The 144,179-nt window shown below is 48.2% G+C and overlaps 1 protein-coding gene across 1 annotated transcript; it reads left to right on the forward strand.

The window, feature by feature from the left end:
* The first annotated feature begins 7,836 nt into the window (after window positions 1-7,836).
* On the forward strand, window positions 7,837-106,375 carry malt2 (MALT paracaspase 2). Its single transcript, XM_070860868.1, has 16 exons — window positions 7,837-7,976; window positions 15,838-16,008; window positions 33,839-34,010; window positions 37,066-37,208; window positions 40,273-40,462; window positions 50,010-50,106; window positions 51,596-51,643; window positions 52,481-52,534; window positions 68,916-69,119; window positions 69,830-70,007; window positions 71,938-72,012; window positions 73,441-73,568; window positions 101,966-102,115; window positions 103,509-103,666; window positions 104,756-104,890; window positions 105,798-106,375. Exons 1-16 carry the CDS (start codon window positions 7,837-7,839, stop codon window positions 106,332-106,334), a joined length of 2,580 nt encoding a protein of 859 aa, XP_070716969.1. The 3' UTR covers window positions 106,335-106,375.
* Window positions 106,376-144,179: the final 37,804 nt, after the last annotated feature.

A 144,179-nucleotide genomic window follows, 5' to 3' on the forward strand; every position in this document is an offset into this window, starting at 1 on the left:
CCACTCCCATACCTCTCTTTCTGATACCTTCATCCCCACCAAAGCCCTCACGATCTATCCTTTTTTTAAAAAAGAGGCAGAGAGAAAGCAGGAAACTATTGACCAGTTAGCCTAACATCTGTCGTTGATAAAATGCTGGAGTCCATTATTAAGGAAGCAGTTGCAGGACATTTGGAAAAACATAATTCAGTCAAGCAGAGTCAGCATGGTTTTATGAAAGGAAATCGTGTTTGACAAATTTGCTGGAGTTCTTGAGGATGTAACGAGCAGGGTGGATAAGGGGGAACCAGTGGATGTGGTGTATTTGGATTTCCAGAAGGCATTCGATAAGGTGCCACATAAAAAATTGCTGCACAAGATAAAGATTCACGGGGTTGGGGACAATATATTAGCATGGATAGAGGATTGGCTAACAGAAAACTGAGAGTCGGGATAAATGGTTATTTTTCCGGTTGGCAAACAGTAACTCGAGGGGTGCCGCAGGGATCGGTGCTGGGGCCTCAACTATTTACAATCTATATTAATGGCTTGGATGAAGGGACCAAGCGTAATGTTGCCAAGTTTGCTGATGATACAAAGATGGGTGGGAAAGAAAATTGTGAGGAGGACACAAAACATCTGCAAAGGGATATAGACAGGCTAAGTGAGTGGGCAAAAATTTGCCAGATGGAGTATAATGTGAGAAAGTGTGAGGGTATCCACTTTGGCAGCAAAAATAGAAAAGCAAATTACTATTGAAATAGATAAAAATTGCCAAGTGCTGCCGTACAGAGGGACTTGGGGGTCCTTGTACATGAAACACAAAAAGTTAGTATGCGGGTACAGCAAGTAATCAGGAAGGCAAATGGAATGTTGGCCTTTATTGCAAGGTGGATAGAGTATAAAAGCAGAGAAGTCCTGCTACAACTGTACAGGGTATAGGTGAAGCCACACCTAGAGAACTGCGTTTAGTTTTGGTCTCCCCGTATTTAAGGAAGGATATACTTGCATTGGAGACAGTTCAGAGAAGGTTCACTAGGTTGATTCTGGAGATAGAAACATAGTGCAGGAGTAGGCCATTCAGCCCATCAAGCCTGCACCGCCATTCAATAAGATCATGGCTGATCATTCACCTCAGTACCCCTTTCCTCCTTTCTTTCCATACCCCTTGATCCCTTTAGCCGTAAGGGCCATATCTAACTCCCTCTTGAATATGTCCAATGAACTGGCATCAACAACTCTCTGCGGCAGGGAATTCCACAGGTTAACAACTCTCTGAGTGAAGTAGTTTCTCCTCATCTGAGTCCTAAATGGCTTACCCCTTATCCTTAGATTATGTCCCCTGGTTCTGGACTTCCCCAACATTGGGAACATTCTTCCTGCATCTAACCTGTCCAGTCCTGTCAGAATTTTATGTTTCTATGAGATCCCCTCTCATCCTTCTAAACTCCAGTGAATACAGGCCTAGTCGATCCTCATATGTCAATCCTGCCATTCCGGGAATCAGTCTGATGAACCTTTGCTGCACTCCCTCAATAGCAAGAATGTCCTTCCTCAGATTAGGAGACCAAAACTGAACACAATGTTCCAGGTGAGGCCTCACTAAGGCCCTGTACAACTGCAGTAAGACCTCCCTGCTGCTATCCTCAAATCCCCTAGCTATGAAGGCCAACATACCATTTGCCGCCTTCATCGCCTGCTGTACCTGCATGCCAACTTTCAATGACTGATGTACCATGACACCCAGGTCTCGTTGCACCTCCCCTTTTCCTAATCTGCCGTCATTCAGATAACATTCTGCCTTCGTGTTTTTGCCACCAAAGTGGATAACCTCACATTTATCCACATTATACTGCATCTGCCATTCGTTTGCCCACTCACCTAACCTGTCCAAGTCACCCTGCAGCCTTTTAGCGTCCTCCTCACAGCTCACACCGCCACCCAGCTTAGTGTCATCTGCAAACTTGGAGATATTACACTCAATTCCCTCATCCAAATCATTAATGTATATTGTAAATAGCTGGGGTCCCAGCACTGAGCCCTGCGGCACCCCACTAGTCACTGCCTGCCATTCTGAAAAGGACTCTCTGCTTCCTGTCTGCCAACCAGTTCTCTATCCACGTCATTATATTACCCCCAATACTATGTGCTTCAATTTTGCACACCAATCTCTTGTGTGGGACCTTGTGAAAAATCTTTTTGAAAGTCCAAATACACCACATCCACTGGTTTTCCCTTGTCCACTCTACCAGTTACATCCTCAAAAAATTCTAGAAGATTTGTCAAGCAGGATTTCCCTTTCATAAATCCATGCTGACTTGGACCGATCCTGTCACTGCTTTCCAAATGTGCTGCTATTTCATCTTTAATAATTGATTCCAACATTTTCCCCACTACTGATGTCAGGCTAACCGGTCTATAATTACCTGTTTTGTCTCTCCCTCCTTTCTTAAAAAGTAGTGTTACATTAACTACCCTCCAGTCCATAGGAACTGATCCAGAGTCGATAGACTGTTGGAAAATGATCACCAATGCATCCACTATTTCTAGGGCTACTTCCTTAAGTACTCTGGGATGCAGACCATCAGGCCCTGGGGATTTATCGGCCTTCAATCCCATCAATTTCCCTAACACAATTTCCCGCCAAAGTATTTGTTTAACTGGTCCACCATTTCTTTGTTCCCCATTATAAATTCACCTGAATCTGACTGCAAGGGACCTACGTTTGTTTTCACTAATCTTTTTCCTTTCTCTTGAGGGTGTTGACTTATGAGGATAGGTTGAGTCGGTTGGGCCTGTACTCATTGGAGTTCAGAAGGATGAGAGGTGATCTTATCGAAACATAAAATAATGAAGGGTTTCGACAAGGTGGATGCAGAGAGGATATTTCCACTCACAGGGGAAATTAGAACTAGGGGGCATAGTCTCAGAATAAGGAGCTGCACATTTAAAACTGAGATGAGGAGGAATTTCTTCTGAGGGTTGTAAATCTGTGGAATTCTCTGCCCCAGAGAACTGTGGAGGCTGGGTCATTAAATATATTTAAGGCGGGGATAGATTTTTGAACGATAAGGGTTGTGGGGAGCGGGCAGGGAAGTGGAGCTGAGTCCATGATCAGATCAGCCATGATCTTATGAAATGGCGGAGCAGACTCGAGGGGCCAAATGGCCTACTCCTGCTCCTATTTCTTATGTTCTTATCTGCTGGTATGACCTCCATCTTTATTCCAGTCCAAGGGGCACAAATTTGAGAATACCTGGCACACTTTGACATCTATTGCCAGCTTAGCTTGACTGCATTAAGCTTTACAATCCTCGCTCTGCTCTGCCAAAATTGCCAATCAGGATCGTACTGGAGGGCAAAAGTAATTGCAGGCCGCTTTTCTTTAACACTACTGGTCGCCTTAAACCCCTCTCCCCTGCCTTCTCCATCCTTATTGCCAATCCTTAATTGCCCTTGAGAAGATGGTGGTGGGCCACCTTCTTGAACCGTTGCCGTCCTTGTGGTGAAGATACTCCCACAGTGCTGTTAGGGAGGGGGTTCCAGGATTTTGACCCAGCGACGATAAAGAAACGGCGATATATTTCCAAGTCAGGAGGGGAACGTGATGGTGTTCCCATATGCCCTACTGCCCCTGTCCTAGGTGGTAGAGGTGGTAGATTTGGAAGGTGCTGCCAAAGAAGTCGTGGCCTCGCTCTTTCCTATCTCCTATAACCCCTCACCCCGAGCACTCCTCTGAGTCCTGCCTCTTGTACATCACCTTTCTCTTGCCCATCGTTGGTAGCTGTGACTTCAGCTGCCTCGGTCCCACTCTCTGGAATTCCCTTCACAAACCCTTTAGCCATTCCACCTCCTCCTCTTTGAAGAGCAGGGAATTCTCCAGCAGCTCTGCCCAACATTCCTCCCTCAAGCACCAGCAAAAAAAAAAGATTATCTGGTAATTAACCTCATTTGCTGCCTGTGGGATGTTGCTTTCTTTGCTGCATTGAGCTACATACCAATGGTGATTGCTCTTTGAAACCAACTCAATGTTCGTGAAATGCTTTGGAATGCTTCTGTGCAACATGATAAGGTGCTGTTTAAATACAATCTCTTGGTAACCTGGCAGTGCAGTGTCCAAGTCTCAGTGTGGGGTTTAAAATCGTAATCTTTTGACCCAGAGGGTACAAATTGTGTAATGTGGAATGAATCCTCAAATAAATGTAGGAACAACTTCTTCTGAACTTTCTCTTCCCGCACCCGCATCGTTCCCTCTGGGGTCCCCCAAGGATCTATCCTTGGCATCTTCTTATTTCTCATCTATATGTTGCCCCTTGGCAACATCATCTGAAACCACAGCGCCAGTTTCCACATGTGCGCTGATGACACCCAGCTCTACCTCACCACTACTTCTCTTGATTTCTCTACAGTCTCTAAATTATCAGACTGCTTGTCCGACATCCAGTTCTGGATGACCAGAAATTTTCTCCAATTAAATATTGGGAAGACCGAAGCCATTGCTTTTGGTCCCTGCCACAAACTCCGTTCCCTAGCCACTGACACCACCCCTCTTCCCAACTTCTGTCTGAGGTTGAACCAGACTGTTCACAACCTTGGTGTCGTATTTGACCCTGAAATGAGCTTCTAACCATATATCTGTGGCATAACTAAGACCGCCTATTTCTATCTTCGTAACATCACCCATCTCTATCCCTGCCTCAACTCATCTGCTGCTGAAATCCTCAACCACGCCTTTGTTACCTCTAGACCTGACTATTCCAACACACCCCTAGCTTGGCCTCCCACATTCTACCCTATGTAAACGAGCGGTGATCCAAAACTCGGCGGCCCATGTCTTAACTTGCACCAAGCCCCGTTCACCCATTACCCCTGTGCTCACTGACCTACATTGGCTTCCGATTAAGCAACACCTCAATTTCAAAATTTCCATCCTTGTTTTCAAATCCCTCCATGGCCTCGCCCCTCCCTATCTCTGAAATCTCCTCCAACCTCACAACCCCCTGAGATATCTGTGTTCCTCTAATTCTCTTGAGCATCCCTGATTATAATCGCTCAACCATTGGTGGCTCTAAGCTCTGGAATTCCCTCCTTAAACCTCTCCGCCTCTCTATCTCTCTTTCCTCCTTTAAGACTCTCCTTAAAACATACCTCTTTGACCGACCTCACCCGCCCTAATTTCTCCCTATGTGGCTCGGTGTCAAATTTTGTTTGATAACGCTCCTGGGAAGCGCCTTGGGAAGTTTTACTATGTTAAATGTGCTATATAAATACAAGTTGTTGTTGTTGTTGTTGGCTTTTGACAGGGCCCAAAAGATTCTGCTTAATCTGAAGCAGAAAAAAAGTGAATTTAAGAAAAATGGGCTACCTATGTAACACAAGTAAAACCAACTACAGGGTACTTTGAACATGGTGCCCATTCTGGTAAGATTACGAGGTCATTCCATTAGAGGGCAGAAAGCAGACAGCATGATTCTCTGCCGAAACCGGTGACGAGCATCACAACAGATCATTTGGAAATTAGCATGGAGTTTGGCAAATATTGGCCCATAAATCCCGGTTTTTCCTTCCTGCGGGTGTTCGAATGGATTATAGAAAAAAGATGTGCACTTACCTGAAACTGCTGCGGCCACTCGATATCCCGGTCTGGAGGCCTCTCGTGACTGCGTGTCACAGCGCGTGCACGTCAGGACATGCACAAGCCTGGAGCTGGAGTCACGTGGCTTTGATTAGCCAATCAGTTATAGTATAATTCTCATTCATAGTAATAGGAGTTTCAAAAGTCTGAAATGCCTATTACTATGAATAAGAAACATCTCCAAACACTACATAAAACATTAAAAAGAACACCTCACATAAATACACTATCGAAATTAAAGTTGATAGAAATGTTTTTGAAAAAAAAATTTGCCAATTTAAAAAAAAGTTTTAATTATGGTTTCAAATAAAATTACCTGAGTGGGCAGGGTTTGTAACATAAATATGTATTTTTAAATTTTATTTTACTATGTTTTTAATATGTTTTTAAACTCTTATGCTGGCAAAAGTAGGCTATGTGCCTGCTTTCACCAGGCGCAAGAGTTTGAAGGACATTCGCAGGGCAGATGAGCAAATAGCCCAATCTCTGCCGGGGGAATGTCCTCGTTCCCGATATGTGGGAAATCTGTCAAGCCAGAGATCGGAAAAGCTGGTTTTCAGCGCATGCGCATGCTTCCCGGGTCCGTAGAAACTCTGTATGGACCTGGGATGGCCGGGATTTCTGGGCCAATATTACTGTGCATTGCAGACAGAATCGCCCAGTCTGTGGTGAACTTGCTGCTCTCAGACAGGACGACAGCTGAGGTGAAACAACCGGCCTCAACGTGCGTGGGCATGGGAGGAGGGATCAAATCCAACCAGAGTTCCCATTCCTGCTCCCAGTGGGATGTTGAGCTGGGCTGCGATGCTTCCCTGCTCACCACGGATAAGATCAGCTAACTCAGCACAGAACGGTGATTGAACCCGAGACCAAAATCTGGATTTCCTACATTACAACAGTGACCGCACTTCAAAAAAAGTACTTCGTTGGCTGTAAAGCTCTTTGGGACGTCCTGAGTTGTGAAAGGCGCTATATAAATGCAAGTCTTTTTTTCTGGATTAATCTCACCAGGCTATGAATTTACCCAATGAGCCATTCAATGGTTTGTGGTATAAAAGCTACATTGAGGCGCACTTGATTCTGCCTTGTTCTAACCTGCTAGTCTTGCTGTTCTGCTTTATGGGGAGCAGGTTGCTGTGTAGCGAGTGAAGTTGGGGAACATTAAATGGAAAAGCAGAAGTGAGTGTTTTTATATCTGTAGCTGAGTTTCACATCCTCAGCTTTGTGTGTTTTTGTGTGTCTACATACACTTCCCTTTTTTTGACGAGAGCAGCAGTGTGTGGTTGGGAGCCTGTGAATGATTTATAAGCAGTGTGGAGCTTAAGCCAGCCACAGCCCCACATGGACACAGTCTGCCCCGGGATCTCGACAGCTTCCAGACCAGAGGCAAGTTTTTCAAATCCGTTCAAAGTTAGAAAGTGCTGGAAATATCCAGCAAGTCTAAAAAGCGAAACACCCAGGTTTTGGGTGGAGATCTGAAAGGCACTGGTGTATACTTCTAACATTTTATTACTTTGTTTTGGAATTTGAAGTTTTTCAAATTTTCTGAAATTGTTTAAAATATTTGTGTGTTGGTCATTTTCAGAACCCTTGCCTGTTAAATTCGGAATGTAGAACTGTTCAATAATAAATGTACAATTCTCATTGCTTAGGGCTGACACGTTGCTTGTTTTCAATGGTTCATTTGTATTTTTTAACGTTTAGTGCTGTAGTAGGTGGATAGCTAAAGAATCTGTCGGACCCATTGAATCATTCAGTTACATCCTGTCTGCCCCGGTGCTGATTTTTCAACCACAATCCCATTTCTCTCCCCTTTCCCCATATCCTTTTTATATTCTCAATGCGTATCCCATTACCTTTTAAATGATTCTATAGCCTCTGTATGAATGAATCGCCAGTCGTGACAAATCATTCCAGATTCTTATTATATTCTGTGTGGAAAAATACCTCTTGCTACTTCCCCCTTCGTTCCAACGATAATGGCCGATTTGCCGACCAATGGAAATAATTTTTCCCTGTGCACTCAGTCATAGTTTGAATGAGATCCCAGTTAATCGGACCGATTGTTGGTGTTCAGGCCATGCCCCTGCGATAGTTTGTCAACTTTCCGCCTGTCTCCCTCCCTCGCCCTGCTCTGTGGGTGACACAGCTATCACCATTGCCTCTTTGCAATGTGCTTCCAGCAGCACTCGCCACTCTCTTGAGAAGCTGAAGGAAAGACCATGGACCACTGGAGTTTGCCGTTAAATAGCCTGGGGGAAGTTACACTGAGGAGGCTCAGCGCACTCCTGGACAACTGCACCAAGAAAGGATGGAGGAAGCTGGCTGAAGTTGTTGGCGCAGACAGACAGTTCAAGTGCAGGTAAGCACACATTCACTGTCCCAACACAGGCTGTCCGAAACTCTGATGCAAATCCCCAATTTTACAAACGAACATTTGATCCTGACGGTGTGGATCCTCAGGAGGAATTGCACGGCCACTGGCCGCACTCTGATACCGCGCCTAAAGTGGCCGTCGCTCATGCGGGAGCCGGATCGTGAATATTAACAGTTTGTTTGACCATCATAACCAAGCGCAAGCCCGTCTCTGTCCGACATAAAAGAACTTTCCAACAAAGGTCACTGGACAGTGGCCAGGAGTGGGAACCCTGGTTAATTTATCCCAGCGACATTTAAGGCCAATTGTACTCCCCTTCCAACACACTGTGCCGAGACCAACTAACTTAACACAGATTGAGATTGGAGCCAGATTGGGAGACACATTTAGCCACGGAGTCATTGTGGATGGCAACACAACTTTACTTTTTACTTTTATATTCCCACAATGACTTGGGTCCCCATTAAAATGCTCCAACTATCCCTCACTCTTGGTGTAACTCATTCCCAGCTACCCATTACCCCCTGTGTAACTAACTTTGGGTATGCATTGCCCCCTGTGTAACTCACTCTTGTACCCATTGCCCCCTGTGTAACTCACTCCCAGCTACCCATTGCCCCCTGTGTAACTCACTCTTGTACCCATTGCCCCCTGTGTAACTCACTCTTGTACCCATTGCCCCCTGTGTAACTCACTCTTGTACCCATTGCCCCTTTTGTAACTCACTCTTGTATCCATTGCCCCCTGTGTAACTCACTCCCAGCTACCCATTGCCCCCTGTGTAACTCACTCCCAGCTATCCATTGCCCCCTGTGTAACTCACTCCCAGCTACCCATTGCCCTCTTTGTAACTCACTCCCAGCTACCCATTGCCCCCTGTGTAACTCACTCCCAGCTACCCATTGCCCTCTGTGTAACTCACTCCCAGCTACCCATTGCCCCCTGTGTAACTCACTCTTGTACCCATTGCCCTCTATGTAACTCACTCCCAGCTACCCATTGCCCCCTGTGTAACTCACTCTTGTACCCATTGCCCCCTGTGTAACTCACTCCCAGCTACCCATTGCCCCCTGTGTAACTCACTCCCAGCTACCCATTGCCCCCTGTGTAACTCACTCCCAGCTACCCATTGCCCCCTGTGTAACTCACTCCCAGCTACCCATTGCCCCCTGTGTAACTCACTCTTATACCCATTGCCCTCTGTGTAACTCACTCCCAGCTACCCATTGCCCCCTGTGTAACTCACTCTTGTACCCATGGACCCCTGTGTAACTCACTCCCAGCTACCCATTGCTCCCTGTGTAACTCACTCCCAGCTACCCATTGCCCCCTGTGTAACTCACTCTTGTACCCATTGTCCCCTGTGTAACTCACTCTTGTACCCATTGTCCCCTGTGTAACTCACTCCCAGCTACCCATTGCCCCCTGTGTAACTCACTCTTGTACCCATTGCCCCCTGTGTAACTCACTCCCAGCTACCCATTGCCCCCTGTGTAACTCACTCCCAGCTACCCATTGCCCCCTGTGTAACTCACTCTTGTACCCATTGTCCCCTGTGTAACTCACTCTTGTACCCATTGTCCCCTGTGTAACTCACTCCCAGCTACCCATTGCCCCCTGTGTAACTCACTCCCAGCTACCCATTGCCCTCTGTGTAACTCACTCCCAGCTACCCATTGCCCCCTGTGTAACTCACTTTTGTACCCATTGCGCCCTGTGTAACTCACTCCCAGCAACCCATTGCCCCCTGTGTAACTCACTCCCAGCTACCCATTGCCTCCTGTGTAACTCATTCTTGTACCCATTGCCACCTGTGTAACTCACTCCCAGCTACCCATTGCCCTCTGTGTAACTCACTCTTGTACCCATTGCCCCCTGTGTAACTCACTCCCAGCTACCCATTGCCCCCTGTGTAACTCACTCCCAGCTACCCATTGCCCCCTGTGTAACTCACTCCCAGCTACCCATTGCGCCCTGTGTAACTCACTCCCAGCTACCCATTGCCTCCTGTGTAACTCACTCCCAGCTACCCATTGCCCCCTGTGTAACTCACTCCCAGCTACCCATTGCCCTCTGTGTAACTCACTCTTGTACCCATTGCCCCCTGTGTAACTCACTCCCAGCTACCCATTGCCCCCTGTGTAACTCACTCCCAGCTACCCATTGCCCCCTGTGTAACTCACTCTTGTACCCATTGTCCCCTGTGTAACTCACTCTTGTATCAATTGCCCTCTGTGTAACTCACTCCCAGCTACCCATTGCCCTCTGTGTAACTCACTCTTGTACCCATTGCCCCCTGTGTAACTCACTCCCAGCTACCCATTGCCCCCTGTGTAACTCACTCCCAGCTACCCATTGCCCCCTGTGTAACTCACTCCCAGCTACCCATTGCCCTCTGTGTAACTCACTCCCAGCTACCCATTGCGCCCTGTGTAACTCACTCCCAGCTACCCATTGCCCCCTGTGTAACTCACTCCCAGCTACCCATTTCCCCCTATGTAACTCATTCTTGTACCCATTGCCCCCTGTGTAACTCACTCCCATGTACCCATTGCCCTCTGTGTAACTCACTCTTGTACCCATTGCCCCCTGTGTAACTCACTCCCAGCTACCCATTGCCCCCTGTGTAACTCACTCCCAGCTACCCATTGCCCCCTGTGTAACTCACTCCCAGCTACCCATTGCCCCCTGTGTAACTCACTCCCAGCTACCCATTGCCCCCTGTGTAACTCACTCTTGTACCCATTGCCCCCTGTGTAACTCACTCTTGTATCAATTGCCCTCTGTGTAACTCACTCCCAGCTACCCATTGCCCCCTGTGTAACTCACTCTTGTACCCATTGCCCTCTGTGTAACTCACTCCCAGCTACCCATTGCCCCCTGTGTAACTCACTCTTGTACCCATTGCCCCCTGTGTAACTCACTCCCAGCTACCCATTGCCCCCTGTGTAACTCACTCCCAGCTACCCATTGCCCCCTGTGTAACTCACTCTTGTACCCATTGCCCCCTGTGTAACTCACTCTTGTACCCATTGCCCCCTGTGTAACTCACTCTTGTACCCATTGTCCCCTGTGTAACTCACTCTTGTACCCATTGCCCCCTGTGTAACTCACTCTTGTACCCATTGCCCTCTGTGTAACTCACTCCCAGCTACCCATTGCCCCCTGTGTAACTCACTCCCAGCTACCCATTGCCCCCTGTGTAACTCACTCTTGTACCCATTGTCCCCTGTGTAACTCACTCTTGTACCCATTGTCCCCTGTGTAACTCACTCCCAGCTACCCATTGCCCCCTGTGTAACTCACTCCCAGCTACCCATTGCCCTCTGTGTAACTCACTCTTGTACCCATTGCCCCCTGTGTAACTCACTCCCAGCTACCCATTGCCCCCTGTGTAACTCACTCCCAGCTACCCATTGCCCCCTGTGTAACTCACTCTTGTACCCATTGCCCCCTGTGTAACTCACTCTTGTATCAATTGCCCTCTGTGTAACTCACTCTTGTACCCATTGCCCCCTGTGTAACTCACTCTTGTGCCCATTGCCCTCTGTGTAACTCACTCCCAGCTACCCATTGCCCCGAGTAACCCACTCCCAGCTACCCATTGCCCCCTGTGTAACTCACTCCCAGCTACCCATTGCCCTCTGTGTAACTCACTCCCAGCTACCCATTGCCCCCTGTGTAACTCACTTTTGTACCCATTGCGCCCTGTGTAACTCACTCCCAGCTACCCATTGCCCCCTGTGTAACTCACTCCCAGCTACCCATTTCCCCCTGTGTAACTCATTCTTGTACCCATTGCCCCCTGTGTAACTCACTCCCAGCTACCCATTGCCCTCTGTGTAACTCACTCTTGTACCCATTGCCCCCTGTGTAACTCACTCCCAGCTACCCATTGCCCCCTGTGTAACTCACTCCCAGCTACCCATTGCCCTCTGTGTAACTCACTCCCAGCTACCCATTGCCCCCTGTGTAACTCACTTTTGTACCCATTGCGCCCTGTGTAACTCACTCCCAGCTACCCATTGCCCCCTGTGTAACTCACTCCCAGCTACCCATTGCCCCCTGTGTAACTCACTCCCAGCTACCCATTGCCCTCTGTGTAACTCACTCTTGTACCCATTGCCCCCTGTGTAACTCACTCCCAGCTACCCATTGCCCCCTGTGTAACTCACTCCCAGCTACCCATTGCCCCCTGTGTAACTCACTCTTGTACCCATTGCCCCCTGTGTAACTCACTCTTGTATCAATTGCCCTCTGTGTAACTCACTCCCAGCTACCCATTGCCCTCTGTGTAACTTGCTCCAAGATAGCCATCATTCTCCACGAAACTCACTCCTGGGTATCCATTACACTCTATGGGAACGGTAGCATAGTGGTTATGTTACTGGACTAGTAATCCAGAGGCCTGGACTAATGATCCAGAGATATGAGTTCAAATCCTACCACGGCAGCTGGGGAATTTAAATTCAGTTAAATAAATATGGAATAAAAAGCTAGTATCAGTAATGGTGACCATGAAACTACCAGATTGTCGTAAAAATCCGAATGTTCTTTAGGGAAGGAAATCTGCCGTTCTTACTCAGTCTGACCTAGATGTGATTCCAGATGCACAGTAATGTGGTTAACTCTTCACTACCCTCTGAAATGGACTAACAAGCTACTCCGTTGTACCAAATAGCTACAAAGAAAGCGGCTCACCACCACCTTCTCAAGGGCAATTAGGGATGGGTAATAAATGCTGGCCTTGCAGTGATGCCCAAATCCATGAAGGAATACATTTTTAAAACAACACTGTGTAACTCACTCCCAGGTATCCCTCACTCTCCATGTAACTCACTCCCGGATATTCCTCTCCACGCAACTCACTTTCGGGTATCCCTCACTTTCCATGTAATCACTCCTAGATAGGTGTTATTCTTGGTATTACTTACTCCCAAGTCATGGTTATTATTGGTAACTATGAAAAGTACCTGAAAGTTTCAGGCAGTAAATGAAAAGATTCTCTCTCCTGTGTCCGTCTGGTTCAGCTGACGCCTTCTTGACTTTGACTCAGAACGTTGCAGGTTCGAATCTGCATAAACTAGGTTGACAATTGGGGGGTGGGCACATCCTTCGAATGAGTTGTTAACTTATGGCCACATCTGTCTGTTCAAGAAGACATTAAAGATGCACTGGCACTATTTACACTTCCCCAGTGTCCCGGTCAACATTCCTCCCACAACCAACACCACCAAATACAAGTACGTTTCATTACTGTTTGTAGCTGCCTGCAAGAAGTTCTGCTGCATTAGCCCAGGTGACAGTGTATGTCAGAAGAATGAATTGCATGAGTGCATTAGGATGTGGTGACTGGCGCGGCAAGGTGCTGTAGAAATGCAAGTTCCTTCATTCATCGGTTGGAGTGAGAGATCTCGGTGGTGAACTCCAGATGTGCTTATGGTCTTGAGGTTCCTTCTGCCCATCCTATGTGTGAGCAGCAAACCCAGCTCAGGATCCTGTCCACATCAGCACTTCGCCCCTTGGGTGCTCATCCAGCACAGTCCATTCACAACATGGCTGCCTCAACAGCAACAACAATCTGTACCTTTTAACTTTCCACAACATGAAAATAACAGGGTGAAGGGTGCTGACTGCAAGCATGACCAAAGAGGTAGGTTTTGAGGCTTTTGAAGGAGGGGAGAGAAGTAACAGGGAGAGGGATCTAGAGTGTGGGGCGGATGCAGCTGAATGCTCTTCCTCTCTTTTCCCCCCCCCCCCCCCAAAAAAAGTGGATCATCAGTATACGGTAAGATTCAAATCCCAGGGACAAAAAATGAGAAAGCGTTAAACAACCTCTTTTCTCCTCTGGTTCACAACAAGTTTCGAGTAAGCACAAGTCTTCGTGGTGGAGTATACGGAACAGACTTTATTGATATACAGTAAAGGCGATCGGCCTTTAACTCTATACAGGGAGCGACTTTACCACTTTCTGTGTCTCTCGAGTACACCCTCAGATACTGTGGAAAATCATGATCCTTTATACATCACATTTTAACTGCATCAAAGGAAAATGTCAAAATAACGTATCTATTAAGTTTTTTTTACCTGAAAGATATAAAAATGATCAGAGAGGGACTTTGAAATGGACAGTTTAAAAAGTGTCAGAGCTGGAGAGAGACGGCATTGAGCAATTCTGGTGGGTAGTGGGGGCTGGTTGAGCAGAATGGCCTGTTTCTGTGCTGTACATCCTATGATGAATAGATGGGATTAACGAATATGGTGGGAGGTGGGTAGGTGGGGTTGATATCTGAAAAAGGGATGGGTTTGTTGGGCCTATTGGCCTTTTTTGATCCTAGAGGTTCTCTGGTTGTATTTAGAGCATCACAGAATCATCGAATATCACAGCACAGAAACAGAACATAAGAACATAAGAAATAGGAACAGGAGTACGCCATACGGCCCCTCGAGCTTGCTCCGCCATTCAATAAGATCATGGCTAATCTGATCATGGACTCAGCTCCACTTCCCCGCCCGCTCCCCTTAAGGGGATAAGGGGTTATGGGGAGCGGGCGGGGAAGTGGAGCTGAGTCCATGATCAGATCAGCCATGATCATATTGAATGGCGGAGCAAGCTCGAGGGGCTGTATGGCCTACTCCTGTTCCTATTTCTTATGTTCTTATTAACCCCTTATCTCCTTATCGTTTAAGAAACTCTATTTCTGTCTTAAATTTATTCAATGTCCCAGCTACTATAGCTCTCTAAGGCAACAAATTCCACAGACTTACAACCCTCAGAGAAGAAATTTCTCCTCATCTCTGGTTTAAATGGGCGGCCCCTTATTCTAAGATCATGCCCTCTAGTTCTAGTCTCCCCCATCAGTGGAAACGTCCTCTCTGCATCCACCTTGTCAAGCCCCCTCATAATCTTATACATTTCGATAAGATCACCTCTCATTCTTCTGAATTACAATGAGTAGAGGCCCAACCTACTCAACCTTTCCTCATAAGTCAACCTCTTGATCCCCAGAATCAACCTAGTGAACCTTCTTTGAACTGCTTCCAAAGCAAGTATATCCTTTCGTAAATATGGAAACCAAAACTGCACGCAGTATTCCAGGTGTGGCCTCACCAATATCTTATATAGCTGTAGCAAGACTTCCTTGCTTTTGTACTCCATCCCCTTTGCAATAAAGGCCAAGATACCATTGACATTCCTGATCACTTGCTGTACCTGCATACTATCCTTTTGCGTTTCATGCACAAGTACCTCCAGATCCTGCTGTACTGCGACACTTTGCAATCTTTCTCCATTTAAATAATAACTTGCTCTTTGATTTATTTTCTGCCAAAGTGCATGACCTCACACTTTCCAACATTATACTCCATCTGCCAAATTTTTGCCACTCACTTAGCCTATCTATGTCCTTTTGCAGACCCTCCTCATACATTGCTTTTCCACCCATCTTTGTATCATCAGCAAACTTGGCTATGTTACACTCAGTCCCTTCTTCCAAGTTGTTAATATAGATCGTAAATAGTTGGGGTCCCAGCACTGATCCCTGTGGCACTCCACTAGTTACTGGTTGCCAACCAGAGAATGAACCATTTATCCTGACTCTGTTCTCTGTTAGATAGCCAATCCTCTATCCATGCTAATATATTATCCCCAACCCCATGAACTTTTATCTTGTGCAGTAACCTTTTATGTGGCACCTTGTCAAATGTCTTCTGGAAGTCCAAATACACCACATCCACTGGCTCCCTTTTATCCACCCTGTTCGTTATATCCTCGAAGAACTCCAGCAAATTTGTCAAACATGACATCCCCATATGGCCCATCATTTGTGTTTAAATCTGTTGACAGTGAGAAGGAGTTGGAGAGCTGCTCGCTGAAGGTTCTTGAGCCGGGTGGAAGCCCGGGCCGATATTTTATCCAGTTAATGGCGGATCGTGCCTGTCCGGTGAACTATCTACTCAGATGTCTGGATAAGATGGGACACACAGAGGCATTGCAGTGCCTGATGTCAATGGGTAAGTAAGATCATGGAGTCTGGGAGCTTAGGAGACAGCAGTAATCAGGATGCTGAAGTTTATCTTGACCCCACCATTCATTTCAAGGATGTCGAACAATGATACCTTTGTAGTCTAAAAGGGACACCTACCTACACTGCAGCAGCAGAATAATACATTCTCTTTAAGATTCTTGCCTTATATAGATCCTCTGACTTACTGTGAGCAACACCATAATACATTCACTCATAATCTCATAAAAGTGGAACATCGAGCGCACATTTCATAACAACACTACTCTGTTCATTTTCAAGTGTCACGTTAAAAATAAAGGAACTGGAGGCAGAATATTTATACAAAGGCAAAATACTGCTGGTGCCGGAAATTGGAAATAAAAACAGAAAATGCTGGAAATACTCAGCAGGCCAGGCAGCATTGGTGAGAGAGAGAAACAGAGTTAACGCTTCAAGTCGATGACCTTTCATCAGAACTGGAAAATGTTGCAGATGTAACAGGTTTTAAGCAAGTACAGGAAAAGAGGGGGGAGGGGAGGAAAGAACAGAAGGGAAGGTCTGTGATTGGGTGGAAGGCAGGAAAGATTTAATGAATAACAGAATCATTACTGTTATGTATTTAACCCCTTGTAACCTGTATTACACCACCACCAGAGGGCCTACCTGTTGGAGTCCCAAGGGATCCCAGCATCCCTTGGGAGCACGGTATATAAGCAGGCCACTCATGAGGTACCTGCACTCTGGAGTCTTATTAAAGGAGCTAAGGTCACACTTGCTCATTGTACATAGTACGCAGTTTCATTCTTTATTGTGACCGTATCAATTGGCGACGAGGTAACGAACAACCGCGCGAAAATGCAAAGAACAGTTGGTATCCTGGAGAAGTTCTCAGAAGGGGACAATTGGGAGGCCTTCGTGGAGAGACTCAACCAATACTTTGTGGCCAACGAGCTGGAAGGGAACGAGAATGCTGCCAAACGAAGGGCGATCCTCCTAACTGTCTGTGGGGCAACAACCTATGGCCTCATGAAGAATCTCCTCGCTCCGGCAAAACCAAAACTAAATCCTGTGAAGAATTGTGTATGCTGGTCCGGGAGCACCTAAATCCTAAGGAAAGCGTTTTGATGGCAAGATATCGGTTCTACATGTGGGTCAACGGTCAGAGGGACAAGAAGTGGCGAGCTATGTCGCCGAAGTTAGGCACCTCGCAGGACATTGCGAATTTGGGGGATTCCTAGAACAAATGCTTAGAGACTTTTTTTGTACTTGGCATTGGCCATGAGGTAATCCTTCGCAAACTGTTGACTGTTGAAACTCCGAATCTAAGTAAAACCATAACGATAGCCCAGACATTTATGTCCACCAGCGACAACACCAAACAGATTTCGCAGAGTAAAGAAGTTTCGGCCAGTACTGTGCACAAAGTAACGTTGTTTTCGAGCAGGAATGCATATGGCAGAACATACACGCCAGCTGCTGCACGACCTCAAATGATCCAGAGTCCGCCATCAATCGTTAATGCGAGGCAGTTAACACCTTGGCGCTGTGGAAGTGATCATCGGTCCCATCAATGCTGCTTCAAGCACTATGCGTGCAACGGTTGTAGAACAATGGGACACGTCCAACGAATGTGCAGGCGAGCTGCAAACCCTGCAAACCACCACGTTGCAGAAGAAGATCGATCCACTGTGGATCAGGCTGAATTGGAGACTTGTACTGAGGAGGCAGAGATGTACGGGGTACACACACTCACCACGAAATGTTTACCAATAATGTTGAAAGTTGAACTGAACGGAATTCCAGTATCTATGGAACTGCACACGGGTGCGAGTCAGTCCATAATGAGTAAAAAGATCTTCAACAGGCTGTGGGGCAAAAAGGCACATAGGCCCAAGCTCAGTCCCATTCACACCAAACTAAGGACTTACACCAAGGAACTAATCCCTATAATTGGCAGTGCAGAAGTCAAAGTATCCTATAATGGAGCAGTACACGAACTCCTGCTGTGAATTGTGCCGGGGATGGTCCCACATTGTTTGGCAGAAGCTGGCTGGGAAAAATCCACTGGAACTGGGACGACATCCGAGCGCTTTCGTCCGTCGACAACGCCTCATATGCCCAGGTTCTGAGCAGGTTTCCATCGTTGTTCGAGCCAGGTATTGGAAGCTTCTCGGGGTGAAAGTGCAGATGCATTTGGTTCCCGGTACGCGACCCATCCACCACAAGGCTCGGGAGGTACCATATATGATGCGTGAGAAAGTGGAAATTGAGCTGGACAGGTTGCAGCGAGAAGGCATCATCGCGTTGGTGGAATTCAACGAGTGGGCTAGTCCGATTGTCCTGGTACTTAAAGAGGACGGCACGGTCAGAATTTGTGGGGACTATAAAGTAACGATTAACCGTTTTTCGCTACAAGACCAGTACCCGCTACCCAAGGCAGACGACCTATTTGCGACCCTGGCTGGAGGGAAGATGTTCACCAAGCTGGACCTGACCTCTGCCTACAGGAGCTGGAGGAGTCTTTGAAAGGCCTTACCTGCATCAACACGCACAAAAGTCTGTTCATCTATAACAGATGCCCGTTTGGGATTCGATCGGCCGCGGCAATCTTCCAACGGAACATGGAGAGCCTGATAAAGTCGGTTCCTCGCACCATGATTTTTCAGGACAACATACTGGTTACAGGTCGGGACACCATTGAGCACTTGAAGAATCTGGAAGAGGTTCTTAGTCGGTTGGATTGCATGGGGCTCAGGTTGAAACACTCGAAGTGTGCTTTCCTGGCACAGGAGGTCGAGTTTTTGGGAAGAAGAATTGCAGCAGACGACATCAGACCCACCGACACCAAGACGGAGGCCATCAAGAACGTGCCGAGACCACAGACCGTGACGGAGCTGCGGTCGTTCCTGGGACTTCTTAACTATTTTGGTAATTTCCTACCTGGGTTAAACACCCTGCTAGAACCCCTACATGTGCTACTGCGTAAGGGAGACGACTGGGTATGGGGGAATTCACAAGAGGCTGCCTTTAAGAAAGCCAGAAATCTGTTGTGTTCAAACAAACTGCTTGTCCTGTATGACTCTTATAAAAGATTAGTGCTAGTTTGCGATGCGTCGTCATACGGGGTCGGGTGTGTATTACAACAGGCTAATGAATCGGGGATTTTGCAAACGGTCGCTTATGCGTCCAGGAGTTTGTCCAAGGCCGAAAGGGCCTACAGCATGATTGAAAAAGAGGCTCTGGCGTGCGTTTACGGGGTAAAGAAAATGCACCAGTACTTATTTGGCCTCAAGTTTGAGCTTGAAACTGATCACAAGCCGCTCATATCGCTGTTCTCTGAGAGCAAAGGGATTAACACCAATGTCTCTGCCCGCATCCAAAGATGGGTGCTCACGCTGTCGGCATACAAATATGTAATCTGCCACAGACCGGGCACAGAGAACTGCGCAGATGCTCTCAGTTGGCTGCGATTGCCCACCACCGGGATGGAAATGGCACAGCCAGCGGACTTGCTCATGGTAATGGATGCATTCGAAAATGAAAAATCCCCCGTTATGGCCCGCCAGATCAGGACCTGGACCAGCCAGGATCCTTTACTGTCCTTGGTAAAAAAAACTGTGTCCTCCATGGGAGCTGGTCCAGCGTCCCAGCGGAGATGCAGGAGGCAATTAAGCCACAGGCGCAAAGACGAAATATCCCTGCAGGCGGACTGTCTGTTGTGGGTAATCGCGTGGTCTTGCCCAAGAAAGGCAGAGAAACGTTCATTTGTGAACTGCACAGCACCCACCCAGGCATCGTAATGATGAAAGCCATTGCCAGATCGTATGTGTGGTGGCCCGGCATCGACTCCGATTTAGAGTCATGCGTGCGCCAGTGCAACACTTGCTCTCAGCTGAGCAACGCACCCAGAGAGGCATCGCTAAGTTTGTGGTCGTGGCCCTCCAAACTGTGGTCAAGATTCCACATGGACCATGCGGGCCCATTTCTAGGCAAAATGATTTTGGTTGTCGTGGACGCTTACTGAAAATGGATTGAATGTACAATAATGTCTGTAAGCACATCCACGGCCACTATTGAAAGCCTAAGAACCATGTTTGTCACGCACGGCCTGCCTGATGTCCTAGTCAGCGACAATGGGCCGTGTTTCACCAGTACTGAATTCAAGGAATTCATGACCCGCAATGGGATCAAGCATGTCACATCTGCCCCATTCAAGCCCGCATCCAACGGCCAGGCAGAATGGGCAGTCCAAACCATCAAGGAAAGCCTGAAACGCGTGTCGGAAGGCTCCCTGCAGACCCGACTATCCTGAGTGCTGCTCAGCTACCGCACCAGACCTCACTCACTCACCGGAGTTCCCCCAGCTGAGCTGCTCATGAAAAGGGCGCTCAAAACAAGGCTCTCTCTTGTCCACCCTGATCTCCATAATCATGTGGAGGGCAGACGGCATCAACAAAGTGTGTACCATGACCGCGCAAATTTGTCACGCGATATTGAGGTCAATGATCCTGTGTTTCTACTCAATTATGGACATGGATCCAAATGGCTCGCTGGCACGGTCATAGCCAAAGACGGGTGTAGGGTGTTTCAGATCAGATTGGCCGATGGACTAAACATGCAGAAAACATTTGGACCAAATCAAATTGCGGTTCACCAACAGCTATGAACAACCCTAAGAAGACACCACCAATTTTGACCCTCCAACACACACACAAGTGGCAACTGACATCATGGTTGACCACGAAGCTGAACTCATCATCCCCAGCAGCCCGGCCAAGCCGGCTGCCCAGCAGCCCAGTGAACTCACCCACATCCACATTTGTACCGGGATGATCGACAAGGGAGCAAAAAGCCCCAGATCGTCTCACCTTGTAAATAAGTGTACTATTGACTTCACGGAGGAGTGATGTTATGTATTTAACCCCTTGTAACCTGTATTACACTACCACCAGAGGGCCTACCTGTTGGAGTCCCAAGGGATCCCAGCATCCCTTGGGAGCAGGGTATATAAGCGGGCCACCCACGAGGTACCTGCATTCTGGAGTCTTATTAAAGGAGCTAATTTGCTCATTGCACACAGTACTCAGTTTCATCCTTTATTGTGAGCATATCAATTACCAGCACCTGCTGTACGAAAAAATGGGAGCATGTAAAATGCCTAATCAAAAGATGAGGTGCTGGTCCTCGGGCTCCATTGGAACAGTGTAGGAGGCCGAGGTCAGAGTGGGAGTGGGGTGGAGAGTTAAAATGCCAGGCGACTGGAAGCTCGGGGTCACACTTGCGAACTGAACGGAGGTGTTGGCGAACAGACCTTGTGGAGGGTCTACGAGGGCAGTCTTGTTTGTGGATCTTGGGAAGGAGGTAAAGTGGGCTGTGCGGGGTTGTTGGACTATGAGAACATAGGAACATAAGAAATAGGAGCAGGAATAGGCCATCTGGCTCCTCGAGCCATCATGGCTGATCTGATCTTGGCCTCAACTCCACTTCCCTGCCCGCTCCCCATAACCCTTTTCACCCTTATCATTCAAAAATCTGTCTATCTCCACCTTAAATATATTCAATGACCCAGCCTCCACAGCTCTCTGGGGTAGAGAATTCCCAAGATTCACGACCCTCTGAGAGAAGAAATTCCTCCTCATTTTCATTTTAAATGGGCGACTCTTATTCTGAAACTATGCCCCCTAGTTCTAGATTCCCCCATGAGGGGAAACATCCTCCCTCAAATCTACCCTGTTGAGCCCCCTCAGAATCTTATATGTTTCAATAAGATCACCTCTCAGTCTTGTAAACTCTAATGAGGATAGGCCCAACCTGCTCAATCTTTCTTCATATGACAACCCCTTCATCTCGGGAATCAATCTCGTGAACCTTCTCTGAATTGCCTCCAATGCAAGTATATCCTTCCTTAAATAAGGAGACCAATACTGTGCGCAGTACTCCAGCTGTGGTCTCACCAACAGTGTACAGTTGTAGAAAGATTTCCCTACTTTTATACTCCATCCCCCTTGCAATAAAGGCCAACATTCCATTTGCTTTCCTAATTACTTGCTGTACCTGCATGCTAACTTTTTGAGTTTCATGTACAAGGACCCCCAGATTCCACCGTTCCACAGCATTTTGTAATCTCTCCCCATTTAAATAATAATTTGCTTTTTTATTTTTTCTTCCAAAGTGGATAACCTCACATCTTCCCACATTATACTCCATCTGCCAAATGTTTGCGCACTCTCTTAGCCTATTTATATCCCTTTGCAGATTATTTGCGTCCTCCTCACAACTTGCTTTCCCACATATCTTTGTATCATCAGCAAATTTGGCTACAGTACACTCGGTCCCTTCATCCAAGTCATCAGGTTGGAAGCCAAGGAGGGAAAGATCTCCAGCGGACATGAGGTCTGGGAAACGATGGCTTAATGTTTGGTGATGTGGTCATGGCCCAGGGAGAGAGAGGAGGTGTTGGAGAGTTAGTGTTCAGCTTCCACAAGGCAGAGGTCTGTTCAGCGTGACCCTGAGCAGGTCTGACTTCTCTGTCCTCGGCTTCCTACACTGTTACAATGACGAACAGCACCTCATCTTTCGATTCGGCATTTTACAGCCTTCCGGTGTCAACACCAAGTTCAACAATTCCGGATCATAACCCCTTATCCCCTTATCATTTAAGAAACTCTGTATTTCTGTCTTAAATTTACTCAATGTCCCAGCTTCCACAGCTCTCTGAGGCAGTGACATCCAAAGATCCACAACCCTCTGAGAGAAGAAATTTCTCCTCATCTCTGTTTTAAATGGGCGGCCCCTTATTCTAAGATCGTGTCCTCTAGTTCTAGTCTCCCCCATCAGTGGAAACATCCTCTCTGCATCCACCTTGTCAAGACCCCTCATAATCTTATACGTTTCGATAAGATCACCTCCCCTGAATTCCAGTGAGTAGAGGCCCAACCTACTCAACCTTTCCTCATATGTCAACCCCCTCATCCCAGAATTAACCTAGTGAACCTTCTCTGAACTGCCTCCAAAACAAGTATATCCTTTCGTAAATATGGAAACCAAAACTGCACGCAGTATTCCAGGTGTGGCCTCATCAATACCTTATATAGCTGTAGTAAGACTTCCCTGCTTTTATACTCCATCCCCTTTGCAATAAAGGCCAAGATTCCATTGGCCTTTCTGATCACTTGCTGTACCTGCATACTATACTTTTGTGTTTAATGCACAAGTACCCCCAGGTCCCACTGTACTGCGGCACTTTGCAATCTTTCTCCATTTAAATAATAACTTGCTCTTTGATTTTTTTCTGCCAAAGTGCATGACCTCACACTTTCCAACATTATACTCCATCTGCCAAATTTTTGCCACTCACTTAGCCTGTCTATGTCCTTTTGCAGATTTTTTGTGTCCTCCTCACACATTGCTTTTCCTCTCATCTTTGTATCGTCAGCAAACTTGGCTACGTTACTGGGAACATGAAAACTGATTGCAAAAGCTTCTATAGGTATGTGAAGAGAAAAAGATTAGTGAAGACAAACGTGGGTCCCTTGCAGTCAGAATCGGATGAATTTATAATGGGGAACAAAGAAATGGCAGACCAATTGAACAAATACTTTAGTTCTGTCTTCACGAAGGAAGACACAAATAACCTTCCGGAAATACAAGGGGACCGAGGGTCTTGCGTGAAGGAGGAACTGAAGGAAATCCTTATTAGTCAGGAAATTGTGTTAGGGAAATTGATGGGGTTGAAGACCGTTAACTCCCCAGGGCCTGATAGTATGCATCCCAAAGTACTTAAGGAAGTGGCCCTAGAAATAGTGGATGCATTGGTGGTCATTTTCCAGCAGTCTATCAACTCCGGATCAGTTCCTATGGACTGGAGGGTAGATAATGTAACACCACTTTTTAAGAAAGGAGGGAGAAAGAAAATGAGGAATTATAGACCGGTTAGCCTGACATCAGTAGTGGGGAATATGTTGGAATCAATTATTAAAGATGAAATAGCAGCGCATTTGGAAAGCAGTGACAGGATCGGTCCAAGTCAGCATGGATTTATGAAAAGGAAATCATGCTTGACAAATCTTCTTGAATTTTTTGAGGATGTAGCTAGTAGAGTAGACAAGGGAGAACCGGTGGATGTGATGTATTTGGACTTTCAAAAGGTTTTTGACAAGGTCCCACACCAGAGATTGGTGTGCAAAATTAAAGCACATGATATTGGGGGTAATGTATTGACATGGATAGAAAACTGGTTGGCAGACAGGAAGCAGAGAGTCGGGATAAATGGGTCCTTTTCAGAATGGCAGGCAGTGACTAGTGGTGTGCTGCAGGGCTCAGTGCTGGGATCCCATCTATTTACAATATACATCAATGATTTAGATGAAGGAATTGCATGTAATATCTCCAAGTTTGCAGATGACACTAAGCTGGGTGGCGGTGTGAGCTGGAGGAGGATGCTAAGCGGCTGCAGGGTGACTTGGACAGGTTAGGTGAGTGGGCAAATGCATGGCAGATGCAGTATAATGTGGATAAATGTGAGGTTATCCACTTTGGGGGAAAAAACATGAAGGCAGAATATTATCTGAATGGCGGCAGATTAGGAAAAGGAGCGGTGCAACGAGACCTGGGTGTCATGGTACATCAGTCATTGAAAGTTGGCATGCAAGTACAGCAGGTGATGAAGGCGGCAAATGGCATGTTGGTCTTTATAGCTAGGGGATTTGAGTATAGGAGCAGGGAGGTCTTACTGCAGTTGTATAGGGCCTTGGTGAGGCCTCACCTGGAATATTGTGTTCAGTTTGATCTCCTATTCTGAGGAAGGACATTCTTGCTATTGAGGGAGTGCAGCGAAGGTTAACCAGACTGATTCCCGGGATAGCAGATCTGACATAGGAGAGACTGGATCGACTGGGCCTGTATTCACTGGAGTTTAGAAGGATAAGAGGGGATCTCATAGAAACATATAAAATTCTGACGGGAATGGACAGGTTAGATGCAGGAAGAATGTTCCCGAAGTTGGGGAAGTCCAGAACCAGGGGACACAGTCTAAGGATAAGGGGTAAGCCATTTAGGACCGAGATGACGAGAAACTTCTTCACTCAGAGTTGTTAACCTGTGGAATTCTCTACCGCAGAGAGTTGTTGATGCCAGTTCGTTGGATATATTCAAGAGGGAGTTAGATATGGCCCTTATGGCTAAAGGGATCAAGGGGCATGGAGAGAAAGCAGGAAAGGGGTACGGAGATGAATGATCAGCCATAATCTTATTGAATGGTGGTGCAGGCTTGAAGGGCTGAATGGCCTACTCCTGCACCTATTTTCTATGTTTCTGTGTTACACTCAGTGCCTTCTTCCAAGTCGTTAATATAGATTGTAAATAGTTGGGGTCCCAGCACTGATCCCTGCGGCATCCCACTAGTTACTGGTTGCCAACTAGAGAATGAACCATTTATCCTGACTCTCTGTTCTCTGTTAGTTAGCCAATCCTCTATCCATGCTAATATATTACCCCCAATCCCATGAACTTTTATCTTGTGCAGTAACCTTTTATGTGGCACCTTGTCGAGCTGCAACATTAACTCAGAATATTTCTGTTTTGCATGGTATAATGTTCCTGTCGGTATAAAAAGCACCTTCTCTGACTCACCATGACAGCACCATGGGAGAGTTACCAGTGATATTAAAAATGTTGATCATCATCATAGGGCAGTCCCTCGAAATCGAGGAAGACTTGCTTCCACTCAAAGTGAGTTCTCAGGTGACTGTACAGTCCAATACAGGAATTATAGTCTCTGTCACAGATGGGACAGACAGTCGTTGAAAGAAAGGGTGGGTGGGGAGTCTGGTTTGCCGCATGCTCCTTCTACTGCCTGTGCTTGATTTCTGCATGCTCTCTGCGATGAGACTCGAGGTGCTCAGCGCTCTCCCGGATGCTCTTCCTGCACTTAGAGCGGTCTTGGGCCAGGGACTTCCAGGTGTCAGTGGGGATGTTGCACTTTATCAGGGAGGCTTTGAGGATGTCCTTGTAACGTTTCCTCTGTCCACCTTTGGCTTGTTTGCCGTGAAGGAGTTCTGAATAAAGCGTTTGCTTTAGGAATCTCGTGTCTGGCATGTGAACTATGTGGTTTGCCCAGCGGAGCTGATCAACTGTAGTCAGTGCTTCAATGTTGGGGATGTTGGCCTGGTCGAGGACGCTAACATTGGTGTGTCTGTCCTCCCAAGGGACCTACAGGATCTTGCGGAGACGTCGTTGGTGGTATTTCTCCAGTGACTTGAGGTGTCTACTGCACATGGTCCATGTCTCTGAGCCATACAGGAGGGCGGGTATTACTACAGCCCTGTAGACCATGAGCTTGGTAGCAGATTTGAGGGCCTGATCTTCGAACACTCTTTTCCTTGGGTGGCCAAAGGCTGCACTGGCACACTGGAGATGGTGTTGAATCTCGTCGTCAAATGTCTGCTCTTGTTGCTAAGAGGCTCCCGAGGTATGGGAAATGGTCCACGTTGTCCAGGGCCGTGCCGTGAATTTTGATGACCAGGGGAAAGTGCTGTGTGGTGGGGTCAAGTTGGTGGAGGACCTTTGTCTTACGGATGTTTAGTGTAAGGCCCATGCTTTCTTATGCCTCGGTGAAGATGTTAACGACAACTTGGAGTTCGATCTCTGTGCACAGACGCAAGCGCCGTCCGTGTACTGTAGTTCAATAACAGAGGATGGGACAACCTTGGATCTAGTCTGGAGGCGACAAAGGTTGAACAGGTTCCCATTGGTTCTATAGTTTAGTTTCTCTCCAGCACCTGGTCGGCCCTTAAGGCCACCATAACCAGCGCCTGCAAAGAGACGCTCGGTCATTCAACCAGATTGGTTTGATGAGGATGACCAAGAAAAATTATATGTCAGTGGGCACTGACAAAACACTTTGTCCTCAATATTACTGGGGCGGGATTTCCGAGCAGGAGAGGTGGAATTATGGTCCCAGATACGGTGGAGATTAAACCGATTCCCTGCCCAGAAGCCAGCCTGATTTACAGGTTTGGCTCCCTGTCGGGCAGGGAATGCTACAGCCTAGGAGCAGCTCGATATTCTGCTGCTCAAGGTAGAGATCGCGGCGGGTACAGCGTGGTTTGGAGAGTCAGGGAGTGATCTTGGGGTGGTGGGGAGAGGGATCAGAGAGAGATTGGGGCAGAGTGGGGGTGGCGGTGGGTGGGTTGGTGATCGCAGTGGGTGGGGGGGGATCGCGGTGGGTGGGGGGTGATCGCGGTGGGTGGGGCGGGGTCTGATTTAAAGGAGGGGAGTAGGTTAGCTCGGGGTGGGGTACGCACTCCTGCTCCTCCTGGTCCACAACCAGTGTCGGAAAGGCACTTACATCTTTCATGCAGCATTCCTCGCCTCCCTTTAGCTGCTGGGTTTCCCGAGGCCCAGGAAACCCGGCCAACCAATGTTAAAGCTGGAAGAGAGATAACATCTGAGGCAATATTAAAAGTGCCATTCGCCTCCTGGGAGTGGTTTGGGTGCCCACTGCTTGCCGGGCTGCACCAACAGGTTTGACCTGTCGCTATTCTAGGCGCGGAGTACGGGTCGGGAGATTTTTAAAAAATTTTAACATCCCACTCGACCCAACCCCACCTGTTTGGGGGGTTTTAAATGACCCCCTTTGTTACAGATACAGAGTCATTTTAAAATGCTGGGTGCTTTTCACCTTAGGCCTGAAATTGACCAGGCAGCAATTAAACTCTGCATAACCTGAGGTTCTGTTCACTCACAGACAAGGGTATAAAAGGATATGGAACCAATGTAGGTGAATGGAATTAAGATGCAGATCAGCCAGGATCTCACTGAATGGTGGAATAGACTCGAGGGGCCCGAGGGGCCGAATGGCCTCCTCCTGTTCCTAAGTTAGACTTAAAGGGACACAGCTCCACCTTAACAGCAGAATAATACATTCCTAACCTTATTACTTAGCACGGGTATCTCCACGGAAGACCAAGGGCTGGATTTTTGGCTTTGCTGACTTCGGGACGGTAAAGTTTGCGCCCGGGAACAGTTTGCGCCTCAGTCAGCAAAATTGGGCAGCCGGGCCCTGAGTGAGGGGCAGAGCGCTAAGAGAGGCGTTGTACACCTCTCTCAGGGCACTAGGCTGGCTGAGCATGCGAAAATCCCGGGCTAAACAGTCGGCCTGGGAGTGCTCTGAGAAAGGCCTGGGGAGGAAATAAAAACCTGAAACAAGAAAACACCAAAAGCATTCCCAATACACAGCAGCCCACGTCACCACATGATAAATTGCAAAGAAAAGGAAAAACCAATCATACTTACCTGAGGTGGACATTACTTACCTCACTGCAGCCGGTATAGGTCGGACCGCCCATTTTCACACGCGGTCCCAGAAGGGGGCACTGCGGGGCGTACAGGTCCGGCGGGAGTCAAAAAACGCACCGGTGTTGCAACCGGGGGCGTTATTGCTCCGTGTCCCTGCAAAACCCCCCGCGGGGCGTTGGAAGCTGGCTGGCCGCCCGCCCAGAGGAGCTCACCGCCGCCATTGCCACCCCTCCAGGGTACAAACAGAGATGGATAGCACCGTAAAATCCAGCCCCAATATTATAACCGGCCTCTCTTTGGGGTCGAGGTGCCTCCAAGATACCAGGTGCAGCAAATTTACTGATGCTGCATCTTCTTAGCTGGTTGAACTCCAGCAGTACCCCACTGCATATGGAAGTCCTTAAAGATTGTCTGTGCAATCCTGTGCCCAGTGTCTCTGCATATTATCTGGTCATTATCACAGTGTTGTTTGTGGGAGCTTGCTGTGCTCAAATTGGCTGCCATGTTTCCATCATTACAACAGCGACTTACTTCATTGGCTGAAAAGTGCCTTGGGACATCCCGAGGTCGTGAAAGACATTATGGGCCCAATTTTGGCCATGACTTGCATTAATTTTTTTTGGAGTAAGTTTTTTCTGGCGTAAGTTTAAAAAATGCCATTTTCCCTCCAAAACTTGCTCCAGAGTAAGTCAGTTAGGTACGATTTTTTTTTTGTTCAGTTTTTTCAAAAGGAGGCGTTCCCAGACACTTTCGCCAGTTTTGGCTATTTATGCCACTTTGGCCAGCTAAAACTTACTCCAAATCAACTTAGGTCAGCGTATGTGGCCAGCTCTGAAAAACATTGCAGGCAGTTAAGAATTCGACGCAGGTTAATACATTTAAAGCACCAAGACTTACAAAGCACTAAACAAACCACAAAAAGTAATAAGCAATCAATCAATAACAAATAAAAAATAGAAGTCCTACCTTTATGCCAGAATCAAGTTTTTGTTTTAAAGCTCCCTCCCCCACGCGCCCCCCCCCCCCCCCCCCACATCAAAACACTCTTTCTCCTCCCTCCCACCAATTAAAAGTCTTAAGCACAACCATCAATAAATAAACAATAAAACTGAAGTCCTACCTCGGCCCGGGAAGTCAGCGGGCCGGCCGGCCGGCCGGTGCGGGAGGCCACTCGGTCGGGAATAGGGTGCGGCGAAGATCGGGGCGTCCCTTCGGCCGGGGATAGGGGCTGCGAGCATCGGGTCCTGCTCACAGCCCACAGGACTCGCTGGGAGGGCAGGAGCATGCGCGCAGACTTCACTGCGCATGCGCGCTGCTGCCGGCAGTGCTTTCTGCGCTGGCCTGTTGCTCCGCCCCCACTTCACTACCTATGCCACGCTGGGACACCGGCAGAGCGGGCAGGATGGGGCCCCTCTTTTTCGACTTTTCCAGCGCGCAAAGTCGGCGCATTTAAGGTAAGTGCGCTGAAAAAAGGGTTTGGGGAAAATTGGGCCCATAAGTGGAAGTTCTTCATGTGGATAAGTGGGGAGAGATGCACACTCTGCATCAGGCAAACAGAAACTCTACCTGAGTAGTTTTCTCGGGAGTCTAGGTCAGAGACTCACGTGTGTAGTGATGGGCTGCTCCATATACCAGGTATCTGGCCAAAAAAAAATCATTATAAGTGGCAAAGTAAAGGGACATGTTAGTTTGCAACACCTGAAGCTCTGATTGGGCCCCCTTGATCACAAGACCTGATTGCTGATTGGTCCCCTTGGAGGATAAGACACACCCAGCAGTTTCCCTGGAATATGTGATTAGAACCACCCTGCCTACGTAATCAGTGACTTTGCAAAGTGTAATTTGAGCCATTCTGACTGCCGACTCCAGACAGAACAGAGCTCACTTGTAACAGACAAGGCTCACTCTCTGGTTAAGACCTTCTCCCACTCCCCAAACAAATTCCTGTCCCCATCCCCCAAGTTCCTGACCTCCTCCGCCTGCCCAAATTCCTGACCTCCCCCAGCCCGTTCCTGACATCCTTCCCCATCCCCCCATGCTCAAGTTCTTGTCCTTCTCCCCCTGAACAAGTCCCTGACCTTCTCTTTCCCCCACCCCGGATTTATGACCTGCTCCCCTACACAAGTTCCTCCCCCATGGATTCATGACCTCTTCCCCCTCCGCCCCCAGCCACAGGTGGGTCACGGATTGTGAATAGGTTTATTGAGTATTAAGCGAATAGTGACAGTGTTGTGACTTCCGATTTCATCCGGTCTTACCATCTGAATCACATTCTCGCTCTCACCCCCCCCCCCCCCCCCCGGCTTTAGACCTGGATCACATTCTTCTGCCATCCCCACTGTGCTCTCTGTACTCTTTCTCCCCTCCACCAAGTTCCTGACCGTCCCTCTGATTGCCCCTCTCTCTCCCTCCGACCCCTTCTCTCCCCCTCCCTCCGACCCCTTCTCTCCCCCTCTATCTCCCTCCCTCCGATCTCCCCTCTCTCTTTCTTGCTCCGATTCCCCCTCTTCCACTCTCTCTCCCTCCCTCAAATCTCCTATCTCTCTTCCTCCCTCTGATTCCTCCTCCCTCCGATCCACTCTCTTCCCCCCATCTCTCCCTCCCTCCGATCGCCCCTCTCTCTTTCTCGCTCCAATTCCCCCTCTTCCACTCTCTCTCTCCCTCCGTCAAATCTCCTATCTCTCTCCCTCCCTCTGATTCCTCCTCCCTCCGATCCACTCTCTTCCCCCCTCTCTCTTTCCCCTCCGATCTCCTATCTCTTTTTCCCTCAATTCTCCTCTCTTTCCCTCTCTTCCACCCCAACCCACCCCCCCCCCCCCAATGTCTTTCTCCCGTTTCGATCCAATCCCCTCCCGGACCTTGCCTATGGGCCTTGTCCCAAGGAGCTGAGATAAGCATGGACCGTGCTGCACTGTGGGGTACAGCGTGTACGCGGCCGGACTGCGGTGGCAGCGCGCATGCGCAGAAGGGGATGGGGTGCGCAAAAGGGGCGGGTCCTTCCGCGCTTATGTGTAGAAGAACACCAAAATGTTTGTGCGGATAATCATTTCAAAAGTAAAGACAGTCAGAGGAATCGAAAGAGCAGAAAGAATGTTCCCAGAAACGTTCTGTAGGAATTGAAACTTTGCTCGTGAACATCCAATGAATCGTGCACCATACCATTTAAAGTTAGTCAGGAAAGCCTAGCCAGAGCATGGTGCAAGATCAGTCCTAATGAAGGCCTTTCACCCCATTTGATCCCATCCTTGCAGAATACCCGCTATACTGTCTTCCCATTGCTGCACCCAGCTGTTTCTTAAATGACCTTTGGCCTGGACCACCCTCCCTCCCTGATAACATGTTCCAGCTGCTGCCCACTCTCTGGGGCATCTGTCCAAACCTTGCCCCTCACCTAGATGGGTATAGGATTGTAGTTATGTGACTGGACTATTAACCCAGGGCCTGGGCTAATAATCTGGACAACCTGAGTTCAAATCCCACCGTAGCAGTTTGAGAATTTGAATTCAGTGTTTTTTAATTGGGAAATAAAAATTTGGTGTCAGTAAAAGTGGCCTTGAAGCTGTTGGGTTGTCATAAAACCCCAACTGGTTCACTAATGGCCTTTAGGGAAGGAAATCTGCTGCCCTTACCCGGTCTGGCCTATATGTGACTCCAGTCCCACACCAACATAGTGGTGTCCTCTGAAGTGGCCTGGAAAACCACCCAGTTGTATCAAAACTGCTACAGTGATTCAAGAAGGTAGCCCACCACCATCTTCTCAGCACAACTAGTGATGGGCAAGAAATGCAGACTTGCTAGCGATGCCCACATCCCAGTAATGAAAATGAAGAGTGTAATTCACCAAAATTCCCTGGATTCTGGGGAAGTCCCAGCAGATTGGAAAACTGCAAATGTAACGCCCCTATTTAAAAAAGGAGGCAGACAAAAAGTAGGAAACTATAGACCACTTAGTCTAACATCTGTGGTTGGGAAAATGTTGGAGGCCATTATTAAAGAAGCAGTAGCAGGACATTTGGAAAAGCATAATTCGGTCAGGCAGAGTCAGCATGGATTTATGAAGGGGAAGTCATGTTTGACAAATTTGCTGGAATTCTTTGAGGATGTAACAAAGAGGATAGATAAAGGGGAACCAGTGGATGTGGTGTATTTGGACTTCCAGAAGGCATTTGACAAGGTGCCACATAAAAGGTTATTGCACAAGTTAAAAGTTCACAGGGTTGGGGTAATATATTAGCATGGATAGAGGATTGGCTAACTAACAGAAAACAGATAGTCGGGATAAATGGTTCATTCTCGGGTTGGCAATCAGTAACTAGTGGGGTGCCGCAGGGATCAGTGCTGGGACCCCAACTATTTACAATCTATATTAATGACTTGGAAGAAGGGACTGAGTGTAACGTAGCCAAGTTTGCTGACGTTACAAAGATGAGAGGAAAAGCAATGTGTGAGGAGGACACAAAAAATCTGCAAAAGGACATAGACAGGCTAAGTGAGTGGGCAAAAATTTGGCAGATGGAGTATAATGTTGGAAAGTGTGAGGTCATGCACTTTGGCAGAAAAAAATCAAAGAGCAAGTTATTATTTAAATGGAGAAAGATTGCAAAGTGCCGCAGTACAGCGGGACCTGGGGATACTTGTGCATGAAACATAAAAGGTTAGTATGCAGATACAGCAAATGATCAGGAAGGCCAATGGAATCTTGACCTTTATTGCAAAGGAGATGGAGCATAAAAGCAGGGAAGTCTTGCTACAGTTATGCAGAGTATTGGTGAGGCCACATCTTTAACACTGCGTGCAATTTTGCTTTCCGTATTTACGAAAGGTTATACTTGCTTTGGAGGCAGTTCAGAGAAGGTTCACTAGGTTGATTCCGGAGATGAGGGGGTTGACTTATGAGGAAAGGTTGAGTAGGTTGGGCCTCTACTCATTGGAATTCAGAAGATTGAGAGGTGATCTTATCGAAATGTATAAGATTATGAGGGGGCTTGACAAGCTGGATGCAGAGAGGATGTTTCCACTGATGGGGTAGACTAGAACGAGGGGATGTAACCTTAGAATAAGGAGCCACCCATTTAAAACTGAGATGAGGAGAAATTTATTTTCTCAGCGGGCTGTGGATCTGTGGAATTCGCTGCCTCAGAGAGCTGGGACATTGAATAAATTTAAGACAGAGATAGACAGTTTCTGAACCAATAAGGGATTATGGGGAACGGGCAAGGAAGTGGACCTGAGTCCATGATCGGATCAGCCATGATCGTAGTAAATGACAGAGCAGGCTCGAGGGGCCGTATGGCCGACTCCTACTCCTACTGCTTATGTTTTTATTAAAAGTAAATTTTTAACACGGGTGTGTCAGTCAAAGAATAAGAAATGGTTGGAATAATCTTCCAGGCAGGCGAGCAGAGGTAGAATATTTGGGATTATTCAGAACAGAATTAGATGGTGCTAAAGGCATGAGGTTTGATAAAAAGAAGATGCTTAAGGGGAATTTATTGAAGTAAGTAAAATATTGTTACGGTGAAATCTGCTTCTTAATATCTCCAGTCTCACATTGTTACCGTTACTGATGACTGCCCCTCCCACAGCCACAGATACTATTCGAATCACCGGGCAGCCCAAGCCACAGGATGCGACTGTTGGAGACAGGGTCTCTCTCTGCTGTCAGGTCATGGGACCCCCAGGTTTGGGTTATCAGTGGTTTCGAGGAAAGCATGAGGTAAGAATGGTGACATCACTGCAGACATTCACAGCACAACTATTTAAAATATGTCTTTATATTGTCTGGAATATGAGAGAGATATCTGATCACTTTAATAAATAGTGGGACAGTTGAGGTACATCCCATCATAATAGGACAGTTGAAATACATCCCATTGTGGTAAAATACATGTCATTATAATAAGGCAGGTGAGGGAACTCCCGTTATAATAAGGCAGGTGAGGGAACTCCCGTTATAGTGAGACAGGTGAGGGAACTCCCAGTATAGTGAGACAGGTGAGGTAATTCCCAGTATAGTGAGACAGATGAGGTAACTCCCAGTATAGTGAGACAGGTGAGGTAACTCCCAGTATAGTGAGACAGGTGAGGTAATTCCCAGTATAGTGAGACAGGTGAGGGAACTCCCAGTATAGTGAGACAGGTGAGGTAATTCCCAGTATAGTGAGACAGGTGAGGGAACTCCCAGTATAGTGAGACAGGTGAGGGAACTCCCAGTATAGTGAGACAGGTGAGGTAATTCCCAGTATAGTGAGACAGGTGAGGGAACTCCCAGTATAGTGAGACAGGTGAGGTAATTCCCAGTATAGTGAGACAGGTGAGGGAACTCCCAGTATAGTGAGACAGGTGAGGGAACTCCCAGTATAGTGAGACAGGTGAGGTAACTCCCAGTATAGTGAGACAGGTGAGGGGACTCCCAGTATAGTGAGACAGGTGAGGGAACTCCCAGTATAGTGAGACGGGTGAGGGGACTCCCAGTATAGTGAGACGGGTGAGGGAACTCCCAGTATAGTGAGACAAGTGAGGGAACTCCCAGTATAGTGAGACAGGTGAGGTAATTCCCAGTATAGTGAGACAGGTGAGGGAACTCCAGTATAGTGAGACAGGTGAGGGAACTCCCAGTATAGTGAGACAGGTGAGGGAACTCCCAGTATAATGAGACAGGTGAGGTAACTCCCAGTATAGTGAGACAGGTGAGGGAACTCCCAGTATAGTGAGACGGGTGAGGGAACTCCCAGTATAGTGAGACAGGTGAGGTAATTCCCAGTATAGTGAGACAGGTGAGGGAACTCCCAGTATAGTGAGACAGGTGAGAGAACTCCCAGTATAGTGAGACAGGTGAGGTAATTCCCAGTATAGTGAGACAGGTGAGGGAACTCCCAGTATAGTGAGACAGGTGAGGTAATTCCCAGTATAGTGAGACAGGTGAGGGAACTCCAGTATAGTGAGACAGGTGAGGGAACTCCCAGTATAGTGAGACAGGTGAGGGAACTCCCAGTATAGTGAGACAGGTGAGGGAACTCCCAGTATAGTGAGACGGGTGAGGGAACTCCCAGTATAGTGAGACGGGTGAGGGAACTCCCAGTATAGTGAGACGGGTGAGGGGGCTCCCAGTATAGTGAGACGGGTGAGGGAACTCCCAGTATAGTGAGACGGGTGAGGGAACTCCCAGTATATTGAGACGGGTGAGGGAACTCCCATTATAGTGAGACAGGTGAGGGAATTCCCGTTATAGTGAGACAGGTGAGGTAACTCCCAGTATTGTGAGACAGGTGAGGTAACTCCCGTTATAGTGAGACAGGTGAGGGAACTCCCAGTATAGTGAGACAGATGAGGTAACTCCCAGTATAGTGAGACAGGTGAGGGAACTCCCAGTATAGTGAGACAGGTGAGGTAATTCCCAGTATAGTGAGACAGGTGAGGGAACTCCCAGTATAGTGAGATAGGTGAGGTAATTCCCAGTATAGTGAGACAGGTGAGGGAACTCCCAGTATAGTGAGACAGGTGAGGTAACTCCCAGTATAGTGAGACAGGTGAGGGAACTCCCAGTATAGTGAGACAGGTGAGGGAACTCCCAGTATAGTGAGACAGGTGAGGTAATTCCCAGTATAGTGAGACAGGTGAGGTAACTCCCAGTATAGTGAGACAGGTGAGGGAACTCCCAGTATAGTGAGACAGGTGAAGGAACTCCCAGTATAGTGAGACAGGTGAGGTAATTCCCAGTATAGTGAGACAGGTGAGGTAACTCCCAGTATAGTGAGACAAGTGAGGGAACTCCCAGTATAGTGAGACAGGTGAGGGAACTCCCAGTATAGTGAGACAGGTGAGGTAATTCCCAGTATAGTGAGACAGGTGAGGTAACTCCCAGTATAGTGAGACAGGTGAGGGAACTCCCAGTATAGTGAGACAGGTGAGGGAACTCTCAGTATAGTGAGACAGGTGAGGGAACTCCCAGTATAGTGAGACAGGTGAGGGAACTCCCATTATAGCGGGACAGGTGAGGTAACCAAAATTCTGGACTTGCAAAGGAAGTGCTGCAGTTTATCTCTGTTAAGTGTTACTGAAAGACACCAGCCCTAGTTTGTACATGCCTATAGAAAGGTATTGGCCCGATGGGATGTGGGTGGGATAAAGACCTTGGTGAGGTGGCTTACATGGGCTGTGGGTGGGATAGAGGACATTGTACATGAGCTGTATGTGGCAGGGGGAGGGGGATTGAATAGGTGGGGTATAGTCAATGAAGGGATAGAGTCAGCTGTGGCTCAGTGGGTAGCACACTCTCTTCTGAGTCAGAAGGTTGTGGGTTCAAGTCCCACTTCAGAGACTTGAGCACAAAAATCTAGGCTGGCACTCCAGTGTAGTGCTGAGGGAGCGCAGAAGAGCAGGGAATTATTCCTGCTGTCCTGGCCAATATTTATCCCTCAATCAACATAACAAAAAAAAAGATTATCTGGTTATTATCACATTGCTATTTGTGGGAGCTTGCTGTGTGCAAATTGGCTGCTGCGTTTCTCACATTACAACAGTGACTACACTCCAAAAGTACTTCATTGGATGTAAAGTGCTTGGTGATGTCGTGAAAGGCGCTATATAAATCCAAGTTTTTCTTTCTTTATAGATTGTACGTGGGCTGTGAGAGGAATGGGATTAATAGGCAAAATATCTTTTCTCGCGCCCTTTCTATTGCTTGTACTCAGCTGCTGTAATAAATGTTTGTTAAAGGGGATTGCCACCCCATACAATCTCACTGTGAACATCGTGTCCTTTTTTTCCAGGTCAGAGGAGGAAACTCCTCAGAGCTTCTCTTTAACTGTGTTGACCATGATGATGGTGACTGGTATGTCTGCAGAGTTCACTGTGGAGCCCACTATTTGTATTCCAAATGGGTCAGACTCCGAGTTGCCAGCAGCCCAACAACAGGCAAGTCAAAAAATCGTGTGGGGGAAGAGTTTCTGCGATCGGGAAATTGTGTCAAAAATGCACTTGAAGTTGCGCTGGTTAGGTTCTGCTGCAAGTTTCCTCTAAAATTCATTTGCATAACTGCAATCTTCCATTAACCAGTACAATTGGGCAGCATAATGGAATCGAATTGTCTCTTCCATTTAGAAGCTATTCTTTGATATATTTAAGAGGGTAACCTGGTGCAGTTTTATAAATACAACTGAAAATGGGTTTATCACCAAAAGTTAACATTTTGTAACCTGATTTAAAATCACTGAAAACAACTTTAAAAGAACTATACTGAACAATTTAATAGTTTAATTGGTGTACAGTTTCTCAGTAAATTAAGTATTTTTTGATATCAATAAACTTAAAGCAAACCCAGTATTCCATCTGGTGAAAGGGGTGTGTTGGGAGGGGGAAGGCAGAGTGTAAGTGTGTGTGGCATCGTGGCACGTGAGGGGTGGGGAGTGTAAATGTATCGGGGATCACCGTGTATCGGGATGGGTGGGTGGGGAGTGTGAGGGTATTGCTGTCACTGTGGTGATGTGGAGAGCGATGGCTGTGAGGAGGGCGACTAGATTGGACATCACCAAAATCCAGGTCGCTGATTGGAGCGTGGGCAGGTACAGCAGGTGCGGCGAGGTCAGGGCGAAGGAGTGGCGAGAGAATGTAGAGCCCAGGAGAGGCGTGAATTCGGGGCCAGGGGCCCAGGGGCAGTACGGGCCAGCCCACATTGCGATATGTGTGCGCACTAGGTCCGTGCAGCAGAGCTGGTCTCCAGTCATCTTGGTTAATCCTTGCCACTGGACCAAAACTCCGCTCTGTCAAGCCCGTGCGGTGGCTGGTGTGCAACGACCACCACACATTTTTAAAAAATCGACCCACAGGCATCTTCCACCCTTCAACATGTAGTTCGGGACCTGGAATATTAGGTCCTTCATTGAAACACCTGTGAACTCATCCCTTTTTGGCGTGGAAGCAAGTCATCCTCGATGCGAGGGATTGCCTATGACGATAATGATGTGTCTGTGTGCACATGTGTTTGTGCATGCCTGTGTGTGTATGTGTGTGTGTCTGAGTGTGCACACGTGTGTGTGTGTGTGTGGGTGTGTTGAGTGTGCACACACGTGTGTGTGTGTGTATGTGTGTGTGTGTGTGTGTGTGAGATCCTAATGAGTGAAACACCAAAAGTGAGGTCTGTGCCATGGGATTAAGCACAGAATCATTATGCTTTGATCAGTGATTACTGAATTTAAAAATACTGACTATTACCAGGTTACTCATAGACCCCTTGACATCCTTCAGTGTGTGCGTAGCGATCGAAAGTGAAATCTAGATTCTAACCTTAATTTTTTTCCCCATATAGGAACTGATATTCTGCCTACTTTCAACTCGTGCTGATTTAATTTTGATTCGGTGGCCCATGAGAATTGTCCCTCAGTGGGACCTGGGACGTGATTTAATCTATTTAACAGCAACAACAGCCAGTTCATATTTTCATCCCCAGGTTTCTCCTCCCCTTGCCTGAAGGCATTGTCCATCCATGGGGTACAGAGCCCCGGCCTCCGAACCCCCCGACCCGGCCTCTGACCCGCCCCCCCACCCGACCCGGCCTCTGACCCCCCTCCCACCCCCCGACCCAGCCTCTGACCCGGCCCCCCCCCCCGACCCGGCCCCCGAATCTCCCAACCCTGCCTCTGACCCCCCCCCCCCCAACCTGGCCTCCGAACCGTCCCCCGAACCCCTTCTCCCAACCCGGCCTCTGAACCCCTCCCCCGACCCGGCCCCTGAACTCCTCGATCCAGCCTCCGAAGCCCCCAACCCGGCCTCGGAACCCCTCGACCCAGCCTCCGAATGTCACGTTAAGGAGCGGTGAAGTACAAATTGTATGCAGCTCCTGTGATAGCTGCTCGATATTCTTAGTTCTGCTAGTTCCTTCCTCTTTTCCACACCCTGTGTCTGGACACGGTCATTTTCCATCAGAGTTGTTGCTACCCACTGGTTTAACCTTGAAACCCGCACTCTTCTACACACACAGCGTGGCTGGCTGATGTGTGTTATAAATGCAGTTTCAAGTGCTCGTTTCTCAGCTGCCTATGTCTGTCCGTGCCTCTCACTCTCAATACTTAACTGTTCATGATGAATGAGATTGGAGAAGTGTTAGATCAGTGTTACTGGTTTGTCAAGGGCCACACGGCAATACATTCTCAACACTGCTGCACCATGCTGATGGGGTGCCCATGTATCTCACCAAACTGAGCATTCTACACGTGTCAGCAGAATATTCAATCTCGTCCGATTCTGGTCTCACTCGAAACTTACCTTCCCCCGGCTGGAAGGTAAGTTTCGAGTGAAACCAGAATCGGACTTGATTGAATATTCTGCTGACGTGTAGAATGCTCAGTTTGGTGAGATACTGGAGGAGGTTTCAGGAACTGCCAGAGTCCACACCCCATCCAGGGCCTGCCCACAGTCCAGGGCCAGCCCACACTTCAGGGCCTGCGCCCCGTCCAGGCCCGCTCGCAGTCCAGGGCACGCTCGCAGTCCAGGGCCCACACCCCAGCTAGAGTCCACACCCCGTCCAGGGCCCGCTCGCAGTCCAGGGCCCACACCCCAGCCAGAGTCCGCGCCCCGTCCAGGCCCGCCCGCAGTCCAGGGCCCACTCGCAGTCCAGGGCCCACACTCCAGCCGGAGTCCGCACCGTTCTCAACTGATGTTCACAGGGCGCTTTCCAATGGGGCTTATTTGATGCTGATCAGCTGCAGGAAGACAGACTAATTTCCATCTCACTCAGCATCACTGAGACCAATTGTAGTACCTCTGCTCCGCCCACTATCGCAAACTTGGGAAAACACAACCAACACAGCACTGACCAGGGATCAAACCCAATATCTTCTGGCATGTATGGTTCAGTACCACAATGAGTAGTGTCCTTCCCCACTCTCCCAGCAGGGCTGTCCTACTCTGATGTTGTCCGATTTAGCTGAGATGGAGCACTGTTGATCTTGTCATCTCCCTTTACATTATAATAATTGTTTTGTTTTTCCTGCAGCCAGTGAGTTTTGTCCAATGTACAGGGTACACATCCTGGTGCAGCCCAGCTCACTGACCCTGAAGGAGGGTGATGCCATGATACTTTCGTGTTCTGCTATGGGTAATCCCCCGCCACAGTACCAGTGGTTCCGAAACAACTGTGCATTGCCCAAGGCAAACGAACAGTATCTGAAGGTTTGTAACCATTTCTGGCTTGAGTGATCGGCTGTACCTTGAATCTTTGACTCAAATAGAGATCAGGTCTTTTGCAAGTGTAAGAAATAATAAACCCTGCTGCTGTCACACTGCAGGTGTGTTAGTTAATACTTACACTGCTGGCTGGTTCGTGAAAGTGACTGCCTGGACTGAGCAGTTATTCAACTCATTCACTCACACTGAAACAACAGCAACTTTTATTTGTATAGCGCCTTTAATGTAGTAAAATGTTCCAAGGCGTTTCACAGGAGCGTTACCAAACAAAATTTGACACCGAGCCACATAACGAGCTATTAGAGAAGAGGACCAAAAGCATGGTCAAAGAGGTAGGTTTAAAGGAGGGAAGTATTATGTCTGCAATGTACCTATGAATGACTCTACGAGAAACTGTGTTGCACTCAAACTGTAGTGACCTTGGTCCTTTATTCCAAACTCCAGAGTGAGGCAGCCGCATGGTGGCTCCCCTTTTATACAGCCCCTGCCACCAGGGCAGGAAACCCCGGTCTCCACCAGTTGCACCCTCTAGTGGTGCCGGCATGTATATACACAGTGTAAACCGTATTGATAGTACATCAGGTAAACAAGTCTCCATCTTATGAAACTATACAGTGACCACACAGAGAGTATATCTATAGTCTGCATTTTTAACCGAAAGAGAGATAGAGAGGGTTAGGGAGGGAATTCCAGACCTCAGCATCTTGGCAACTGAAGGCACTGCCGCCAATGGAAGAGCGATTAAAATCGGGGATGTTCAAGAGGCCAGAATTGGAGGAGCACAGACATTTCAAAGAGTTGTGGGGCTAGAGGAGGTTACAGCGATAGGGAGGGGTGAGCCATGGAGGGATTTGAAAACAAGAATTTTAAAATCGAGGTGTTGCTTAACCAGGAGCCAATGTAGGTCAGCAAGCACAGGGGTGATGGGTGAACGGGACTTGGTGCGAGTTAGGACACGGGCAGCAGAGTTTTAGATGACCTCAATTTTATGGGAGGCCAACCTGGAGTGCATTGGAATGGTCAAGTCGAGAGATGATCAGCAGCAGATGAACTGAGGCAGGTGTGGAGTCAGGCGATGTTATGGAGGTGGAAATAGGTGGTCTTAGTGATAGAAACATAGAAAATAGGTGCAGGAGTAGGCCATTCAGCCCTTCGAGCCTGCACCACCATTCAATATGATCATGGCTGATCATGCAACTTCTGTACCCCATTCCTGCTTTCTCTCCATACCCCTTGATTCCTTTAGCCGTAAGGGTCACATCTAACTCTCTTTTGAATATATCTAACGAACTGGCCTCAACAACTTTCTGTGGTAGAGAATTCCACAGGTTCACAATTCTCTGAGTGAAGAAGTTTCTCCTCATCTCGGTACTAAATGGCTTACCCCTTATCCTTGGACTGTGACCCCTGGTTCTGGACTTCCCCAACATCGGGAACATTCTTCCTGCATCTAACCTATCTAATCCCGTCAGAATTTTATATGTTTCTATGAGCTTACCCCTCTCATTCTTCTAAATTCCAGTGAAAATAAGCCGAGTCAATCAGTGTTTCTTCATATGTCAGTCCTGCCATCCCGGGAATCAGTCTGGTGAACCTTGGCTGCATTCCTTCAATAGCAAGAATGTCCTTCCTCAGATTAGGACAGCAAAACTGAATACAATATTCAAGGTGAGGCCTCACCAAGGCCCTGTACAACTGCAGTATGACCTCCCTGCTCCTATACTCAAATCCTCTCACTATGAGGGCCAACATGCCATTTGCCTTCTTCACCGCCTGCTGCACCTGCATGCCAACTTTCAATGACTGATGTACCATGACACCCAGGTCTCATTGCATCTCCCCTTTTCCTAATCTGTCACCACTCAGATAATATTCTGCCTTCCTGTTTTTGCCACCAAAGTGGATAACCTCACATTTATCTACATTATACTGCATCTGCCATGCATTTGTCTACTCACCTAACCTGTCCAAGTCACCCTGCAGCCTCTTAGAATACTCCTCACAGCTCACACTGCCACCCAGCTTAGTGTCATCTGCAAACTTGGAGATATTACATTCAATTCCTTCATCTAAATCATTAATGTATATTGTAAAGAGCTGGGGTCCCAGCACTGAGCCCTGTGGCACTCCACTAGTCACTGCCTCCCATTCTGAAAAGGACCCGTCTATCCCGACTCTCTGCTTCCTGTCTGCCAACTAATTCTCTATCCACATTACCCCCAATACCATGTGCTTTGATTTTGCACAACAATCTCTTATGTGAAACCTTGTCAAAGGCCTTCTGAAAGTCCAAATGTCCAACTACACCACATCTACTGGTTCTCCCTTGTCCACTCTATTAGTTACATCCTCAAAAAATTCTAGAAGATTTGTCAAGCATGATTTCTCTTTCATAAATCCATGCTGACTTGGACCGATCTTGTCACTGCTTCCAAATGCGCTGATATTACATCTTTAATAATTGATTCCAACATTTTCCCCACTACTGCTGTCAGGCTAACTGGTCTATAATTCCCTGTTTTCTGTCTCCCTCCTGTTTTAAAAAGTGGGGTTTCATTAGCTACCCTCCAATCCACAGGAACTGATCCAGATCCTTATTAGTTGGGAAATTGTGTTGGGGAAATTGATGGGATTGAAGGCCGATAAATCCCCAGGGCCTGATGGACTGCATCCCAGAGTACTTAAGGAGGTGGCCTTGGAAATAGCGGATGCATTGATAGTCATTTTTCAACATTCCATAGACTCTGGATCAGTTCCTATGGAGTGGAGGGTATCCAATGTCACCTCACTTTTTAAAAAAGGAGAGAGAAAACAGGGAATTATAGACCGGACAGCCTGACATCGGCAGTGGGTAAAATGATGGAATCAATTATTAAGGATGTCATAGCAGCGCATTTGGAAAGAGGAGACATGATAGGTCCAAGTCAGCATGAATTTGTGAAAGGGAAATCATGCTTGACAAATCTTCTGGAATTTTTTGAGGATGTTTCCAGTAGAGTGGACAAGGGAGAACCAGTTGATGTGGTATATTTGGACTTTCAGAAGGCTTTCGACAAGGTCCCACACAAGAGATTAATGTACAAAGTTAAAGCATATGGGATTGGGGGTAGTGTGCTGACATGGATTTAGAACTGGTTGTCAGACAGGAAGCAAAGAGTAGGAGTAAATGGGTACTTTTCAGAATGGCAGGCAGTGACTAGTGGGGTACCGCAAGGTTCTGTGCTAGGGCCCCAGCTGTTTACATTGTACATTAATGATTTAGACGAGGGGATTAAATGTAGTATCTCCAAATTTGCAGATGACACTAAGTTGGGTGGCAGTGTGAGCTGCGAGGAGGATGCTATGAGGCTGCAGAGTGACTTGGATAGGTTAGGTGAGTGGGCAAATGCATGGCAGATGAAGTATAATGTGGATAAATGTGAGGTTATCCACTTTGGTGGTAAAAACAGAGAGACAGACTATTATCTGAATGGTGACAGATTAGGAAAAGGGGAGGTGCAATGAGACCTGGGTGTCATGGTACATCAGTCATTGAAGGTTTGCATGCAGGTACAGCAGGCGGTTAAGAAAGCAAATGGCATGTTGGCCTTCATAGCGAGGGGATTTGAGTACAGGGGCAGGGAGGTGTTGCTACAGTTGTACAGGGCCTTGGTGAGGCCACACCTGGAGTATTGTGTACAGTTTTGATCTCCTAACTTGAAGAAGGACATTCTTGCTATTGAGGGAGTGCAGCGAAAGTTCACCAGACTGATTCCCGGGATGGCGGGACTGACCTATCAAGAAAGACTGGATCAACTGGGCTTGTATTCACTGAAGTTCAGAAGAATGAGAGGGGACCTCATAGAAACGTTTAAAATTCTGATGGGTTCAGACAGGTTAGATGCAGGAAGAATGTTCCCAATGTTGGGGAAGTCCAGAACCAGGGGTCACAATCTAAGGATAAGGGGTAAGCCATTTAGGACCGAGATGAGGAGAAACTTCTTCACCTAGAGAGTGGTGAATCTGTGGAATTCTCTACCACAGAAAGTTGTTGAAGCCAATTCACTAAATATATTCAAAAAGGAGTTAGATGAAGTCCTTACTATTAGGGCGATCAAGGGGTATGGCGAGAAAGCAGGAATGGGGTACTGAAGTTGCATGTTCAGCCATGAACTCATTGAATGGCGGTGCAGGCTAGAAGGGCCGAATGGCCTACTCCTGCACCTATTTTCTATATCTATCTATGTTTCTATTCCCCTTACAATAGAATCCCCTATCACTATAGCTCTCCCAATCTTTTTCCTGCCCTCCTGTGCAGCAGAGCCACCCATGGTGCCATGAACTTGGCTGTTACTGCCTTCCCCTGATGGGCCATCTCCCCCGACAGTATCTAAAGCGGTATATCTGTTTTGGAGGGAGATGACCACGTGGGACTCCTGCACTACCTTCGTACTCCTGCTCTGCCTGATGGTCACCCATCCCCTATCTGCCTTTGTAACCTTTAGCCGTGGTGTGACCAACTCACTAAACATGCTATTCACGACATCCTCAGCATCGCGGATGCTCCAGAGTGAATACACACGCAGCTCCAGTGCCGTCATGCGGTCTGACCGGAGCTGCAGCTAGATACACTTCCCGCACACATAGTAGTCAGGGACACTGGAAGCGTCCCTGATTTCCTACATAGTACAAGAGGAGCATGATACAGATCTGGGCTCTCCTGCCATGACAACCCTTAAATTAACTTAATTTGGCAAAAAAAGATAAAGAAAAAAGAAAAACTACTCACCAATCACTTACTCTCTTGGCTGTGATTTCACTCTTCGATTTCTTTTTACTTCTTTTTTGTACTTTTGACCCTGCTGCAGTAGCTGGCTCCTCCCTGACTGCTGCGGGACCTTTTATAAGCCTCGCCGCTCCTCCCCGACTGCCACTGTTCACCGACTGCCGCTGGGCCTTTTAAAAGCCTCGCCGCCCCTCCCCGACTGCCACTGGGCCTTTTATAGGCCTCGCCGCTCCTCCCCAATGGCGTGGATATGTGGTCAGAAGCTTATCTCGGGGACAAATATGAAACCAAGGTAGCAAACAGTCTGGTTCAGCCTCAGCCAGTTGCCAGGGAGAGCGATGGAGTCAGTGGCTGGGAAACAGTGTTTGCAGCGAGACCGAAGACAATGGCTTCAGTCTTCCCAATATTTAGTTGGAGGAAATTTCTGCTCATTTGGAACTGGATGTCGGACAAGAAGTCTGACAATTTAGAGACAGTGGAGGGGTCGAGAGAAGTGGTGGTGTGGTAGAGCTGGGTGTCGTCAGCGTACATGTGGAAACTGAGGCTGTGTTTTTGGGTAATGTCGCCTAAGGATACATGGGAAATAGGAGGGGGCCAAGGATAGATCCTTGAGAACACCAGAGGTAACGGTGCGGGAGCGGAAAGAGAAGTCATTGCAGGTGATTCTCTGTCTACGACCGGATAGATAAGAGTGGGACCAGACGAGTGCAGTCCCACCCAGCTGGACGACAGTGGAGAGGCGTTGGAAGAGGATGGTATGGTCAACTGTGTCAAAGGCTGCAGACAGGCCGAGAAGGACGAGGAGGGACAGTCACATAGGATGTCATTTGTGACTTTGATAAAAGCCGCTTCGATACTGCGGCAGGGGTGGAAACCTGATTGGAGGGATTCAATCATGGAGTTCCGGGGGAAATGGGCATGATTTGGGAGGCAACAGCATGTTCAAGGACTTTGGAAAGGAAAGGGAGGTTGGAGATGGGGTGGTAGTTTGCAAGGACGGAGGGTAAAAGTTTTTTTTTGAGGAGACATACACCAATATTACACTAATTATACAAACACTTTTAAGAACTGGAAAAGACCATTGGATCCAACAAACTCATCCCCCCACCCCTTTATATGATGGATCAGCCCCACCGACCACTGTTCTCACCAGGTCCCTCCTACCCACTTCCCCATTTTTTCCCCAGATCCCTCCAACCCACCTTTTCCCCAGATCCCTACAACCCACTATCTCAGCAAATTCCTCAATCTCTCTCCTCTCCCCAGAAATACGTCTGATTATATTGTGTGTGTGTGTCCCCACACTTTTTATTACCCACTTCAACATTCTTCCACTGTAACTTCTTCTACAGCTCAATTCTCCTTTGGGTGAGGAATTTCCCTGACTTCCCTTCTTACTCCTAACTTCCTTATCTTTAACTGGTGTCTCTTTATTACTGTAATATTAACCCAGTGGAACTCGAACAGTATTTAACAAGAAGATAATTTACTTAAAAATGAAGTGTATAAGCCTGGAGTGACTGGCGACTATAGCAGGCAAATGTTTACGGGGTTGTCTGACATTCCTCTTTCGCTGTTTAAGGAAGTGTTAGCCCATTTATCATGTCAGTTGTGGCTCAGTGGGTGGCACTCTCGCCTCTGAAGGTTGTGGGTTTAAGTCCCATTCCAGAGACTTGTGCACATAAATCTTGGTTGACACTCCCAGTGCAGTACTGATAGAGTGCTGTACTGTTGGAGGTGCTGTCTTTTGGATGAAAAGTTAAACCGAGGCCCAGTCTGCTCTCTCAGGTCATGGTAGAAGATCCCATGACACTCTTTTGAAGAAGAGCAGGGGAGTTATCCCCAGTGTCCTGGCCAATATTTATCCCTCAATCATCAGCACTAAAACAGATTATCTGATCATTGCTGTTTGTGGGAGCTTGCTGTGCGCAAATTGGCTGCCGCGTTTCCCATATTACAACAGTGACTACACTCCAAAAGTACTTCATTGTCTGTAAAGCGCTTTGGGATATTCTGAGGTTGTGAAAAGTGCTATATAAATGCAAGTCTTTCTTACCTTTCTTTATCTTAAATAATAATATTGCCTTTGTATGTAAACATTTTAACGATGTAAGACTTGTCATCAGAGGGCGCAACTGTTGGAGGTCCAAGGGTCACCTGCACACCTCGTGCAAGGGAGTATAAAAGGTTGTCTGCCATGCTGCTTAGGCACACTGGAGTTGTATTAAAGAGACTAAGGTCACATCAGTTTTAGCTCACAGTACTCAGTCTTGTAGAGTTCTTCCACACTTAACCACCTTCAATATTGAGAACTAGACACTTTAATTCTATTTTTTTAACACCCTGTTTTTTCTAACAGTTTTATCCTGAGAAAGTAACTTATAAATCTTTACTTTCCATCTTAAAATGTTGAGAGATGCCACCAGATTGGTGGAGTCCAAGTGTGTGGAGGTTATGCTGTGGTTTACAGCCTGCTAGTCCGACTTGACTGTCCAGTTCTGACTGCCATGGTACGGGAAGATTTTGAGTGCTGGAGAGAGTGCAGAGAAGAGCAAGAGACTGAATCCAGTGTAAAGGGGATGAGGAAGCCCTAGTCTAGAGAGATGTTGATTAAGATGCAGGTCTTATCGAGGTGTGTCTAATATTAAATGATAGCGATAGGTAAACCCAGAATATTCCGAGTAACCCTTGGAAATAGGACACAAACCAAAATGAGAGAAAAAAAGTTTCAATCATCAGAGTGTTTTAATTCTCAGAGTATGGAATGTTTGGAGTAATCAGCCAAACGGGAAATGCAGGCAGAAACACTGGGATTATTCAAACTATAATTCAATGCTGGTGTGGGAGAGTTAACATACAAAGGAATGAACTATGATGGGAGAGTTAAGGTACGAGAAGGATGGGCTTTGATTAGAGAGTTGTTGTACGAGAGGGATGGATATCAATGAAAGGATTAGTATATGAGCGGGATGGGCTTCAATAGGCCGAATGACCTTTTGCTCAGCTTTGCGATCTTTAATATGTTTATGTCCCTCTGGAATCACACTCTATTTTGGGAGCAGATTTTGAAGAATTTAATCTTGATTGGCTTCAATCAGGCTTAAAATGCAAATTTGTTTTAAGTCAACTGAAAGCTGAGACTTCAAAGATTCATGTGGTCACATCATAGATGTGTCTTTATGTAGCATCACAGGGAGAGGCTCTGCTGAGGGTCCCGAAGTCTGACATTGCCTGGATGTGTAAACTGACAGCAGTAAAGCTAGACTATGATAAACATATAACAGAGAGTACTGTTTTTGAGGGTTAGGAGCTTTGTGTTCATCAAGGTGGAGAATGGCAGTGCTGGCTGGTCCTGCTTTTGCCTCACTGTTGGCATCAAGCGCTCCCAGCTCAGGTCCAGCAGATGCTCGCTGCAAGGCAAGACTTCCTGGCTACCACATTCAATCACCTGACAAACAAACTGTTATGTATGTAAACCTGTAAATACCTTGTTTAACCACCAGAGGGTTCATCCACTGGAGTCCCAAGGGATCCCACATTCCCTTGGGAGCACCTGTGCTTAAGGAGGCCTCACAGGCTGGAGAGGCACTCTGGAGACCTGTATTAAAAAACTAAGGTCACACTTTACTTTGAGCTTACAGTATCTGGTCAGACTCTTTATTCAATAAATAACACAAACACTTTCCCTTTTATGCTCAAGTTTGTTTAGGTTTGTTTCTGTTTCTCCCTCTATTTTTCCCATCATCTCCAAAGGCATTGACCAGAAGTCCTCCCTTGAGCGAAAGGAAGAGCTTGCATTTATATAGCAACTTTCACTACCTCAGAATATACAAAAGCACTTTACAGCCAGTGAAGTACTTTTGAAATGTAGGAAACGCAGCTGCCAATTTGTGCACAGAAAGCTCCCATAAGCCAAATGACTAGATCATGTAGTTAGGTGTTGGTTGAGGGATAAATATTGGCCAGGACACCAGGATAACCCCGCCACCCCCCCTCCCCACCCCCTGTTCTTCCTCAAATATTGACCAGGAATCTTTTACATCGACCTGAGAGGGCAGAGGCCGTCTTGGTCTCATCTGAAAGATAGAACCTCCATCAATGCACCACTCGCTCAGTACTGCACTGAAGTGCCAGCCTAGATTCTCTGGAGTTGGGCTTGAACCCACGACCTTCTGATTCAGAGGTGAGAGAGACACCACGAAGGCACGGCAGTCCTCCCTTTGTAAGTGGTCATTGTTGTGAGTGTCGGCAGGATGATAAACCATGAAAAGCATTGTTGCCAAGCCCAGTCCTCTCCTTATCTGGTGCCCACATGCATGCAATTCCAGTCACCGGATGGTGACAGAGCAGGGTTCCTGGCTGATTTCCCCCTCCCTAGCCTCGGGGCACTGAGGCTATAGTCACCCCCCCTACCCTCTTCCCCCTTCCTACCCAGATGGGATCAACAGATTGGGCACAGAACCGGGGACCTTTTGGGGACCTGGGGCCTTGATGTCCATTTGCCACTGAGGCACCAGGGCAGGTTATAAGTTCCTGTTGGAATCCTCGAGGCCTGCATTGTAAGACCAGTTCCATGTCGGAGGTCAGTGAGCAGATACAGGCCATACTTTACATGGAAAGGAGTCAAGGGAAAGCTCATTGATTTAACTGAACGGTTCTCCACGGTTACATCCAAATGACTGCCTGTAAGAGCATGACCAATTGGCGACCTCAATATTTAAACAGGCAATGGTGTATTTATTTCCCTCTTATCAATTTTTAATCCAGATTAATGGAGTCACGACTGCTGACCGTGGGAACTATTGCTGTCACGTGTTCAATCTTTATCACGAGATCTGGAGCAAAGTCGTTGCTGTGGACATCGGTATGTTCAACACAGATATCTGTCCTTCTGGAGGCTTTTTCCTTCTCAGTTTAATCCCCTCATCTCTGAAAGAACATAAGAACATAAGAATTAGGAACAGGAGTAGGCCATCTAGCCCCTCGAGCCTGCTCCGACATTCAACAAGATCATGGCTGACCTGGCCGTGGACTCAGCTCCACTTACCCGCCCGCTCCCCGTAAACCTTAATTCCCTTATTGATTCCCTTAGTGACACTGACTTATACTGGGGTGTGAATTTACAGCTGGTACCTCTCCAGTGAATGCCAGCCAGCTATTAGTCTCTGCCCACTGGTGAAGCCCATCTTGTTCCCACCTGACGTTCACTACATGAATGTGCGGACAATGACAGAGAGGGAAAGGTCCATTGAGCCTGTCCCACACAATTACGATACCTTGTGCATCACAATGTACACTCTCCACCTCACCCGAAACCATTTGATCTCCTGGGAGAGGTGAAAAACCAGATTGAAAAATGCCAGGCCAATTTGGGGAGAAAAATAAAATCTGTGAAATTCCTCTCCGACCCATCGAGGCAATCAAAACTAGTCCAGGAGATCACGCTACCTCTGAATTCCCTGCAGTACCTTCCTTCTGTAAGAGGTGATCTCCACCCCAGCCAGAAACAGGTGCTGCTCTCCTGCAAAGCAATTCAGCGAACCAGTATCCAACTCACGAGGCAGCAGAGATCACCAGATCACACAGGAGCCCTGGCTGTTTCTTTTCTTTCCTTAATCAAGGGGCATTGAGGCTATTGGAGGATCCCCACCGATGACCTGGCTACGATTAGCTAATTGCAGGTTATGGTAGTCTCGTGTTTACACTACGGGACAAGTGCCCCAGAGCTTGTGAGTTCATGTCCCACCATGGCATGTCGTGAAATTCAATTCAATACAAATCTGATCATTAATGGGCTGGCACCAGTGATATGATTGTTGAAAATAAACAACTGCCCATCAGAAAATGGAGCCTGCCACCCATACCCAGTCTGAGCACTGGGTCGTTCACTCTTAATGCCCTCTACTACAGCCGAGCACATCACCCGTGTTGTAAACAATTGCTGCTAAATGCAATAATAAACGCCATCTTCACACTGGTTCAAGGAGAAGGACCCCGGCCACCTTCTCGGGGAAACCCAGGCTTTGCCAGTCTTGCCCACATCCTGGGAAAGAATTAAAAAAGAACCCAGCACAGCCTTGGATCGTTGTGTTCTGTGCGGCTCAGTTCAACTGCACTTACTGGGGGAATATAGAAACTTTAACTTTGATTGGCAAAGATAGAATCTCTATTGGCATCTACTTAGCACCCGAGTGAAATGTGAAGCATTCCTGTTGAGATCTGGTCCAGTTACTCTTTTCTTTTTCTGTATCACACTGTCGGTGTTTATGTCAGGATTTCTTTTATTGTAACAAAGCTCACTGTTGTCATGGTTACTGCTGTCACATGATCATCTTTCTACTTTATCCTTTAAGGACCCAACACCTCCATCAATGAGGCGTTCCTCGTGGGGAGTGCTGAAGGTAACATTTTCAGAATAACTTGGCTCATCAGAACACTAATGCCCGTCGCATCTCGCATCAAGTCCCGATCACCCAAACCCTCCGTGCTCGCTGACCTACATTGGCACCCAGTTTCCCAGGGTCTCCAATTTAATTTTCTTACTCTCATGTATAAATTCCTTCACAGTCTCACCCCTCCCTATCTCTGTTTCCTGCACCAGCCCTTCAACTCCCCGAGAACTCTGCGGCCCTCCAACTCTGGAGGAATCTCCCATCTCCTTCACCCTACCGTTGGTAGCCGGGCCTTCAGCCATCTCGGCCCAAAACTCTGGAATTCCCGCCCTAAACCTCCACAGCTCCCTCTCCTGCTTAAAACCCAGCATTTTGACCAAGCGTTTAGTCACCAATCCTGATATCTTTCTTTGACTTGGCATCTATTTTTGTTTGAATACACATGTGTGAAATGCCTTGTGTTCTTGGTGTTGGGTTTGTATTTACTGGGAGCAATCTTGGTTCAATGACTGTCTGACCCCGGTCCGTCAGGGTCTGACCCCGGTCCGTCAGGGTCTGACCCCGGTCAGTGAGGGTCGGACTCCGGTCAGTGAGGGTCGGACCCCGGTCCGTGAGGGTCAGACTTCGGTCAGTGAGGGTCTGACCCCGGTCAGTGAGGGTCGGACCCCGGTCCGTGAGGGTCAGACTTCGGTCAGTGAGAGTCACACCCCGGTCAGTGAGGGTCTGACCCCGGTCAGTCAGGGTCTGACCCCGGTCCGTGAGGGTCTGACCCCGGTCAGTAAGGGTCTGTTTTGATTGCTCCCCCCAGTAAAAGCTCAGTTGACTTTGTGCTGTGTTTTCTCACAGGCTCCAGCCTAGGACCACGACTGAAGCTTCTCCATTGTCCTGCAGATTTCTACGGTAAATCTGCACAGTTTTCAAATCAGTTTCCAAAAAGGTGCTGACTGTTGCTGGGTTACAGGTTCCATGGGCCCTGGCCGCTGACTGTAGTATCACCCTAGGCAGTGCGTGTCAGAATATTTGAACCTACCGCTCGTTGCCCGCTCGGCAGGAGGTCACTGGGCGATGGTTTGAGTCACGCTGCCTGGGCAGTCCCTGGAGAGTGACTACAACTGGCACTGGGAGCAGTCTCAAGCTAGATGGATGAAATAATGGGATAATACAGGGGAAAATAAAGGAAAGGGCTGCCTAGCACCCTCCCCCCCCATATAAATATAGGGACCAAATAAAAGAAATACTTGCATTTCAATAGTGCCTTTCATGACCCCAGGACATCCCAAAGCTTGCAACCAACAAAGAACTTTTTTTTTGTAGGGTAGCCACTGTTGTGATGTAGGAAACACGACAGCCAGCAGCAAGGTCCCACGAACAGCGATGTGCTAATGACCAGATGATCTATTTTTAGTGATGTTGATTGAGGGATAAATATTGGCCAGGACACCAGGGATAACTCCCCTGCTCTTCTTCAAAATAGTGCCATGAGATTTTTTTTACGGCCACCTGAGAGAACAGACGGGGCTCAGTTTAACGTCTTATCTGAAAGACGGCACTGCACTGGAGTGTCAGCCTAGAATTATGTGCTTAAGTCGCTGGAGTGGAACTATGTGAATTTATTCTTTTATATTCATTAGCAATTAGCAATAAGCTTTAGTAACAATCCTGACCTGAATGGCATCGGGACACTTGTGGGGACTGGGTAACCCACAGTGTTCCCTCTAATTTTATTTTCGGTGTGCTGCACATGCGCAGTATCTTTCCCAGTGTTACAGCTGGTGGGCATAGTGTGTGAGACCCCCGATCACTGCATGGAACCCCCACGATCGCTGCATGGGACCTTCCCGATCACTGCACAGGACCTCCCGATCACTGCGTGGGAACCCCCGATCACTGCACGGGACCTCCCGATCACTGCACGGGACCCCCCGATCACTGCGTGGGAACCCCCGATCACTGCACGGGACCTCCCGATCACTGTGTGGGACCTCCCGATCACTGTGTGGGAACCCCCGATCACTGCACGGGACCTCCCGATCACTGCGTGGGAACCCCCGATCACTGCACGGGACCTCCCGATCACTGTGTGGGAACCCCCGATCACTGCATGGGACCTCCCGATCATTGCGTGGGAACCCGCGATCACTGCATGGGACCTCCCGATCACTGCATGGGACCTCCCGATCACTGTGTGGGAACCCCCGATCACTGCATGGGACCTTCCGATCATTGCGTGGGAACCCGCGATCACTGCATGGGACCTCCCGATCACTGCGTGGGAACCCCCGATCACTGCATGGGACCTCCCGATCACTGCGTGAGAACCCCCGATCACTGCGTGGGAACCCCCGATCATTGCGTGGGACCTCCCGATCACTGCATGGGAACTCCCGGTCACTGCGTGGGAACCCCCGATCACTGCGTGGGAAACCCCGATCACTGCGTGGGAACCCCCGATCACCGATCATTGCGTGGGAACTCCCGATCACTGCGTGGGAACCCCCGATCACTGCATGGGACCTCCCGATCACTGCGTGGGAACTCCCGATCACTGCGTGGGAACCCCCGATCACCGATCATTGCATGGGAACCCCCGATCACTGCATGGGACCTCCCGATCACTGCGTGGGAACCCCCGATCACTGCGTGGGAACCCCCGATCACTGCGTGGGAACCCCCGATCACTGCGTGGGAACCCCCGATCACTGCGTGGGACCTCCCGATCACTGCGTGGGACCTCCCGATCACTGTGTGGGACCTCCCGATCACTGTGTGGGACCTCCCGATCACTGTGTGGGACCTCCCGGTCATTGCGTGGGAACCCCCGATCACTGCATGGGACCTCCCGATCACTGCGTGGGAACCCCTGATCACTGCATGGGACCTCCTGATCACTGCGTGGGAACCCCCGATCACTGCGTGGGAACCCCCGATCACTGCGTGGGAACCCCCGATCACTGCATGGGACCTCCCGATCATTGCGTGGGAACCCGCGATCACTGCATGGGACCTCCCGATCACTGCATGGGACCTCCCGATCACTGCGTGGGAACCCCCGATCACTGCATGGGACCTTCCGATCATTGCGTGGGAACCCGCGATCACTGCATGGGACCTCCCGATCACTGCGTGGGAACCCCCGATCACTGCATGGGACCTCCCGATCACTGCGTGGGAACCCCCGATCACTGCGTGGGAAACCCCGATCACTGCGTGGGAACCCCCGATCACCGATCATTGCGTGGGAACTCCCGATCACTGCGTGGGAACCCCCGATCACTGCATGGGACCTCACGATCACTGCGTGGGAACTCCCGATCACTGCGTGGGAACCCCCGATCACCGATCATTGCGTGGGAACTCCCGATCACTGCGTGGGAACCCCCGATCACTGCATGGGACCTCCCGATCACTGCGTGGGAACCCCCGATCACTGCGTGGGAACCCCCGATCACTGCGTGGGAACCCCCGATCACTGCGTGGGAACCCCCGATCATTGCGTGGGACCTCCCGATCACTGCGTGGGACCTCCAGATCACTGCGTGGGACCTCCCGATCACTGTGTGGGACCTCCCGGTCATTGCGTGGGAACCCCCGATCACTGCATGGGACTTCCCGATCACTGCGTGGGAACCCCCGATCACTGCGTGGGAACCCCCGATCACTGCGTGGGAACCCCCGATCACTGCATGGGACCTCCCGATCACTGCGTGGGACCTCCCGATCACTGCGTGGGACCTCCCGGTCATTGCGTGGGAACCCCCGATCACTGCATGGGACCTCCCGATCACTGCGTGGGAACCCCTGATCACTGCATGGGACCTCCAGATCACTGCGTGGGAACCCCCGATCACTGCATGGGAACCCCCGATCACTGCACGGGAACCCCCGATCACTGCACGGGACCTCCCGATCACTGCATGGGACCTCCTGATCACTGCATGGGAAACCCCGATCATTGCGTGGGAACCCCCGATCACTGCGTGGGACCCCCCGATCACTGCATGGGACCTCCCGATCAGTGCATGGGACCTCCCGATCACTGCATGGGAACCCCCGATCACTGCACGGGACCTCACGATCACTGCACGGGAACCCCCGATCACTGCACGGGACCTCCCGATCACTGCACGGGACCTCCGATCACTGCATGGGACCTCCCGATCACTGCTTGGGACCTCCCGATCATTGCGTGAGAACCCCCAATCACTGCATGGGACCTCCCGATCACTGCGTGGGAACCCCTGATCACTGCATGGGACCTCCTGATCACTGCATGGGAACCCCCGATCACTGCACGGGACCTCCCGATCACTGCATGGGAACCCACGATCACTGCACGGGACCTCCCGATCACTGCGTGGGAACCCCCGATCACTGCGTGGGAACCCCCGATCACTGCATGGGACCTCCCGATCACTGCGTGGGAACCCCTGATAACTGCGTGGGACCTCCCGATCACTGCGTGGGAACCCCCGATCACTGCGTGGGAACCCCCGATCACTGCATGGGAACCCCCGATCACTGCACGGGAACCCCCGATCACAGCACGGGACCTCCCGATCACTGCATGGGACCTCCCGATCACTGCATGGGAAACCCCGATCATTGCGTGGGAACCCCCGATCACTGCATGGGACCTCCCGATCACTGCATGGGAACCCCCGATCACTGCACGGGAACCCTCGATCACTGCACGGGACCTCCCGATCACTGCATGGGACCTCCCGATCACTGCATGGGAAACCCCGATCATTGCGTGGGAACCCCCGATCACTGCATGGGACCTCCCGATCACTGCTTGGGACCTCCCGATCATTGCGTGGGAACCCCCAATCACTGCATGGGACCTCCCGATCACTGCATGGGAACCCCTGATCACTGCATGGGACCTCCTGATCACTGCATGGGACCTCCTGATCACTGCATGGGAACCCCCGATCACTGCACGGGACCTCCCGATCACTGCATGGGAACCCCCGATCACTGCACGGGACCTCCCGATCACTGCATGAGAATCCCCGATCACTGCACGGGACCTCCCGATCACTGAATGGGACCTCCCAATCTTTGCGTGGGAACCCCCGATCACTGCATGGGACCTCCTGATCACTGCGTGGGAACCCCCGATCACTGCATGGGACCTCCTGATCACTGCGTGGGAACCCCCGATCACTGCGTGGGAACCCCCGATCACTGCATGGGACCTCCCGATCACTGCGTGAGAACCCCCGATCACTGCGTGGGAACCCCCGATCATTGCGTGGGACCTCCCGTTCACTGCATGGGAACTCCCGGTCACTGCGTGGGAACCCCCGATCACTGCGTGGGAAACCCCGATCACTGCGTGGGAACCCCCGATCACCGGTCATTGCGTGGGAACTCCCGATCACTGCGTGGGAACCCCCGATCACTGCATGGGACCTCCCGATCACTGCGTGGGAACTCCCGATCACTGCGTGGGAACCCCCGATCACCGATCATTGCATGGGAACCCCCGATCACTGCATGGGACCTCCCGATCACTGCGTGGGAACCCCCGATCACTGCGTGGGAACCCCCGATCACTGCGTGGGAACCCCAGATCACTGCGTGGGACCTCCCGATCACTGCACGGGACCCCCCGATCACTGCGTGGGAACCCCCGATCACTGCACGGGACCTCCCGATCACTGTGTGGGACCTCCCGATCACTGTGTGGGAACCCCCGATCACTGCACGGGACCTCCCGATCACTGCGTGGGAACCCCCGATCACTGCACGGGACCTCCCGATCACTGTGTGGGAACCCCCGATCACTGCATGGGACCTCCCGATCATTGCGTGGGAACCCGCGATCACTGCATGGGACCTCCCGATCACTGCATGGGACCTCCCGATCACTGTGTGGGAACCCCCGATCACTGCATGGGACCTTCCGATCATTGCGTGGGAACCCGCGATCACTGCATGGGACCTCCCGATCACTGCGTGGGAACCCCCGATCACTGCATGGGACCTCCCGATCACTGCGTGAGAACCCCCGATCACTGCGTGGGAACCCCCGATCATTGCGTGGGACCTCCCGATCACTGCATGGGAACTCCCGGTCACTGCGTGGGAACCCCCGATCACTGCGTGGGAAACCCCGATCACTGCGTGGGAACCCCCGATCACCGATCATTGCGTGGGAACTCCCGATCACTGCGTGGGAACCCCCGATCACTGCATGGGACCTCCCGATCACTGCGTGGGAACTCCCGATCACTGCGTGGGAACCCCCGATCACCGATCATTGCATGGGAACCCCCGATCACTGCATGGGACCTCCCGATCACTGCGTGGGAACCCCCGATCACTGCGTGGGAACCCCCGATCACTGCGTGGGAACCCCCGATCACTGCGTGGGAACCCCCGATCACTGCGTGGGACCTCCCGATCACTGCGTGGGACCTCCCGATCACTGTGTGGGACCTCCCGATCACTGTGTGGGACCTCCCGATCACTGTGTGGGACCTCCCGATCACTGTGTGGGACCTCCCGGTCATTGCGTGGGAACCCCCGATCACTGCATGGGACCTCCCGATCACTGCGTGGGAACCCCTGATCACTGCATGGGACCTCCTGATCACTGCGTGGGAACCCCCGATCACTGCGTGGGAACCCCCGATCACTGCGTGGGAACCCCCGATCACTGCATGGGACCTCCCGATCATTGCGTGGGAACCCGCGATCACTGCATGGGACCTCCCGATCACTGCATGGGACCTCCCGATCACTGCGTGGGAACCCCCGATCACTGCATGGGACCTTCCGATCATTGCGTGGGAACCCGCGATCACTGCATGGGACCTCCCGATCACTGCGTGGGAACCCCCGATCACTGCATGGGACCTCCCGATCACTGCGTGGGAACCCCCGATCACTGCGTGGGAAACCCCGATCACTGCGTGGGAACCCCCGATCACCGATCATTGCGTGGGAACTCCCGATCACTGCGTGGGAACCCCCGATCACTGCATGGGACCTCACGATCACTGCGTGGGAACTCCCGATCACTGCGTGGGAACCCCCGATCACCGATCATTGCGTGGGAACTCCCGATCACTGCGTGGGAACCCCCGATCACTGCATGGGACCTCCCGATCACTGCGTGGGAACCCCCGATCACTGCGTGGGAACCCCCGATCACTGCGTGGGAACCCCCGATCACTGCGTGGGAACCCCCGATCATTGCGTGGGACCTCCCGATCACTGCGTGGGACCTCCAGATCACTGCGTGGGACCTCCCGATCACTGTGTGGGACCTCCCGGTCATTGCGTGGGAACCCCCGATCACTGCATGGGACTTCCCGATCACTGCGTGGGAACCCCCGATCACTGCGTGGGAACCCCCGATCACTGCGTGGGAACCCCCGATCACTGCATGGGACCTCCCGATCACTGCGTGGGACCTCCCGATCACTGCGTGGGACCTCCCGGTCATTGCGTGGGAACCCCCGATCACTGCATGGGACCTCCCGATCACTGCGTGGGAACCCCTGATCACTGCATGGGACCTCCAGATCACTGCGTGGGAACCCCCGATCACTGCATGGGAACCCCCGATCACTGCACGGGAACCCCCGATCACTGCACGGGACCTCCCGATCACTGCATGGGACCTCCTGATCACTGCATGGGAAACCCCGATCATTGCGTGGGAACCCCCGATCACTGCGTGGGACCCCCCGATCACTGCATGGGACCTCCCGATCAGTGCATGGGACCTCCCGATCACTGCATGGGAACCCCCGATCACTGCACGGGACCTCACGATCACTGCACGGGAACCCCCGATCACTGCACGGGACCTCCCGATCACTGCACGGGACCTCCGATCACTGCATGGGACCTCCCGATCACTGCTTGGGACCTCCCGATCATTGCGTGAGAACCCCCAATCACTGCATGGGACCTCCCGATCACTGCGTGGGAACCCCTGATCACTGCATGGGACCTCCTGATCACTGCATGGGAACCCCCGATCACTGCACGGGACCTCCCGATCACTGCATGGGAACCCACGATCACTGCACGGGACCTCCCGATCACTGCGTGGGAACCCCCGATCACTGCGTGGGAACCCCCGATCACTGCATGGGAACCCCCGATCACTGCACGGGAACCCCCGATCACAGCACGGGACCTCCCGATCACTGCATGGGACCTCCCGATCACTGCATGGGAAACCCCGATCATTGCGTGGGAACCCCCGATCACTGCATGGGACCTCCCGATCACTGCATGGGAACCCCCGATCACTGCACGGGAACCCTCGATCACTGCACGGGACCTCCCGATCACTGCATGGGACCTCCCGATCACTGCATGGGAAACCCCGATCATTGCGTGGGAACCCCCGATCACTGCATGGGACCTCCCGATCACTGCTTGGGACCTCCCGATCATTGCGTGGGAACCCCCAATCACTGCATGGGACCTCCCGATCACTGCATGGGAACCCCTGATCACTGCATGGGACCTCCTGATCACTGCATGGGACCTCCTGATCACTGCATGGGAACCCCCGATCACTGCACGGGACCTCCCGATCACTGCATGGGAACCCCCGATCACTGCACGGGACCTCCCGATCACTGCATGAGAATCCCCGATCACTGCACGGGACCTCCCGATCACTGAATGGGACCTCCCAATCTTTGCGTGGGAACCCCCGATCACTGCATGGGACCTCCTGATCACTGCGTGGGAACCCCCGATCACTGCATGGGACCTCCTGATCACTGCGTGGGAACCCCCGATCACTGCGTGGGAACCCCCGATCACTGCATGGGACCTCCCGATCACTGCGTGAGAACCCCCGATCACTGCGTGGGAACCCCCGATCATTGCGTGGGACCTCCCGTTCACTGCATGGGAACTCCCGGTCACTGCGTGGGAACCCCCGATCACTGCGTGGGAAACCCCGATCACTGCGTGGGAACCCCCGATCACCGGTCATTGCGTGGGAACTCCCGATCACTGCGTGGGAACCCCCGATCACTGCATGGGACCTCCCGATCACTGCGTGGGAACTCCCGATCACTGCGTGGGAACCCCCGATCACCGATCATTGCATGGGAACCCCCGATCACTGCATGGGACCTCCCGATCACTGCGTGGGAACCCCCGATCACTGCGTGGGAACCCCCGATCACTGCGTGGGAACCCCAGATCACTGCGTGGGACCTCCCGATCACTGTGTGGGACCTCCCGATCACTGTGTGGGACCTCCCGATCACTGTATGGGACCTCCCGGTCATTGCGTGGGAACCCCCGATCACTGCATGGGACCTCCCGATCACTGCGTGGGAACCCCTGATCACTGCATGGGACCTCCTGATCACTGCGTGGGAACCCCCGATCACTGCGTGGGAACCCCCGATCACTGCGTGGGAACCCCCGATCACTGCATGGGACCTCCCGATCATTGCGTGGGAACCCGCGATCACTGCATGGGACCTCCCGATCACTGCATGGGACCTCCCGATCACTGCGTGGGAACCCCCGATCACTGCATGGGACCTTCCGATCATTGCGTGGGAACCCGCGATCACTGCATGGGACCTCCCGATCACTGCGTGGGAACCCCCGATCACTGCACGGGACCTCCCGATCACTGCGTGAGAACCCCCGATCACTGCGTGGGAACCCCCGATCATTGCGTGGGACCTCCCGATCACTGCATGGGAACTCCCGGTCACTGCGTGGGAACCCCCGATCACTGCGTGGGAAACCCCGATCACTGCGTGGGAACCCCCGATCACCGATCATTGCGTGGGAACTCCCGATCACTGCGTGGGAACCCCCGATCACTGCATGGGACCTCCCGATCACTGCGTGGGAACTCCCGATCACTGCGTGGGAACCCCCGATCACTGCATGGGACCTCCCGATCACTGCGTGGGAACCCCCGATCACTGCGTGGGAACCCTCGATCACTGCGTGTGAACACCCGATCACTGCGTGGGAACCCCCGATCATTGCGTGGGACCTCCCGATCACTGCGTGGGACCTCCCGATCACTGCATGGGACTTCCCGATCACTGCGTGGGAACCCCCGATCACTGCGTGGGAACCCCCGATCACTGCGTGGGAACCCCCGATCACTACATGGGACCTCCCGATCACTGCGTGGGACCTCCCGATCACTGCGTGGGACCTCCCGGTCATTGCGTGGGAACCCCCGATCACTGCATGGGAACTCCCGATCACTGCGTGGGAACCCCTGATCACTGCATGGGACCTCCCGATCACTGCGTGGGAACCCCCGATCACTGCGTGGGAACCCCCGATCACTGCGTGGGAACCCCCGATCACTGCGTGGGAACCCCCGATCACTGCGTGGGAACCCCCGATCACTGCGTGGGAACCCCCGATCACTGCACGGGAACCCCCGATCACTGCACGGGACCTCCCGATCACTGCATGGGACCTCCTGATCACTGCACGGGAAACCCCGATCATTGCGTGGGAACCCCCGATCACTGCGTGGGACCCCCCGATCACTGCATGGGACCTCCCGATCAGTGCATGGGACCTCCCGATCACTGCATGGGAACCCCCGATCACTGCACGGGACCTCACGATCACTGCACGGGAACCCCCGATCACTGCACGGGACCTCCCGATCACTGCACGGGACCTCCGATCACTGCATGGGACCTCCCGATCACTGCTTGGGACCTCCCGATCATTGCGTGAGAACACGCAATCACTGCATGGGACCTCCCGATCACTGCGTGGGAACCCCTGATCACTGCATGGGACCTCCTGATCACTGCATGGGAACCCCCGATCACTGCACGGGACCTCCCGATCACTGCATGGGAACCCCCGATCACTGCACGGGACCTCCCGATCACTGCATGAGAATCCCCGATCACTGCACGGGACCTCCCGATCACTGAATGGGACCTCCCAATCTTTGCGTGGGAACCCCCGATCACTGCATGGGACCTCCTGATCACTGCGTGGGAACCCCCGATCACTGCATGGGACCTCCCGATCACTGCGTGGGAACCCCCGATCACTGCATGGGACCTCCCGATCACTGCATGGGACCTCCCAATCATTGCGTGGGAACCCCCGATCACTGCACGGGACCTCCCGATCACTGCGTGGGAACCCCCGATCACTGCGTGGGAACCCCCGATCACTGCGTGGGAACCCCCGATCACTGCATGGGAACTCCCGATCACTGCGTGGGAACCCCTGATCACTGCATGGGACCTCCCGATCACTGCGTGGGAACCCCCGATCACTGCGTGGGAACCCCCGATCACTGCACGGGAACCCCCGATCACTGCACGGGACCTCCCGATCACTGCATGGGACCTCCTGATCACTGCATGGGAAACCCCGATCATTGCGTGGGAACCCCCGATCACTGCGTGGGACCCCCCGATCACTGCATGGGACCTCCCGATCAGTGCATGGGACCTCCCGATCACTGCATGGGAACCCCCGATCACTGCACGGGACCTCACGATCACTGCACGGGAACCCCCGATCACTGCACGGGACCTCCCGATCACTGCACGGGACCTCCGATCACTGCATGGGACCTCCCGATCACTGCTTGGGACCTCCCGATCATTGCGTGAGAACCCCCAATCACTGCATGGGACCTCCCGATCACTGCGTGGGAACCCCTGATCACTGCATGGGACCTCCTGATCACTGCATGGGAACCCCCGATCACTGCACGGGACCTCCCGATCACTGCATGGGAACCCCCGATCACTGCACGGGACCTCCCGATCACTGCATGAGAATCCCCGATCACTGCACGGGACCTCCCGATCACTGAATGGGACCTCCCAATCTTTGCGTGGGAACCCCCGATCACTGCATGGGACCTCCTGATCACTGCGTGGGAACCCCCGATCACTGCATGGGACCTCCCGATCACTGCGTGGGAACCCCCGATCACTGCATGGGACCTCCCGATCACTGCATGGGACCTCCCAATCATTGCGTGGGAACCCCCGATCACTGCACGGGACCTCCCGATCACTGCGTGGGAACCCCCGATCACTGCGTGGGACCCCCGATCACTGCATGGGACCTCCCGATCACTGCGTGGGACCTCCCGGTCATTGCGTGGGAACCCCCGATCACTGCATGGGACCTCCCGATCACTGCGTGGGAACCCCTGATCACTGCATGGGACCTCCCGATCACTGCGTGGGAACCCCCGATCACTGCGTGGGAACCCCCGATCACTGCATGGGAACCCCCGATCACTGCACGGGAACCCCCGATCACTGCACGGGACCTCCCGATCACTGCATGGGACCTCCCGATCACTGCATGGGAAACCCCGATCATTGCGTGGGAACCCCCGATCACTGCATGGGACCTCCCGATCACTGCATGGTAACCCCCGATCACTGCACGGGACCTCACGATCACTGCACGGGAACCCCCGATCACTGCACGGGACCTCCCGATCACTGCATGGGACCTCCGATCACTGCATGGGACCTCCCGATCACTGCTTGGGACCTCCCGATCATTGCGTGGGAACCCCCAATCACTGCATGGGACCTCCCGATCACTGCATGGGAACCCCTGATCACTGCATGGGACCTCCTGATCACTGCATGGGAACCCCCGATCACTGCACGGGACCTCCCGATCACTGCATGGGAACCCCCGATCACTGCACGGGACCTCCCGATCACTGCATGAGAATCCCCGATCACTGCACGGGACCTCCCGATCACTGAATGGGACCTCCCAATCTTTGCGTGGGAACCCCCGATCACTGCATGGGACCTCCTGATCACTGCGTGGGAACCCCCGATCACTGCATGGGACCTCCTGATCACTGCGTGGGAACCCCCGATCACTGCATGGGACCTCCCGATCACTGCGTGGGAACCCCCGATCACTGCATGGGACCTCCCGATCACTGCATGGGACCTCCCAATCATTGCGTGGGAACCCCCGATCACTGCACGGGACCTCCCGATCACTGCATGGGACCTCCGATCACTGCATGGGACCTCCCGATCACTGCTTGGGACCTCCCGATCATTGCGTGAGAACCCCCAATCACTGCATGGGACCTCCCGATCACTGCGTGGGAACCCCTGATCACTGCATGGGACCTCCTGATCACTGCATGGGAACCCCCGATCACTGCACGGGACCTCCCGATCACTGCACGGGAACCCCCGATCACTGCACGGGACCTCCCGATCACTGCATGAGAATCCCCGATCACTGCACGGGACCTCCCGATCACTGAATGGGACCTCCCAATCTTTGCGTGGGAACCCCCGATCACTGCATGGGACCTCCCGATCACTGCGTGGGAACCCCCGATCACTGCGTGGGAACCCCCGATCACTGCGTGGGAACCCCCGATCACTGCACGGGAACCCCCGATCACTGCACGGGACCTCCCGATCACTGCACGGGACCTCCTGATCACTGCACGGGAAACCCCGATCATTGCGTGGGAACCCCCGATCACTGCGTGGGACCCCCCGATCAGTGCATGGGACCTCCCGATCAGTGCATGGGACCTCCCGATCACTGCATGGGAACCCCCGATCACTGCACGGGACCTCACGATCACTGCACGGGAACCCCCGATCACTGCACGGGACCTCCCGATCACTGCACGGGACCTCCGATCACTGCATGGGACCTCCCGATCACTGCTTGGGACCTCCCGATCATTGCGTGAGAACCCCCAATCACTGCATGGGACCTCCCGATCACTGCGTGGGAACCCCTGATCACTGCATGGGACCTCCTGATCACTGCATGGGAACCCCCGATCACTGCACGGGACCTCCCGATCACTGCATGGGAACCCCCGATCACTGCACGGGACCTCCCGATCACTGCATGAGAATCCCCGATCACTGCACGGGACCTCCCGATCACTGAATGGGACCTCCCAATCTTTGCGTGGGAACCCCCGATCACTGCATGGGACCTCCTGATCACTGCGTGGGAACCCCCGATCACTGCATGGGACCTCCCGATCACTGCGTGGGAACCCCCGATCACTGCATGGGACCTCCCGATCACTGCATGGGACCTCCCAATCATTGCGTGGGAACCCCCGATCACTGCACGGGACCTCCCGATCACTGCGTGGGACCCCCGATCACTGCATGGGACCTCCCGATCACTGCGTGGGACCTCCCGGTCATTGCGTGGGAACCCCCGATCACTGCATGGGACCTCCCGATCACTGCGTGGGAACCCCTGATCACTGCATGGGACCTCCCGATCACTGCGTGGGAACCCCCGATCACTGCGTGGGAACCCCCGATCACTGCATGGGAACCCCCGATCACTGCACGGGAACCCCCGATCACTGCACGGGACCTCCCGATCACTGCATGGGACCTCCCGATCACTGCATGGGAAACCCCGATCATTGCGTGGGAACCCCCGATCACTGCATGGGACCTCCCGATCACTGCATGGTAACCCCCGATCACTGCACGGGACCTCACGATCACTGCACGGGAACCCCCGATCACTGCACGGGACCTCCCGATCACTGCATGGGACCTCCGATCACTGCATGGGACCTCCCGATCACTGCTTGGGACCTCCCGATCATTGCGTGGGAACCCCCAATCACTGCATGGGACCTCCCGATCACTGCATGGGAACCCCTGATCACTGCATGGGACCTCCTGATCACTGCATGGGAACCCCCGATCACTGCACGGGACCTCCCGATCACTGCATGGGAGCCCCCGATCACTGCACGGGACCTCCCGATCACTGCATGAGAATCCCCGATCACTGCACGGGACCTCCCGATCACTGAATGGGACCTCCCAATCTTTGCGTGGGAACCCCCGATCACTGCATGGGACCTCCTGATCACTGCGTGGGAACCCCCGATCACTGCATGGGACCTCCTGATCACTGCGTGGGAACCCCCGATCACTGCATGGGACCTCCCGATCACTGCGTGGGAACCCCCGATCACTGCATGGGACCTCCCGATCACTGCATGGGACCTCCCAATCATTGCGTGGGAACCCCCGATCACTGCACGGGACCTCCCGATCACTGCATGGGACCTCCGATCACTGCATGGGACCTCCCGATCACTGCTTGGGACCTCCCGATCATTGCGTGAGAACCCCCAATCACTGCATGGGACCTCCCGATCACTGCGTGGGAACCCCTGATCACTGCATGGGACCTCCTGATCACTGCATGGGAACCCCCGATCACTGCACGGGACCTCCCGATCACTGCATGGGAACCCCCGATCACTGCACGGGACCTCCCGATCACTGCATGAGAATCCCCGATCACTGCACGGGACCTCCCGATCACTGAATGGGACCTCCCAATCTTTGCGTGGGAACCCCCGATCACTGCATGGGACCTCCTGATCACTGCGTGGGAACCCCCGATCACTGCATGGGACCTCCCGATCACTGCGTGGGAACCCCCGATCACTGCATGGGACCTCCCGATCACTGCATGGGACCTCCCAATCATTGCGTGGGAACCCCCGATCACTGCACGGGACCTCCCGATCACTGGAACCCCCGATCACTGCGTGGGAACCCTCGATCACTGCGTGGGAACCCCCGATCACTGCATGGGACCTCCCGATCACTGCGTGGGACCTCCCGGTCATTGCGTGGGAACCCCCGATCACTGCATGGGACCTCCCGATCACTGCGTGGGAACCCCTGATCACTGCATGGGACCTCCCGATCACTGCGTGGGAACCCCCGATCACTGCGTGGGAACCCCCGATCACTGCACGGGAACCCTCGATCACTGCACGGGACCTCCCGATCACTGCATGGGACCTCCCGATCACTGCATGGGAAACCCCGATCATTGCGTGGGAACCCCCGATCACTGCATGGGACCTCCCGATCACTGCATGGGAACCCCCGATCACTGCACGGGACCTCACGATCACTGCACGGGAACCCCCGATCACTGCACGGGACCTCCCGATCACTGCATGGGACCTCCGATCACTGCATGGGACCTCCCGATCACTGCTTGGGACCACCCGATCATTGCGTGGGAACCCCCAATCACTGCATGGGACCTCCCGCTCACTGCATGGGAACCCCTGATCACTGCATGGGACCTCCTGATCACTGCATGGGAACCCCCGATCACTGCACGGGACCTCCCGATCACTGCATGGGAACCCCCGATCACTGCACGGGACCTCCCGATCACTGCATGAGAATCCCCGATCACTGCACGGGACCTCCCGATCACTGAATGGGACCTCCCAATCTTTGCGTGGGAACCCCCGATCACTGCATGGGACCTCCTGATCACTGCGTGGGAACCCCCGATCACTGCATGGGACCTCCCGATCACTGCGTGGGAACCCCCGATCACTGCATGGGACCTCCCGATCACTGCATGGGACCTCCTAATCATTGCGTGGGAACCCCCGATCACTGCACGGGACCTCCCGATCACTGCGTGGGAACCCCCGATCACTGCATGGGACCTCCTGATCACTGCATGGGACCTCCCGATCACTGCGTGGGAACCCCCGATCACTGCATGGGACCTCCCGATCACTGCGTGGGAACCCCCGATCACTGCGTGGGACCTCCCGATCACTGCACGGAAACCCCCGATCACTGCATGGGGACCCCCGATCACTGCGTGGGATCTCCCAATCACTGCATGGGACCTCCCGATCACTGCGTGGGATCTCCCAATCACTGTGCGGGACCCCCCCCATCGTTGTGCGGGACCCCCCATCATTGCGCGGGATCCCGTCCGCCGCTGCACGGGACCCCCCAGCCACTGCACGGGACCCCCGTCACTGCGCAGGACCTCCCGATCACTGCGTGGGACCTCCTGATCGTTGCACGGGACCCCCGATCACTGCATGGTTGCCCAGCTTAGGGGGAATGTTGGTGACCCAGTGGGTTAGACGCTGGTCCTTGGGGACCTTGGTTTAAATCTAGCCCACACTGAAGGGAATGTTCTTACCTGAAATGAATTTGGTCGGTGTCAGTGGGCCTGGATCCGCAGTTCAAAAATGCCCCCAGTTCGCACAAGGTTGCACTTCCTGAGCTTGGGACCGAGTTAGATTGTTGGGAAGAGACGCAGAAACTTCACTCTGAACTCCAACCCATGCTCTACCTGTTTGATGCTGACACCGAAAGCCTGAAGTGTTCTATTGCTGACCTTGATCAACATGACATTTTCAGACAATACATAGGAGGCTTGCAATGCCGCTCCAAAATGCTCACTCACTCCTTGTTTTTTTCAGCAACGGACAAGGTGGCCCTGCTGATGGGGAACATGAATTATTTACACCACAAGCAGCTAAAGGCTCCAATGGTGGATGTGCATGAACTCACAAACCTCCTCCGACAGCTCGACTTCAAGGTTGTGTCCCTGCTCGACCTCACCAGACTCGAGATGCACAGAGCTGTCAACGAATTCTTGCTGCTTCTTGACAAGGGAGTGTATGGTACCTACCCATTAGCTCTTCCAACCCAGACACAAACAGGTTCCCTCCCCCCACTTTCCGGTTCCTCCCCTCCTCTCCTGAAGCTGGGCACAGTTCCACGGGCTCCAGCAGTTAGTTAAATGTTCTTCATTCCTTGAGTGTCGCCAGGGTATTTGACCAGGTTAGGGGCATCAAAGTCAAACCTGATCCTGTACTAAACCGGTGTTCAGACACTCGCTTCTCAGCAGGAGTTACTGGATAAGCAATCGGCCGGATTTTCTGCTCGCTAACCAGGTGGTGCTGAGATCAATTGACGCACCACTTATTGCAGCTCGAGTTCAGATCAGCTAACTTAGCACAGTCTGGGGATTGAACTCAGAGCCAGTCTGAACGTAGTATGTTGTGGGGACAATGGGGGGGGGGGTTGTGACACAGGGTCTCTGTGTTTAGTGGGGGGGATGGAGTTGGGTGTGACGCAGGGTGCCTGTGTTTGGGGACGGAGTTGGGTGTGACGCAGGGTGTCTGCTGTGGGGATGGAGTCGGGTGTGACGCAGGGTGTCTGCTGTGGGGATGGAGTCGGGTGTGACGCAGGGTGTCTGCTGTGGGGATGGAGTCGGGTGTGACGCAGGGTGTCTGCTGTGGGGATGGAGTTGGGTGTGACGCGGGGTGCATGTGTTTGGGATGGAGTTGGGAGTGATGCAGGAATAGCTGATCATTCACATTCTCCTCAGGTTTGCTTTACTTCGCTGGCCATGGATATGAAAACTATGGGAACAGCTTCATGGTTCCTATCGATGCTCCGGGCTCCTACACATCCGAACACTGCCTGTGTGTCCAGAACATTCTGCAGCTGATGCAGGAGAAACATACAGGGCTGAATGTCTTCCTCCTCGACATGTGTCGCAAAAGGTGTGGAAAAGGAACATTTCATTCTTAAACTCATTCTAATGAATTTCTGTGTTCAGCAAGGAGGGGACTCAATGCTGGGGAATGGTACAGAGTCAGCATCAGACACTCTTAGGCCAGGTATAGCATGGGTTAGATACAGAGCAAAGCTCTCTCTACACTGTCTCACTCTGCAGCCAGGTTAGGGACTGACAGGCTACACAATTCACAGCTAACTGCAGGAGAGCAGTGCAGTTTTCTCCCTCTCCCATGACTTGGGCAGCATTATAAAAGCTGCTTAAAACCCCTTGCACTCTGCTCCAACAATGTGCATCTGCCCCACCCTCTGAAGAACATCTCTTATTGCCTGGTATGATTTTTTTTAATTTCCTTATCAAACATCCTGTGGCATCTCTAAGTGAGATTGTTACTTTACTGCCAAATCAGGGGGCAACTGTGCTGTAGACCCACGCCCTGCATCGCCTCCAGTCCAGATCCAAGGTCATCCCATCCTCTGTCATTGAATTACAGTACGCTTGTGTCTGCACACACTTGGAGGTTGACTCCAAACCATCGTCAACACGAGAGTATGGGCCTTACACTAAACATCTGTAAGACAAATGTCCTCTGCCAACCTGCCCCTGTCACACAGCACTGCCCCCAATTATCAAGATCCATGATGAGGCCTTTGACAACGTGGATCATTTTCCATACCTCGGGAGCTTACTGTCAACAAGGGCAGATGTTGATGACGAAGTCCAACACCACCTTCAATGTGCCAGTGCGGCCTTCGGTCGCCTGAAGAAGAGAGTGTTTGAAGCCCAGGACCTCAAACCCGGCACCAAGCTCATTGTCTACAGAGCAGTAGTGATATTTACCCTCCTATTATGGTTCAGAGAAATGGACTATATACAGCAGGCACCTCAAAGCACTGGAGAAGCACCACCAATGCTGCCCTCTGCAAGATCCTGCAAATCCACTGGCAGGATAGACGCACCAATGTCAGTGTTCTCGCTCAGGCCAACATCCCCAGCAGTGAAGCACTGACCACACTCGATCAGCTCCGATGGATGGGCCACATCGTCTGCATGCCTGATACTAGACTCCCAAAACAAGCGCTCTACTCAGAGCTCCGACACGGCAAGCGAGTCCCAGATGGGCAGAGGAAGCGCTTCAAGGACACCTTCAACGCCTCCTTGATAAAAGTGCAACATCCCCACCGACACCTGGGAATCCCTGACCCAAGACCGCCCAAATTGGAGGAAGAGCATTCAGGAAGGCGCTGAACACCTCGAGTCTCTTCGCCGGGAGCAGGCGGAGACCAAGTGCAGACAGCGGACGGAGCGCACGACAACCCAAGCACCCCACTCACCCATCCCTCCAACCACCATCGGCCCCACCTATAACAGAGACTGTAGGTCCCGCATTGGACTCATCAGTCACCTGAGAACTCGTATTAGTGTGGAAACAAGTCATCCTTGACCCTGAGGGACTGCCCACGAAGGAGAGACCCATGCCCATTTCGAGTTGGGAGGAGAGTTTGCCTGTTTCATTCCCCATTGCCTAACATCCCTCACCTTGATCAGCATAAACTTCGCTGGGAAAAATAAAGTTATAACAGCTTCAGGGAGATAAAAGGAATATAAACAGGAAATGCTGGAAACACTCAACAGGTCAGGCAGCATGTGTGGAGAGAGAAACAGGTAACATTTCAGGCTGATGACCTTTGGTCAGAACTGAAAGATGTTAGAGATGAACAGCAGATACAGTGACAGGAAAATGAGGGGGTGGAGTGGAAGGAAAGAACAGAGGGCAGAGGTCTGTGATAGAAGTGATTAAATGACAAATGGTACAACGCAAAATGGGCTGATAATGGGCCAAGTGTAGAAACTAAAAATGGGTCCAAAGGAGATATAAATATGACTGTAAGGACTTTGTAATTCTGCCTTCGCAGGAACATGCATGATGAAATCATTCCACAAATGGGAGCCTTGAGAGTCACAGCAAATATTGTCTATGGTTATGCCACGTAAGCAGTTCACCTTTTCTTTATCCTCTCTAAATTTAGCCATGGCTTAGTGGGTAGCACCCTCGCCTCTGAGTCAGAAGGTTGTGGGTTCAAGTCTCACTCCAGAGACTTGAGCACAAAAGTCTAGGCTGACAGTCCAGTGCAGTGCTGAGGGAGTGCTGCACTGTCGGAGGTGCCGTCTTTCAGATGAGGCGTGAAACCGAGGCCCCGTCTGCCCTCTCAGGGGGATGTAAAAGATCCCATGGCACTATTTTGAAGAAGAACAGGGGAGTTATGCCCTGTGTCCTGGCCAATATTTATCCCTCAACCAACATCAGTAAAACAGCTTATCTGGTTATTAACACATTGCTATTTGTTGGAGCTTGCTGAACGCATATGGCCACCGTGTTCCCACATTGGACTGGAACCCACAACGTGCTGACTCAGGCGAGAGTGCGACCATTGAGCCACGGCTTGACACTAATGAGGGTAAGGCAGGGGCTTGAGAGTGGGCAGTGAGGAGCTTGTCTGCCTGACCAGTGACTTTGTTACTTTGCTCCCAGTCCAGAACTGCCTCCAGCCCTGCGACTTGAACTGGCTTCTCACGTTCCCCAGTTTACTCCCTTTACACTGTGGACCAGCGTTGGCAGCAACACTCAGCAATGGTGATTGTGCAGTTACTACATAGTTGCAGGCATTGTTTTACCTCCTTGCCTGCGGAGCGCTCCATCCTGGCCGACCGGCAAAGTTAAACCCTCACAGTCTGGACAGGGCCAAGAGATCCGCAGACACATGGCCCCGGATGGAATGATGGCTGTACAGTCCGTGTTGTGCCCAGAACTTTGTGTCCAGAGGCTGCGGAAGGAATGTGCAAGTCAGGTGGTGCTCCTCACGTCGGGCACAGTCCAGGTGGTGCTCCCCACGTCAGGCACAGTCCAGGTGGGGGGCTCCCACATCGGGCACAGTCCAGGTGGTGCTCCCCCCATATCGGGCACAGTCCAGGTGGTGCTCCCCACGTCGGGCACAGTCCAGGTGAGGATCCCCACATTGGGCACAGTCCAGGTGGTGCTCCCCACGTCGGGCACAGTCCAGGTGGAGGTCCCCACATCGGGCACAGTCCAGGTGAGGATCCCCACATCGGGCACAATCCAGGTGATAGTCCCCACATCGGGCACAGTCCAGGTGATAGTCCCCACATCGGGCACAGTCCAGGTGGTGCTCCCCACATTGAGCACAGTCCATGTGGAAGTCCCCACATCGGGCACAGTCCAGGTGGTGCTCCCCAAATCGGGCACAGTCCAGGTGGTACTCCACACATTGGGCACCAGTCGGGCTTCAGTGCTGTAATGTAAATGGGGAGTGAGAGGCCGAGCAGTGGGCATAATCAGCCCTTGACATTTCAGCGAGTATGAATGATCTGCGGGCTTGTCATTTATTGAATTGTTCCAGTTGCCCGGATGCAGAGGCGTATGAAATCAGCCAAGGGGAGCTTACAAACGGGATTTTCATCAGCTTCCTGAAGAAACGTTTATTGGAGGATGAAAAAATCACTGTCCTGCTGGATAAAGTTGCAGAAGGTGGGTTCGGTTTTACACAAAGATTAAAGCTCTCCCCACCCAGTGGGTTAAGTCTCTGCTCATTGTGGAACTGAGCTGTACAGAGCAGAAAAGTTCCCAGTCCATCCCTGTGCTTTATGAATGGCTGACATAGGTGGTTGTTTATTCCCCCGTTCAATACAGACCTGTCATTATTCTCTCTTGTAATTGTCCATTCTGGTATACCCCTCCCATCTCCCCGACGGATTGGCTGCCTTTTGTGGTATATGTATCCATTCGTGCTGATACTGGGAGCTACACCCCTCTCATTGGTGTACGGGTGAGGGTGTGAACTGTGACCCCTGGTTATCTACTGACCCTAATCCCCAACAGGATTTGGATTTGGCCCATCCAAACCGATAGGAAAGAGTTTCTGCTGACACACATGGTGACTTCAGAGTCTCCAGAGCAAAGGAGGATGAGCAGTTTCTTCCCATCCTGCAATTTGCACCTCCTCCCCCCCACAGGTGCCAGCCCATGCCCGGGTACAGTCTCGCGGGCACCAGGGGTTCTCCAGTATCTTGTTCAAATGGTCATTCTTAATTTGGAAAGTGATGTTTAAGCCTATTTAAGGAGGGCAGCAATCGTAGGTGACCTTTTCTCATTGGTTACCCACTCCCCGTTAGTGGGATCATGGATAGTGATCAGGCGTGGGATACCTGGCTGATTTTTCCTTCCTTAATTGAGATCCTTCACCCTGCCCCAGCTTGGATTGGTCAGCTGAGTACAGACCGGGGATTGAACCTCTGTACAGTTCAACAGCATGAGTGATGCATTTAAACATTGAGCCGTCTGCAGAGCTTTTATGTTCAGAGTTTCACTGCACTGAGATTTCCTGTCCCAACAGGAAGGGCATGTGACATGTCTCTAGCCTGCTGCCATAGTAACGCTGCTTTATTTAGACCAGCTTCACGGTTTAATTTACTCTGTTAAGTCTGCCCACCGAATCCTCTAGTTCCCTATTACAATACCTCAAAGTTTTAGTTTCTCGTCTGGTTCAAGTCTCAAAGTGATATAATTCACTTCCTGTCTGCTGATTATATAATTCTTACTCCTCAGCCTCATTCTCTCTCTCTCTCTCTGTTAACGTAGGAAGTGAAATCCCTCATTCTCTTTCCCCATGCAAATCGCCATGCAGTGCATCTCCAAGGGATAGACAATTTACTTATAGGCCTTTCCCAATTCCAGCATTTAGCTGGTAACGAACAATGTTTTTTTTCCCTTTTCCCTCCCTTCTCCCTGCCTCTAGCTCTCTTTTTCACATCCTTTCTCTGTCTTTGTCTCCCCGTCTGACTTCCTTTCTCCCCTCTCCTGCTCAATGTCTCTGTTATCCCTCTTGCTTTCTCTCTTACCCTTTCATAAGAACATAAGAAGTAGGAGCAGGAGTAGGCCATTCAGCCCCTTGAGCCTGCTCTGTCATACAGTTCATGGCTGATCTTCTACATCAACTCCACCTTCCCACACTATCCCCATATCCGTTGGTTCCCTTAGTATCCAAAAATCTGTCGATCTCTGTCTTGAATATACTCAACGACTGAACCTCCACAGCTTTCTGGGGTAGAGAATTCCAAAGATTCACCACCCTCCAAGTGAAGAAATTTCTCCTCATCTCAGTCCTAAATGGCTGACCCATTAGTCTGAGACTGTGACCCCTTGTTCTAGACTCCTCAGCCAGAGGAAACATCCTCCCAGCATCTACCCTGTCAAGCCCCTTGAATTTTATGTTTTAATGAGATCATTCTTGTAAACTCTAGGAAATATAGGCCTAGTCTACTCAATCTCTCCTCATAGGCCAATCACTTCATCCCAGGAATCAGTCTCGTGAACCTTTGTTGCACTCCCTCCAAGGCAAGTATATCCTTCCTTGGGTAAGGAGACCAAAACTGTGCACAGTACTCCAAGTGTGGTCTCACCAAAGCCTATGTAATTTGCAGTGACTTCTTTACTCTTATACGCCAAACCTTTTTTAATAAAGTCCAACATACCATTTGTTTTATTATTGCTTGCTGTACCTACATGTTAACTTTCTGTGATTCGTGTACAAGGACACGAATACCAGAATACCAACATTTCTCAATCTCTCACCATTTAAAAAATATTCTGCTTTTCTATTTTTCCTACTAAAGTGGATAACTTCACATTTCCCCACATTATATTCCACCTGCCATGTTCTTGCCCACTCACTTGGCCTGTTTATATCCCTTTGGAGCCTCTTTACGTCCTCCTCACAACTTACTTTTCCACCTAGCTTTGTATCGTCAGCAAACTTGAATATATTACACACGGTCCCCTCATCTATGTCATTGATATAGATTGTAAATAGCTGAGGCCCAAGCACTGATCCTTGCTGTGCCCCTCTAGTTATAGCCTCCTAACCCGAAAATGACCCATTTATTCCGAGTCTCTGTTTTTCTGTCCGTTAACATAAGAACATAAGAATTAGGAACAGGAGTAGGCCATCTAGCTCCTCGAGCCTGCCCCGCCATTCAATAAGATCATGGCTGATCTGGTCGTGGACTCAGCTCCACTTACCCGCCCTCTCCCCGTAACCCTTAATTTCCTTATTGGTTAAAAATCTATCTATCTTTGACTTGAAAACATTCAATGAGCTAGCCTCAACTGCTTCCTTGGGCAGAGAATTCCACAGATTCACAACCCTCTGGGAGAAGAAATTTTTTTTCAACTCGGTTTTAAATTGGCTCCTCCATATTTTGAGGCTGTGCCCCCTGGTTCTAGTCTCCCCCACCAATGGAAACAACCTCTCCACCTCTATCTTGTCTATCCCTTTCATGATTTTAAATGTTTCTATAAGATCACCCTCATCCTTCTGAACTCCAAGGAGTAAAGACCCAGTCTACTCAATCTATCATCATAAGGTAACCCCCTCATTTCTGGAATCAGTCTAGTGTATCGTCTCTGTACCCCTTCCAAAGCTAGTATATCCTTCGTTAAGTAAGGTGACCAAAACTGCACGCAGTATTCCAGGTGCGGCCTTACCAATACCTTATACAGTTGCAGTAAGACCTCCCTGCTTTTGTACTCCTTCCCTTTCGCAATGAAGGCCAATATTCCATTTGCCTTCCTGATTACCTGCTGCACCTGCAAACTAACCTTTTGGGATTCATGCACAAGGACCCCCAGGTCCCTTTGCACCACAGCATGTTGTAATTTCTCCCCATTCAAATAATATTCCCTTTTACTGTTTTTTTTTTTTCCCAAGGTGGATGACCTCACACTTTCCGACATTGTATTCCATCTGCCAAACCTTAGCCCATTCGCTTAACCTATCCAAATCTCCTTGCAGTCTCTCTGAGTCCTCTACACAACTCGCTTTCCCACTAATCTTAGTGTCATCTGCAAATTTTGTTGCGCTACACTCTGTCCCCTCTTCTAGGTCATCTATGTATATTGTAAACAGTTGTGGTCCCAGTACTGATCCCTGTGGCACACCACTAACCACTGATTTCCAACCGGAAAAGGATCCATTTATCCCGACTCTCTGCTTTCTGTTCGCCAGCCAATTCTCTGTCCATGCTAATACATTTCCTCTGACTCCGTGTACCTTTATCTTCTGTAGTAACCTTTTGTGTGGCATCTCATCGAATGCCTTTTGGAAATCTAAATACACCACATCCATCGGTACACCTCTATCCACCATGCTCGTTATATCCTCAAAGAATTCCAGTAAGTTAGTTAAACATGATTTCCCTTTCATGAATCCATGTTGCGTCTGCTTGATTGCACTATTCCTATCCAGATGTGCCGCTATTTCTTCCTTAATGATAGTTTCAAGCATTTTCCCCACTACAGATGTTAAACTAACCGGCCTATAGTTACCTGCCTTTTGCCTGCCCCCTTTTTTAAACAGAGGCGTTACATTAGCTGCTCTCCAATCCGCTGGTACCTCCCCAGAGTCCAGAGAATTTTGGTAGATTATAACGAATGCATCTGCTATAACTTCAGCCATCTCTTTTAATACCCTGGGATGTATTTCATCAGGACCAGGGGACTTGTCTACCTTCAGTCCCATTAGCCTGTCCAGCACTACTTCCCTAGTGATAGTGATTGTCTCAAGGTCCTCCCTTCCCACATTCCTGTGGCCTGCAAATTTTGGCATTGTTTTTGTGTCTTCCACTGTGAAGACGGAAGCAAAATAATTGTTTAAGGTCTCAGCCATTTCCACATTTCCCATTATTAAATCTCCCTTCTCATCTTCTAAGGGATCACCATTTACTTTAGTTAATCTCTTCAGTTTTATATATCGGTAAAAGCTTTTACTATCTGTTTTTATGTTTTGCGCCAGTTTACTTTCGTAATCTATCTTTCCTTTCTTTATTGCTTTCTTAGTCATTCTTTGCTGTCGTTTAAAATTTTCCCAATCTTCTAGTTTCCCACTAACCTTGGCCACCTTATACGCATTGGTTTTTAATTTGATACTCTCCTTTATTTCCTTGGTTATCCACGGCTGGTTATCCCTTCTCTTGCCGCCCTTCTTTTTCACTGGAATATATTTTTTTTGCGCACTATGAAAGAGCTCCTTAAAAGTCCTCCACTGTTCCTCAATTGTGCCACCGTTTAGTCCTTGTTTCCAGTCTACTTTAGCCAACTCTGCCCTCATCCCACTGTAGTCCCCTTTGTTTAAGCATAGTACCCTCGTTTCTGATACAACTTCCTCATCCTCAATCTGTATTACAAATTCAACCATATTGTGATCACTCATTCCGAGAGGATCTTTTACGAGGAGATCGTTTATTTTTCCTGTCTCATTACACAGGACCAGATCCAAGATGGCTTGCTCCCTTGTAGGCTCTGTTACATACTGTTCTAAGAAACAGTCCCGTATGCATTCTATGAATTCCTCCTCCAGGCTACCCCCTGCGATTTGATTTGACCAGTCGATATGTAGGCTAAAATCCCCCATGACTACTGCCGTTCCTTTTTCACATGCCTCCATTATTCCCTTGATTATTGCCCGCCCCACCATGAAGTTATTATTTGGGGGCCTATAAACTACGCCCACCAGTGACTTTTTCCCTTTACTATCTCTAATCTCCACCCACAATGATTCAACATTTTGTTCATTGGAGCCAATATCATCCCTCACAACTGCCCTGATATCATCCTTTATTAACAGAGCTACCCCACCTCCTTTCCCTTCTTGCCTATCTTTCTGAATCGTCAGATACCCCTGTATGTTTAATTCCCAGTCTTGGCCACCTTGCAACCATGTTTCTGTAATGGCCACCAAATCATACCCATTTGTAATGATTTGTGCCGTCAACTCATTTACTTTATTTCGAATGCTGCGTGCATTTAGGTAGAGTGTTGTTATCTTCGTTTTTAAACCATGATTTTTAGTTTTTACCCCTCCTGCAGCCCTTTTATATTCAGTGGCCCTTTTTGTTTCTTGCCTTTGGTTTCTCTGCCCTCCATTTTTACTCATCTCTTTTCTGTTTTTTGTTTTTGTCTCCTTTTTGTTTCCCTCTGTCTCCCTGTATTGGTTCCCATCCCCCTGCCATATTAGTTTAACTCCTCACCAACAGCATTAGCAAACACTCCCCCTAGGACATTGGTTCCGGTCCTGCCCAAGTGCAGACCGTCCAGTTTGTACTGGTCCCACCTCCCCCAGAACCTGTTCCAATGCCCCACGAATTTGAATCCCTCCCTGCTGCACCACTGCTTAAGCCACGTATTCATCTGTGCTATCCTGCGATTCCTACTCTGACTAGCACATGGCACTGGTAGCAATCCCAAGATTATTACTTTTGAGGTCCTACTTTTTAATTTAACTCCTAGCTCCTTAAATTCATCTCGTAGGACCTTATCCCTTTTTTTATCTATATCGTTGGTAACAATGTGCACCACGACAACTGGCTGTTCTCCCTCCCTTTTTAGAATGTCCTGCACTCGCTCGGAGACATCCTTGACCCTTGCACCAGGGAGGCAACATACCATCCTGGAGTCTCGGTTGCAGCCGCAGAAACGCCTATCTATTCCCCTTATGCTTGAATCCCCTATCACTATCGCGCTCCCACTCTTTTTCCTGCCCTCCTGTACCACGGTGCCATGAACTTGGCTGCTGCTGCCCTCCCCTGGTGAGTCATCTCCCTCAACAGCACTCAAAGCAGTGTATCTGTTTTGCAGGGGGATGACCAGGTGGACCCTTGCACTACTTTCTTTGTACTGCTCTTCCTGCTGGTCTTCCATTCCCTAGCTAGCTGTGGATCCTTCTCATGCGGTAAGACCAACTCACTAAACATGCCACTTATGTCATTCTCAGCATCGTGGATGCTCCAGAGTGAATCCACCCTCAGTTCCAATTCTGCAACGCGGTACGTCAGAAGCTGGAGGTGGATACACTTCTCACACACGTAGTCCTCAGGGACACCGGAAGTGTCGCTGAGTTCCCACATGGCACAGGAGGAGCATATCACGTGACCGAGCTCTCCTGCCATGCCTTAACCCTTAGATACCCTTAAATTGGTAATAACAATGTTACAGTTCACTTACTGATATAAAAAATAAAAAGAAAAGCTACTCACCAATCACCAGCCAATCACTTACCCCATTGGCTGTGACGTCACCTTTTGATTCCTTTCTACTTCTATTTTGCTTTCTCTCCCGCTGGGCCTTTTATAGGCCACTCCCACCTCTCACCAACTGCCGCTGGCTCTCGATCTCACGCTGGGCCTTTTATAGGCCGCTCCCGCCTCTCACCAACTGCCGCTGGCTCTCGATCTCCCGCTGGGACTTTATAGGCCGCTCCCGCCTCTCACCAACTGCCGCTGGCTCTCGATCTCCCGCTGGGCCTTTATAGGCCGCTCCCGCCTCTCACCAATCCTCAGTCCATGCTAATATATTACCCTCTATTCCATGAGGCCTAATTTTGTGTAATAACCTCTTGTGTGGCACCTTATTGAATGCTTTTTGAAAATCCAAATACACTACATTGTTTGCTGTACCTACATGGGACCTGTACAAGCCGGACAGGTTGCACCTCAACATAGCCGGGACCAATATCCTCTCAGGGGGGTTTGCTAGTGCTGTTGAGGAGGGTTTAAATTAGCTTGGCAGGGGGATGGGAACCTGAGAATAGATTCAGTAGGGAGGGGAGAATTAGTAAGCAAAAATAAAGAAAGTGAGTTTGAAGGAGAGAGGAAACAAGTACGAAAAAAGGTTAAAAAAACAAACTTAAAGGCACTTTGTCTAAATGCACGTAGCATTTGTAACAAAATAGATGAGTTGACGGCACAAATTGAAACAAATGGGTAAGATCTGATAGCCATTACAGAGACGTGGTTGCAAGGTTACCAGGACTGGGAATTAAATATTCAGGGGTACTTGACAATCCGGAAGGACAGACAAAAAGGAAAAGGAGGTGGGATAGCTCTAATGATAAAGGATGAAATCACTGCAATAGTAAGAAATGATATTGGCTCAAATGATAAGGGTGTTGAAACAGTTTGGGTGGAGATAAGGAATAATAAGGGGAAAAAGTCATTGGTGGGCATAGTCTATAGGCCCCCTAACAGTAGCAACTCTGTTGGAGCATAGTGGGAAATAGTGGGGGCTTGTAAAAAGGGAACAGCAATAATCATGGGTGATCTTAATCTTCACATTGATTGGACAAATCAAATTGTTCAGGGTAGCCTTGAGGAGGAGTTCATAGAGTGCGCAAGGGACAGGTTCCTTGAGCAGTATGTAACAGAACCAACCAGGGAGCAAGCTATCTTAGATCTGGTCCTGTGTCATGAGACAGGATTAATAAACAATCTCCTAGTAAAGGATCCCCTTGGAATGAGTGATCATAGCATGGTTGAATTTCAAATTCAAATGGAGGGTGAGAAAGTTGGATTTCTAACCAGCGTACTAAGCTTAAATAAAGGAGGCAGTGAAGGTATGAGGGCAAAGTGGACTGGGAAAATAGATTAAAGTATAGGACGGTTGATGAACGGTGGTGTACATTTAAGGAGATATTTCACAACTCTCAAGAAAAATATATTCCAGTGAGGAGGAAAGGGTGTAAGAGAAACGATAGCCATCCGTGGCTAACTAAATAAATAAAGGACGGTATCTAATTAAAAACAAGGGCATACAAAGTGGCCAAAACTAGTGGGAGGACAGAAGACTGGGAAGAAACATAGAAAAACATAAAAAATAGGTGCAGGAGTAGGCCATTCGGCCCTTCTAGCCTGCACCGCCATTCAATGAGTTCATGGCTGAACATTCAACTTCAGTACCCCATTCCTGCTTTCTCGCCATACCCCTTGATCCCCCTAGTAGTAAGGACCTCATCTAACTCCTTTTTGAATATATTTAGTGAATTGGCCTCAACAACTTTCTGTGGTAGAGAATTCCACAGGTTCACCACTCTCGGTCCTAAATGGCTTACCCCTTATCCTTAGACTGTGACCTCTGGTTCTGGACTTCCCCAACATTGGGAACATTCTTCCTGCATCTAACCTGTCTAACCCCGTCAGAATTTTAAATGTTTCTATGAGGTCCCCTCTCATTCTTCTGAACTCCAGTGAATACAAGCCCAGTTGATCCAGTCTTTCTTGATAGGTCAGTCCCGCCATCCCGGGAATCAGTCTGGTGAACCTTCGCTGCACTCCCTCAATAGCAAGAATGTCCTTCCTCAGGTTAGGAGACCAAAACTGTACACAATACTCAAGGTGTGGCCTCACCAATGCCCTGTACAACTGTAGCAACACCTCCCTGACCCTGTACTCAAATCCCCTTGCTATGAAGGCCAACATGCCATTTGCTTTCTTAACCGCCTGCTGCACCTGCATGCCAACCTTCAATGACTGATGTACCATGACACCCAGGTCTCTTTGCACCTCCCCTTTTCCTAATCTGTCACCATTCAGATAATAGTCTGTCTCTCTGTTTTTACCACCAAAGTGGATAACCTCACATTTATCCACATTATACTTCATCTGCCATGCATTTGCCCACTCACCTAACCTATCCAAGTCACTCTGCAGCCTCACAGCATCCTCCTCGCAGCTCACACTGCCACCCAACTTAGTGTCATCCGCAAATTTGGAGATACTACATTTAATCCCCTCATCTAAATCATTAATGTACAGTGTAAACAGCTGGGGCCCCAGCACAGAACCTTGCGGTACCCCACTAGTCACTGCCTGCCATTCTGAAAAGTACCCATTTACTCCTACCCTTTGCTTCCTGTCTGACAACCAGTTCTCAATCCATGTCAGTATACTACCCCCAATCCCATGTGCTCTAACTTTGCACATCAATCTCTTGTGTGGGACCTTGTCGAACGCCTTCTGAAAGTCCAAATATACCACATCAACTGGTTCTCCCTTATCCACTCTACTGGAAACATCCTCAAAAAATTCCAGAAGATTTGTCAAGCATGATTTCCCTTTCACAAATCCATGCTGACTTGGACCTATCATGTCACCTCTTTCCAAATGCACTGCTATGACATCCTTAATAATTGATTCCATCATTTTACCCACTACCGATGTCAGGCTGACCGGTCTATAATTCCCTGTTTTCTCTCTCCCTCCTTTTTTAAAAAGTGGGGTTACATTGGCTACCCTCCACTCCATAGGAACTGATCCAGAGTCAATGGAATGTTGGAAAATGACTGTCAACGCATCCACTATTTCCAAGGCCACCTCCTTAAGTACTCTGGGATGCAGTCCATCAAGCCCTGGGGATTTATCGGCCTTCAATCCCATCAATTTCCCCAACACAATTTCCCGGCTAATAAGGATTTCCCTCAGTTCCTCCTCCTTACTAGACCCCCCGACCCCTTTTATAACCGGAAGGTTGTTCGTGTCCTCCTTCGTGAATACCGAACCAAAGTACTTGTTCAATTGGTCCGCCATTTCTTTGTTCCCCGTTATGACTTCCCCTGATTCTGACTGCAGCGGACCTACGTTTGTCTTTACTAACCTTTTTCTCTTTACATATCTATAGAAACTTTTGCAATCCGTCTTAATGTTCCCTGCAAGCTTCTTCTCGTACTCCATTTTCCCTGCCCTAATCAAACCCTTTGTCCTCCTCTGCTGAGTTCTAAATTTCTCCCAGTCCCCAGGTTCGCTGCTATTTCTGGCCAATTTGTATGCCACTTCCTTGGCTTTAATACTATCCCTGATTTCCCTTGATAGCCACGGTTGAGCCACCTTCCCTTTTTTATTTTTATGCCAGACAGGAATGTACAATTGTTGTAGTTCATCCATGCGGTCTCTAAATGTCTGCCATTGCCCATCCACAGTCAACCCCTTAAGTATCATTCGCCAATCCATCCCAGCCAATTCACGCCTCATACCTTCAAAGTTAGCCTTCTTTAAGTTCTGGACCATGGTCTCTGAATTAACTGTTTCATTCTCCATCCCAATGCAGAATTCCACCATATTATGGTCACTCTTCCCCAAGGGGCCTCGCACAACAAGATTGCTAATTAATCCTCTCTCATTACATAACACCCAGTCTAAGATGGCCTCCCCCCTAGTTGGTTCCTCAACATATTGGTCTAAAAAACCATCCCTTATGCACTCCAGAAAATCCTCCTCCACCGTATTGCTTCCAGTTTGGTTAGCCCAATCTATGTGCATATTAAAGTCACCCATTATAACTGCTGCACCTTTATTGCACGCACCCCTAATTTCCTGTTTGATGCCCTCCCCAACATCACTACGACTGTTTGGAGGTCTGTACACAACTCCCACTAACGTTTTTTGCCCTTTGGTGTTCTGCAGCTCTACCCATATAGATTCCACATCATCCAAGCTAATGTCCTTCCTAACTATTGCCTTAATCTCCTCCTTAACCAGCAATGCTACCCCACCTCCTTTTCCTTTTATTCTATCCTTCCTGAATGTTGAATACCCCTGGATGTTGAGTTCCCAGCCCTGATCATCCTGGAGCCACGTCTCCGTAATCCCAATCACATCATATTTGTTAACATCTATTTGCACAGTTAATTCATCCACCTTATTGCGGATACTCCTTGCATTAAGACACAAAGCCTTTAGGCTTGTTTTTTTAACACCCTCTGTCCTTTTAGAATTTTGCTGTACAATGGCCCTTTTTGTTCTTTGCCTTGGGTTTCTCTGCCCTCCACTTTTCCTCATCTCCTTTCTGTCTTTTGTTTTTGCCTCCTTTTTGTTTCCCTCTATCTCCCTGCATTGGTTCCCATCCCCCTGCCATATTAGTTTAACTCCTCCCCAACAGCACTAGCAAACACTCCCCCGAGGACATTGGTTCCGATTCTGCCCAGGTGCAGACCGTCCGGATTGTACTGGTCCCACCTCCCCCAGAACCGGTTCCAATGCCCCAGGAATTTGAATCCCTCCCTGCTGCACCATTGCTCAAGCCACGTATTCATCTGAGCTATCCTGCGATTCCTACTCTGACTAGCACGTGGCACTGGTAGCAATCCCGAGATTACTACTTTTGAGGTCCTACTTTTTAATTTAGCTCCTAGCTTCTTAAATTCATTTCGTAGGAACTCATCCCTTTTTTTACCTATGTCATTGGTACCAACGTGCACCACAACAACTGGCTGTTCTCCCTCCCTTTTTAGAATGTCCTGCACCCGCTCCGAGACATCCTTGACCCTTGCACCAGGGAGGCAACATACCATCCTGGAGTCTCGGTTGCGGCCGCAGAAACGCCTATCTATTCCCCTTACAATTGAATCCCCTATCACTATCGCTCGCCCACTCTTTTTCCTGCCCTCCTGTGCAACAGAGCCAGCCACGGTGCCATGAACTTGGCTGCTGCTGCCCGCTCCTGATGAGTCATCCCCCTCAACAGCACTCAAAGCAGTGTATCTGTTTTGCAGTGGGATGACCACAGGGGACCCCTGCACTACCTTCCTTGCACTACTCTTCCTGCTGGTCTTCCATTCCCTCACTGGCTGTGGACCCTTCTCCTGCGGTAAGACCAACTCGCTACACGTGATACTCACATCATTCTCAGCATCGTGGATGCTCCAGAGTGAATCCACCTTCAGCTCCAACTCCGCAACGCGGACCGTCAGTAGCCGGAGGTGGACACACTTCCCGCACATGTAGTCGTCAGGGACACTGGTGTTGTCCCCGTGTTCCCACATGGTACAGGAGGAGCATATCACGTGACCGAGCTGTCCTGCCATGACTTAACCCTTAGATACACTTAAATTGCCGACAACAATGTTAAAAGTTACTGATTAATAAAGAAAAAGAAAAACTACTCACCAATCAGCAGCCAATCACTTACCACGTTGGCTGTGACGTCACCTTTTGATTTCTTTCTACTTCTTTTTTGACTTCTCTCAGCTGGAGCTGCACCGGTACGCCTCTCTCGACTCCCGCCTCTCTCGATGCTCCCCGGACTGCTGAGCCTTTTATAGGCCGCTGCCTCTCTCGACTCCCGCCTCTCTCGATGCTCCCCGGACTGCTGAGCCTTTTATAGGCCGCTGCCTCTCTCGATGCTCCCCGGACTGCTGAGCCTTTTATAGGCCGCTGCCTCTCTCGACTCCCGCCTCTCTCGATGCTCCCCGGACTGCTGAGCCTTTTATAGGCCGCTGCCTCTCTCGACGCTCCCCGGACTGCTGAGCCTTTTATAGGCCGCTGCCTCTCTTGACTCCCCCTTTCGGCTGGGATGCCACGCCTGCCCCTGTGGTCGCACACCAGGTGTTCATTGTACTGACAGATTGGGGGAATGCGGAACCGGCCGAAGGGACTCCAGGCCGGCGCTGAACCGGCCGAAGGGACTCCAGGCCGGCGCTGAACCGGCCGAAGGGACTCTGAACTGGCCGAAGGGACTCCAGGCCGGCACTGAACCGGCCGAAGGGACCACGGCGGAGGCGTCTTAAACTCCTGACCAACTTCTAATTAATTTTTAAACTTTTAATCAACCTTTAAATTTTTTAAACAAATTGGGATAACTTTTAATACTTACATTTTAGACTTTTAATCGAAATACTTTTAAACATCTATTATTGATCTACAACCTTGACTTTTTAACAATCTTTAGAAACTTTTTAAACTGGGGAAACTTTTAAAACCTATTATTGATTTACATCTCAGACTTTTAAACAACTCTTAGAAACTTTTGAAATAAATTTGGAACTTTTATCAACTTTTAACTTTTTAAAATTACTTTGGAAGTCAGCTTCCTAATGCCTGCTCCCAACCTAGCCTCGGGCCATCCACCATCAATGGTGCTGCCCGGCACCAAGCTTGCGGCCAACACTTCGCCGTAGGCAATTAGGCTCCTAGAGCTGTGCCTGGTCTCTAGTTGTCTTGGATCCCCTTGCCACTGGACCATGACTTTGTTCAGCTAAGCCCGTGTGGTTGCCGATGTGCAGCGGCCACCCCACGTTAAAAGAACTCACGCACAGGCATCTTCCACTTCGTTGGTATGAAGTTCAGGACCTGGAATGTCAGGAACCTCATGGACAATCCCAACAGCAACAGGTCGGAACGCCACACCGCCATAGTTGCCCGGGAACTCAGACGTTTCGACATTGACATCGCCGCCCTAAGCGAGACCCGGCGGGCAGGGGAAGGCCAGTTGAAGGAACATGGTGGAGGGTACACCTTCTTCTGGAAAGGGAAACCAGAGGCAAAATGCCGCCTTCATGGAGTTGGCTTTGCAGTCAAGAATGAGCTGGTCGACCGCCTCAAAGACTCCCCTTGTGGGAATAACGAACGCTTCATGACTCTCCGTATTACCCTATCTCGGAACCAATGTGCCACAGTCATCAGTGCGTACGTCCCTACACTCGATGCAACGGATGAGGCTAAAGAGGATTTTTATTCCAAACTTGAGACATCCTTGTCCTGCGTCCCCACAGGTGACAAATTGATCCTCCTGGGTGATTTTAATGCCAGGGTCGGCAAAGACACAGCCCTCTGGAGAGGCGTGATTGGCAGAGAGGGGGTAGGGAAAGCCAACTCCAGCGGTACCCTATTGACAAAATGTCTAGAACACGAACTTCTCATCACCAACACCCTGTTCCACCAGAGGGACAAATACAAGGCATCGTGGTAATTCCCTCGCTCCAAACACTGGCACCTGCTTGACTATGTCATCGTCCGAGCCAGGGATTGCAAGGATGTGCGCATCACCCGTGCCATGACAGGAGCTGACGACTGCTGGACAAACCACCGCCTAATCTGATCCATCATCAACATTAACATTGCCCCAAAGCAGAGGGGACAGCAGAAGCAGTTCCGCAAAAAAGTTAATGCCGAGGCACTTGGAGATCCAGCTTAGAGAACCCTATACAGCCAGCGCCTCACATCCGATCTGGCGTGCCTTGATGACCCTGAGATGCTGAATCCCCATAGCGCTTGGTCTGCCCTCCTAGCCTCTATAACCAGTGCCTGTGAGGAGACACTTGGTCACTCAACCAGAAAACATCAGGACTGGTTTGATGAAAATGATCAGGAGATCAAAGAACTAATAGATCGCAAGCGCAAAGCATTTCTGAGCCTCAAGCAACAACCCAACTTGGGAGCTGCAAAACAACATTACAGACGGCTCAAGGCTCAGGTCCAACAAAAAACCCGGGAGCTAAAGAACAGGTGGTGGATGGAGAAAGCACAGGAGATACAACAACTGGCCGACAGCCACGATATGCAAGGATTCTTCACTGCAGTCAAGGCCACCTATGGTCCAAACTCCCAAGGCACCACCCCACTCCTGGCCAAGAACGGGGAAACACTCATCAAGGACACCGAGGCTGTCAGGGCCCGCTGGAAGGAGCACTTTGAAGATCTCCTCAATCGAGACTCTGTCTTTGACTCGAGTGTTCTCTACTCCATCCTGCAGCATGCGACCTGCCACCAACTAAGTGAAACTCTAACGTTACATGAGGTAGGCAAAGCCATAAAACAGCTTAAGAATAACAAGGCTATGGGTGCGGATGGAATCCCTGCTGACGCGCTAAAATATGGCGGAGAGGCACTGTTGGCGCGGATACATGACCTCATCTCTCTCATCAGGAGGGAGGAGAGCATGCCCGGAGATCTGAGAGATGCAGTGATTGTGACCATTTTTTTAAAACGGGAACAAGTCCGACTGCGGCAACTACAGGGGAATCTCCCTGCTATCAGCCACTGGGAAAGTTGTCGCTCGAGTCCTCCTCAACCGTCTTCTCCCTGTGGCTGAGGAGCTTCTCCCGGAATCATAATGCGGATTTCGTCCCCTACAGGGCACAACAGGCATGATCGTTGCAGCGCGACAGTTGCAGGAAAAATGCAGGGAGCAGTGCCAGCCCTTATACATGGCCTTTTTCGATCTTATAAAGGCCTTTGACACTGTCAACCGTGAGGGTCTATGGAGCGTCCTCCTCCGTTTCGGATGCCCCCAAAAGTTTGTCAATATCCTTCGCCTGCTTCACGATGACATGCAGGCCGTGATCCTTCCCAACGGATCCATTACAGACCCAATCCACGTCCGGACCGGGGTCAAACAGGGTTGCGTTATCGCTCCAACCCTCTTCTCAATTTTCCTCACCGCCATGCTCCACCTCACAATCAAAAAGCTCCCCGCTGGAGTGGAACGAAACGACAGAACCAGTGGGAAGCTGTTTAACCTACACCGCCTCCAGGCCAGGTCCAAGATCACCACAACCTCTGTCGTTGAGCTACAGTATGCGGACGACGCCTGCGTCTGTGCACATTCAGAGGCTGAACTCCAGGATATAGTCAATGTATTCACTGAGGCATATGAAAGCATAGGCCTTACGCTTAACATCCGTAAGACAAAGGTCTTCCACCAGCCTGTTACCGCCGCACAGCACCGCCCTCCAATCATCAAGATCCACGGCGCGGCCCTGGACAACGTGGATCATTTCCCATATCTCGGGAGCCTCTTATCCACAAAGGTAGACATTGATGCGGAGATTCAGCATCGCCTTCAGTGTGCCAGTGCAGCCTTCGGCCGTCTGAGGAAAAGAGTGTTTGAAGACTAGGTCCTCAAATCTACCACCAAACTCATGGTCTACAGGGCTGTAGTAATACCCGCCTACCTGTATGGGTCTGAGGCATGTATGATGTATAGAAGGCACGTCAAGTCACTGAAGATATATCACCAACCATGTCTCTGCAAGATCCTGCAAATCCCCTGGAGGACAGGCGCACCAACATCAGTGTCCTCGACCAGGCTAACATCCCCAGTATTGAAGCACTGACCACACTCGATCAGCTTCGCTGGGCAGGCCACATAGTACGCATGCCAGATACGAGACTCCCTAAGCAAATACTTTATACGGAGCTCCTTCGTGGTAAACGAGCCAAAGGAAGATAGCGGAAATGTTATAAGGACACCCTCAAAGCCTCCCTGGTAAAGTGCGACATCACCAGTGACACCTAGGAGACTCTGGCCGTAGACCGCCCGAGGTGGAGAAAGACCATCCAGGAGGGCGTTGAGCTCTTCGAGTCTCAACGTAAAGAGCATGAAGAGGCCAAGCGCAGGCAGTGGAAGGAGCGCGCGGCAAACCAGCCCCACCGACCCCTTCCCTCGACGAATGTCTGTCCCACCTGTGGCTCTCGTATTGGACTGTTCAGCCATCAACTCACTTTGGGAGTGGAAGCAAGTCCTCCTCGATGCCGAGGGACTGCCTATGATGATGATGATGATGGGAAGCTTTTAAAAGCCAGCAAAGAACGACACAAAAAAATGATTAAGATAGACTATGAAAGTAAACTAGCACAAAATATAAAAACAGATAGCAAGAGTTTCTATAGGTATATAAAAAGGAAAAGAATGGCTAAAGTAAATGTTGATCCCTTAGAGGACGAGACCGGGGAATTAGTAATGGGGAACATGGAGATGGCAGAAACGCTGAACAAATATTTTGTATCAGTCTTTACGGTAGAGGACACTAACAATATTCCGACAGTGGATATTCTAGGGGCTATAGGGGGGAGGAACTTAACTCAATCACAATCACTAAGGAGGTGGTACTCAGTAAGATAATGGGACTAAAAGCAGATAAATCTCCTGGACCTGATGGCTTGCATCCTAGGGTCTTAAGAGAAGTAGCGGCAGGGATTGTGGATGCATTGGTTGTAACTTACCAAAATTCCCTGGATTTTGGGGAGGTCCCATCAGATTGGAAAACTGCAAATGTAACGCCCCTACTTAAAAAAGGAGGCAGACAAAAAGCAGGAAACTATAGACCAGTTAGCCTAACATCTGTGGTTGGGAAAATATTGGAGTCCATTATTAAAGAAGCAGTAGCAGGACATTTGGAAAAGCAAAATTCGGTCAGGCAGAGTCAGCATGGATTTATGAAGGGGAAGTCATGTTTGACAAATTTGGTGGAGTTCTTTGAAGATGTAATGAACAGGGTAGATAAAGGAGAACCAGTGGATGTGTTGTATTTGGACTTCCAGAAGGCATTTGACAAGGTGCCACATAAAAGGTTACTGCACAAGATAAAAGTTCACGGGGTTGGGGGTAATATGTTAGAATGGATAGAGGATTGACTAACTAACAGAAAACAGAGAGTCAGGATAAATGGTTCATTCTCTGGTTGGCAACCAGTAACTAGTGGGATGCCGCAGGGATCAGTGCTGGGACCCCAACTATTTACAATCTATATTAACGACTTGGAAGAAGGGACCGAGTGTAATGTAGCCAAGTTTGCGGACGATACAAAGATGGGAGGAAAAGCAATGTGTGAGGAGGACACAAAAAATCTGCAAAAGGATATAGACAGGCTAAGTGAGTGGGCAAAAATTTGGCAGATGGAGTATAATGTTAGAAAGTGTGAGGTCATGCACTTTGGCAGAAAAAAATCAAAGAGAAAGTTATTTAAATGGAGAAAGATTGCAAAGTGCCGTAGTACAGCGGGACCTGGGGTACTTGTGCATGAAACAGGATAGTATGCAGGTACAGCAAGTGATCAGGAAGGCCAATGGTATCTCGGCCTTTATTGCAAAGGGGAGCGAGTATAAAAGCAGGGAAGTCTTGCTACAGCTATATAAGGTATTGGTGAGGCCACACCTGGAATACTGCGTTCAGTTTTGATTTCCATATTTACGAAAAGATATACTTGCTTTGGAGGCAGTTCAGAGAAGGTTCACTAGGTTGATTCCGGGGATGAGGGGGTTGACTTATGAGGAAAGGTTGAGTAGGTTGGGCCTCGACTCATTGGAATTCAGAAAAATGAGAGATGATCTTATCGAAACGTATAAGATTATGTGAGCGGGCTTGACGAAGTTGATGCAGAGAGGATGTTTCCACTGAAGGGGGAGACTAGAACTAGAGGACATAATCTTAGAATAAAGGGCCATCCATTTAAAACAGAGATGAGAAATTTCTTCTCTGAGGGTTGCTAATCTGTGGAATTCGCTGCCTGAGAGAGCTGTGGAAGCTGGGACATTGAATAAATTTAAGACAGAAATAGACAGTTTCTTAAACGATAAAGGGATAAGGGGTTATGGGGAGCGGGCGGGGAAGTGGAGCTGAGTCCATGATCAGATCAGCCATGATCTTATCGAATGGTGGAGCAGGCCCGAGGGGCCGTATGGCCTACTCCTGCTCCTATTTCTTGTGTTCTTATTACATGTATTGCTTCCTCCTTATCAACCCTGCTAGTTACAACCTCACAAATTTGTGAAACACAATTTCTCTTTCATAAATTCATGTTGACTGCCCAAACATGTGATTTTCTAAGTGCCCTGTTACCACGTCCTTAATAATCGATTCTAGCATTTTTCCAACTACTGATGTCAGGCTAATTGGTCTATAGTTTCCTGTTTTTTCTCGCCCTCCTTTCTTGAATAGAAGGGTTACATTTTCTATCTTCCAATCTGCAGGGACCATTCTAGAATTTATGGAATTCTAGAAGATCAAAACCAATGCTTCCACTATCTCTGCAGCACCTCTTTTAAAACTCTAGGAGCTCTTGGTCAGCCGGCACAGACACTATGGGCCGAAATGGCCACCTTCTGTGCTTTAAATTTCTATGATTCTATGTAGACCATCAAGTCCAGGGAATTTGTCGGCATTTAGTCCCGTTAATTTCTCCAGTACTATTTTGTTACTAATACTAATTTCTTTCAGTTCCTCATTCTCACTAGACCCTTGGTTCCCCCCTATTTCCAGAATGTTTTTTGAGTCTTCCTCCGTTTTTACAGTCTGTTTTTATGTCTCTCGCTCGTTTACTCTCATTCTATTTTTTCTCTCTAGCAATTTCTTGGTTATCCTTTGCTGAATTCTAAAATCCTCCCAAACCTCAGGCTTGCTGCTCTTTTAGGCAACATTATAAGCCACTTCTTTTAACTTCTCTTGTTAGTCACAGTTTTAAGTGCCTCTCCCTCTCCCTGTCTTTCTCTCTCCCCTTCTCTTTAGTCTCTCTCCCCTCAGCTTCACCTCCCTGAATTACCCTCGTTTCTGCAATTCCAGTATAAAGATTTCTTTAACTCTTTTTTTGTGAATTTTGTATTCATCAAAACTTATCAGTCTGCATTGGTTAGGTACAGAGGAGAGCTCCCTCTGCACTGTCCCAAACAATGGGTCTCAGTCTCAAAAGTGCCCCCTAGTGTGACTTTATCCATTTTGCACACCAGCAATCCTGTGGCCGCAATCAGGAAGACTGACTATTTAGCCCTCGCCCACGAAGGACTGGATCAAGACTACAAAACTCATTTCCTTTAGGACCCTAGCAGCCAACAGGCAGGGGAGACTTTGATCCCATTATAATGGGCTGGAATTGACCCTAGGGCCAAGGGATCATATGGCAGTGTTCGCTTTTTCCACTATTCTCTAAGCTTGATCCTCTCCTTTCCCTTCTCGCTCCTGCCCTGTCCTCCGCTTCCCACTCCTGCCCTGCCCCTCCCCTTTCCACTCCTGCCCTGCCCCTCCCCTTTCCACTCCTGCCCTGCCCCTCCCCTTTCCACTCCTGCCCTGCCCCTCCCCTTTCCACTCCTGCCCTGCCCTTCCCTTTCTCACAACTGCCCTGTCCCTCCCTTCTCATTTCTGGCCTAGCCCTTCCCTTCTCGCTCCTGCCCCTTCCCTTTTCGCTCCTGTCTCTCCCAATTCTCACTCCTGCCCTGTTCCTCCCCTTCCCACTCCTGCCCTGTCCCTCCCAATTCTTACTCCTGGCCTAGCCCTTCCCTTCTCACTCCTTTTTTCATTTTCTTGAATACTTCTGTTTATTAGTTATAGAAATATTGGAATTGGGAGGAAAAGCTGGCTGACTGCGCAGAGCGGTCGGAGGCGGGAGGTCACATGATGAAACCTCCAGGAATACATGCAACCAGAGCTGGCGACCCTATCCTGCCCGGTTGCTAAGGGCTTGGCCCCAGATTTCCCCTTGAGGTGACGGTGCTTGTAGCTAACACTGCTGAACAGGCCCAGTGAGCCATTTTGGAAAGGGTGCAGCTCTTTCATGTAGTCTGTCTCCTCCTCCTCCCTCCAAACCTGCAGAGCCCCTCTCCCTCTATCCTTACCCTCTACTTGAAATAATTCCTATTCCCCTCATTCCCATTATGCAATCTTCCATTGCTCTAGTACTGGTTCAGTTTAACTTCAATTTGGACTAATTCTGGAAATGTCCCTTAAATATCGACATGTCTTTCCCCTTTAAAAAGAAGAGAAAGACTTGCATTTATATAGAGCCTTTTCACAACCACCACATATCCCAAAGCACTTTACAGCCAATGAAGTACTTTTAAAGTGTAGACACTGTTGGAATGTAGGAAACCTGGCAGCCAATGTGTGCACAGCAAGGTACCACAAACAGCAATGTGATAATAACCAAATCTATTAGTGATGTTGATTGAGGGATAAATATTGGCCAGAACACCGGGGATAACTCCCCTGCTCTTCTTTGAAATAGTGCCATGGGATCTTTAACGTCCACCTGACAGAGCAGACGGAACCGCCATTTAACGTCTCATTCGAAAGACGGCACCTCCGACAGTGCAGCACTCCCTCAGCACTGCACTGGAGTGGCAGCCTAGATTTTTGTGCTCAAGTCTCTGGATTGGGACTTGAACCCACAACTTTCTGACCCAGAGGCAAGGGTGCTACCCACTGAGCCACAGCTGACACTGGTGAAGTGAAAACGTAGATGAAGGAAAAGGGGTTGAAGGGATATGGGAACAGGGGGAGTAAAGTTGATTCGAACTATCTGTTCGTATGGAGGGTAAATACCAACACACGCTCGTTGGGCCGAATGGCCTATTTCCATTTTGTAACTTCTGTGCATGTATTTATTGACAAAATCCCTCCCTTTCCCACTAGGTGAAGTATTGTACCACATATGTAAATAAACCTGCTCCATCTTTGTTTCAGGGTTGTAAACTTCCTGCCAACCAATACATACAGTGGTATAGTATTGGGGAAGGAACATAGACTGGGGAGGGGGGGCACAGAACTGGGGAGGGGGCACAGACTGAGGGGGCACAGGTATCGGGGAATGTGCATAAGTATTGTGGAACGGGCACAGCTACGAGGATAGGGGTATTGTGGAAGAGGTATAGTCTTGGCATTGTACTCTGTGCAATTTGCCAGTGTCGGAACGATGAGCTATAAGCAAAGGTTTGATCAGCTGAGACTCTTCAGCCTCAAAGAGATGGCTCAGAGAGTATACAGATACTTAATGGGATTCAGAAAGTAAACCGGGGACAATACCGTCGGGTACCTCAGGTAGGGTTGCCAACATTGGTTGGACGTATCCCTGGAGGTTTTATCACATGACCTCTCGCCCGAACCACCCAGCCCAGTCAGACAGCCTTTTGCCCCTTTTCATATATAAATATAAACAACAGTGCTAAAAGAAAACTACTTGCAATGTATTGAATGCCCCAGTGATTTTCTCCCAGATTGCTCTCAGCAGTGTCCAGACAATTAATCTTTAACTCCCGGAGACCAGGACAATCCGGAAGGGTTGGCGACCCTAACCCTGGGGCAGCAGGACATGAGGCTTCAGGGTCAGAGCTATCAGGGGTAAATTTAGGACAGCTACTAGGAAATCTTTCTTTACACGGCTGGAATGGAGTTACCAGGAAAGGGGGTGAAGCTGGGGCACTGGTGTCATTTCCGAAAGAGCTTGATCCGGGAAGGTGGTCGGGTTGATATTGTAAAAGGATGGGATCAAAAGGTCTTGGGTCTTCTTTATCGGAACTCATCTTGTGCCCTAGAGACAGAAGAACATTGTCCAAAACTGTGCATTATGAGGAAAAGACAATGAAATTGCAAATATTTCTAAACTCACTGCTCCGGTGAGAGATGGGCCATGAGTTTGAGATTCCCACACCAGGAGTTCCAGATCTTAGCGAGGTCATTTCTAGGGCACTCCTCTGGATAAGGAGTTATAGAGGGAAATGGCTTATGTCACACATTCCCATGTCTCCCAGTAGGAGAGGCGTAGGAGTTCAGGCCTCGCCTGCCTGCCTTGGGGAACAATGTGTGAGGTGACTAAAGAGTCTGGGCAGGAAGTTGGTGGGAACAGACAACATTCCCGCCCAGAAGTTTGAGTCGGAGGCTCGGCAGATTGTAACTGCCAGGCCTCATTTGAGTGCTGCTTGTCTATTTTGGGCAGAAAATGTGAGTTGGCCTGTGGGCGGGCGACAAAGATCAGGCACCAAGAGATGTCTGGGAGAGAAGACATGTTGCAATGGTCTTGTGTGCTGGAGGGAAGGGAACTCGTGGCAGGAGGGGCACTTCTGCTCATCCGGGTCCTAGTAAGGAAAGTTTATTCACTTAACCTTCAGTGGCCTTGCTTACTGAGATGAGTTTCCGACCACATATCCACTTCATCACTGAAGCCTCCCTACTTCCAGCTCTGTAACATCATCAAACTCCACCCCCTCCCTCAGCTCATCAGCTGCTGAAACCCTCATCACTAGCTTTGTTACCTCTAGACTTGACTATTCCAATGCACTCCTGGCCGGTCTCCCATCTTTCATCCTACATGAACTTGAGCTCATCCAAAACTCTGGTGCCCGTATCCTAACTTGCACCAAGTCTCGTTCAGTGCTCGCTGATCTACATTGTCACCCGGTCTGACAACGCCTCAATTTTAAAGTTCTCATCCTTGTTTTCAGATCCCTCCATGGCCTCGCCCCTCCCTATCTCTGTAACCTCCTCTACCCCTACAACCCTCCAAGATCTCTGCACTTCCAATTCTGGCCTCTTACGTGTTCCCGATTTTAATTGCTCCACCATCGGTGGCCGTTCCTTCAGCTGTCTGACCCTAAGCTCTGGAATTCCCTAAACCTTTCCACCTCTTTTACTTCTCTCTTCACCTTTAAGATGTTGCTTAAAACCTACCTCTTTCATCTCACCTAATATCTCATGTGGGGAGGTACCATTGGATTGGAAAGCAGCTAATGTAACGCCTCTGTTTAAAAAAGGGGGCAGACAAAAGGCAAGTAACTATAGGCCGGTTACTTTAACATCTGTAGTGGGGAAAATGCTTGAAGAATGAATAGCGGGACATCTAGCTAGGAATAGTGCAATCAAGTAGACGCAACATGGATTCATGAAGGGGAAATCATGTTTAACTAATTTACTGGAATTCTTTGAGGATATAACGAGCATGGTGGATAGAAGTGTACCGATGGATGTGGAGTATTTAGATTTCCAAAAGGCATTCAATAAGGTGCCACACAAAAGATTACTGCAGAAGATAAAGGTATGCGGAGTCAGAGGAAATGTATTAGCATGGATCGAGAATTGGCTGGTGAACAGAAAGCAGAGAGTCGGGATAAATGGGTCCTTTTCGGGTTGGAAATCGGTGGTTAGTGGTGTGCCACAGGGATCGGTGCTGGGACCACAACTGTTTACAATATACATAGATGACCTGGAAGAGGGGGACAGAGTGTAGTGTAACAAAATTTGCAGATGACACAAAGATTAGTGGGAAAGCGGGTTGTGTAGAGGACACAGAGAGGCTGCAAAGAGATTTAGATGGGTTAAGCGAATGGGCTAAGCAGATGGAATACAATGTCGGAAAATGTGAGGTCATCCACCTTGGAAAAAAAAACAGTAAAAGGGAATATTATTTGAATGGGGAGAAATTACAACATGCTGCGGTGCAGAGGGACCTGGGGGTCCTTGTGCATGAACCCCAAAAAGTTAGTTTGTAGGTAATCAGGAAGGCGAATGGAATGTTGGCCTTCATTGCGAGAGGGATAGAGTACAAAGGCAGGGAGGTCCTGCTGCAACTGTATAGGGTATTGGTGAGGCCGCACCTGGAGTACTGCGTGCAGTTTTGGTCACCTTACTTAAGGAAGGATATACTAGCTTTGGAGGAGGTACAGGGACGATTCACTAGGCTGATTCTGGAGATGAGGGGGTTACCTTATGATAATAGATTGAGTAGACTGGGTCTTTACTCGTTGGAGTTCAGAAGGATGAGGGGTGATCTTATAGAAACATTAAAATAATGAAAGGGATAGACAAGATAGAGGCAGAGAGGTTGTTTCCACTGGTCAGGGAGACTAGAACTAGGGGGCACAGCCTCAAAATATGGGGGAGCCAATTTAAAACCGAGTTGAGAAGGAATTTCTTCTCCCAGAGGGTTGTGAATCTGTGAAATTCTCTGCCCAGGGAAGCAGTTGAGGCTAGCTCATTGAATGTATTCAAATCACAGATAGATAGATTTTTAACCAATAAGGGAATTAAGGGTTATGGGGAGCGGGCGGGTAAGTGGAGCTGAGTCCACGGCCAGATCAGCCATGATCTTGAGTGGCGGAGCAGGCTCGAGGGGCTAGATGGCCTACTACTGTTCCTAATTCTTATGTACGTTATGTATGTCAAACTTTGTTTGATACGCATCTGTGAAGTGCCTTGGGACTATAAAAATGCACTATATAAATGCAAGTTGTTGTTGCAACCATTCACTCAGGAGCGGGTTAAAATGCCATTGGTGGCCCGTGCATGCCATGTGACGATGATTTGAGGCTCTCGCCAAAACTCACGGCGTTGCAATGGGGAATCATAGAAACATAGAAAATAAGTGTAGGAATAGGCCATTCGGCCCTTTGAGCCTGCACCACCATTCAATAAGATCATGGCTGATCATTCCCTAAGTACCCCTTTCCTCCTTTCTCTCCATACCCCTTGATCCCCTTAGCCATAAGGGCCTATCTAACTCCCTCTTGAATATATCCAATGAACTGGCATCAACAACTCTCTGCGGCAGGGAATTCCACAGGTTAACAACTCTCTGAGTGAAGAAGTTTCTCCTCATCTCAGTCCTAAATGGCCTACCCCTTATCCTAAGACTGTGTCCCCTGGTTCTGGACTTCCCCAACATCGGGAACATTCTACCTGCATCGAACCTGTCCCGTCCCATCAGAATATTATATGTTTCTATGAGATCCCCTCTCATCCTTCTAAACTCCATTGTATAAAGGCCCAGTTGATCCAGTCTCTCCTCATATGTCAGTCCAGCCATCCCGGGAATCAGTCTGGTGAACCTTCGCTGCACTCCCTCAATAGCAAGAACGTCCTTCCTCAGATTAGGAGACAAAAACTGAACACAATATTCCAGGTGAGGCCTCACCAAGGCCCTGTACAACTGCAGTAAGACCTCCCTGCTCCTATACTCAAATCCCCCAGCTATGAAGGTCAACATACCATTTGCCTTCTTTACTGCCTGCTGTACCTGCATGCCAACTTTCAATGACTGATAAACCATGACACCCAGGTCTCATTGCACCTCCCCTTTTCCTAATCTGCCGCCATTCAGTTAATATTCTGTCTTCGTGTTTTTGCCCCCAAAGTGGATAACCTCACATTTATCCACATTATACTGCATCTGCCATGCATTTGCCCACTCACCTAAGCTGTCTAAGTCACCCTGCAGCCTCTTTGCGTCCCTCTCACAGCTCTCACAGCTCACACCGCCACCCAGTTTAGTGTCATCTGCAAACTTGGAGATATTACACTCAATTCCTTCATCCAAATCATTGATGTATATTGTAAAGAGCTGGGGTCCCAGCACTGAGCTCTGCAGCACTCCAATAGTCACTGCCTGCCATTCTGAAAAGGACCCATTTATCCCGACTCTCTGCTTCCTATCTGCCAACCAGTTCTCTATCCACATCAGTATATTACCCCCAATACCATGTGCTTTGATTTTGCACACCAATCTCTTGTGTGGGACCTTGTCAAAAGCCTTTTGAAAGTCCAAATACACCACACCCACTGGTTCTCCCTTGTCCACTCTACTAGTTACAGCCTCAAAAAATTCCAGAAGATTTGTCAAGCATGATTTCCCCTTCATAAATCCATGCTGACTTGGACCGATCCTGTCACTGCTTTCCAAATGCGCTGCTATTTCATCCTTAATAATTGATTCCAACATTTTCCCCATTACTGATGTCAGACTAACCGGTCTATAATTACCGCTTTCTCTCTCCCTCCCTTTTTAAAAAGTGGTGTTACATTAGCTACCCTCCAGTCCATAGGAACTGATCCAGTTTCGATAGACTGTTGGAAAATGATCACCAATGCATCCACTATTTCTAGGGCTACTTACTTAAGTACTCTCGGATACAGACTATCAGGCCCTGGGGATTTATTGGCCTTCAATCCCATCAATTTCCCGAACACAATTTCCCGCCTAATAAGGATATCCTACAGTTCCTCCTCTCACTGGACACTCGGTCCCCTAGTATTTCCAGAAGGTTATTTGTGTCTTCCATCGTGAAGACAGGACCAAAGAATTTGTTCAATTGGTCTGCCATTTCTTTGTTCCCCATTATAAATTCACCTGAATCCAACTGCAAGGGACCTACGTTTGTCTTCATTAATCTTTTTCTCTTCACATATCTATAGAAGCTTTTGCAATCAGTTTTTATATTCCCGGCAAGCTTCTTCTCGTACTCTGTTTTCCCCCTCTTAATTAAACCCTTTGTCCTCCTCTGCTGAATTCTAAATTTCTCCCAGTCCTCAGGTTTCTTGCTTTTTCTGGTCAATTTATATGCCTCTTCCTTGGATTTAACACTATCCTTAATTTCCCTTGTTAGCCATGGTTGAGCCACCTTCCCCGTTTTATTTTTACTCCAGACAGGAATGTACAATTGCTGAAGTTCATCCATATGATCTTTAAATGTTTGCCATTGCCTATCCACTGTCAACCCTTTAAGTATCATTTGCCAGTCTATTCTAGCCAATTCATGCCTCAAACCATCGAAGTTACCTTTCCTTAATTTCAGGACCCTAGTTTCTGAATTAACTGTATCACTCTCCATCTTAATAAAGAATTCTACCAGATTATGGTCACTCTTCCCCAAGGGGCCTCGCACAACAAGATTGCTAATTAGTCCTTTCTCATTACACATCACCCAGTCTAGGATGGCCAGCTCCCTAGTTGGTTCCTCGACATATTGGTGTAGAAAACCATCCCTAATACACTCCAGGAAATCCACCTCCACCGCATTGCTACCAGTTTGGTTAGCCCAATCTATATGTAGATTAAAGTCACCCATGATAACTGCTGTACCTTTATTGCATGCATCCCTAATTTCTTGTTCGATGCTGTCCCCAACCTTACTACTACTGTTTGGTGGTCTGTACACAACTCCCACTAGTGTTTTCTGCCCCTTGGTATTCCGTAGCTCCACCCATACCGATTCCACATCATCCAGGCTAATGTCCTTTCTTACTATTGCATTAATTTCCTCTTTAACCAGAAATGCCACCCTGCCTCCTTTTCCTTTCTGTCTATCCTTCCTGAATGTTGAATACCCCTGGATGTTGAGTTCCCAGCCTTGGTCACCCTGGAGCCATGTCTCCGCGATGCCAATTACATCATACCCGTTAACTGTTATCTGCGCAGTTAATTCGTCCACTTTATTCCGAATACTCCTTGCATTGAGGCACAGAGCCTTCAGGCTTGTCTTTCTAACACACTTTGCCGCTTTAGAATTTTGCTGTAATGTGGCCCTTTTTACTTTTTGCCTTGGGTTTCTCTAGCCCTCCACTTTTACTTTTCTTCTTTCTATCTTTTGCTTCTGCCCCCATTCTACTTCCTCCTGTCTCCCTGCATAGATTCCCATCCCCCTGCCATATTAGTTTAACTCCTCCCCAACAGCACTAGCATACACTCCCCCTAGGACATTGGTTCCGGTCCTGCCCAGGTGCAGACCGTCCGGTTTGTACTGGTCCCACCTCCCCCAGAACCAGTTCCAATGTCCCAGGAATTTTAATTCTTCCCTTGTGCACCACTCCTCAAGCCACATATTCATCTGAATTCCCACTCAGCGGAAACTGAGTGGCAATTGGAGGCGCTGCATTTTAAGTGCATGCCCGCTCCATTCCAGCTGAGAGGGAATGTTAGATGCACAGTTAAGAAGGCCAACAAGCTGCATAAATGAGAGTTAAGAAAAACAATTCTTTGTCCCACACAGTCTCTTTCCCTCTTGTGATTTCAGATATGGGGAAGTGCGAGCTTACAAGGGGAAGGCAAGCTTTGGAGATCCGGAGCAGCCTGTCGGAAAGACGGTCATTGACAGATAAAATTAACCTACTCAACTATCATGATGCATATTCGGCCAGGAACCTGCAGTGGGCCAAAGCCCATGGTAAGAGAGAGTGCTCACTCCTTTAATGCTCCAATTTGTGTTGCGTGTTTAGCTGTCCATAGAACTGAACGCCTCATAGAAGGGGCGAGTAATTCTCTCGGGTTTGGCACTCATTTCATCAATTTCCACCGTCTTTCCCGATCTGAATGTCTCTGCTGGGGGTAGGTACCTTAAAGAGCAAGTTTGCTCTTGTGTCTTGCGCAAGTGGCTATTGTTCACCTGGGACCCTAACGGTAAGTGTCAGCAGGCTATTTGAAGGGTATCACAGCCATACTCGATGCTGTCCACACAAGGCCTGAGCCCTGATGGACTTCCTCCTCCCTAACCCAGGGTGCCCCTACTGCCTCCCCCAGCAGAATTCAGCTAACTCGGCACAGAGCGCGAATCGAATGTGCAACTGTCCTCTTCCATGTGGCTCAGTACCACACATGGGTGGTGCATTTTAAACCTGAGCCACAGGCTCCCAGAAACATTAGAAGAAAACCAGTTATTGGTGTCTAAATGGTGCAGCCTCCTAATGCCAACCATTGTTTTACCAAACCCAGGAACTGAATGGTGAAAAGGAAATAACTCACCTTGCGAGAGGGGACGGGGAAGTTGGTTCCAGGAAGTAGGAATTCAGGAAAGATTCAGGAAGTTGGGTTTGTCGTTTGGAAAAAGGGAAATTTGGGGTGAAGTTTTCACGGTTCAGGAGGGATTATTGATCGAGGCAGATTGTTTGCTGTGGGGAAGGGTTCACAAACCCAGAGGACAACGAGGCTCGGAGTAAGAAGGGAAATCGGAGGGAACTTTCACACCAAGAGTGAAGTGAATGGAAGAGGAGGAGTCGTGATACAGGAAGAGTGGCACCAAGCTTGGGTTTTAATGGCCTGATGAGGGGATTCTGAACCTGACCCTGGGCCTACGTGCAGCCCTTGAACCCGAGGAGTTCAGCCCTCTAAGCCCAGGTAACTCAGTCCTATTCATGCTTATAGTTCTTATTCAAAAGTTTGTTCCTTTTGAACTTTGTGGGCCTGGAGCTTTGGAAAGAGCTGGTCTTAATGCTGTTGCCTCATTGGTGGATACATCCTAAATCAGAACATCAGGAACTTCTGACGTATGCCAATTAATGAGAACATTAATATGTGGCCCCTGAGACTCCATTGCACGGATCCCAGGAATGCACAGGAGGACACTCCCTGTTGCAGAATGTAGAAAGAAAGACTGAGACAGGTGAGGAGTTCTACAGTTTTCAGGTTCTGGGAAAGAAACAGATGGAGTCGGGGATGATGTGATCAGTCTCGATGTTGGCCGGGCAGGGGGTGTGTAGACAGGGATGGGATGTTTAGCAGATGTGAAGTCCTCTACATGAGATCAGAATGCTCACACTGTCCAACGGGTCTGTTCTTTCTAGCTCTTCCAGAGAGCAGGTACGTCCATTTTGAATGTGGAGCCGTGGTGCGCCTGGGATTTGCCGCTGAGTTTTCAAACATTATGATTATGTACACCCAGATAGTGCAGACGCCGAGGGTCATCACTAAGTGTGAAGCCAGGCTGACTGATTTTTCAGAGGTAAGGAACAACACCGAAGACTCATCAGCATTCTTCTTTTTAGGGATCATTCACACTACAACCGAAATGTCGGTGTGAAATGGTTTTGTTTCTCACTGATGCGGCAGTAATAGTGTAAATGCGGCCTGAGCCCAGAGCGAAGCGGAGGCAGACTCCAGGAGGAGGGAGTCTTGCTCCACTTTGCTTCGCAGTCAGTTTGGGCCTTCACACCCAATGTAAGCTACAAGTTTAGCATCGATGCCAAGCTTTGCTCTGATACTGAACTTGTGGGGTATAAATGCACCACACAATTGTGATGGGATTTTCACAGGGACGGTGTAGAACGATCCCCATTTACATTACATTGGTGTCTTTCGAGGTTGGGGGCACCACCTCTGGGGAGGGGGCAAGGTGCAGCCAAAATCAAAGAGAGATATCTGGCTGGCTGCGGTGTGCCCAAGTATGGGCTTTGCCCCAGTATCGGTGAGGGAGGAAGGAGTCCATGCCCAGAGTCATCAAGTTGCGTTTGCGATTTGTGACCACCAGCATGCGTACAAACGTCATGTGTGTGCAGTATTTCCTAGCTGCCACTACTGATCTCCAGGTCCACTCCACACCGGCACCAGTGTGGCACAGAGGGACTGAGCTAGTCGGAACATTTACCCCAGGCTCTTGTCATTCTTGGAGACGGAAAACTCCAGTTAGCATCTTGCACTTTTCTTGCTCTCCCAGTAGCCTAACGGGTAAATAGCACCAAGTCACACAGATCAGAACATCCAGGATTGTTCCTTGGTCTGTGCTGAGGTAGCTGCTGGAGGAGATTACAATTGGCTTCAGTGCTTCTGGATTAAGCAGGGGGAAAGTGAACCAGGCGTCCTGCTCCTTATTGCTATCCAGTGACCCCTGCTGGAAAATGTTGTCATGAAGATTGGCCGTGTAAGGTAGTGTAAGGCAGCCAACCACACCCCAGCAAGAGAGTCAGTGCGCTCAAGGGAGGAGGGGTCAATCTGGTATGTTCCAGTGTGTGTGGCTACGCCGGTGGGATGATCACGTTTAAGGCAAAATTCTGCTGCTTTAAATGACTTTCCTCTTTAACTATCTGAATCATAGGACCTGGATGTGGACCTCAAGCGTACAAACAAAGGCTGTCCTGAGGAGACAGGCAGCTTCCTCTTCACCATCAGGAGCTTTGACTTTCCAGATCAGTGTCTCTACACCAGGCTTAGTGGCCTGCAGAAGCTACGGGTGAGCACACATTCCCCAAATCCATCACAACACCTCCTAAACTACTAGCTTGCATTTTTACAGCAGCAAGATGCCCCACAAGGCACTACCTTGGGCAGTATGTTATGTCGGTGAATGCACCAGCCATTTTGTGCACAGCAATGTCCCACAAACAGCAATGAGATGAGTAAGATTTGGCTGAGGGAGGAGTGTTGACCAGGACTACTAGGAGAACCCCATGCTCTTCTTCAAACAGTCCCTTGGGATCTTTAATGTCCACTTGAACCAGCAGACGGAACATCAGTATAACATCTCATCCAACGGACAGCATTCCCTTAGTATTGCACTGGTGTGTCAGCCAAGATTATGTGTTAAATCCTGGAGTGAACCCTTGACCTTCTGACTCGGAGGCAAGACTGCTATCAGCTGAGCCAAGCTGACACATTGGCTTACTATAAAACCAGTAACTTTACAGCTCCCTATTGGTTCAGTAAATAACTGCACCAGTGTAATATTAATCTGGAAGCTCCCACTTTTGATCTCTAGTCCATGCTGAGTTAGCTGACCTCAGTTGTTGTGTCACAATTGAACTTGGTGTCCTTGAGTTATGGTGGGGAATATAATCAGTGAGGATTCCTGCTCCTGACACTGCCCAATGACCCTTCCCAGAAAGTCTGTGTGTGTGTGTGTGTGTGTGTGTGTGTGTGGTGTTGGGTGTGTTGTTGGGTGTGGGCGAGGCCAATTAGCCCAATGACACTCGCTGTCTAGGCGTGTACACACTAAGAATGGCAGCTTGGATGAGGTACTGGACGGTAGAACTAAACTCCAACAAGGAGGAGGAGGGAGGAAATTGGGGACAAGATCATATAAATAACTTGATTTTCTGCTTTTTGTCTCCCCGTTATGTTATGTTATGTTATGTTATTAGAAGGAGCTGAGCTTTTCCATCTGTCTGCAGTATCATTATGAACAAATGGAGGATTCCATAGAGGAGAAGAAAGTGGTCAGTATTGGAAAGCCCCTTGTCTCTAAACTCAACCTGCATGAATCTGAGCACCAGAGTGACTACTTCTCAGTTTACGGCTCATTGCGAAGTTCCTCAAGTGAACCTTCACAGATGTTGATCCGCGACTCAAGCCTCACTTATTCCTCTCTACCGTCCTCTTTACAGACCTCCAATAGTCTGAACAACTTTGAGGGTTACACTAATTTACACGGATACAAAAACAACACCACCAACCTGTACTACAGTGCCCAGGATCGACAGGGCAGAGTGTCAGCGGGAGCTATGACTGGGCTGATGGCCACCGAGTCCGTTGAGGGGATTACTGCTCAGTTTAAGTCTCTGAGACCCTCCCAATGGTCAAGACACTCTATGCACACAATGGGCATCAGGAGAGACAATCCTTGCGATGCTGCAGAACCTCGTACCAATGTGCAAAAGAAAGACTTTTACACATATTAATTAGACTGGAGACTGATTGTGGAACCCACATTGAGGGAGACATTGAGGACAAAATTAATTTTTTTGTGAGACTTGGCAGCTTACCACTTTCCAGTTTTATCCAGTCCGTCCCAACTCTCAGCCCATTGTCTTTTCCTGGGATACCCTTCCTCAGGATCCGACAGCCATGCTCCATCGGAGATAAAGAGATGGACATTCCTATTGTTACCAGGTGGGCCAGTCTAGCAATGTCAAGCAAGCCTTACAAAACACCACTGAAGCACTGACTACATCCATCCCATGCAACTTGCAGATTCACATGTCAATCAACACCAGAACAAACATGGCTGATCTTTCTGTGTACTGCTAGGCCACTTCTCAGTTTATTGCTTTGTGAACGTTACAGGGTGTAAAATTTCCCTTCAACTGCTCATTAGGCCTTGACATGCATCAGTTCTGATATCGTGGGATGTTGGTATCCTTGTGCGTCAGGGACATTTAACAAAACAAATGATTAAAAGAGAATTATGACAAAATACATGTGATTTTCACCTTTGATTTTCCATAACTTTCTAATATAACGTACGATTTTCTAAAGCAGCCTGGCTGTATATTATTAGACCATGTAATATCAGGCCAGGCCATCTCTCAATGTCTTTGTAGCTGAACACGTGCACAAATTGGCTGCTGTGTTTCCTACATTACAATAGTGAATACACTTTGAAAGTACTTAATTGGTTGTAAAGCGGTTTATGATGTCCTGAGGTCATGAAAGGCACTATATAAATGCAAGTCTATTTTTTCTTTTTGCAAGTATAAAGTTCCATATACATTATATTCATGTGCATACGCACACACACACACACACACACACACACACACACACAGGCACTCATACACACATGCACACACACAAGGTACACATACACTCATGCACAGGCACACAATCACATATCCTCACACACATGCACTCATACACACATATATACTCACACACATACAGGCACACACACACTCACAAGCACACAGACATGCACGCACCTAACAATGCTACTGTTTTGTCATTGGCTGCTGCAGCGCACTGTGGTACGGAGTGATGCGATGGTAGTCTGTAGCCGTGATTCCTCACAGTGAGCTCCTAATTTCAGTTATCTCCCTGTGGGCATCTGTTCAATGGAGGCTGGACCCTTATCCACTGGAAAGGCACAACAACTACAGACCCAAACAATGTTTATGGGGACCCTTGCATTAGGTGTGTGGGAGCTGGGATACACCTGACACCTAATATGTCTTCCCCTCTTCCCCTTTGCTGGAGAGGTCACAGCACTGAATCCTAGCTTGGTAGGCACCTCACAGCCAAACAGCCCATGCAAGGGCTACAAGTGACGGGGAGTGAGTCCCAATGAATGTATGATAAGTATCCTTGCAATAAAAGCTCACTGTAGCTTAGAACTTTTCATTCATTGATCTCAATAAATTTGAAAATGAGAACTTAAGGGCTTATTTTTTTACTGTAATCCTTTCTGAATTTCACCATTGCTGATGCAAAACCTGCAGCATAAATGGCTGAGTACACACAATACGGAGCATAGAAACATAGAAACATAGAAAATAGGTGCAGGAGTAGGCCATTCGGCCCTTCTAGCCTGCACCGCCATTCAACGAGTTCATGGCTGAACATGCAACTTCAGTATCCCACTCCTGCTTTCTCACCATACCCCTTGATTCCCCTAGTAGTAAGGACTTCATCTAACTCCTTTTTGAATATATTTAGTGAATTGGCCTCAACAACTTTCTGTGGTAGAGAATTCCACAGGTTCATCACTCTCTGGGTGAAGAAATTCCTCCTCATCTCGGTCCTAAATGGCTTACCCCTTATCCTTAGACTGTGTCCCCTGGTTCTGGACTTCCCCAACATTGGGAACATTCTTCCTGCATCTAACCTGTCTAACCCCGTCAGAATTTTAAACGTTTCTATGAGGTCCCCTCTCATTCTTCTGAACTCCAGTGAATACAAGCCCAGTTGATCCAGTCTTTCTTGATAGGTCAGTCCCGCCATCCCGGGAATCAGTCTGGTGAACCTTCGCTGCACTCCCTCAATAGCAAGAATGTCCTTCCTCAGGTTAGGAGACCAAAACTGTACACAATACTCCAGGTGTGGCCTCACCAAGGCCCTGTACAACTGTATTAACATCTCCCTGCCCCTGTACTCAAATCCCCTCGCTATGAAGGCCAACATGCCATTTGCTTTCTTAATCGCCTGCTGTATCTGCATGCCAACCTTTAATGACTGATGTACCATGACACCCAGGTCTCGTTGCACCTCCCCTTTTCCTAATCTGTCACCATTCAGATAATAGTCTGTCTCTCTGTTTTTACCACCAAAGTGGATAACCTCACATTTATCCACATTATACTTCATCTGCCATGCATTTGCCCACTCACCTAACCTATCCAAGTCGCTCTGCAGCCTCATAGGAGCGATTGAGGAGTGAGCCTTTGTGTAATAGTTACACACGGCCCAGGGACTGGTCTCGGTCATGGATATTGGGCTTTCACGGCGATAGTTGCCTCTTGCCACGATGTCACATTCTCCTGTAACTTTCTGGCTATGTTGCTACAGCTTTGTAAACTTACAGGAGGCAACTGCATCAGTTCAGGCTCCTCTGGTGCTTGGGCTATAAGTGCTTGTTACGGCTAGCTTCTGGTCAGTGCAGTCATAATGATCAGTACGGTCAATGTAGTTAGTGTGTGTGGTCAGTGTATTGACCAACTGCACGCAGTGATCCAAACTGTCTCAGATGTTCTCCTAGTTCAACCTCAATGAACATATTGTTGGATTAGGCAACTTCTTGAAATGCCTGAACCAAAATATGAGGGAATGGCAGTTATAAGGAATTCCAGGAATTTGACCATCTGGGTCCAGAGAGCCTTAATGGAGTAATGTGTGGGACTGTCACTTATTTCCTGGATCAATTCAGCCCCCCTCACAATTGCACGATGTTGAAAGGCACAGATTGAGCAGAATTTCCGGACCGTTTAGCTTTCAAACTATAATTTAATTCTACCTCTTGTAACACGCTGGTAAAGTATTTTGGAGACAGCTGGTCTGTGATCTCTGATTGCCTTCAGGGAGAAGAGAGAAAATGAATATTGCTTAATCATTGTATGACAGGGAGGATTACTTTTCTTTTCTGCAATTATCTTATTGGATTAAGAACAATTATTAGATCATATGAACTGTCAGAGAGGGCAACTTAACCATTAAAAAAACCTTGCATTTATATAGCGCAGAGTGTTGTCTAGGGTATCAGGTAAACTCCATCCTCAACAACAACAACTTGTATTTATATAGCACCTCTAACATAATAAAGCATCCCAAGATGCTTCCTTCACAGGAGTATTATAACACAAAAATCATATAATGGGATGTTTTATATCCATCCAAACAGGGCATCTCATCCAAAAGAAAGCATCTTTGACAATGCAGCACTCACTCAGTACCGCGCTGGAGTGCCAGCCTAGATTACCCACTGAAGACTGGGCTTCTGAACGCACGACCTTCTGCCTCTGAGGTGAGAGTGCTACCAACAGAGCCAAGCTGACTCTTGAAAAATAAGTTATTTTAGATTATTTAACCTGTTATATATGCAGACTATAGATATACTCCCTGTGTAGTCACTGTATAGTTGCATAAGTTGGAGACTTGTTTACCTGATGTAGTACCAATAAGGTTTACACTGTGTATATACTATGCTGGCACCACTAGAGGGTGCAACTGGTGGAGACTGGGGGTTCCTGCCCTGCTGGCAAGAGCTGTATAAAAGGGGAGCCACCATGCAGCTGCCTCACTCTGGAGTTACGAATAAAGGACCACGGTCACTACAGTTTGAGTACTACACATTGCCTCATGGAGTCATTCATAGGTACATTACAGACATAACAACTAGCGACGAGAATACAGACTTTCACGCGATTATGGCTACCTTTGGTACACTAAAAGACTTCACAGAGGGTGATGATTGGGATGCATTCACGGAAAGGCTCGAGCTATATTTCGTGGCAAATGACCTAGCAGGGGAGATGAACACATCGGCGGAGAAGCGCAAGGCTATACTGCTGACCAGTTGTGGGCCCGAGGTCTACCGCCTCGTCAGGGACTTGCTGGCACCCATGAAGGCCAAGGATAAGACATATGATGATCTGACTGAACTAACTTGCGACCAACTAAAACCAAAAGAGAGCATCCTCACGGCCAGGTACAGATTCTACACTCACCGCAGAACTTGAGGGCCAGGAGATTGCAAAATATGGTGCCGAGCTCAGGGGACTTGCAGTACTGTGTGATTTTGGCACGCACCTCAATGAAGCATTGAGACATCTTCGTTATAGGAATTGGCCACGAGGGCCTCCTTCACAAGCTATTATCTGCCGACACCACAGTCAACCTGCAGAAGGCCATCTGCATCAGTCAGACGTTCATGACCTCGACTTGCAGCACCAAGCAAATTATTCATCCTATGGACTCAAACCTGGCAAGTACTGTACACAGAATGGTGCCTTTCACAGGCAAGACTGTAGAATGTGGCTCTGTACAGGGCAGAGAGCACAGACCTCAGGGTTCCAGAACTCAGAGTCTGCTGAGGGGTGCTAATCGTGTAACACCATGCTGGCATTGTGGAGGAAACCATAGGGCTCACCAGTGTCGGTTTGCTGAATACATATGCAAAGCCTGTAACATGAAGGGCCACTTCCAGCGTATGTGTAAAAGAAATACGACTCACCATCTAGCAGAGGAGTCAGTAGATGACTTTCAATCCAGTGCGGAGTACGATGGTTTGGCCAGAGAGGCAGCTCAGCCCCAAGAAGAAGTGTATCACCACCGATTATCCTCCAGTGAAGATGGAAGTCAAGATAAACGGTGTTCCAGTCTTCATGGAAGTGGACATGGGAGCGAGCCAGTCAGTGCTGAGCCAGGATGCCTTTGAGAGGCTATGGAACGAAAAACGACCCGAGCTGGTTCCAGTACAGGAAAAGTTGTGCACCTACACCAAGGAGCTGATCCCAGTCTTTGGTAGTGCAGATGTAAGTATAATCCATAATGGCGTGGTGCACAAGTTACCTCTGTGGATTGTTGCAGGTGATGGTCCAACGCTACTCGGAAGAAGGTGGATGGGGAAGATCCAGTGGAAATGGGAAGGCATCTCCACTCCAGCAATCGATGTCCCCCGTGCTCAGAGGCAGAGCAAAATCTCACCTTTGCTTGGGCCAGACACCAGAGAACAGACCAGTGCAGCACCTGAGGCTCAGACCGTCCATAATGACTGCATGGCAATGATCCGACTGGAACGATCTAAAAGTACCTTCCGGCTCCAGTGGCTGGACTCCTGGGGAGGAAGATCGAATTCATAGGCACTCTTCCAGCTTTTGTGGCAGGATCGCGGGAGAGAAGGATCAAGGCAGTCGACCTTGAGGACAGAGGCAAGATGGCGTCGTTGCTGCAGCAAGGTGCAGCGTGGCTGAAAAAAAAAGATGGGCACGGCAATACCATGAGGTGCAATGCTGAGGGACCAACACATGATGTCTAACAAAGGATTTGATTGGGGTAAAGCCAGCAGGGTTCTCTTAAAGGAGACCTGCAACCAACTGAACTTAAAGAGACATTGTATGCATGGCAATCAATGTAACAAACTGATTTAAGATTGTGAACAAAATGTTGTTGTGAGATGTCGGTACTATTCTTAATGTAAAGAACAAAATGTTATGAGATGTCGGGAATAGTGTATCCCCAAAAGTAGCAAGCGACCGAATTCGGGAGGGTAAATGCGCTGATCCTGATGCCCTGCTCCAGGTGGATCCACAGGTTATAGGCCAGCGACCTCAGGAGGGTGAAGGCACTGATCCTGATACCCTGCCCCAGGTCTATCCCATGCTGCAGGCACCCGATGACACTATTTGCCAGGGACATGGAAACGAAAACAGCGCCAATACTTGCAGTTGGCCGCCATTGTCCACCACCCGGGTGGAGATGGCACAGCCCCCAGACCCAGTCGCTACCTCGGCCATGTCCGGGAGCGAAAGGTCAGAACCAATGAGTTCCCCAAACGGGACCTGGAACAGCCAGACTCCCAACACCGTTAGAGAGTAGGTTGAAGATTCTGCAGCCCTCAAAGGAGGACAGGGAGGCCACACACATCTGTGGCTCTGCCCACCACTAGGCAACGGCAAAGGCCCTGTTTCCTGGCAAGGTGAGCGAACCAAGCCCACCCCGCTAGTAGGGGGCACAGCACCGCCATCAGACGACTAGGACCCCGTCCGGTTGCTCTGGAATCAGCGTCCTCGCATACCTGTACTGCTACCTCAGTACTGACCATGACTGAACCATGAATGTAATCTACCCAATCCTGGTGCACGACCGTAAAAAATAACAAATGTAAATCACTGAACCAAGGTGTCATGATACAAACTTTTTTTTTCTTCCTTTCATTGTACTTGCACTGTCTCTGATCCTGTATGTTAATGTAATGGGCCAGCTGCATGATCTCGCTGTGGGGTGGGGGGGTGGGGGAAATGGATATATGCAGCCATGGACACACACATGGATCACACCCAGAACCCACTAGAACCTCCACTGCATCATTGAATCATCCAAACTGGTAACCACTACTCAATGTTGTGGCAAAAAGACTTGGGGGTTAACAGGGAGAGAGCCAAGCCAAAGCACAGCCAAGGTGCAAGGCCTATTAGCACTTAAGTCTGGGGAGAGCTAAGCCAGAGCACATAGTGCAAAGCTAATTGGCACAAAGGACTTGGGGGAGAGTGATGTTATATATGCAGACTATAGATATATTCCCTGTGTAGTCACTGTATAGTTGCATAAGATGAAGACTTGTTTACCAGATGTACTCTCAATAAGGTTTACACTTTCTATATACTATGCTGGAGGGTGCAACTGGTGGAGACCGGGGTTTCCTGCCCTGGTGCCAGGGGCTGTATAAAAGGGGAGCCACCATGCCGTTGCCTCACTCTGGAGTTAGGAATGAAAGACCAAGGTCACTGCAGTTTGAGTACAACTCATTGCCTCGTGGAGTCATTCATAGGTACATTACAGACATAACATAACAATGAGGCACTTAACCAATGGCATTTCCCAGTTTGGTACTGAGCTCCACAGCCCAAAGCATGCAGTGATTGTATGCCTTGTAACAACCAAGAAACATTTATATAGTGCCTTTCACGACTTCAGGACATCCCAAAGCATTCTACAGCCAATGAAGGGGATTTTGAAGCGTAGTCACTGTAATAATGTAGGAAACGCAGCACCCAATTTGCGCATAGCAAGGTCCCACAAACAGCCATGTGGTACTAATCAGATCATCTGTTTTATTGGTCTGTTTCTGCAAATAAATAATTAGTGTTTATCAAAAGGGGGCAGACAAAAGGCAGGTAACTATAGGCCAGTTAGTTTAACATCTGTAGTGGGGAAAATGCTTGAAGCTATCATTAAGGAAGAAATAGCGGGACATCTAGATAGGAATAGTGCAATCAAGCAGACGCAACATGGATTCATGAAGGGGAAATCATGTTTAACTAATTTACTGGAATTCTTTGAGGATATAACAAGCATGGTGGATAGAGGTGTACCGATGGATGTGGTGTATTTAGATTTCCAAAAGGCATTCGATAAGGTGCCACACAAAAGGTTACTGCAGAAGATAGAGGTACACGGAGTCAGAGGAAATGTATTAGCATGGATCGAGAATTGGCTGGCGAACAGAAAGCAGAGAGTCGGGATAAATCGGTTCTTTTCGGGTTGGAAATCGGTGGTTAGTGGTGTGCCACAGGGATTGGTGCTGGGACCACAACTGTTTGCAATATACATAGATGACCTGGAAGAGGGGACAGAGTGTAGTGTAACAAAATTTGCAGATGACACAAAGATGAGTGGTAAAGCGGGTTGTGTAGAGGACACAGAGAGGCTGCAAAGAGATTTAGATAGGTCAAGCGAATGGGCTAAGGTTTGGCAGATGGAATACAATGTCGGAAAGTGTGAGGTCATCCACCTTGGGGAGAAAAAAAACAGTAAAAGGGAATATTATTTGAATGGGGAGAAATTACAACATGCTGAGGTGCAGAGGGACCTGGGGGTCCTTGTGCATGAAACTCTTTTTGGAGTTTATCTGAAAACATAAAAGATTAATCCGTGCCACCCGACCTGGATGACACACCAGACATTTACAAGGCCCTTTTTTTCCTTTTTTGTGTTTTTTTTTTGTGTTTTTCTTTTTTTTGGTTTTTTTTTGGGCACTAAAATCAATTTTTTTTTCCAGTGTCCCCTATAAAAGGGGAGGGGGACACAAATAATGTTTCTGCCCAAAAAGTTAGTTTGCAGGTGCAGCAGGTAATCAGGAAGGCGAATGGAATGTTGGCCTTCATTGCGAGAGGGATGGAGTACAAAAGCAGGGAGGTCCTGCTGCAACTGTATAGAGTATTGGTGAGGCCGCACCTGGAGTACTGTGTGCAGTTTTGGTCACCTTACTTAAGGAAGGATATACTGGCTTTGGAGGGGGTACAGAGATGATTCACTAGGCTGATTCCGGAGATGAGGGGTTTACCTTATGATGATAGATTGAGTAGACTGGGTCTTTACTTGTTGGAGTTCAGAAGGATGAGGGGTGATCTTATGGAAACATTTAAAATAATGAAAGGGATAGACAAGATAGAGGCAGAGGGGTTGTTTCCACTGGTCGGGGAGACTAGAACTAGGGGGCACAGCCTCAAAATACGGGGGAGCCAATTTAAAACTGAGTTGAGAAGGAATTTCTACAAAATATTTGTTCAAAGTCTCTGCCATTTCCCTGCTCTCTATTATTAATTCCCCAGTCTCATCCTCTAGGGGACCAACATTTACTTTAGCCACTCTTTTCCTTTTTATGTACTTGTAGAAACTCTTACTATGTTTTTATATTTCGTGCTAGTTTACTTTCATAATCTATCTTCCCTCTCTTTCTCATTTTTTTTTAGTTGTTCTTTGCTGGCTTTTAAAAGTTTCCCAATCTTCTGGCCTCCCACTAGTTTTGGCCACATTGTATACCTTTGTTTTCAGTTTGATACCATCCCTTATTTCCTTAGTTAGCCATGGATGGTTATCCCTTCGCTTACAGTCTTTCCTTCTCATTGGGGTGTATTTTTGTTGCGAGTTATGAAATATCTCCTTAAATGTCTGCCACTGCTCATCAACTGTCCCATCCTTTAATCTATTTTCCCAGTCCACTTTAGCCAACTCTGCCCTCATACTTTTGTAGTCTCCTTTATTTAAGCTTAGGACACTGGTTTGAGAACCAACTTTCTCACCCTCCAACTGAATTTGAAATTCAACCGTGTTATGGTCACTGATTCCTAGAGGATCATTTATTACGATATCATTTATTAATCTTGTATCTTTACACAGTACCAGATCTAAGCTAGCCTTCTCCCTGTTTGGTTTCGCAACGTACTGTTCAAGGAAACTATCCCGGATACACTCTATGATCTCTTCCTCAAGGATACCCTGGCCAATTTGCTTTGTCCAATCAATATGAAAGTTAAAATTGCCCATGATTATTGATGTTCCTTTATTACAAACCTCCATTATTTTTTGATTTATACTCCATCCATCAGTGTAGCTACTGTTAGAGGGCCAATAGACTACGCCCACCAGCAACTTTCCCCATTATTATTCATTATCTCCACCCAAACTGATTCAACATCTTGATCTTCTAAGCCAATATCATTTCTCATTAATGCACTGATCTCATCCTTTATTAACAGTGCTACTCCACCTCCTTTTCCTTTCTGTCTGTCCTTCTTAATTGTCAAATACCCCTGAATATTTAGTTCCCAGTCCTGGACACCTTGCATCCACATCTCTGTAATGGCTATCAGATCATACCCATTTGTATCTATTTGTGCCGTCAACTCATCTATTTTGTATGAGCATTCAGATAAAGAGCTTTTAAATTTGTTGTTTTTACCTTTTTTTCTGCTTTGACCCCACTTTCTGATTCATCTTTATGTGTATACATTCTGTCTTTTCCTGGCATGCTCTGGTTTTCATTTCCCCCAGTGCTACCCTGCTCTATTGCCTTCTCATTCTTTGACTTTTAAAATTTTTGCTCACCTGAATCCTCCCGCCCTAAAACCCTCTCTACAGCCCGAGTTATTTGACTCGCCAGGACCCTAGTCCCAGCACGGTCAGGTCGACATTACATATCCCACGGTAGTACTCGAAAAGCAGTCTTCCTGCTGTCCTGGCAAACATTCCTCCTCCAACAAATACCATCATAAAAAAATTAACCATGTGACCTTGCTGCACAGAAATTGGCTCCTACACTAGCCTACATAACAACAGTGACTACACTTCAACAGTAGTTCATTGTTTGTGAGTTGCGAATGTTTCTGAGATATGATAGGTGTTACATAAATGCAAGTTCTTTTTGCCAGCAGTCTGAGTGGTGCTGGTGAAGGTTAAGGAGCAGGTTGTCCACTGTCCATTCGGCCACCGACAGTGTGGGACATGTCATGGCTTGGACACGTTGAGAAAGGGAAGAAAGCAAAGATTTTATGCTGTCAAAAAAGTGACCTGTGAGTTGGATTCTTACTGTGGTGGTTCGTACTGGCAATAGTGAAAAGGATTTCACTGCTTTTAATGAGCTAATTAGATAAATGGCGCCATATTTAACAGGAAGTACAGCTTTAAGCATTAATATTGATATGTGAGACCTCGGATATTCGCGGAGAATTAGATTTAAGACGAGGGGTGGGGCGGAGAGAAAGATGTTTTCGAATAAAAGGAGGAGCTGTCGAAGATATACAAAGACGATTGTTCATTGTCCATACTGCTACCTGCTCTGGACTGAGATGGCAGGAAGATTTTGGCTGTGGTTCTGGAGTGCCCTCCTGGTCAGCTTGGCGCAATGTGTAAACCCGACGCCAACTTTTAGAAGAGATAAGAGCGGCGGGATGGTCCAGCTGCGCTCCCAGTGGGCTGTAGGTGAGTTCAGTTTAAACAGATCTCTTGTCTGCCCTGCTGTCCGACTCATGTTGGGGTGCGGGTTGCACGGGAGGGGGTGTCAGTGACACTCCAGTCCCTCACCCGAGCAGCCATTCTTCATGTGTGAGCCGAGTGAGTGGCAGGCGGTTACTTTACCGAGAAGGGCATCACAATGGAGCCTAATCCTCCCCTCACTCGACATTTGAGCCCAGAGCCTCGACTGAACATCTCATCTAAAAGATGGCACCTCCGACAGTGCAACACTTTCTCGGCACTGTACCAAAGGGAGTGTTTGAAGACCAGGCCCTCCAAATTGCCACCAAGCTCATGGTCTACAGGGCTGTAGTAATACCTGCCCTCCTGTATGGCTCAGAGACATGGACCAAGTACAGTAGACACTTCAAGTTGCTGGAGAAATATCACCAACGATGTCTCCGCAAGATCCTACAAATCCCCTGGGAGGACAGGCGCACCAACATCAGCATCCTCAGTCAGGCTAACAACCCCAGCATTGAAGCACTGACCACACTCGATCAGCTCCGCTGGGCAGGCCACATAGTCCTCATGCCAGACATGAGACTCCCAAAGCAAGTGCTCTACTCGGAGCTCCTTCATGGCAAATGAGCCAAAGGTGGGCAGCGGAAAGTCTCCCTGATAAAGTGCAACATCCCTACTGACACCTGGGAGTCCCTGGCCCAAGATCGCCCTAAGTGGAGGAAGCGCATCCGAGAGGGCGCTGAGCACCTCGAGCCTCAACGCTGAGAGCATGCAGAAATCAAACACAGACAGCAGAAAGAGCGTGCAGCAAACCAGTCCCACCCACCACTTCCCTCAACGACTATCTGTCCCACCTGTGACAGAATCTGAGACTCTCGTATCGGACTGTTCATCCACCAAAGGACTCACCAGGAGTGGAAGCAAGTCTTCCTCGATTCCGAGGGACTACCGATGATGATGATGACGAAAGGAGTGCTACGCTGTCGGAGAGCGGACCTGGGACTCTCCTGGTCCATATGGCTTGGTCCGAAACCAGCTGGTGCATTCGTACATTGAGCTGTCATGGCTCCCCACCCCACCAGGGAAATGGGAATGCACTTATTTAGGGTGTTGAAAGAGGTGGGGAAATTGCCCTGCCAGAAATAAAAGAAAGACTTGGATTTATATAGCGCCTTTCATGACCACCGCATGTCTCAAAGCGCTTTACAGCCAATGAAGTACTTTTGGAGTGTAGTCACTGTTGTAATGTGGGAAATGCGGCCGCCAATTTGGGCACAGCAAGCGCCCACAAACAGCAATGTGATAATGACCAGATAATCTGTTTTTGTTCTGTTGATTGAGGGATAAATATTGGCCAGGACACTGGGGATAACTCCCCTGCTGTTCTTCAAAATAGTGCCATGAGATCTTTTACGTCCACTTGAGAGAGCAGACGGGCCCTCGGTTTAACATCTCATCCGAAAGATGGCACCTCTGACAGTGCAGCACTCCCTCAGCGCACTAGAGCTGGTCTCCAGTCGTCTTGAGTAATCCTTGCCACTGGACCAAGACCTAGCTCTGTCTAGCCTATGTGGTGGCTGGTGTGCAACGGCCACCACATGTTAAAAAAATCCACGCACAGGCATCTTCCACCCATCAGGATGTAGTTCGGGTCCTTCATTGAAACACCTATGAACTCATCCTTTTTTGGCGTGGAAGCAAGTAATCCTCGTTTCAAGGGACCGCCTATGATGATGAAGCCATCTGAGCTGAGATCAGCTCACTCAGCACACGCCAGTGATGGAACCTGGATCCTTTCTGGTCTAAAAACAGAACATGCTGGAAGTACTCAGCAGGTCAGGCTGTGGAGAGAGAAACAGAGTTAATGTTTCAGGTCGATGATCTTCCGTCAGCATTGAAAAAAGGTTAAAGATGTAAAGCAAGTGCAGAAGCAGGGAAAGGGGGAGGGGAGGAAAGAACAAAAGGGAAGGTTGGTTGTTGATAGGGTAGAAGGCAGGAGAGATTAAGAAAACAAAAGGGATGATGGTACGAGGCAAAAGGAGATGGTAATGGGACAAGTCATTTCTAGTTTGTCTTGCTCAGTTGGCTATCTGGGCTATTGGGGAACCTCAGCATATCTTTGCACAATCTTGTCATTTGATAGACTCCAAAGGCTGTGTTTTTAGCCAATCATGAGCTAATAATGGCCATTTTTGTTCAAAATTGCCTCCAGCTCCAAACTGTCTAATGGAAACAAGGGGCAGTCGAAAGGAAGAGAATGCGTTAACTTGCTCTTTCAACAATTGCAGAAAATTTACATTAGAAAAGAAAGTTATAGTCAAAATAATATAATTAGGAGAATTAGATAAAGAGAATGGGGGAGTGAAAAGAGAAGATGTCACGATAAGCATTTGCTGTGGAAATGAAGGCCTATCGTACTAAAAGGTATAATGATGGGATGAATAATGGGATGGCTGAAGGATCGAAAGAAGAGAATAGGAGCAAGTGAATGTTTTTCAGATTGGTAAACTGTCTTGGGACCTACTTAGATCCCCAAATACATAATTTTGACATGGGTATCTGGGCAATAATATGAACATTTTCTGATGACACTGAATTAAAGCCAAGGTAGGCTGCGAGGAAAAATGCTGACGGAAATGGGCAGATACATGGCAAATGCAACTCACTGTAGGTAAAGGTGAAGTGATCTATTTTGGGAAATAGATCAGAAATAAAACACTTAATGGAACAAAGGAACAGAGAGATGTAGGGATACAGATACGAAGATTATTAAAAGCAGGGCTGCAAGTGGAAAGAACCATAAAAAGAGCAAATAGGATTCTGGGTTTTATGTAGAGGAACATTAAATACATAAGTGACAAGGTGATAATGAATCTCTACAAGACGTTGGGTGACTATTGGGGCACTGCACACAGTTTTTCAAATCCCATGGCAGAAAGGATGTTGGAGGCACAGAAAAGTTGCAGATACAGGTTTGATGAGAGATGAAAAACTAGGACTGTATTCACCGGAGTAGAGCAGGTTTAGCAAGATCGAATGGAAGTGAAAGGGTTTGCGAGGTTAAACAGTGAGAAGATTGCGCTGGCTATTAAATTGCAAATAAGAGGACAGAAATATAGGATTAGTACAGAAGTATAAAGGAGGAGGTTATAGAGTTTTTTTCTTTCACGCAAAGGGTTATTAGAATATGGAATCCATTGCCATAAGGGACTATTGAAGCCAAGTCAATCACAGTATTTAAGAGGGAATTAAATAAACATTTGAAGATGGAAAGTATTAATGGGTACAAGGGAAGAAAAGGGAGGTGGGATATAATAGGCAGTAGAGGAACCATCAGCAAAGGCACCATGAATCCTCCTTCTGTAGTGACCTTTCTACGATTCAATATGATAGGGTGAGCAGAATTCAAATCCTTAAAATGGTTCAGTTTTATTTAAAATCATTGTATGTATTTGTTTTAAAATATCTGGGCTAATAATACACTAATTAATCTATTCCTGATATATGAGGAGATATCAGAAGAAAAGCAGTGTTTTAGTGTCACAGTATGTTAGCCGCAACCTGAAGAAACGAAATGGCCAGCACAGGGAGAATGGAATTTCTCTGGATGTGCTGGCAATCTAAGGGTTAATAAATAACAAATCTGTTAAATGGGCTCCATTGGCAGCACAAGCTGCGTTGGGACTTTAGTTCATGTGATCACCACCCTGGCACAGGCTCCGCTGGATTCTTGGAGCCGATAAGATCACAAAGTGGCCATTAGCTGAGAGAGCAGAGTTCCAGCTTAAAGAAAGTCATTGCTAAAACCACTATTACCGGACAGAAATTAACTCAAGCTCTCTTGACACCTTTCCTTCCTACTTATATTGTCACATGGACTAAAACATTATTTCTTCCTGTTGTTTTACTCAATGTAAGGGATCTCCTGTTGCACATCTCACTGGGAGGATCTGCCCTTTTATAGACTGGAGGATCTACCCTCTGGTACACAATGTAACTTTGTGCATCTGGGCTGTCCCTTTAAGATCACAGGGATTATTTTCAGTAAATAGGCACATCCTGAGATTAATTAGGCTTTGTTACCTCTATTCCAATGCTCTCCTGGCCAGTCTCCCAACTTCCACCCGACATAAACTTGAGCACATTCCAAGCTCTGCTGTCCATGTCCTAACTCGCACCAAGTCCCGTCCAGCCATCACCCCTGTGCTCGCTGACCTACATTGGCTCCCGGTTCAGCAACACCTCAATTTTAAAAGTCTTATTCTTGTTTTCCAATCCTTCCATGGCCTCGCTCCTCCCTATCTCTGTAATCTACTCCTGTCCTACAACCATCCGAGATCCCTGAGCTCCCCCAATTCTGGCGTCTGGTGTATCCCCGATTTTAATTGCTCCACAATTGACAGCCGTCCTTTCAGCTGCCAAGGCCTAAAGTTTTGGAATTCCCTTCCTAAACCTTTCCGCCTCTCTACCTCTTTCTCCTCCTTTAGATGCTCCTTAAAACTTACCTCTTTAACCAAGCTTTTGGATATTTGTCCTAATATCTCCATACATGGCTCAGTGTCAAGTTTTGTTTGATAATGCTCCTTGAATTGTGAAGCGCCTTGGGATGTTTTACTATGTTTTAGGTGCTATATGTGTCAGCTGTGCCTCAGTGGGTAGCACACTCTCCTCTGAGTCAGAAGGTTGGGGTTCAAGTCCAACTCCAGGGTCTTGAGCACATAAATCTAGGCTGACACTTCAATGCAGCACTGAGGGAGTGCTGCACTATCGGATGTGCTGTCTTTTGGATGAGACATTAAATCGAGGCCCCTCTTATGTGGATGTAAAAATATCCCATGGCACTATTTCGAAGAAGAGCAGGGGAGTTATCTCTGGCATCCTGGCCATTATTTAAACCTTAACCAACATTACAAAAACAGATTATCTGTTCATTATCATCTTGCTGTTTGTGGGAGCTTGCTGTGCTAAAATTGGCTGCTGCGTTTCCCACATTACAACAGTGACTGCACTCCAAAAGTACTTTATTGGCTGTAAAGCGCTTTGAGATGTCTGGTGGTTGTGAAAGGCGCTGTATAAATGTGAGTCTTTTTTCTTTTCATTAGTGGAAGTACAATACAACTAAGAAATCCAAGGAAACTTTAAACAGAAAAGTAAAATAACTGAGAATTACATTATATTTGAGATATTATTATCATGGAAGAAGTTAGAGAGTGGGATGAAGCAGACAAAGTGGGCATCTGACAGATGTCAGCTTGATAATCCAAGGGAGAATCAGGCTGAATATAAAATGGACAGAGGAGAAGGAGGGGCAAAAAGACAGTATGATAATAGATTGGCGGTCAACATAAAAAGGAATCCAAAGATATTCTATCAGCATATTGACAATAAAAGGGTTCTCAGAGGAGTGGTGGGGCCGATTTAGGGACCAATTGGTGGAGTTCTCTTGGTGTAGGCAGAAGTCATGGCTGAGGAACTAAATGAGTACTTTGCCAAAGCTCCGGTAAACAAGGAGGTTGTCGCGATACTGGATGAGAAGGCATATGAAATACTTGCCTTTATTAGCCGAGGCATAGAATATAACAGCGGGGTGGTTATGATTGAACTGTATAAAACACTAGTTTGGCCACAGCTAGATTACTGCGTGCAGTTCTGGTCACCACATTACAGGAAGGATGTGATTGCACTAGAGAGAGTACAGAGGAGATTTACGAGGATGTTGCCTGGACTGGAGAATTTTAGCTATGAGGAAGGATTGGATAGGCTGGAGTTGTTTTCTTTTGAACAGAGGAGACTGATGGGGGGACCTAATTGAGGTGTATACAATTATGAAGGGCCTAGATAGAGTGGATATGAAGGACCTATTCCCCTTACCAGATGGGTCAATAACCAGGGGACATAGATTTAAAGTAAGTGGTAGGAGGTTTAGAGGGGATTTGAGGAGAATTTTTTTCATCCAGAGGGTGGTGGGGGTTTGGAGCTCACTGCCTGTAAGGGTGGTACAGGCCGAAACCTTCATAGCATTTAAAAAGTACTTGGATATGCACTTGATGTTCTGTAATTAAAAGGCTACCGACCAAGAGTTGGAAAGTGGAATTAGGCTGGATAGCTCTTTGTTGGCCGGCATAGACGTGATGGGTTGAATGGCCTCCTGTGCTATCAATTTCTATGATTCTAAAAGGAGGTACTAGAAAAGTTAGCAGTACTTAAAGTAGATAAAGCAGATGGGATGAATGCTAGGTTGTTGAGGGAAGTAAGGATAGAAATTGCGGAAGTGCTGGTCAATCTTTTGATCCTCCTTATATACAAGGGTGGTGCCTGAGGACTGGAGGAGTGAACATGTTACACACTTGTTCAAAAAAAGAGGAGAAGGATAAACCTTGCAATTACAGGCCAGTCAGTTTAACAGTTTAAAAAGCTTTTAGAAACAATAACCCAGCAGAAAATTAACAGCCACTTGGGACAGGTATGGACTAGTAAAGGAGAGCCGGCATGGATTTATTACGGGAAAATCGTATTTGACTAACTTGATTACGTTTTTTGATGAGGTAACAGAGAGGGTGGATGAGGGCAGTGCGGTTGATGTTATTTATATGGACTTTCAAATTGCGTTTGATAAAGTACCACATAATAGGCTTGTTAGCATGGAATAAACAGGGCAGTAGTGGCTTGGATACAAAATTGGCTAAGGGATAGAAAACAGAGAGTTGTGGTGAATGACTGTTTTCTCAGTGCGGTATACAGTGAAGTTCGCCAGGGTTCAGTACTAGCACCATACCTGTTTTTGATACACGTTAATGACTTGGACTTGGGGGTACAGGGCAGAATTTTGAAAATTGCAGATGACATGAAACTTGGAAGTGTAATAAACAGTGAGGAAGACAATAATAGACTTCAAGAGGACATTGACAGGCTGGTGGAATGGGCAGACACATGGCAGATGAAATTCAATGCATGAAAGTGTGAGGCATTGCTCATAGTGAGGGGGTGGGTTTGTTGTTTTAAAATGACAGGACTATATATGATGTAGTGCAGCATCTACTATTCTGGTTGTATATCACTGGTAAGTAATGAAAATGGTAACCAAATCAATTCATGTAATTAAATCAAAATAATTTAATTAATTGAACATTTACATAAAATTCTACATAGAAGATTTTCATACAATTTTAGAAGCTTGAATAAAATAGAATGTTAGTTTAAAATAAATGAGTTAATATAAAATAGATGAAATTGTACATGATAATTGGATCGGGGCATGCAGACATAATTCTTCACCATTTTAAAGTCATACATTCTGTTCTTATATTTCTGTTTCCATTATGAATTCCCATATCCACAATTAATAATGGAAGCTTTCTATGTAAATTTGTCACACTGTAATTAAACTCTCCCACCACCTGCAGACTGTTTCCAGTGATTGATAGATCTAGAACAAGGAGACATAAATATAAGATTAAACGCAAAAGAAGAAAACAAAGACTTGCATTGATAAAGCGCCTTTCACAACCTCAGAATGTTCCAAAGCACTTTACAGCCAATGACATGCTTTTGAAGTGTAGGCACTGTTGTAATGTAGGAAACACGGCAGCCAATTTGCACACAGCAAGATCCTACAAACAGCAATGTGATAATAACCAGATAATCTGCTTTAGTGGTGTTGGTTGAGGGATACATTTTCATAGGAAGAATGAGGAGAGACAATTAAACCTAAATGGTACAATTTTAAAGGGGGTGCAATAACAGAGAGACCTGGAGTGTTGAACAAATCTTTGAAGGCGTCAAAAAGCAGTTCATAAAGCAGATGGGATCCTGGGCTTTATAAACAGAGGCATAGAGTAAAAATGCCAGGACGTTATGCTAAATCTATATAAAACACTAGTTCGGTCCCAGCTGGAGTATTGGTCCTGAAATTCCGATGTCCCAGGTCGGTACGAAGTTCCTACGGACCCGGGAAGGCATCGGAAAAGCCGAGTTTCTGCGTGCAATGCGCATGCGCTGAAAACTGGCTTTGCGATCTGTCAAGTTTCTGGCTTGACAGATCCCGCGCATGTCGGGAGCGAGGACACTTAGAGGGCAAGATTTTCGATATTTACAAATATCTTGCCCTGCAAATGTCCTTTAAACTCTTGCACCTGAAAAACATAGAAAATAGATGCAGGAGTAGGTCATTCGGCCCTTCGAACCTGCACCGCCATTCAATGAGTTCATGGCTGAACATGTAGCTTCAGTACCCCATTCCTGCTTTCTCACCATACCCCTTGATCCCCCTAGTGGTAAGGACTACATCTAACTCCTTTTTGAATATATTTAGTGAATTGGCCTCAACAACTTTCTGTGGTAGAGAATTCCACAGGTTCACCACTCTCTGGGTGAAGAAGTTTCTCCTCATCTCGGCCCTAAATAGCTTACCCCTTATCCGTAGACTGTGACCCCTGGTTCTGGACTTCCCCAACATTGAGAACATTCTTTCTGCATCTAACCTGTCTAAACCCATCAGAATTTTAAACGTTTCTATGAGATCCCCTCTCATTCTTCTGAACTCCAGTGAATACAAGCCCAGTTGATCCAGTCTTTCTTGATATTTCAGTCCCGCCATCCCGGGAATCAGTCTGGTGAACCTTCGCTGCACTCCCTCAATAGCAAGAATGTCCTTCCTCAAATTAGGAGACCAAAACTGTACACAATACTCCAGGTGTGGCCTCACCAAGGCCCTGTACAACTGTAGTAACACCTCCCTGCCCCTGTACTCAAATCCCCTCGCTATGAAGGCCAACATGCCATTTGCTTTCTTAATCGCCTGCTGTACCTGCATGCCAACCTTTAATGACTGATGTACCATGACACCCAGGTCTCGTTGCACCTCCCCTTTTCCTAATCTGTCACCACTCAGATTATAGTCTGTCTCTCTGTTTTTACCACCAAAGTGGATAACCTCATATTTATCCACATTATACTTCATCTGCCATGCATTTGCCCACTCACCTAACCTATCCAAGTCACTCTGCAGCCTCATAGCATCCTCCTCGCAGCTCACACTGCCACCCAACTTAGTGTCATCCGCAAATTTGTAGATACTACATTTAATCCCCTCCTTTAAATCATTAATGTACAATGTAAACAGCTGGGGCCCCAGCACAGAACCTTGCGGTACCCCACTAGTCACTGCCTGCCATTCTGAAAAGTACCCATTTACTCCTACCCTTTGCTTCCTGTCTGCCAACTAGTTCACAGTCCATGTCATCACACTACCCCCAATCCCATGTGCTTTAACTTTGCACATTAGTCTCTTGTGTGGGACCTTGTCGAAAGCCTTCTGAAAGTCCAAATACACCACATCAACTGGTTCTCCCTTGTCCACTCTACTGGAAACATCCTCAAAAAATTCCAGAAGATTTGTCAAGCATGATTTCCCTTTCACAAATTCATGCTGACTTGGACCGATCATGTCTCCTCTTTCCAAATGCGCTGCTATGACATCCTTAATAATTGATTCCATCATTTTACCCACTACTGATGTCAGGCTGTCCGGTCTATAATTCCCTGTTTTCTCTCTCCTTTTTTAAAAATTGGGGTTACATTGGATACCCTCCACTCCATAGGAACTGATCCAGAGTCTATGGAATGTTGAAAAATGACTATCAATGCATCTGCTATTTCCAAGGCCACCTCCTTAAGTACTCTGGGATGCAGTCCATCAGGCCCTGGGGATTTATCGGCCTTCAATCCCATTAATTTCCCCAACACAATTTCCCGACTAATAAGGATTTCCCTCAGTCCCTCCTTCTTACTAGACCCCCTGACCCCTTTTATATCCGGAAGGTTGTTTATGTCCTCCATAGTGAATACCGAACCAAAGTACTTGTTCAATTGGTCTGCCATTTCTTTGTTCCCTGTTATGACTTCCCCTGATTTTGACTGCAGGGGACCTACGTTTGTCTTTACTAACCTTTTTCTCTTTACATATCTATAGAAGCTTTTGCAGTCCGTTTTAATGTTCCCTGCAAGCTTCCTCTCGTACTCTATTTTCCCTGCCCTAATCAAACCCTTTGTCCTCCTCTGCTGAGTTCTAAATTTCTCCCAGTCCCCGGGTTCGCTGCTATTTCTGGCCAATTTGTATGCCACTTTCTTGGCTTTAATACTATCCTTGATTTCCCTTGATAGCCACGGTTGAGCCACCTTCCCTTTTTTATTTTTACACCAGACAGGGATGTACAATTGTTGTAGTTCATCCATGCGGTCTCTAAAATGTCTGCTATTGCCCATCCACTGTCAACCCCTTAAGTATCATTCGCCAATCTATCCTAGTCAATTCACGCCTCATACCTTCAAAGTTACCCTTCTTTAAGTTCTGAACCATGGTCTCTGAATTAACTGTTTCATTCTCCATCCTAATGTAGAATTCCACCATATTATGGTCACTCTTCCCCAAGGGGCCTCGCACAATGAGATTGTTAATTAATCCTCTCTCATTACAAAACACCCAGTCTAAGATGGCCTCCCCCCTAGTTGATTCCTCGACATATTGGTCTAGAAAACCATCCCTTATGCACTCCAGGAAATCCTCCTCCACCGTATTGCTTCCAGTTTGGTTAGCCCAATCTATATGCATATTAAAGTCACCCATGATAACTGCTGCACCTTTATTGCATGCACCCCTAATTTCCTGTTTGATGCCCTCCCCAACATCACTACTACTGTTTGGAGGTCTGTACACAATGCCCACTAATGTTTTTTGCCCTTTGGTGTTCTGCAGCTCTACCCATATAGATTCCACATTATCCAAGCTAATGTCCTTCCTAACTATTGCATTAATCTCCTCTTTAACCAGCAATTCTACCCCACCTCCTTTTCCTTTTATTCTATCTTTCCTGAATGTTGAATACCCTTGGATGTTGAGTTCCCAGCCCTGATCATCCTGGAGCCACGTCTCTGTAATCCCAATCACATCATATCTGTTAACATCTATTTGCAGAGTTAATTCATCCACCTTATTAAGACACAAAGCCTTCAGGCTTGTTTTTTTAACACCCTTTGTCCTTTATTAGAATTATGATGTAGTGTGGCCCTTTTTGTTTCTTGCCTTTGTTTACTCGGCCTTCCACTATTGCTTTTTACGTTTTTACCATCTGTTTCTGACTCCATATTACTTCGCCATGTCTCACTGCATAGGTTTCCATCCCCCTGCCATATTAATTTAACATTAGCAAATGTTACCCCTAGGACATAAGTTCCAGTTCTATCCAAGTGCAAACCATCCCTTTTGTACAGGTCCCACTTCCCCCAGAACTGGTTCCAATGTCCCAGGAATTTGAATCCCTCCCTCTTGCACCACTGCTCAAGCCACGTATTTATTCTAACTATCCTGCTCCCTCTACTCTGATTAGCATGTGGCACTGGTAGAAATCCAGAGATTACTACCTTTGAGGTCCTACTTTTTAATTTAACTTCTAGCTCCCTAAATTCAGCTTGTAGGACCTCTTCCCACTTCTTACCTATATTGTTGGTACCTACATGTACCACGACAACTGGCTGTTCACCCTCCCTCTCCAGAAAGCTCTGCAGCCGCTCCAAGACATCCTTGACCCTTGCACCAGGGAGGCAACATACCATCCTGGAGTCTCGGTTGCGGCCGCAGAAAATCCTATCTATTCCCCTTACAATAGAGTCCCCTATCACTATAGCTCTCCCACTCTTTTTCCCGCCCTTCTGTGCAGCAGAGCCACCCATGGTGCCACGAACCTGGCTGCTGGTGCCTTCCCCTGGTAAGTCATCTCCCCCAACAGTATCCAATACAGTATATCTGTTTTGGAGGGAGATGACCACAGGGGACTCCTGCACTACCTTCCTGCTCTTGCCTTGTCTCTTGGTCACTCATTCACTATCTGTCCTACCCCTTACAAGTGGTGTGACCAACTCACTAAATGTGCTATCCACAACATTCTCAGCATTGCGCATGCTCCAGAGTGATTCCATCCGCAGCTCCAGTGCCGTCATGTGGTCTGTCGAGCTGCAGCTGGAAACACTTCCCGTACACACAGTAGCGTCCCTGACTTCCCACATAGCACAGGAGGAGCATGATACGGTTCCGAGCTCTCCTGCCATGACTTAACCCTTAAATTAATTTACTTACTAAAATTTACTTAAACACCAAACAGCTACTTAGTAGTTCGCTGCCAATTAAACCAATCTAAGCATCAATGTAAAAGAGAGTTATATTTACCAGTCGAACAGCCAACCACTTACCAGCTTGGCTGTGACGTCACCTCTCAATTTCGCACCCCTCTATCTTTATCTGCAGCTGGTTGGGTTGGTCCCAGGGCCTCCGTCTCCTACTCTCGCACTCCTTATCAGCTTCTCTAGTGTCAGCACTGGTAGGAAAAACAAGACAAAACAGCACCTGCCACCCCCACTTGCCCTTAAAACTCACCCACTTACCAAACTCACGAATGCCACTCTATGCTGCTGCACTCCGTGCTCTGCACGAGCTGCCTCTTTTTAAACTGTATCTAGGTCAGATGACTCACTACTGGTCAGTCGTTTACAGAACTGGTTTTAACTAGCTGCTAATTGCCTCCTACTGGAGAGTTACCTTGTTTTTCTTTGCCTAACCCTGAAAGATTCCCAACTATTTAACTTTTCCCCTTTAAATTAAACTGCTATTTACTTAGAAGTGACTGGCAATTGCCACTAACAATTTACTCCAGCCTCCAAATGGTTTAAAGAGAATAACCTTTAAAACTCACCCACTGACCAAACTCACGAATGCCACTCTATGTTGCTCTGCACGAGGTGACTCTTTTTAAACTGTATCTAGGTCAGATGACTCACTAACCTACCCTACTTTTACAGGCGCAAGTGTTTAAAAATATATAAAAACATCAAAATTAAATTAAATAAACACATATGAAAACATACTTTATTGTTAAAAACTCTCCCCACTACAGTAAGTTTATTTTAAGGCATCTTTTTAAAAAAAAGTCGGGAAAACATTACTTTTTATAAGAACTTTAATTTAAATGATTAAATATGCCGTGTATTTTTCTATTTTTTATTGATTTTTTGTGTGTGGGGTGGGGGTGGTTTCTCAGTCATAATAATGGGAACTCCAACTTATGGAGTTCTTTTACTATGAACGAGAAAATACTGTACCTTGATTGGCTGCCCAGAGCCATGTGACTGCAGCTCCAGCCCTGCGCACGTCCCGACATGTACGCGCTCTGATGCGTAGGAGTGAAGGCCTCAGGCTCGGAAGTTCGAGTGGGCACAGCAGCAACAGGTAAGTACGCAGTTTTTTACCTTTTTTCTTTCGTTTGCCCACGGGAAGACTTCTATTGGAATTTCAGGCCCATTGTGTCTGATTCTAGGCACCACACTTAGGAAGGGCGCAAAGGCTTTGGCGAGGGTACAGAAGAGATTTACTAGAATGGCTCCAGGGATGAGGAATTATGTGGCTAGATCTTTGTTCTCCTTGAAGCAGAGAAGGCTAAGAGGAGATTTGACTGAGGTGTTTAAAATCATGAAGGGATTTGATAGAGTAAATAAAGCGAAACTGCTTCCAATTGCTGAAGGGTCGATAACCAGAGGTCACGGATTTAAGGTGATTGACAAAAGAACTGGAGGTGATATGAGGAAAATCTTTTACATGCAACAAGTAGTTAGGCTTTCGAATGCACTGCCTGACAGCATGGTGGTAAAATTCAATAATAGCTTTCAAAAGAGAATTGAATAAATACTTGAAGCGCGCAGCACTCCCTCAGTGTCAGCCTAGATTGTGTGTTGAAGTCTCTGGAGTGGGACTTGAACTCACAACCTTCTGACACAGAGACGCGTGTGCTACCTACTGAACCACAGCTAAATGCAGGAGATTTCAGACAGAGAACAGGAGAAATCTTTTTACACAGAGGATTGTTATGCTGTGGAATGCACTACTGGAGTCAGTAACTGAGATAAACGAGATCATGCTAACATTTAAGAATAAGTGAGATAGGTGGGAGTAGAAAAGAGGGATGAAGGGATCGTACGGGCACATGGAATAGGCATTACTGCATGTGTGGATGATAAACATCAGCATGGATTGTTTGGGCCATACAGCCTGTTTTCATGTGGTAAACTCCATGCAATGTAATGCACGGCACATTATAGAGTACACAGTGCATTATAGACACAATTTATAAAATAACGTGGACACCATGTCGCCGAGAGAAAGTTTGGAGGCTCGGTTTGAAAAAAGGATCCCAAATGCGAAGTGAACAGCGAATGTTTGCTGCTACGTGTACGGAGCTCGCACACCAAACAAATAAATCTCCGCAACCTCCGCACACCGCAAAACTATTGTACATCCATACTTAAACCAACATGCGATAATTATGGTTCCGAATGGGGAAAAAAACTGTTGGGTGAGACTATGCTTACAATATTATTATAGAGTATGTGGTACAATATAATGTACATCGCAAGGTACATTGTGAAATACGTGACACATTATATAATACATGGTATATTATGGAACACATGGGGAATTCTGGAATACGCAGCACATTATAGAGTACACAGAATAATATTTAATCCATCATTCATTTTAAATATATGATATATTATATAGTACATTATACAGTTCGTGATACAATATAAGGTACTATAAACCATGCTTAAATCGGGCAAATAGCACAAATAATTTGCCGTTGCCATTATTGTCAATTAGAAAGTCCTTTGTTAAACCTGCCTGCTATTTCTTATATTCTTCCACCCAAATTCCTTTTCTGGCTCCCATGTTAGCCGACATTGTTAACGGTTTTCTGTCATCAGGTACTGTTCCCCTCTCCTTCAAATCTGCTGTCATCACCCCTCTCCTCAAAAAAACAACCCTTGACCCCACTTTGCTTGCTAGCTATTGCCCCATCTCCAACCTCCCTTTCCTGTCCAAAGTACTTGAACATGTTGTTGCCACCCAAATCCATGATCATCTTGCCATTAATTCAATGTTTGAATCCCTTCAATCTGGCTTTCGCCTCTGCCACAGTACCGAAACTGCTCTCATCAAAGTCACAAATGACATACTTTGTGACTGTGACAAAGGTAAACTATCCCTCCTCGTCCTTCTCGACCTGTCTGCAGCCTTTGATACAGTTGACCACTCCATCCTCCTCCAATTCCTCTCCACCAATGTCCAGCTGGGTGGGACTGCACTCACCTGGTTCCATTCTTATCTATCGAATCGTAGCCAGAAAATCTCCAGCAATGGCTTCTCTTCCCACTCCCGCATTGTTACCTCTGGTGTCCCCCAAGGATCTGTCCTTGGTCCTCTCTTAGTTCTCATCTATATGCTGCCCCTTGGCGATAACATCTGCAAACACGAAGTCAGTTTCCACATATACGCAGACGACAACCAGCTCGACCTCACTACCACTTCTGTCAACCCCTGCTTGGTATCTAAATTGTCAGATTGCTTGTCCAACATCCAGTATTAGATGAGCAGAAATTTTCTCCAATTAAATATTGGGAAGACCAAAGCCATTATCTTTGGTCCCCGCCACAAACTGTGTACCCTAACCACTGACTCCATCCCTCTCCCCAGCATCAATCTGAGGGTGAACAAGACTGTTTGCAAACTAGGTGTCATATTTGACCCCGAAATGAGTTTCCGGCCACTTATCTGTGGCATAACTAAAACCGCCTTTTTCCACCTCCGTAACATTGACTGCCTCTGCCCCTGCCTCAGCTCTTCTGCTGCTGAAACCCAATTCATGCCTTTGTTACCTCTAGACTTGACTACTCCAACTCACTCCTGGCTGGCCTTCTGCATTCCACACTACGTAAACTTGAAGTCATCTAAAACTCAGCAACCCGTGTCCTAACCTGTGCCGGGTTGGGTCGCCCATCACCCCTATGCTTTCTGACCTGCATTGGCTCCCGTTTGTACAGCGCTTCGATTTCGGAATTCTCGTCCTTATTTGCAGATCACTCCATGGACTTGCCCCTCCCTGTCTCTCTGGTCTTTTTCAGCCTCATGATCCCACGGGATGTCTGTGCTCCACGGGTTCTGGCCTCTCGAGCATCCCTCATTGTAACTGCTCGGCCATCGGTGGCCGTGCCTTCGGCTGCCTGGGCCCTAAGCTCTGGGGCTCCCTCCCTAAACCTCTCCGCCTCTCCAACTCTCGTTCCTCCTTTGAGACGCTCGTTGGAGCCTGCCTCTTTGACAAGCTTTTGATCATCTGCCTTAGTTTTTTCTGTGGCTCGGTGTCAAATTTATCTGTTTGTCTGTTACACTGTTGTGGGGTACCTTGGGATGTTTTGCTGCATTGAAGGTGCTATATAAATAAAAGTTGTTATTATTTTGATGTGGTATTTCATATTCCATGCATCTGCATTAGTAGATGCATCCAGCTGTAGATGCATTCCTCACTGCCATGCTTCGCCTCACAGTCAACAAGCTCCTCACTGGGGTGGAACTAAACTACAGAATCAGTGGGAAGCTGTTTAACCTTCGCCATCTCCAGGCCAGGTCCAAGACCATCCCAACCTCTGTCGTGAGCTGCAGTACATGGACGACGCCTGCGTCTGTGCACATTCTGAGGCTGAACTCCAGGATATAGTCGATGTATTCACCGAGGCGTATGAAAGCATGGGCCTTACGCTTATCATCCGTAAGACAAAGGTCCTCCACTAGCCTGTCCTCACCGCACAGCACTGCCCCCCAGTCATCAAGATTCACGGCGCGGCCCTCGACAGTGGATCACTTCCAAAACCTCAGGAGTCTCTTATCAACGAAGGCAGACATTCATGCGGAGATTCAACATCGCCTCTAGTGCGCCAGTGCAGCCTTCGGCCGCCTGAGGAAAAGAGTGTTCGAAGACCAGGCCCTCAAATCTACCACCAAGCTGATGGTCTACAGGGCTGTCGTAATACCCACCCTCCTGTATGGATCAGAGGCATGGACGATGTACCGAAGACACCTCAAGTTGCTAAGATATATCACCAACGATGTCGCCGCAAGATCCTGCAAATCCCCTGGGAGGACAGGCGTACCAACGTCGGTGTCCTCGTCCAGGCTAACATCCCCAGCATTGAAGCACTGACCACACTCGATCAGCTTCGCTGGACAGGCCACATAGTTCACATGCCAGAGACGAGACTCCCTAAGCAATTGCTCTATGCGGAGCTCCTTCACGGCAAACGAGCCAAAGGTGGGCAGCGGAAACGTTACAGAACACTTTCAAAGCCTCCCTGGTGAAGTGCGACATCACCACTGACACCTGGGAGTCCTTGGCCGAAGACCACCCTCGGTGAAGAAAGTGCATCCGGGAGGGCGTTGAGCTCTTCGAATGTGAAGTGTGAAGAGATCAGACGCAGGCAGCGGAAGGAGCGTGTGGTAAATCAGTCCCACCCCCACCCTTCCCCCACCTGCGACCGGGTCTGTGGCTCCCATATTGGACTGTTCAGCCACCAAAGAACTCACTTTAGGAGTGGAAGCAAGTCATCCTCGATTCCGAGAGACTGCCTATGATGATGATGACATTTTGCTTGTTAGTTTTTCACTTTGAAGATAATCTAACCAAGTGAAGCTTTGTCTCTACGTAAATATCCTGTGTATCCTTGCCACTGGGCCGAGACCAAGCTCTATCAAGCCTATGTGGTGGCTGGTGTGCAACGGCCAGCACACGTTAAAAAAATCCACGCACAGGCATCTTTCACCCTTCAATATCTAGTTCGGGACCTGGAATATTAGGCCCTTCATTGAAACACCTGTGAACTCATTCCTTTTTGGTGTGGAAGCAAGTCATCCTCGATATGAGGGATTGCCTAAGAAGAGAAGATTTCAGTGAGTAGTTTGCACCTCATTAAGGTGCAATTACCTTGTGTATAATTCAAATATATCACAGCAGAGCATTGCCATTGGATTTATCTGATCTATACATTTAATTTAAATAAAATTGGTCCCAACATTTCAACACCTAACAAAAATATTTGTTTCTAATCCACTGTGACTTCAAAAAGTACAAGTTTGTGGGATTCCAGTAACAGCCTCAAAGGAAAGGACTGACTGCATTTATCGAAATGTAAAAAAGAAACGGAAAATGCTGGAATTACTCATGCAGGTCAGGCAGCATCTGTGGAGAGAGAAACAGAGTTAACGTTTCAGGTCAATGACCTTTCGTCAGAACTGAAACATTAACTCTGTTTCTCTCTCCACAACTTATTATGCCTATGAACTTAATGTCATCTGCAAACTTGGATATAGAACTCCATTCTTTCATCCAAGTCATTGATATATGTGATGAAAAGTACAGATCCCTGGGGACCCCACTTATCACATCCCACCAATCAGAGTATATTTCCCTTTTTCTCTACTCTCTGTTGTCTACCTCCCAACCAATTACCAACCCATGTCACAAGATTACTTCCAATTCCATGCAGTCTCATTTTTTACTAATAATCTCTTGTGTGGATCTTTATCAGATGCCTTCTGGAAGCCCATTTAGTTAACATGCATAGACACTCCCCTGTTTGTCATGTTAGTGACCTCCTCAAAAATTGATCAGCTCATACTTATCCAAGTTCTCAGTCACTCTGTCCCTGATGATAGATTCCAGTAATTTCCCCACAACTGATGTTAAACTGACAGGTCTCTAATTTCCTGGTTTCTCACTCCCTCCCTTCTTAAATAATGGAATGAGTATGCAACACACTATAAAATACATGCTAAAATAGAAAGTATATAGTACATTATAGAGTGTATAGGATAGTATAGACTATATGATACATGATAGAGTACATAGTACGTAGTATATTATTGATTACATGGTACTATCTAGAGTACATATATTATTGAACACTTAGTAAATCATACTGTATATGGTACACCAGCCACCACATGGGCTTGATATATGGTACATATATGGCGGATAATGTGGCTAAGAAGGCATAGAAACATAAACATAGAAAATAGGTGCAGGAGCAGGCCATTCAGCCCTTCTAGCCTGCACCGCCATTCAATGAGTTCATGGCTGAACATGAAACTTCAGTACCCCCTTTCTGCTTTCTTGCCATAACCCTTGATCCCCCGAGTAGTAAGGACTTCATCTAACTCCCTTTTGAATATATTTAGTGAATTGGCCTCAACTACTTTCTGTGGTAGAGAATTCCACAGGTTCACCACTCTCTGGGTGAAGAAGTTTCTCCTCATCTCGGTCCTAAATGGCTTACCCCTTATCCTCAGACTGTGACCCCTGGTTCTGGACTTCCCCAACATTGGGAACATTCTTTCTGCATCTAACCTGTCTAAACCCGTCAGAATTTTAAACGTTTCTATGAGGTCCCCTCTCATTCTTCTGAACTCCAGTGAATACAAGCCCAGTTGATCCAATCTTTCTTGATAGGTCAGTCCCGCCATCCCGGGAATCAGTCTGGTGAACCTTCGCTGCACTCCCTCAATAGCAAGAATGTCCTTCCTCAAGTTAGGAGACCAAAACTGTACACAATACTCCAGGTGTGGCCTCACCAAGGCCCTGTACAACTGTAGCAACACCTCCCTGCCCCTGTATTCAAATCCCCTCGCTATGAAGGCCAACATGCCATTTGCTTTCTTAACCGCCTGCTGTACCTGCATGCCAACCTTCAATGACTGATGTACCATGACACCCAGGTCTCGTTGCACCTTCCCTTTTCCTAATCTGTCACCATTCAGATAATAGTCTGTCTCTCTGCTTTTACCACCAAAGTGGATAACCTCACATTTATCCACATTATACTTCATCTGCCATGCATTTGCCCACTCACCTAACCTATCCAAGTCACTCTGCAGCCTAATAGCATCCTCCTCGCAGCTCACACTGCCACCCAACTTAGTATCATCCGCAAATTTGGAGATACTGCATTTAATCCCCTCGTCTAAATCATTAATGTACAATGTAAACAGCTGGGGCCCCAGCACAGAACCTTGCGGCACTCCACTAGTCACTGCCTGCCATTCTGAAAAGTACCCGTTTACTCCTACTCTTTGCTTCCTGTCTGACAACCAGTTCTCAATCCACGTCAGCACACTACCCCCAATCCCATGTGCTTTAACTTTGCACATTAATCTCTTGTGTGGGACCTTGTCGAAAGCCTTCTGAAAGTCCAAATATACCACATCAACTGGTTCTCCTTTGTCCACTTTACTGGAAACATCCTCAAAAAATTCCAGAAGATTTGTCAAGCATGATTTCCCTTTCACAAATCCATGCTGACTTAGACCTATCATGTCACCATTTTCCAGATGCACTGCTATGAAATCCTTAATAATTGATTCCATCATTTTACCCACTACTGAGGTCAGGCTGACCGGTCTATAATTCCCTGTTTTCTCTCTCCCTCCTTTTTTAAAAAGTGGGGTTACATTGGCTACCCTCCACTCCATAGGAACTGATCCAGAGTCAATGGAATGTTGGAAAATGACTGTCAATGCATCCGCTATTTCCAAGGCCACCTCCTTAAGTACTCTAGGATGCAGTCCATCAGGCCCTGGGGATTTATCGGCCTTCAATCCCATCAATTTCCCCAACACAATTTCCCGACTAATAAAGATTTCCCTCAGTTCCCCCTCCTTACTAGACCCTCTGACCCCTTTTATATCCGGAAGGTTGTTTGTATCCTCCTTAGTGAATACCGAACCAAAGTACTTGTTCAATTGGTCTGCCATTTCTTTGTTCCCCGTTATGACTTCCCCTGATTCTGACTGCAGGGGACCTACGTTTGTCTTCACCAACCTTTTTCTCTTTACATACCTATAGAAACTTTTGCAATTCGCCTTAATGTTCCCTGCAAGCTTCTTCTCGTACTCCATTTTCCCTGTCCTAATCAAACCCTTTGTCCTCCTCTGCTGAGTTCTAAATTTCTCCCAGTCCCCAGGTTCGCTGCTATTTCTGGCCAATTTGTATGCCACTTCCTTGGCTTTAATACTATCCCTGATTTCCCTAGATAGCCACGGTTGAGCCACCTTCCCCTTTTTATTTTTACGCCAGACAGGAATGTACAATTGTTGTAATTCATCCATGCGGTCTCTAAATGTCTGCCATTGCCCATCCACAGTCAACCCCCTAAGTATCCTTCGCCAATCTATCCTAGCTAATTCACGCCTCATACCTTCAAAGTTACCCTTCTTTAAGTTCTGGACCATGGTCTCTGAAATTACTGTTTCATTCTCCATCCTAATGCAGAATTCCACCATATTATGGTCACTCTTCCCCAAGGGGCCTCGCACAATGAGATTGCTAATTAATCCTCTCTCATTACACAACACCCAGTCTAAGATGGCCTCCCCCCTAGTTGGTTCCTCAACATATTGGTCTAGAAAACCATCCCTTATGCACTCCAGGAAATCCTCCTCCACCGTATTGCTTCCAGTTTGGCTAGCCCAATCTATGTGCATATTAAAGTCACCCATTATAACTGCTACACCTTTATTGCATGCACCCCTAATTTCCTGTTTGATGCCCTCCCCAACATCCCTATTACTGTTTGGAGGTCTGTACACAACTCCTACTAACGTTTTTTGCCCTTTGGTGTTCTGCAGCTCTACCCATATAGATTCCACATCATCCAAGCTAATGTCTTTCCTAACTATTGCATTAATCTCCTCTTTAACCAGCAATGCTACCCCACCTCCTTTTCCTTTTATTCTATCCTTCCTGAATGTTGAATACCCCTGAATGTTGAGTTCCCAGCCCTGATCATCCTGGAGCCACGTCTCCGTAATCCCAATCACATCATATTTGTTAACATCTATTTGCACAATTAATTCATCCACCTTATTGCGGATACTCCTTGCATTAAGACACAAAGCCTTCAGGCTTGTTTTATTAACACCCTTTGTCCTTTTAGAATTTTGCTGTACAGTGGCCCTTTTTGTTCTTTGCCTTGGGTTTCTCTGCCCTCCACTTTTCCTCATCTCCTTTCTGTCTTTTGCTTTTGTCTCCTTTTTGTTTCCCTCTGTCTCCCTGCATTGGTTCCCATTCCCCTGCCATATTAGTTTAAATCCTCCCCAACAGCACTAGCAAACACTCCCCCTAGGACATTGGTTCCAGTCCTGCCCAGGTGCAGACCGTCCGGTTTGTACTGGTCCCACCTCCCCCAGAACCGGTCCCAATGCCCCAGGAATTTGAATCCCTCCCTGCTGCACCACTGCTCAAGCCACGTATTCATCTGCGCTATCCTGCGATTCCTACTCTGACTATCACGTGGCACTGGTAGCAATCCCGAGATTACTACTTTTGAGGTCCTACTTTTTAATTGGAATGCTTGCCTTTATTGGCCGAGGCATAGAATACAAGAGCAGGGAGGTTATGCATAAATTGTATAATACTCTGGTTAGGCCACAGCTGGAGCACTGCGTGCAGTTCTGGTCGCTGTATGATAGAAAGGACGTGATTGCACTAGAGAGGGTGCAGAGATGATTTACTAGCATGCTGCCTGGAATGAAGAATCTTAGCTATGAGGAGAGATTGGATAGACTGGGTTTGTTCTCATTGAAACAGAGGAGTTTGAGAGGAGACCTCATTGAGGTGTACAAAATTTTGAGGGGCCTGGATATAGTGAATAGCAAGGGCTTATTTCCATTGGTGAAGGGGTCAATTATGCGGGGGCATAGTTTTAAGGTGGTTGGTGGAAGGTTCAGAGGGGATTTGAGGGGGGGCTTCTTCACGCAGAGGGTTGTGGGGTTCCGGAACTCACTGCCTGGAAGGGTGGTGGATGCAGAAACCCTCATCACATTTAAAAGGTGCTTGGATGGGTACTTAAAGTGCCGTAACCGGCAGGGTTACGGACCTAGAGCTGGTAATTGGGATTAGACTGGATAACCTCTTGTTGGCCGGTGCAAATATGATGACTGCAGGGAATCGAATACGGCCAGGGTGGTCTCCTGGACTAATTTTGATCGCCTGGATGGGTCGGAGAGGAATTTTCCCAGATTCCTTTTCACTAATTGGCCTGGGTTTTTATCTGGTTTTTGCCTCTTCCAAGAGATCACATGGCTCCGGTTGGGGTGGAGTGTAGAATGTTTCAGTGCACGGGGTGTCGCAGTTGTGTGGGGCGGACTGGTTGGGCTGGATGCTCTTTACCTTTGTTCATTGTTCATAGGTTTATATGTAACCTTCAGATCTGCTGACCGAGGACCATGTGACTCTCAGACACGATGGGCCGAAATGGCCTCCTTCTGCGCTGTGGATTTCTATGTTTCTATTATCGAGCACATGCCTTAACAGAACATGCAATACATTAGAGAATATATAGTACATCCCATTTTATGCAGTACATTATCATATACATTATAGAGTACGTTTATACATAGTACATTATAGAATGCATGATGCATTATAAGATGCATAGTACACTATAAAATACATAATACAGTATACAGTTCGTGGCACGTTATAGATTGCATGTTACACGATGGAGTACATTGCAGCAGACATCCAAGTCCATGCAGTTCACACCTCTGTCAGTAACTACAGACCACTCCAAACCTAGAAGCACTCTATATCTCGAGTCCAGCAGTGTTGATTGGGATTTTTTAAATGTTGTACCAGGTTACTGGTCATAGTGCAATATTACCCAGCACAGGCCTCCTGTTAATGACTTTTGTTTCTGGGACCCATTACTGCAAAAGGCACCAGTACATTTAAGAGTTAATATTTTCTGCTTTTGGGTGGAATTGGATAGGGAGAGTTTTCCTATTTTGAAACTCTCTTTGCACTTTTTTAATTTTTATTTTTCTCTCTGCTTTCCTGAAGTTGCTGCCCTCTGCTGGGATATAACTGGAGATTTTCTGCTTTGGTGCTCCTGCTGCTGAAATGTACCACCTAGGGGCACTGATCAGGAATATCAGGAAGCTGCACCCCAGCCTATCCAAATATTCCGTGCCAATGCGTAAAATCTCTCCTCGAGCTTTACAAGGACCGGCCATCCTCTTACTCATCCTCACCCAAGCGGCAATTCACATTGGATAATGAGTGTTGTCAGCCTATTCAACCATGTAGGGAATCATAGAAATCACAACTAATCCGGACATGTTCACACTTAATGTCCACACAGCTGATTTTTCCAGCCGGAGTCAGCACACGGCAACCAGGAGCAACCAGCCTGGCTGATTGTACCTCTTCTCCAGACTATGGGATCCTGAGGCCAAGTGTAGCACTCAATAGGCTGTCTTGGCTGAGATCAGCTAACTCAACAAAGACTGAGATCGAAGCTGGGATCTTCCTGATCTGTAGAGCTCAACACCACACTGGGCAATGCGTTTATCCATTGAACCACTGGGCCCTCATTTCACAAGAACACAAGAAATAGGAGCAGGAGTAGGCCATTTGACCCCTCGAGCCTGCTCCACCATTTAATAAGATCATGGCTGATCTGTTCATGGACTCAGCTCCACTTCCCTGCTCGCTCCCCATAATCCTTTATTCCCTTATCGCTTAAAAATCTGTATCTCTGCCTTAAATATATCACAGAGTACTTAAGGAGGTGGCCTTGGAAATAGCGGATGCATTGACAGTCATTTTCCAACATTCCATAGACTCTGGATCAGTTCCTATGGAGTGGAGGGTAGCCAATGTAACCCCACTTTTTAAAATAGGAGGAAGAGAGAAAACAGGGAATTATAGACTAGTCAGCCTAACATCAGTAGTGGGTAAAATGATGGAATCAATTATTAAGGATGTCATAGCAGTGCATTTGGAAAGAGGTGACATGATAGGTCCAAGTCAGCATGGATTTGTGAAAGGGAAATCATGCTCGACAAATCTTCTGGAATTTTTTGAGGATGTTTCCAGTAGAGTGGACAAGGGAGAACCAGTTGATGTGGTGTATTTGGATTTTCAGAAGGCTTTTGACAAGGTCCCACACAAGAGATTAATGTGCACAGTTAAAGCACATGGGATTGGGGGTAGTATGCTGACGTGGATTGGGAACTGATTGTCAGACAGGAAGCAAAGAGTAGGAGTAAATGGGTACTTTTCAGAATGGCAGGCAGTGACTAGTGGGGTACCGCAAGGTTCTGTGCTGGGGCCCCAGCTGTTTACATTGTACATTAATGATTTAGACGAAGGGATTAAATGTAGTATCTCCAAATTTGCGGATGACACTAAGTTGGGTGGCAGTGTGAGCTGCAAGGAGGATGCTATGAGGCTGCAGAGTGACTTGGATAGATTAGGTGAGTGGGCAAATGCATGGCAGATGAAGTATAACGTGGATAAATGTGAGGTTATCCACTTTGGTGGTAAAAACAGAGACAGACTATTATCTGAATGGTGACAGATTAGGAAAAGGGGAGGTGCAACGAGACCTGGGTGTCCATGGTATATCAGTCATTGAAGGTTGGCATGCAGGTACAGCAGGCAGTTAAGAAAGCAAATGGCATGTTGGCTTTCATAGCGAGGGGATTTGAGTACAGGGGCAGGGAGGTGTTACTATAGTTGTACAGGGCGTTGGTGAGGCCACATCTGGAGTATTGTGTACAGTTCTGGTCTCCTAATTTGAGGAAGGACATTCTTGCTATTGAGGGAGTGCAGCGAAGGTTCACCAGACTGATTCCCGGGATGGCGGGACTGACATATCAAGAAAGATTGGATCAACTGGGCTTGTATTCACTGGAGTTCAGAAGAATGAGAGGGGATCTCATAGAAACGTTTAAAATTCTGATGGGTTTAGACAGGTTAGATGCAGGAAGAATGTTCCCAATGTTGGGGAAGTCCAGAACCAGGGGTCACAGTCTAAGGATAAGGGGTAAGCCATTTAGGACAAGATGAGGAGAAACTTCTTCACCCAGAGAGTGGTGAACCTGTGGAATTCTCTACCACAGAAAGTTGTTGAGGCCAATTCACTAAATATATTCAAAAAGGAGTTAGATGTAGTCCTTACTACTAGGGGGATCAAGGGGTATGGCGAGAAAGCAGGAATGGGGTACTGAAGTTTCATGTTCAGCCACGAACTCATTGAATGACGGTGCAGGCTCAAAGGGCTGAATGGCCTACTCCTGCACCTATTTTCTATGTTTCTATGTTTCTATGTTTCAATGAACCAGCCTCCACAGCTTTCTGGGGCAGAGAATTCCACAGATTTACAACCCTCTGAGAGAAGAAATTCCTCCTCATCTCAATTTAAATGGGCGGCCCCTATTCTATGCCCCCTAGTTTTAGTTTCCCCTATGAATGGAAATGTCCTCTCTGCATGCAACTTGTCGAGCGCCCTCATTAACTTATATGTTTCGATAAGATCACCTCTCAATCTTCTGAATTCCAATGTGTATAGTCCCAACCTACTTAACCTATCTTCATAAGTTAACCCCCTCATCTCCGGAATCAACCTAGTGAACCTTCTCTGAACAGCCTCCAATGCAAGTATATCCTTCCTTAAATACGGAGACCAAAACTGTACACAGTACTCCAGGTGTGGCCTCACCAATACCCTGTACAGTTGTAGCAGGACTTCTCTGCTTTTATACTCCAACCCCCTTGCAATAAAGACCAACATTCCATTTGCCTTCCTGATTACTTGTTGTACCTGCATACTCACTTCAAATTTGTTATTGCATTGCAGGCCACCTCCTGGGCAAGAAAGATTACTCTGGCTTTCCAAATTCAAACTTTGATGACAATAATGCTCATTCTGTTCTAATGGAGGACATACAAAGGCTGAAGGATGAGGTCCCCCTCCAAGAACTCCTCAGAATCCTCTCACCATTAGTGGAGTACAAGACCTGGGAGAGAGCTAACGACGACAGAGAACAAACAGCAACGTACAACAGACAGAAGGTCAGAAGCTCACTAGAGGTCACCATAGCTCCACCTACAACAACGTATCTAGTG

This window comes from Pristiophorus japonicus, chromosome 18, assembly GCF_044704955.1.
Source record: "Pristiophorus japonicus isolate sPriJap1 chromosome 18, sPriJap1.hap1, whole genome shotgun sequence".
NCBI classification, from domain to species: Eukaryota; Metazoa; Chordata; class Chondrichthyes; family Pristiophoridae; genus Pristiophorus; species Pristiophorus japonicus.

Coding starts and splice junctions, on each gene's coding strand:
- malt2 (XM_070860868.1), top strand. CDS start 7,837: ATGGACCACTGGAGTTTGCCGTTAAATAGCCTGGGGGAAGTTACACTG. Junction 102,116..103,508: donor GCAGTGGGCCAAAGCCCATG/GTAAGAGAGAGT, acceptor TGTTCTTTCTAG/CTCTTCCAGAGAGCAGGTAC. Junction 104,891..105,797: donor GTGGCCTGCAGAAGCTACGG/GTGAGCACACAT, acceptor TTATGTTATTAG/AAGGAGCTGAGCTTTTCCAT.